At 39.3% G+C, this 141753-nt stretch overlaps 2 protein-coding genes across 5 annotated transcripts; both read right to left on the bottom strand.

The window, feature by feature from the left end:
* Positions 1-20590: 20590 nt before the first annotated feature.
* Positions 20591-110049, bottom strand: YAP1 (Yes1 associated transcriptional regulator). Of its 4 annotated transcripts, none has more exons than XM_082332972.1 (8): positions 109643-110049; positions 106523-106770; positions 64514-64629; positions 56223-56336; positions 43282-43475; positions 30699-30829; positions 25428-25540; positions 20591-24799 (listed from the first exon to the last, which is right to left on the bottom strand). In XM_082332972.1, the coding sequence occupies exons 1-8, from the start codon at positions 109958-109960 to the stop codon at positions 24561-24563; spliced, it is 1473 nt and encodes a 490-aa protein (XP_082189098.1). In that variant the 5' UTR covers positions 109961-110049; the 3' UTR covers positions 20591-24560. The 4 variants fall into 4 exon arrangements, with proteins under 4 accessions (XP_082189098.1, XP_082189099.1, XP_082189100.1 ...); XM_082332973.1 differs by having other exon boundaries at positions 43294-43475; XM_082332974.1 differs by lacking the exon at positions 56223-56336.
* Positions 110050-111153: 1104 nt separating this feature from the next.
* Positions 111154-132989, bottom strand: CFAP300 (cilia and flagella associated protein 300; the record flags this gene model as incomplete). Its single annotated transcript, XM_082304970.1, has 7 exons — positions 111154-111285; positions 115838-115904; positions 122173-122345; positions 124612-124778; positions 130511-130583; positions 132301-132382; positions 132880-132989. The coding sequence occupies 7 exons, from the start codon at positions 132987-132989 to the stop codon at positions 111154-111156; spliced, it is 804 nt and encodes a 267-aa protein (XP_082161096.1).
* Positions 132990-141753: the final 8764 nt, after the last annotated feature.

Here is a 141753-nt window from a genome sequence, read left to right as displayed (position 1 = left end):
TAAAGGTCTTTTCCAACATAAACAATTCTATGATTCTATGATTCTAAAGGAAGCAGAGATGGCTCCTTTCCAAGAGGGGATCTACATATTGGGGTAGGAGACAGAGAGAAGGAGAGGCAGCACTCCTGAAATACATCCTATAAAAGATTAAAACTTGGACGACTGGTGAGTATCCTTTTGGACACCTGACCGCACCTCTGCAGCCAACACAACTCTCCCAGAGCCAGTGCAGGGCAGACTACGCACACCCCTTCTGCAAATTCCACATTTAACAGCACGTTTGCTGCTTGCTTATCACATACAGCGTGCTGAAAATAGAAGCATTTGAGAGACAGCTGACGTCTCAGGTCCTCTCAGCTTTGAATGAAGGAAAAAAAATCCCCTTCGGAGATTCAAAGGCTACAAATCCTAGTTGTTGCTAACCTTTGTCGCATACTTCTTCATCCCACCCACACACCTCTGAAGGTCAAGCGAATGCTCAGATCCAGGCAGAAGCTTTCTCAGCTGTTTATAAGACATCGGAGCACCTAAGTCCAAAATAATGCAGCCAAAGACAACTAGTCATGCGTCTAAAGAAAGCAAGAAGGAGCCTGACTACTATTTTGCTTGTTATTAGCTTAACATTTCCAGTGTTTGTCTTGGAGGCTTGAATTCCACTCCCTGCCCTCAAGACTATTTCTTGTTGTACCTGATGGCTGTTCCTGTGTTTGACATTAAGCTGGTTTGGTGGAGCAGAATCCACCTCCAACCTGCCTGCCACTCTCCCACACCACAGGCGGCACTCACGTCTTCAGCCCAGCACTCTCAAGTCCTTGGCTGCTTGATAGCCCAAGCATCTATAGGAAGATAGGCAAATCGTGGCATTATTCCAAGTTATCTATAACCCAGACATGTTGGTTGAACTGGTTTAACCCTTCAGAGGGAATTCACAACAGGTCCTCCACGTCCTGGGCACATGCGGTGTGCAGCCGGCTACTTAGGTCATGTGGGCCAGCGTGATGGGCCAGGTGCTGGGGATGGGTCACCTCCTTCAAGCTGATGGCACCGATTTGCAGTCAAAAGAGCACAACCTCGTATTTGCTCATGGGAACTGCAGCGACTCATGGGACTGGAGACCTGAACACATGGGGACACAGAAATTACTCAAAATCAGCAGGGTTATGGAATAAGCGTGTTAGATCCCATGCGATGTGCCCTATCACAACAACCTCAACCACCTTCTCTCTTCTAAAATAAGCTTAGCCTTTCTTCCATGAAAGAAATGGATTGCAAAGACAGCTGGGCTCAAGGGAAGCCTCTGAGCTAGGTACCCCAAGTAAAGCAAGGCAATGAAAACCCTGAAAGGCAAAATTTTAATCTACACTTGTCCCCAGAACTTCTTGCTGGTTCATTCCAAGTAGCTTCCCACAAAACAGCTTAGTATCAGATGGCTCTTGCTCTACATGTTGGCGTTTTGGATCCCTTTGAGATCATCTGAGTCCTCCTAAATGTTGCATGCAGGGAAGGTGGGTGCCTAACGTGGGGTCCAGCTTCCATTCCACATGGGAAACTCCTTAAAGTCCAGCTTTGCAGTGTTCAATTTGTAAGCGCATAAATCATCTTTTACATCTGGTTATCAACATCTGGGAGATCTATTACTGAGCTTGTTTAGAAAGTATATTTGATCTCAGTTCTGGCTGGAGCAGAGCATCTGCATTTTGTCTCTCCTCATTCTGCGTTGCCCAGCTGTTTGTGTACCAGCTTTCTGTGTAAACAAACCTGCTCCTGCCCTGATTCATTCAGCAGTTTCACAAGCCGGCATCTGTGACTTTGCAATTCCCAGGCCTTCCTTGGAAGAAGGCTGATTAAAGGAGAGCTTGTACTACCCCACGGCTGTCGCGGTATCTCACAGTAATGGGAAAAGGGATACAGAAACCTAGGACCATGTACGCATTTGAATACAATGAAGATATTGTTCCAGCTCGCCCAGCTGTGGCAACGACATGAAGGAAACCAAAGAGTTTGTGCTCTGATTTTCATACTAGGAGTACAAAGGCTTTAAAAAGCGCGGATTCAGTATATTGCTCGGGTCTCTCTTACCCCTCTTGCCACATGGCTGGCTCAAGCCCTCAGGCTGACTTACCTACTGCAGTGCTTTTCAGAGATGTAGCAATGTGTTTTATTTCCCAGCTGAACTTCAATGGAAATACAGCCTAGAGAGACAAACCCGGCTGGCTCAGCAGCACCCACCACCTCCCTGCCCCTTCACTGCCTCTGGGGACCAGCTTGTCACCCTGTCCCTTCCTGACCCTCTCTGGGCTCTGATCCTCCCCAGGAGGCACCATTAACCATTCTCCTCCTGAGCTTGTTTCGCACAAGCACCATCCAATAACTGGGTAACAGAAAACAGACGTGGAAAGGAAACAGGACGAGGCCCAGCTGCCAGCTCCCCACACCCCACGGGCACCACACCATCCCACCACACCGCATCCCTCCAACCCGCGGTGCCACCTACCAGACCACCCGACTACACGCGCCTCCTCCAGGAGACAGTGAATGAAGAAACCAGAAAGGTAAAGCATGCAAAGAGAGTTTTGAATCGTAAAATCTACAAATAAAGAAAAATGTGAATTTCCTACAATTCTGATCATTCTGTCTCAGTCACCTTTCCAATGATGTCTGCAAATGTCTCCGGAGCAGGATTCAACAGCTGTGCAAAGGCAAACGCCTCCTCAGTGCAGTATGCTCCTTTTGCTCCAAGTTAGTGGGAAAAGAGATTTTCACTAATAGAAAACCCAGGTAATTGCATCGATTAGTAGACTGTAAATTAGTTTAACAGCAAATTATGCAAACGAGCCTGCTATTGAAATGTAATAGACTATTTTCAAAACAAATGTTCCTGTTTAACATCTGCAGCTGGTGGAACAGTTCTCATCCCAGCGAGGAAAAAGTTTTCCTCTTGGGTAACAGAGACGTCCATTAGTATGACTGTGATTAAACTGCTGGTGTTACCTAGCAGTTGGGTAACTCCACATCACAGGGATTCATCACCATTAAGAAGGTGCCAGCTATTTAGGTAACTTTAAGAGCTCACAAGTTACACCCATAGTTAACCTGAAAGCATTACAGCTGCAAAACCTGGGGGCTCATAACTGGGGGATGTGAAGTGTGTGAAGTACCTTGAGCTACCATAAAATTGTGCCTGGGTGTTGCTTTTTCAAGAAGATTATGGTCTAATTGAGTAAACATCAATCCAGGGAAGCCCCACAGCCTGTGTTATGCAAGATACCAGATTAGATAACAAACCTGTCTCCTGGATTTACAGCTGTGAAAGGCTGAATCCTTCCTACAACTAACTGGGCAGAATTTTAACCCTCTGTGAACCCAAGCAAGAGCTGGGTGAGCAAGTTGACCTGTGGATATTTTATCCTGCATGGTTGGTGAGCAACATACTCTCCTAAGTATGCCACTTGTATCTATTAGCTCATTTTTAAACTTTTATCTGGAGATATATAAATGAGATTCAAACAGTGTCCACAGATGGGGCTTATAGACTATCAGGTTTTTTAGTTGGCTTTATCTGAAGCTCATTCCTGTGCTAAATTGTAAGTTAATATATCTTCCTTGCTTCTCACATGGAGATTTTTTGCAGCATCAGCAGTTTAAAAAATCATTAAAAAATAGGCAGTGAGTGAAATGAAGCATCTATTAATATTTCTGATTTGGGGAACAGAGTAGATTTTACTAAGATGCCCATGGCTTTTCCCCACTGATTTTTTTGCCTTCTCCTAATTTAAATAATGGTTCATGATCAGGAAATAGCTTTACATAAATTTCCCAGTGCAAGTCAGTATCATAAATGTTAACGTATTCAGGATCACATGTATTTGTAGATTTGCCTTCTTTTTATAATCCTTTTTAAAACAAACCCCAAATATTCTCAACTGAGTTGAATAAACCATTTCAGAGATGAATATTAGCAGAATGGGGAGAAAAGTAAGAGCAAAAGACAAGGGATCCCAGACATGTGTTTAACCAAGAGCTGACGTTAGAGAGTTGATAGAAGAATACAAGACTGCTGTTCCAGATGGCAGGAACTGCAGAGGAGGAAGAGCACGACTGCAAGGAGCAAGACAGGGAAGCTAATGGTAGATGAAGTAGGAGGAGAAACAGACACTCCGAGGCATGCATCCAATTCTTCAGGTTACGTAAAATTATCTTTACCATTTATGCACTTCCCTCCTTTTCTGGGTGATGCACATTGCAGATAGAGTTGGTAGCACTGCTTGTAATTACCACCGGCTGACAGTTCTCATTATAAGATCCTGCTTTCGGTTGCTGGTAGGTTTGTTAGATGTTACTCATCCAGGCTGAAATGTCTTCTGCCAAGGCTTGGCCTCGGGCTGATTCTTTCCCCCTCCGTTTTCTTTTAGGAGGAGGAAAGGGGAGTGCAGTTTCAGTAAAAATGGTTCTGTGGTTTTCAGGGCAAGATTAGGCAACCGTTCATTTGAGCAAGAGCTTGAAATTTGGCAAAAGGGGGGAGGTCACCCCAATGCCAGAAGACGTAGCCAAGTTATAAATGTGTTTTTAAGTCTCAGCTCACGTACTTTAGCAGAGACTTGTCAGCTTGGCAAACAAATTTGCAGAGGGTTGTGTCAGCACAGGGCACGCTGTGTCCCCTGCCAGCTTCCAGGCCCTGGCAGGATTGTCCCTGGCAGGCAGCAGAGCTGGACACTGCCTGCACCCACTGCTGCCACCGCCTGCACATATGTATATGTGTGCATATATATATGCATGTATATATGCACATATAACAATGCATGCCCCACCGAGCAGGGGCAGCCGCCTGCCTCTGGATGCCCAGGCTGTAGCTGCGCTGAGGAGGCCAAAGGGTGAAGGTGGGTGGGAGCAGGGAAGTGGGGCTGAGTTAGCAAGGTAAAAAGGCACTTGATTACAAACCAGTGAGAATAAAACTGTGATGACATAAGGAACTGGAAAGGTAAATACTAGCACCCCAGCCTGGCAAAGAGCCCAGGACCTGAAGCGGGGTGACTGGCGGGACAAGAGGAGCAGGGTGGTCAGGAGGAGGAGGAGGAAGGAGAACGGAAGGGAGGCAGAAGAAAAACATCTTGGTGATAGCTACCATGTCCTTTCCAGAGCCCAGAGCAGAGCTGAGGTCACCCCCTTTCTCTTTTATCAGCAGAAATCTGGAAGTTGACTGGTACACGCGGTTCTTCCTGCTTGCAGGGGCTTCCTGCACTGGCTAAAAACTTGTTACTCCTGTTCCTTGGTTAGGTCTAAAGCTTCAGTTCTCCACCAGGGAGATGCATTAGCGCTTCTTGGTGGAGCACCTCAGCTTGGGATCAGAGCAGACTTCTCTGCCGTCTGTCATGCACATTCCCTCCTAATGCTGCAGGGGAGATGAGAAGCGAGACGTGGTGTGCAGCCAGACTGGCTGTCTGTGCTCCCTTCCTTGCTGCTTGGCGGGGAAGAAAGAGCAGCTGTGGCCAGGCTGGGCTGCACAGGGATGATAAAGGCCCTAATACCACGTGTAGCTGCAGCCCTGAAGCATAACACAGAGCAGTTATGGAGGAAGAACTTGAAGAAAGGCAACAAGCAACGGCCGTTAACCATATCCTTACTCATATGTCCTAATGATCTCTTTCTTGCCCAGCCAAGTCAACAGCCAGTCTCCCTTCACACCCCCATCGGCTCCTCACCCCAATATTTTCAATCCCCATAAAACTAAACCTCTGTCCCAGTCACGCCAGCATGTCCTCATTCTGCGCCTCAGCATCTTCCCAATACCATTGCCCCCAGTGACCATTACCCTCAGACGTCTTAGCCCCAGTATCATCTGAATATCCCAGCATCCTCTGGATAACTCAACCCCAGCGACAGCACCCTGGAGCCCTTCTAGCTCTTGCATAAAACTCTTATTCTGTAGCCTGTACACCCTCATGTCCCACTCATCTCCACATCATCAAGACCCTGCTCACCTTCAGATTTATCTGTGTCATCCCAAATGACTATTCCTGCAACAACTCCCTCATCCCTGGTGCTGCCCAAGTCTCCAACGTCTAGTTCCCAGTGCCATCCTGAACACCTTCTCCAGCTGCCTCCCCCTCTCCATGCGAGGGGAGCTGGATGCAGAGACCTCACCAGCAAAACAGCACAACGCCTTCTTGTCTTTTCTAGATACAGTCAACTTGGTCCCGAGGATTGGGGTTCCTCCCAGCTGACCTTAGACACCTGCAACCAACCGAGTGAGCATCAGTTTCCTTTACAGCGAATGGAGATAATGGGACACTTTTAGGGCACCGTTGATCTAACTCAGTTTAGACATTTACTTTGGCTGCCCCAAAAGCACCATTATCTCTCTAATCACTGTAGTGGAGACAAGGATTAGCACAGTTTAGATATGCCCCTTGTTGACTTATAAAGTCTGCTGAGATGATTGCACCCCAAACAACATTGCATATTTACCCTTATTTCTTAATTCATGGTCAGTGATGATCTTTATTTTCCTTCAAAACAGCATTTCAAGTTTCAAGGGGAGTCCCCTGTGTTGTGAGCTTGCCCAGCGAAGGGTGGCTCAGCAGCAGCACCTTTGGCTGATCGATGCCACCAGCACACAACCATACCATACCATACCATACCATACCATACCATTACCATACCATACCATCTAGTGGTAAGAGGTTGGATCTCAAAGCATGGTGTAGAAAAAAATTCATAACATGGTTGGGCACAGAAATGCCCCAACGTTAAGCGTTATTGAAAAGCAGCAATAAGGGAAGGTTCCAGAAATGCTTTTTCCACCAATTCTGTCCTTGTTCCTAGGAAGCGCTGTTCTCAGATAGGCATTGTTTAGGATAAATTTCAGTGATATCTTTTGTTAAGGTCAGTATGTTCCGGTTTGATCAGCTTGACCAGAATGGGTTGAAAGCTATAGAGACTGGAGAACAGAGGAGATGACAACATTACACACTGGAGAAATCCAGGGTGTGCTCATGTCTGGAAATCTCTGGGCAGTTTTCTCCACTGAAAATGATAGCGTAGGAATGGAAAGGCTCCAAGAAGGGCTACAAGGGCACAGAGGTTTGGGACCAATTTCACACAGAGAGTACTTGAACAAGCTACAGTTTTTCATCTCAAGAATAGAGAGGACTAAGGAGAAAAAGATGAGATATAAATAGGAAGAAAGTGAACAGGAAACTGCTTCTCACCCTCTCTTCTGCTACAAAAATCAGTCGACATCAAATGAAATTAGCAGGGACCAGGTTCAAGACACGTAAGATGCAATGGCTGTTTGCACAACAGTTAATTAGGCAAAGAACTGTGTAACTCTTTGCCACATGACGCAGTGAATACTGAAATGCTTACCACCTGTCAGAAGGGCATTCAGGGCTTCTACAGCCTACTCACAGAATGCAGTCTGTGATAGTACTTCTGTACTCTAGACTTCAAACAGATATGTACACATCTGCGTCTTCTCGTTGCTTACTGCCTCTTTGCTGCTGGCTGTGGCTGGCGATGGGTACCTGCCCCAGCAGAGCTTTGCTCCGGCAAGTGGAGATGTTCCTAGGGAAAAAAAAATGTGTTAAAGTATGAAAAAAAATTCAGAAACAAAAACAGAGTGTGCAAAGATATAGATAAATATATCTAAGATTTTTTCAGTTGATCTTGAACAGTTGTTTTCAAAGTTTTACAATAGAGAATCTAAAAATGATTTTTTATTGTGTATTGAAACAAGAAAATCTGAAGTAACATCATCTTTCAAAAATGAATCTTGGCTCCACGCTCCTTATACATAGTATAAGTTGGTTGCTCATTCACTGAATATTTTCGTTATGTGCTTCTGTAGGGAAGATGATTTGTAGCCATATTTATTTGAAGACTATATTACAATGAATAAGCACAACTAATGTATATGAGAAGGCAGGGTAGGATTGCCTGGCAGCCTTCAATCTGTCATTCCCATGACTGCTAACTTGGCAACCTTAACAGCTCTTTGTGTGGGACAAATTACAAACCAAATAATCCTGAGGTAAGGCTTTCATTGCCTACACGGTACTGAATGTATTTATTTTTCAATTCCATTCGAGTCCCAAGTGCTGTCAGAGTGCCAAGGTTTCAGTCAATACGATTTTTCATACTGCAAATCTTCTTTGTTTAGTTTAAAATGGAGCTGTCACACCTCTCGTGATGACTGGGGCAATGGTTTTTACAAAGATATCAAAAACTATGGAAACTTTTCAAGGTCTCCTGAAAATTTCCACAGACAGACGATGTCGTTGAGGTGCACTGACTCACATCCAGCAACAGCCTCTCTGGAGGCTGCCAGAGGATCTTACCATCTCTTGAGCCTTTCTCTTTCAGCCTGGTGGTTTAGTAGGTGACGTGGTGCCCCACAAGAGCTGCAACGAGCACGTCATGTAGCCAAGAGCCCGAAGGCCCCTGTGCAAGAGCATCACCTGAAAGCAAGGGCTCTGCCGGTTCCCCTCAGCGTGCATCTTCAGCAACACCAAGCACGGTAACTCTTTGTGGCGTCTCAGCATCGACTTACCGTAATGGAGGAACATGACTCCTTAATGCACGTTGCCCGCCTTCCAAGGTGCTTTCGAAGGCTTTTTCTCACCCTTGTCTATGGGGAGGCAGTGGTTTGCCTGGCAGCTGGGAGGGGAGCAGATCTCCTGACGCTCTCCAGCAGTTCATTCCCTCCTTTTCCTTTGTAGACAAGTGAATGGAGGGAGGGAAGGAGGAAACTGAGCCCACTTCTGGGGATGCAGCAGCTGAAGATCCAGTTTAAGCTGCCAGAGAGATTTCTTCTTTATTTACTACTGCAGAACAAAATACAATTACCAAGGATTTGGTTAATCTATCATAAAAAAGAAAGAATTGATTGACTTAGAAGGCTGATGCTTTTCTTTATATCACTACAAATGATACATCCTTTTGCTGTTTCAATACTGGTAGCATGGAAGTTTTAACAATTAGAAAAAACAGCTAAAGTAACCACATTAAATTTGTAAGTAAGTAAGTATGCACTGTGAACAAAATAAGGATGCTAGAATCATTCCAAAGCAAACACAACCTAAAAATAATGAAGCTAAAGTTAAATTTAACATAAATCAAATATATTAAGATCCAGGAAACCTGAAGCTAAAAAAACCCGCTTTGCTCTGACGCTTTAAAAAGTTATTTCAGGATCATAAACATTATTGGGATTTATACTGAGCTGGGATTTTTTGGATGTCTTATCTATATATTTTCTTCTGTTTGAGACTCTGGCCTTTACAAATATTTAACATTGGGCATTTATGAAGCAATTAAGTGTTTTGAAATGGACATTCCCAATTAACTATTATGGCTAGATTATTTTCTACGAAGCAAAGGATTGAGGACAAAGGAAATTCTTCAGTTTAAGGCATAATCAGTTCAAAAGTTGAGCACTGTTCTGTGTAAGAGAATTTTCATTGAATAATGGAATTTTTAAGCAAAACTGAGACATATACTCCCATTTGCTTCCCCCTTAGTAAAAACAGCATTCAAGCACACAAGTAAATGTAATCTTTGATGAGAATCTCTTCTGGTTTTCAAAACATCAGCAAGAGGATATTCAGGTTGTACATTTTGGGCCCATGCTGATGTATTACCTTTTCAAAATTGGTGTCGTTGCTACCGATACTCCTCTGAAAAGCACCGAAGTTTCTGAATTGCTTTTGGGGTGGTCTTATTCACCTGGAGGTCTATGGTTTGGTGGCTGCATTAGCTAGCACTGCTATGTAGGATACATTTCCCTTTTCTTTTTTATGTAAGCAGCTGATGCAGACTCCATCTCTTTCAAAATTATGTGTCAAGTATTTTCTTCTTTCCTGGGAGACAGCTTTTATTTATCTCATAATCTTCCATGAAGGTGGGCTGAGGGGGCCATTCTGTTTGGGGGGAGAAGGGGAAAGACTACTGTTTAGGATAGGACTGCCTGCATCCATTTCAGATCCCTTTGGTTTGGAAAACACAACAGAGTTAGGCCAGAAGAAAGAAATGGGAAGGGCCAAAAAGCTCAAGAAGAATTGGTTATAATTTGTAGACCGTTCCATTTATTGTGAATGAGAAGAAGAGATGGATTCCTAGCTTTTTCTGTCCATCGGTGAGTAACTGAGATTATCCCAGCTCGTAACACAGCAAAATTCACCCCGAGTCTGTTTATGAACTCTTCCTGCCTCTCCCCCAGGCAGCCATGAACTTAAAAGCTGCTATTCACACAAATGCCACAAAATACCAAAAGTCAGCTTCAGCTGGAGAGCAACTGCTCTCAGAGCCAATTCCAACAGCACCAGCATCATAAGGACCATCTCACCGGGAGGAGTTAGTTGGTGGCTTCTCCAAACCCGTCAAGCCAAATCTCTCAGTGCACATTTCTTCTAAGATCTTCCTATAGCTATATGGATATCTTAAAAAAAAAATTCCCTTGTTGAGATATAGCACTGCCACAGAAGCCCAGCTTGTTGGGGAGATCTCTGTTGTTACTGGATTTAATGGGTTAATCCCATCGTCACAGGATCTTTCAGATGTGTGGTTTTCCGAGGACTTTCTCAGGCAAGGCCTGAATCACCGAATCACTGGTGGGGCAGGAGATCCCAGGCTTTTATATATAGCCCCCTATGTTTTGGGGGGCTCTGCTGAGAGGAGTACAATGCACGGAGGGCTGTTGGAGTATCTGGCGTGCTGGTAGGAACACGGATGGTTCAAAGCAGACTGGTGGTGTAGCATTTGGATTACTTTTCAATTCCTCCCAGGTCTTTTCATGCAAAGGTGGAATTTACACTGCAAAGGGAAGGTTAAAACCATGGAAGCATTCATCAAGCAAAACTGGATTCAGTTTGTTGGAGGTCCCATACGCAGATCTGTGATTTACTTTAGGCTGGAAGCAACATTTAGAGTTCCCTGTCACGGCTCTTAATTATGTTGTGCAGAGCTCCAAGCTTATTTAAAATTGTGGCAGACAAGTACAATTTGTGTGTTTAGGATCAGGGTGATTCACTCAGCCACACGAAAACCCGTGGCCTGCACTGGCAGGGGGACAGCTCGAGCTCTGCTGAGAGGGGGCTCTGCTGGTATCAACTTCAGCTGTTCTCTTACATTATTTGAAGCCAAAACCAAGGAACAATTTGAAAGTAATAGATGTAAATGAATTACCACTATAAATCAGGGAAAAAAAATCCAGCTAAATGGAGAAATCGTTTTTAGAGGATGCACCTCCTACTCCCCCCTCAGCTGTGCTTCAAGGTAAACTCCCTGCCCAGACAGAAAAATAAAATAGGACCTAAAACAACAATTGCATTATTAATTTGGAATTTATTGCATAGCTGGCTCTGTGTTTGCTTTTATCTATCCATATTCTGGAAGGATGCACTTAATTCAGTGTTCCTTAAGTTTTAACTATGGTCTGCTCTGATAATTGAACTAAACCCTGGGAATGGGATTTATACATATTTCTGACACCTCGCCATCACACCCTCCGCTAAAGAATCACTGCAAAGGTAACATAATGATTTTTTTGTAAATGATGTAGAGACTCCACACACCTACTGAATGAATCAAGCAACTTACTTTTCAGCAAAAACATTTTAAGGTAGCTTTACGGGATTAGTAAAACTCATGGGAAATAATAAATGACTGACTGTGCTCTCATTGATGTAATTGTACTGGGCATGACTGCATGCTTGCTTACACCTTTGCAACCATTTTTTTCAGTACTGAGACTGACTATAGATTTCCGTTTCCCTCATCTCGCTAGACAGAATAGCATTAACTAATAGCTTGATACTGAACAGCAAACACAGTTGAAGAACGTCCCAGGGAGAATTTTCCAGGGACTGTATTACCTGTGATAATTCATTTCTACACCTGTGATTTGACTTAGTAGCATTTTGCTCCCGCTTTTCATAGGAAAAGCTACGCAGTATCTAACGCACCACAGAGTCAAAGTACCCATTGGTACAAAACAAGAGATGGCAGGCTTGGCAGGGCAGTTTTCTGGCGTGCCAGAGTTTTGTGGCAGATGCAAGCGTTGCCAAGCCTATGAAGGTGACACCGCTGGTGAGCTAGGCTCCAAGAGAAGGCACTCGAAATACCTCTGGAGAACAGCAGGCCAAGTGCACCTTGGCTCCCAAGGAAGCCTTTCTGGGCCAGGTTTTCACACTTTCAGGAAATATTTGGGTAGTCCTTAACCCTGCTTTTTTGTGTGAATGCCTTTCAAGAATGACTTGCTAGCAAAGGGGAAAAAAAAACCTTGAAATTACTTGATAAAGGAAGTTATCTTCATAGTGGCAAATTAACTATACCCATTTCACAGGTGAGGCATGTGAAGGAAGAGGTTTGCCAGAAGTCTGTGCTCTATTACAGTTGAGGGTTTGGCTTGTGATCCTGTGCGATACCCCTGCCCATCCACTCACGAGTGACTGCTTCACTAGTCAGAAGTATCAAATTCCTGGTTTCGCCATTTGCCTTTCCACGCAAAGCAAACTAGAAAAGCTTGCTTGTATAAAATGACTATATTTTTAATCTCATCTTTTCCATATCAAGGAATCAAGAGAATCGGTGCATTTTGTAGGTCAGGCATCTTGATTGCTGGCATCAGGTGCAGGCTGGGTATCTCACAGTTAATAACCTCAGAAAGGCGGTGTGGTGTCTTTTGTGCAAGACCAAAGTGCGCGCGTGCTAAGGAGTTCTCTGCTAACCGGACTCAAATACTACTTGAAGAGAACAAAGTGTTCCCATCCCTCTATCCAAAAATAGAAGAGGGAGAGACAATACTTCAGGCATTTGCCAAAATGATAAGGGAGACGAACAAAAACCACTCCTAGCTCCAAAGCTCCAGTTTAAGCTCACCAAAACACTGCTTCACCTACTCCAGTGCTGACATTGCTGATCCCAAGCTCCCCAAAGTCCCGTCCCTTCAACGTGGGACAGAGAGAATTTATTTTAAAATAAAATCATTTGAGGGGGAAAAAAAAAAACCTAGTGATCTTCTGAAGGAAGTGACAAACTCTTTGATGGTATCACCTCAGTTGGCATGCCCAGGCTTGAAACTCCACCTCTTGCATGTTGTTCTCTGTACATTTATTTCACTGAAGTACATCTTCAGGGAGGGGCTGTCTCCCAAAAGCCTCAAGATATATTGCTTCCTCTCTCCCTAATCAGCTGTGCAACAGGGTATATTTAGAAACAAAAGGCAGCGCAGCAGCGCTGGCAAATGGGTTTAGTGCACATTAAAACCTGTTTTGGAAAAGTCAGAACAGGTCGTGCATGTCTCCAGCTCAGGCAGAAACTGGCAGCCTCTGAGCAAAATAATAAATGACTTGCATACATTTAGCATCTTTCATCCTGAGAGAGCCTGAAGTATTTTACATAATAGGAGTTATCGCCTACCCACCCATGAAACAGGCACCTGTGGAAGGCAGGCTGCATGAGCCAGATGGGGCACAAGCCTTTTAAAGGGGCAAGTGAAGACTATCATCTCCTCCATCCAAACACGCAGGAGGAATTTAGGTGGGCACATGAATTAGCCAGGTTGGAATTGAGCCAGGAAAACAGCACATGAAATAGTCCTTGCTTGGCAATAAGTACAGTGAATTATTTAATGACCCTGAGCCAAACACAGAGCATTTCATCTTAACTTACTGAAATTGCTCCAGAGTCCCAAACAGGTTTATATTTGAAAAATTCTCTTTCAAGTCTCATGAAACTTATTTATTCAAGGTCAGAATTGCAAACAGCGGAAAGTCAACTGCAAGGAAGACCTTCCTCAGCAGGAAAAAAAGAAAAAAAGATACCGTAAAGCGAAGGTTTTGAGGTGAAGGGGGGCGGGAAATATGCCACTCCCTTAAGGGAAATACATACCAGTAAACAAATGATGTATAAGTCTGCAGGCCATCATTTTTACCACACTGGTCTGCACCCGAGAACGTGCAAAAGACTGTTCCATTAGAATAGACCACACACTACTTCTGCTGGATTTTTTCCCCTCTTACCCAGTTTGATGCTTTTGTTTTTGCCAGGACTGGTATCTGGGCTTAGCTTCAAGCTCATCAGTAGTTCCCTTAGAGTTTCAGCCAAAAATACATCTTTTCCACAAAGGCTGGATGATTTTCAGGATGATTTTACTTCTCCGCAGGAGGTTTTTCTCCTACTAAGTGGGATCTGTGCTCAGTCTATTGTATCTTGGCCACACTCAAACTCGACGAGCTGGGTTAATTCACAGACAAATTGAACACATGCAGTACATTTAGTTAGAAGACAGATAGCACTAAAGCGCCCTTTACCACAGTGGAAACATTTTGTCCAGTTTATTAAAGCAGTCGAGCTTAACTAAAGCATGTAAATAGTTTCAAATAGAAGAAAAGAGCAGGTACTAAAGGACTTCTGAAGCAGAGAAAGAACCAATGTTTGGAAACCAAACCCTGTGCAGTGTGGATAACCGATTCTTAGTAGCAGTTGCTTTTTACTTGAAGATCACCTTTAACTACTTAATCAGCTTTTCTCTTGCTAAATGGCCCAACTACTGCAATCTTCCTCTCCCGCGCTTTCCTCACCATCACTACTCTCCTCTGCACCATCTTCAGCCCATCTTCTGTCAAAGGCTGACCAGCACACCCGCTGCTCGCTGATACGAACCAGCGTGGAATTGCTTTGTGTCTGGTGTATTTGCATTTGTGCATCTCATGAGAGCATATGCATCTTTATTACAGCAAAAAAATGACAGATAAATCAATTTTGTGATGTTCTGTTGAGTCACAAAAGCAATTTTATCTACTGAGCTACCAGGTCCTAACCTTCCATCTCGTAGTTTACTATTTCTATCTGAGTGCATACTCAGGTATCTGTCTTTATTGGTTTGCCTCCATTTTTTCTCCAAACACTTCACTGTCTGATCTTGTCTTATAGCACACTTGGAGCCTGTCCAAATTTCGTGTGTGTATTTCTACATACAATTCACAAATATATGCAAATGTATTAATACATATAAATGCATAAAATGCAAACATTCCTGCTGAGATCTGAGTATTTTAATAACACGGAAAGTATATCATACAGTTTGACAGATAACACAATGGAAAAAATGAAAAAAAAAGCAAAGCCTAAGAGAGTGGCCACTGGAGTCAGTGCTAGCAGCAGTTAGTTACAGCACTCAGTTTGCCTATTATGGGATACAAAAATCTCCTCTTTGCTCCAGCAGCAGGCTAGATCCTGGGCAAGCACAACCCGCAGTCCAAAGGGCTGATTCAAAACCTAAGGTCAAAGACTTCTGACTTCAAAAGCACCCTGAATCAGCTTCAAATGCCTGGACATCAGCTTGTCGTCTTATATTCCAGTGCTACCGTTCTACCAAAGAAATACCTAGCAACAAGAGTCGTGGCGCAGAAATAGTTATACTCAAGTGTGGAATAAATCCACATGTTAATACATTTTAAAACAGTCTAGGCCCACCCATGGAGGCAGCTTAAATCTTCAAAAACAAAAGAAACCCCAGTAACTGTCATGGGATCTTGGGGATGGGGAAGTAATCCAAAAACATCTTAATCTCTATTTAAAAAGAAGAACTTAAGCAAGTAGCATAGTATGTGCTATGTGTCAGTGGAAGGGGGCACTCAGTTGTATTAGGCACCCGTTAGGGGTTTAATCCCTGCTTTGCTCCGTAACGTAGCAGTTCTCCATCTCCTTATCTACACGTGCACAGCTCTCTGTTGTGTATGCACGAATATGACTACGCAGTTACAGAACGTGCATACGCTAAGATGCACAGCATGGATTATTCATTGAACTTGAAGGTAAACTTCAGTGTAGACAAATCTCATCTCAAGCCACCTGCCCTCCTGTCTCAGATTAAAAGCAACGAGTGCACTCTCACAGGACGGGAGTGACTGGCAACCCATCTTCTTTCACCCCACTTCTTTGGTTTGGGGGTTTTGTTTTGTTTTTTTTGTTCAAAGTGCCTTTAAGTCCCAAAAAGCTAAACTAACTGATATATGGGCACTATAACTACTTGAGACTGGTTTCTTGAGAGGCAGCATAGCTGAATAACATGTGCATTCACGTTCTCTCTCATTATTCATTTTGGTTTTGTGATTGAAATGCTCCTACATCACACCTAAAAACCCGAAGATTTAAAAATAAGCAACAACCATACAGACTTTATAACTGGGATGGCACTTCTATTGTTTTTTTTTCCGTATGAGCCTAGGCCAAATATCATAATGCTCATGAGAACCTGATTTGTCTTTGGGCAGGAAACTGGTGTTTATATATAGTGCCTCTATATATAGATACACACACAAATGCATGCAGCATTACTCTATGTGTATATATGTATAATGATGCAAGATTTTTCCCCCCTCACACTCATAATTAATCAATATACTTTTACGCCTAAAAGATTACTTTGGCTTCCCAGAAAGAAGACTGGATGAAGCTCAACAGGAAAGCTGAATCTGAAAAATAGCTAAAAACCTAGGGACTTAGGCCCAGAAGTTTTCAGAGAAGGAAGAACTGGTGCACATTCATCTGTCAGTGGTAACTGTGCACTCTTGTCTTCCACCAAATACAAGGTAATTCCAGTTAACTGGTGAGCAGCAGAGGAGGGCTAACTTGAATCACCTCACCCTTCCTACCGCGTGTCCACGTCAGTGAAAACTATCATTTGATATGCGCTTAGATATTACCTTTCTGTAATGTATTTGTGGGTTTATGCTAGTAGAATCAGATGCATACCTTATATTACTTTGCAAAATCTATATTCCTATGTGGTGATGCCACTCAGTAAAAGACCCTCAAAAGAGCACAGTTTGAGAATGAATTAATAGGAAGCGCTTAAACACTGCTTTAGCCTCAAAGCGTTTTGCAAAGATTAACATTTCAGTGCTCCCAGGACACAAGCAAAACCACGCCATGCAGCTTTCCTGGGAAATGGTAAAATGCCAAAAGGCTAAGCAGAAAGTCAGATGTGCCACTACAAGGTGGGAGTCCTCTTCATCCAGGGCAATGCATCCCCAGCTAGAGTGTACCTGACTGCATTTTAAAAAACATCTTTATCCTGTTTCAGTTGTCACCAATGCACTCACTTCAATAACACGGCCATCTGTTAGATGTTAGTGACATTAAAAATAAAATGCAAGCAAACGTGAAGCCAGTTGCCACAGAGACACGTCCACCAGATGTCTTCACTTCGTTAGAAGCAAGACATTTCTAAACGCAGCTGAGAAACTCTGGCCTCATGCAGCGGCAGGGGCCCGCTTCCTTCCCACTCTCGTGCACCTCACCAGACTTCGCTATTTGATTTTCAAGGTGATGATAAAGCAAAATCCACATGTCACAACAGTAAACTTCACTGGTGGAGATCCCAGTTGTAAGGACCCTGAGCCCTACTGCGGTCATGGATTTTCATGTAGCTTATTTTCCAAGCCAGGGCTAGCATACAGATAAGAGGAACTTGGATACCGATACTACTGTTCGGCTGACAGGTTTTCTAGCATTCTTGCCACTAAGCTGCAAAGAAATTTCTATTTCTCAGTGATCTGTTGGTGCATATTACATTCAGATAATTCTCAGAAGAATCTGTAGCTATATAAAGATTACAAAATTTAATTCATCAAGTGCCTCAAAGGACTGAGTTAAATGCCTGTGGGTCAAACTCTGTGCTACTTGAATAAGAATGCAGGGAATGCTAAGAGGAATGATCTCCGTCTCTCTTGCTATTTTGAACTGGAACCAGGTACATGTTTCAGTGTCTAACAATAAACATGCTTTTAGGGAAAACTCTGGGGCATTTCTCATTGTAAGCTCAGCTTTCCCTGAACATTACTTCATGCTCAAAAGGCTATTTTAATCTTGCATTCAAGAAAGATCCTGAAGGGCTGTTAACAGGAACAAAGACCTTTAAAAGGAGAGTCACGTCTTAAGTGAAAACCCAAAATTAAGAAATAAAGGAAGTCACACAGTTTTACATACTGGTGTATATAAATCTAAAAGCCAGGGCTGTCAAGCAGTTGTTGGAATCACCTGTGGGTGGGGATGGAGGCGGTGGCAGGTACAGGCTGCAGCAGCCGGGGAGCTTTGACAAGTCCAGCAGTCGTCACCTTTTGCAGGCACTGAAGCTTTTCTCAGCAGCAGGCTGAACCGCTCCTGTACAGAAAGCGTAAGGCTGCCCAACAGGCTTTGCTTCTGCTAGCAACTTCTTGGACTAAACCAAAGTCCATTGCCCCTTGCAGCCTGCAGACCGCAGGCTGAAGGCCACTGGTCTAACCAGAAGGCCTCTCACAGTTACTGCCATTCCCTGTGAGATATCACCACCTAAATCATGCAATTTCTTAGAAGTATGGGTCTGGGATTTTGTCATACATCCACACAACCAGTATCTTGTTTGAACTGTGGACTTTGAAAGCCCAGAATTACAGCTGGACCTCTCGGAGGCCCCCGGGTCACACTCTTCAACACTAGATGATGGGTATAAACAGATTATATCGCTTGGTGAAGTCTAAAAAGGGTCACTTGTCAGTCAAGAGAGCCGAGACAATTGTATTTGCATGCCTAACAAGGAAACTATGAGTGAAAGACTGAATAAAACTGTCAGCTTTAAAAAAAAAAAAATAAAAAAAAAAATCACTGTTAACATCAGGTTGAAGTGCTGGTTAGGAGTCCTCCAGCAGGCCGGTGGCACAGGCGTGGGGAGGACTCCGTACCCCTGCTATGACAACCAGCCACAGCAATCAAAGCAATGAAATAGGAAAGCTGAACTTTTCCAGTCTCTGGGAAGTCAAACCAGAACAGGAATCCACCATCCTTCAGAAAAACTGTGCTTGCCAATAGCCCTCCTGTAGCAGGGGCTGGGCAGCATCTTTGGAGCCAGACTGTAGTTTCTGCATTGCTTTACAGACTGCTAACAGGATGATGGCTGAATTCGGGAGAGGAGGAACTGCTCTTCTTTGGGGATGAAGAGCACCTAGCGCTACCAGCCCAGTCGTCAGGTGTTAGGCAAGCAAAACTTGCATGTGGTAAATACGATAAATAATTTAAAAAACACTGGAGTAGCTCAAAAATAACATATATGGCAGAAGGAGAAAGGGCACTTCAGGTGACATCTAACATACCATTTTTATGGAGCTCTATTTTGTTGCTGCGTATCATTGAAGAAAAAGCCTCTTGGGCCGCTCTTGACCTCCCCCCCCCTTTTTTTTTTTTTAAATCATTTGCTAAGACAGGAAATACCCAATAAAATTGCTTTGCTTCTCATGTTCTAATACAAGCCACTTTAATATAAAAAAATACTATAATCAGAGTGACCAACTTCATTCCCATATAGAGAAAATAATACCAGTCAATAACAGCCTACATCTGTAACATTCACTGTTACAACCTCTGCATTAAAGAGAGAGGAGTATGTCAGGAAAAATAAAAATAATGAGTTTTCCACAAAAACCATCGGGCAGCTTTGTCAGATGTATTGGTATTTATACATTTCTCATTCAACATGCCTCCTCCATTTTTTTTTTCCTTTAGAGAAAAACATACTGGCTTTTTTGTTTAAGAGACTTTAAGTACTGGGTATGGTAGTTGGTACAATGCTCTACCCAATATTGTAAAGACAGTTTGGTTCCTCGGTTCGTCTTGGTTCTACCCTTTCACGTAAGCCAAGATTTGCCATGCTGTACAGATGTCTTCCTGCTTTGATGACATCCAAATTTAGAGGGTGCGGATAAGTATTGTTAGCAATAATATGTGGTGACGACAAGGGGCAAGAAGCACACCTTTACTCTTCAACAGGAACATATAAACTATAGATGCTGATGCTGTAAATAAAATCGATGGCCCCACTTTATCTCTGAATGAACCTCCAGAACAGGAGGTGCTAGACAGATCATAGCCCGATCTCAAATAATTTTTTTAATGATCCTAGGTGAAAAATGCTTTTTTTGCTGATACAAAACATTAGCACATTACAATGCACATTAGCATAGGGAAGACTCAAAGCTTCCTTGGAAGCATACTATTTCTGGCTTACTGAAACCAATACTTTTTATTTTTAACTAAGTGTTGAAAATATTTCAAAAAGAATTGCCAAGCGAGCCCGGAACACCTGGACCAGATATCCTGCTTTGCTGTAACACAGTCTATTTAGGGCTGCCTCAGAAGGTCACTCATACTTCAACTACTGTAATATGTCACCACCTTATAAATGGGAGAGAGTGATATCAGCAAGTAAAATTGGCGCCTTGTCATGCCCTGGCACTGGCTCTCTACTCCCAGGTGCAAGGTGTGATGTTAGGCTCAAATTTAAAGGATCCGAGTGACTAAACCGAGCTATGAACTCATGAGTAAAAAACAAACTGACAGAAGCATTGGGCCCAGGACCTTCAAATAAGACACAACTGCACTGAATTTCACCGGGCTGAGGCATTTCAGTGCTGAACAGTAGTAACTCTGGAACTGCTAAAATGCAAATAGTGCATGACTTCAGCCATCACAAATTGCATTACATTAAAAAAATACCTTTCAGAATTTCTGTTTTACAGAAGGTCAAAATTAATGAATCCTGTCAAGGTTTTTTAAACTAAAATCTTCAGACACTTTCAAGGTATGTCATTACGTATTTCACAATTCATAAGTCAAAACTTGGAAATGAAAATAGTGTGCCTTTATTGATAGTCTGCCACAAATTATTGTATAAACTTAGAGTTAGCAAAAAATGTATTGCTACATGGGAAGATCCTGAACGTTGCAAGCATATCTGCAAAAAGTGGATGCTTTCTTACAGTAGATAAGAGATGTTCTGTTACCAGCTCTCACTATAGTGCCATATGCAATTAAAGTATGGTTTTAGACAAATTGTATGAGGCTCAGTAGAGTCACTGTCTCTTCATTATTGCAAACACACAGAGATGTATACGTTAATGTTAAGCCTTCACTGACTTCAGTGGGACTCTTCTGTCTCTTAGATGAGCTTGTACACAATGTTTGCAGGACTGGAGTTTATGACTACAAAAGCTGTGACAAGGGGGATGAGAACAGACACAATACAATAGGAATTCCAACAATTCAACGCATCCCTCTTACTGAAGGAAATCAGTATCTTTACATACTATTGAATGTTAAAAACAAACAAAGATGTTTAAGCACAAAGTATATATTTATACCAAATAAAACAACTGAAAAAGTATTACATAAAGAAAAATAATGTAACAGAACATACTTAGGTACCTAACTTACAGTCATGCTCATATCTAAAAGTAACATTGGTAACTAATATATATAATTTTTGACAAGGGTGCATTTAAGAGTTCTCTAACATACAACATTCTACATGTGGAGAGTATTTTTTCCAAGATACAGAAAACAAATTATTTTACACAGGCACACCTGTTAATTTGTATAAAAAACATGCTTGTAAGTGAAAAGGTCACTTTAGTACTAATTTACCACATGTGTGAAAGCTATGTAGTGTTAATCATGTTGAAATCGTCTCTTCTCCTTTTGCATTGGTGAGCGCCAACACTGAATGGTACAGTATTTGATCCATATGGTTTACTGACACTGCAACCTGTTTCCAAGCAGTAGCCCTGCCCAGGTGTTGAACAGCACAGTACTGTACAGCCCCATCTGTCTGCATGTAGTGTATTTATAACTAAAAGCTATTACAATTATTACAATGATTTCTGTTTCAATATATACATCAGTATAAAATACTACCCAAAACACTTTCGCATTTCAAACAATTTTAACCACTTCATCAAACAATGCATTTGCAGAATTAAAAAAAAAAAAAAAAATCCAAATTAATGTTGATTGCCAACAGTACAGCATCTCTATGGTATGTTTCCTAATAAATGAGAGAACGGAAATGTATTAAAATCAATTAAAATAAGTATCACAAAACAGAATTAATGTTAGAGCAGTTCAAGGATTCCCAGTTTGTCAGTATCTACCCTAAGCAGTGCTACCCAAATACAGTATAAGCCATTTAGTGTTTCTACAATGAGACGAAAACATTCAAATATTAAAGCTGTGAGAAACACACAAAAGCAAGGAAAGAAAATTTGTTCTGTACTCATCCCTGGTGTAGCAAGGTACAGCATGTCAGGAGTTTGCACTCAGTGCATCGTATGTGCTATTATACCTGGATACAACCGTGGAAGACAACTGAAATGGAATCAACTCTGAATCTCCTTGCTGTTGTGGTTTTATGTCAGACCATTCAAGTTATAACAACTTAGTGTCTTTTTTTCCTGAAGGGAAGAAGAGAGAAGAATTCATAATGACATTGTAAAAATGCGACTAAAATCCCTATCTTGGACACAATATACTGCTTTAGGAGCTACTGTGTCATTGCACAATATAAGTGGCCTATTAATCGTTGAATTATTGGTGTAGCAGAATATACTTGTCACTGTGGATGTGTTTTGAAAATTGCTATTTTAAAACCTGCCTGTATTCCATAACAAGCCACAAACAATTTTGTGTATTTCAAACACTAATATCCTTCAAGTACTAAATGTACATTTATAGTGGCAAATTTCAAATCTCTGCCTCTGCTGCTTCAGTTTTTAAAATGAGACTTGGTTCAGAGTTTTCATTCTTTATATTATCCTAAAACAGAACTATTTCTGAAGCATAAAAAAAATCCAAATGATAATAATGTGGGGGGTTTTTTGTTGTTTTGTTTTGCTGATTCATTCCTAACTTGAAAAATAATCAGTCTTTAAAAAAAAAAAAAAAAAAAAAAAACCACAAAACAAAATAACCCAAAAAATCTCTCCCCAGGAGAAGTCCCTGCTAGCTGAGATTTTTTTCCAAAACCAAGTTTCATGCTTACAGTATCTTTATAGTCATGTTATACACCCTTGAAAAATAAAGGCTCATGTTGAGAATGGTGACAGGCCCTTAATTATAGAGGTGTTAACTGGTGACACTATTTTTCATCAGAAAAAACCAAAAGCCCCACAAAACTTCATAGCTTATACTGAAAGTTTGATTCATGCTCATTTTGTTCATTTAAAAATACTCTTTGGAAACTGTGTCAACTCCTGCAGACAACTTAGTGATACATCTTTTCCTGTTAAAATAAAGATAATTCATATTCACCTCTACCCCATGCTAAGCTCTACTACTAATATACACTTCATTACTTGCTCATGTCACCATCTAACACATATCTTTACATTCTTCTACATATAGTGTCCAGGGCTTATTTTTCACCAAACAGAATTTGATAACTATTACACTTAGGAGTTTTTCTTGAGGATTTTTTTTTTTTGGTGTTCTAGCCTTTTCATTGCAACTTAAGAGTGATATTAATAGTTCAGACTTTTTCCATGCTATCTTAAGAGAAACTTTTCATAAAGTTTCTTCCCATTAAGGATTTTAAAATCTAAACTTGCTTAGATATCAAAACTGAAAACCAGAAGAGAGATTAGAGGCACCTGTCATTTTAAAATGGTTTCTGCTACTTTAAAATGCATTTAAAAATTGTACACGCGACACTTAGGATTCTAACTTTTACATTGCTGCAATCAGATTCTAATTCAAAATCTTGCAAATAAACATGAAAAATAAGCCACTGGTCATGAATTCTAATGATTACATTCAAAGCTAGCCTTTAAAAAAATTAAAAAAGTTACAGGCAAAACATACTGGTTTATGTACTCACTAGCTTATCAGGCTACAATAGGCATGTTTTAAGTATAAAAAAGCAGACAATTCAGATTTAAATAAGACTATGTGAAATCAGAAAAAACCCTTAGATTTCACTATTTTTTAAAAAAAGAACACCTATAATTAGTTCCCATCCTACAGCTACAGTTAAACCAACTAACAAAAATAATCAAACTATTTTTGACAAACAAAAGTTAGGCTAGAATATGTGGCAACAATCAAAGTTCATATATGTTTCTATGTAAAATGACTCATGATTTACTATAACATAAAATATGAACAAGAGCACTTTGTGACTAATGAAAGAGCTACTAGTAGAAACATTTAATGCCAAACAGTCTTCAGCCCTCCTTTAAGTCATATCTCCAAATCAGTATTGACTTCTTTTGACCAGATACATCATTTTTGGCTTGTCACCCCAGTATGTCATGTTTTACCACTTGCCACAGGCAGCAGGAGACAACTAGCTGAGCAAACTACAAGCAGTGACATGCAGAAATTAACTCTCAAATCTGAGTACTTAGATAAAATGATATGCAAGCGCACACTAGGACAAAAGGAATGGCATTCGTCATCCAAACAGGCTCATCATCCCTCCCCACCCCCCTTGAACAGTAGTTGCAACAGCAATAGAAAAAGATCAAGAAGATGTCTGTTCTTCAGAGTCAACTGTGGAAAAAAGTCAGCAATATATAACAGCAGCGATGGACAAGGAAGAGCAAAACGAAAGAATCTTGTTGAATATTTGTTCATTTACTTTTTCTGAACACAAGCCAAAAGTGTGCCACACTGGCTTGTTCTGCACTTCGGATACAGATGTCCTATTCTCCTTAGATCCTTCACAGATTTAGAATTCAGTCTCCCTGAGGCCCCTATAACCAAGTAAGAAAACTCTCTTTATCTAGCTTGGTGGCTGCCAAGACAGATTCCATGTCATTAAGGATGTCAGAGCTCAAAGCCTCTTGCAGACTTGGCATCAGTTCTTCTCCTTCTATATTCATCCCATCTCCTTCCAGTGTCCCAAGGTCCACATTTGTCCCTGGAATGGCTTCAAGGTAGTCTGGGAAACGGTTCTGATGGGATGGTATGTTACTTTGGCTGATACTGTCACCTAGTTGTAACACAAACCAAGATGGATATTAAATATACTGGAAGTACCAAACCCACAATTTATCAAGACAACTGGTTAAAGGTTAATCCTGTATCTCTTGCATCACACAAGCAACATGATTCATAGAAATCCATCACGAAAACCAAAGATGACTTGACTGTATGCAGAGGTACAAAGAACATGCCTTTGTTTCAACCTTTTCACCTACTGACCCAAATCTCGACAGATCTTTGATGTCATTTAGCATATTCTAATTTTTATGCTTAAAGGAAAAAGACAAGACTGAGTCAAATATTGTTTTGGAGCTGTATTAGCAACACTGGATGAGGTACTATTCTTAGCTCTGAACAATATTACTTAAAAAAGCAAATGGACACTCAAATTCCATATAACAACAGGAGTGACACTATGAGCAATCCCCCATCCTCCCAATAGAGCTGATTACATGTATGCTTTTCACAAATCTAACCATAATATTTCTGTTATAGAAATAGAAGAAGGTAGCATAACAGTGCCAGAAGTATCACAGCTTCTCAGAGTTGCTTGTTTTCATTGCAAAGGGGCTAAGCATTTGATGGACACAAGTATATTTGGAAAATATGCACAAAGGATGTACACAAAAACAAACCTGTATCCATCTCATCAACACTGTTCAGGAAGTCATCGGGGGTTCTGGGTACACTATAACTGCTCATGCTAAGTCCACTATCTGTGCTTTCATCTCTGGAGTGATACGTTCCACTGTAACAGAAAAAAGGGAGCAAAAAATGAGGGTAGAGTACTGAAGAAATTCAAATGAATGCTTGTTTCTGAACCAGTTCAAGGGCTCTGAAAACATTGCTGTCATGAGAAATGCTCTATTCTAATAAAAACTTGAAGCCTTTGTGAGACACCTATTTTATGCAGACCTTTTCCAATTAAAACCACATTATTTAGATTCAATTTAACTTGATGAGAGCATACTTAAGCAGCTTTAAAAAACTTCCTGTGTTCTGCATAGTTTAAAACTTTTCACACCCACCCCCAGCTAAAAACCATTAGAAGCATATCACAGATAGTCCATAATAATAATAATAATAATAATGGTGTACCCTTTCACACTTCTATAAGGATAAAAAAAATATTTTTAACTACTAATGTCCCCTCATTTAATCAACCACTGAAGTGTATTTTTAGGTCCCTACTGTTATAAATAGGAGCTATAGTTGGAAGTCCTTTAGCGATTCTTCAATTGCTTCCCGCTGTTGCATTATGACTAGTTCAGTCACACATGTCATGGCAAGGGAGCGCACCAATATAAATCAAATACTGGTACAGAAGCCATCTTGTAAACAAACCCTGTTCAGAACCATCTCGTTGACAGAACAGTTAACAAAGCAGTGATGGCATGGGGCCTTACATGCATTTGCTTTCTTACTGCCAGTGGAGCGAGCAAGACCAAGAAAGCTGCAGTGGGAAATTTGGGATTGGGGTGGGGAGGAGGTAGGTCAGTGTATTGAGTAGCAAGGTTTTCATAGCAGGGGGTTGCAAGGGTGACATCTGTGAGAAGACACCAGGAGCTGACCCCATGTCAGACACAGCTGGTTCCACCTAGCTCCAAAATGGTCCTGTTGCTGCTCAAAGCTGAACCTGTCAGTGACAGTGGTGGTACCTCTGTGATAATGTATTTAAGAAAGGGTAAAAGAAAAACACTGTGTAGCAGCTGGGAGAGAGAAGTGAGAAAATGTGAAACAGCCCTGCAGACACCAAGGTCAGGGAAGGAGGGGGAAGAGGTGCTCCAGGCACTGGAGCAGAGATTCCCCTGCAGCCCATGGAGAAGACCATGGTGAGGCAGGCTGTCCCCCTGCAGCCCATGGAGGACCACGGTGGAGCAGATCTTCACCTGCAGCCTGTGGAGGACCCACGCTGCAGCAGGTGGATGTGCCCTGAAGGAAGCTGCAGCCTATGGAAAGTCCATGCAGGAGCAGACTCCTGGCAGGAGCTGTGACCCATGGAGAAGAGCCCAAGCAGGAGCAGGTTTTCTGGCAGGAACTGTGGCCTGCATATGCAGCTGTAGAAATATACCATTACCTGCCTCCTCCTGCATCTCCTAATAGCCAAGCTTCACAAAATATTTTCAAAAATCTCAGTTTCTTCAGACTGTGGTAGCATTCACCGAGAATCCTTACTGATTTTCAAGCTTGAATACTAAATGAAGACCAACTTGACTTACTATTCAAATTAGCATTTGAGGACATACTGATCCTTCCCATAATGTGCTCAAGAAATATATAACGTATGCCTTTTTGTCCAGTATGAAGAACCAAACAGATGATGGTTGAACAGCTAGTCAACACTGGATGCAAGCAGAATGCCATCAGCCATGAAAATATATATATATATATATATATATATATATATATATATATATTAGATTTCATGAAGACATCTTTGCCATACAAGAAAGAAACATAACATTTCTTTCTAGTTAAATCATAAATATTTCTTTTTTTTTAGATTGATCTAAAAATAGTATCACCACACATATGATAACAATCCTAATAATTAAGCTATTTAAAACTTCTGTGAAAAAAATACTGGTTTACTTTGTGGGACAAAATACGAAAAACAGAACTGAGACTATGCTGAACTAAATCACTCTAGTTGAGAAGGCTTTTTGGCTGCTGCTCTCACACTTGGAATGTCCAGCCCTTCTCTTCAAATCACTCCTTAATACACATTTCCTCTTTCTTCAACAAGGATTTCTTCATTTAGTAGTCACACCACCCAAAATTACTCCATGCAACTAAACTGCATTACCCAAAATAGAGTGGATGCTTCATCAACAAATACTTGTTAAAATATGTGTATACAAAAGAAGAAATCCCAATTTAGGAGTTAAACAGAGAACTGCCGTCACTACCAATATAAATGTAATAGGCAAAAATATATAAACAGAGTGGCCAACCAAAAGGTGAAATTATCTAATAAAGTCTGCGTTGTTGGATGTCCCATTTAAAAACTAAAATATACCACAATGACAGTAAGTACTGAAGACAGCAGGCAGAAGATTGACCACGTAAATGAAAACACTACTGTACCTTTGCTCATATTGCTCCAACGTAGCAATTATTTTCTGAGATTTTTTGGATGTTGGGATTATGTAAGACAGTGTAAAATATTCAAACTACCTAGACTTTGGATATCCAACTTTGGTACCTAAAGTTAGGAGGACTGTCTCACCAGGAACTTTATATATACCCTATAAAGACAGAAAGAAGCATTTCTGGCAGTCTGAACTTTAACATAAGGGACATCACTGAGATCTTTAGGGCAAAACTATTGGACTGCTGTATCTAATTCAGAGATAGTAATGCATACCCAGAAATGTCCTTTTTAAAAATCCCTTTCCCATACCCATATGCCAGAATTAAAGCGTGGCGGTGTACATAAAATTATCTAGAAGGGGACAATGCTCAGACCAAAATGCAAATTAAGATATTCTGAACTCAAGTCAGGTACAGATTTTCGGTATTTTGTGTGGGGTAAGGGTTACAAAAAAAGCCAGTTACACATATTTGCAACTAAGCAAGTAGTATCTTTTTGTACTTTACAGTAAATAAATCAACCTGCCAAAAATTTAAAAACAACACAAATTTGCCTTTTCTAGTTTTTTTCCTGTTTCTAATTAAAGGTAAAGATCCATCAGTTTATATTTCATGTGTGTAGACACACAATGGATAAACTGCATTAGTCCACTGCCATGGCCATTTGAAACCTAAAGATGCGTTTCTTTCAGGTCAGAAAACGGGTTTTGAAGATGTGAGGATGCTACATCATTTAAGAACGAATTTCAAAAAATACCTGGGCTCAATGTATGATGGCAACAGCCTTCCAGAAATTCAAGCTAGTATGTTACTATAACACATCAAGGCCACCATCTAGCTACAGAGGCTTCTCACAGGAGAGCAGGTCAGTTTTAAGATTTCTTGTTCTTCTTATGCCTTGGGACAGGATGAGCACAGTTAAGGCACACACCAGATTCCAGGACGAATGTTCATGGAGGACAATCCCTCCCAAAAAAATGATGTTTTCTAATCAGATTTGTCTGTGTAGGAGATAAGTCTTGCTGAAGGGCTTAACCAAAACTTGGAAATACCACTTACTTCCTTAGGGAGTTTAACAACACACCACCACTACTTTCTTCTCCACATGCAAGGCTTTTTTTTTTTTTTTAACTTGGTTTTCTCCAATATATACAAAGCACTGTGTACCTTGAGACAGAAACTCTTCTCCCACTCTCACAGTAGCGCACACAACACTAGCACAGACAATACTTCACGCAGTAGGAGAAAAACCTTGAGAGCAACAGATGTTATTTACATAACCTAAGCTATATGAATGACAACAGATTCCACTGGCAAGATGGAGAGTATGTTCTTGCACCATCTCCACTGAACTTTACTAATTTTGAGAATTAGAGTGAGGACAGAGTATATGAAATGACGGAGAAGTCTCCTGGAAAAGGCAGAAAACGAAACAAACGTAAGCTAAGCTGATGGAATATCAATAACTGGAAAAGTTACATACAATGACGGTACATCTTTAGGGATGAAGAACCTAAATATGAGATATCAGCAACATTAAGTTATTTAAAAGAATACGGGAAGGGATTTATAACTGCAGCAAAAGTTTACAAAGGTTTTAACAGTTTTCAGTATCTAAAATTACAGCAGGTATTTAAGCTTGCCCTATTCCAAAATCATGCCAGTTCTAACATGAAGTGGACTTCTTACCTTACAAGTACATTTGAAACTGTATTGGTGGCAAAAACCATGGAAGTTAAGACTTACATTGAAAGAATAAAGATTAATTTTATGGGGTTTTCCATGAGTATAACAATGTGCCACTAAAAAGAAGGATGAGCACGTTGTTATACTTCATGAGCACTTACAGTAAGCATCCTAAAGTTAAGACTACCATTTCAAGGTAATGCAGCAAAGTAGTGATGAACTCTGACAGAATACACAATTTTTCTTTTACGGTAGGGGATACTGAGTTGATATCAGTTTAGAATGCTGGCAAAACATAGTCCAAAAGAACTAAAAAATTAACTACTCCAACTTAAGATCAACTACTTGATACTGCTGAAATATTAGTAGATGTTTACACCATTAATTAAGTTTACATGGCTTGGAGATTTGATTGTTTTACCATTTTCATCTTTTCTTTCTGGTGTGCTAAGCAAAAAAATACAGATACAACTTATCTCAAGCTGCAGCAGTTTCTCCAAAGTTGTAAGGGTTAGTATGAAGCATTTGCAAGCTGTAATTAGAACAGTATTTCCAACAAAACAAATATTCCAAATCAGAGGAATCAAGAAGTTATATGAAAAAGACCAGTCTATACTGTAAAATTCTAAATCTTGCATTAAAAGACCAATTTCAAAATAATATAGAATTTAAAATGAAACATGCCACTATTTGTAGACCTACCATTAACACAGTAAAAATACTGCTAAATTAAATACCTTAAGTGGAGGGGAGGGGTGAATAGAGAAACCTTAAAATGAACCTCAAGGTGTAGTCCTAAATGTGCCTCACAGTTCATTTGATCTCATAGCAAGCTATTCACAAATTCCTCTGAGTCAGTAATTTGAAATGACTGTTAGTCAACAGATTATGCAGAAGCAAACATGTTATGACTTTGAATAAAAAACCTTCCTACAAGTCTGAACAGACTACTTCCTCCCACAGGAGACAGCTTTTAATCCTCAACTTTTACTAGACTTGCCATTTAAGGAAAGATTCATTTACAGCTGTGGCTTTTGGCACAGACAGATGTTCAAAATAAACTATTACATGTACCAAACAGAATTTTAAATCAGTTTTTTTCCCCTCTAGTAGCTATTCCTACAAACCTGTTAAGAAAGGGATCAGAACTATTTGTAGTCATTGTTCTCAGTTCCTGAGACATTCCAGGAGATGACACGGGATTTTGAGATCCACCGTCTTGTTCCATTGTTGGAAGCTGGCTACGGAGAGCCAATTCCTAGAACAGGGGGAGGGGGAGAAAGAGAGATCATGTTAGGCATTTGAATGCACTTTTCAGATACATAAACACGTTACTTTATAGGTAATTGGTGCTTTTACTGTTTTCAGTTACAAGATTTAAATTAAGTTTCTGAAGACAAATGAAGAATTTTTACTGGCTTCAATGATAATGAAAGTTCCACCAGTCAAGCCCAGTAGTACAAAGACGTCACTGTAAATGTATTTATGGATATAAAAATCTGTATGTTTACATAAATCTTTTCTAGTTCACTTCAGTATCCTTTTGCTAAGTCTATTCTTAAGATCAAAAAAATAATTGTTAATACTATCTGACACTTAAGATGCATCTGTCTAGCTCTGCCGACTAGCACTTTTCCCCCCATTTCTTTTAAGTTCTGATTTAGTCCCTGGTTTCCTTTTTACCTTGCTTATTTCATTCAGCGAAGTTTAAAGTCCTTCCCTGCAAGTTCCCATTAACTCCTCCTGTTTGAGGTGTGCGTTTTGAAATTTCTGATTGATAAAATCAGTGATTTGTTCCATACGTAAATCTTAAAGCTCTTCAAATCCCTGGCAATTTCTTAGTAAAACTAAGACACTGCACTTCTGAGGTTACGAACCTAGATTACATATATAATTTTTACGCATCTGACTGTGCACCAACTTGAATCAATCCATCCATAAAGCTTGTCATTATTATTTAATGAAAATAAGTTTTAACATAAAATACACAAAATTAAAGGGGGGTAGAGATAAGTAGCATTTTATGTAACTTCCATCCCCCCCACCCCCCCTTTTTAAAGAGGCGATCCATGAGTTACCTATGTGAAAAATACCATAATTTTCTTCAAGCACTTCTAAAGCATCACCAATGGTTCACCAAGTCTGTGCTTTGTTAATGTAGAGACTGGTAAAGAAATCTATTGACTATCTTGTCACCATTATTAGTAGTGTGTGATTTCCAGGCTGTGCCTGGGAAGCTAATCTCAGGCAAAGCCAGTCTTGTCAGTCTTGACACTACTCAGTATTTCTCACTTGTAAAATGAGAGGTCTTCATCCATTCTCAATTATGAGCCTAAGAACTGTTGTAGACTTTTAACATATAAAAATAATCTTTCTCCAATTCTTCTTCAAAGTGATTTCTTTAAAAAAAAGTCTAAGGTTATTTTATTTTCCAGCAGATTGTGCCAAATATGGAATGTTTCCCTACCACCTGGTTTTTCTCCTTTTCTAATCTGCATATGCTTCACTCCCATTCCTGTGGATTATTATTCTACATATTGCTTTAATACCAAGTTTCATGTCTTGTACTAGAAGGTTTTCTCACTCCAGTTGATTAGACCTTTGCAGAAAGTGTACAAACATACCATTGTTTTGTGTGTTCATCATACCCAATTGCCTGCTCCAAGAAAATGCAGTCCTCTGCTCACCACCACTTACTTGGCCACTGTTCTAACAAATAGTATTAATACTCCTTCTCATTTTCAGATGGTAGGCACCTTTTAATAATTTCTGTAGGCTTATCCATATGATTTTCATTTGCTTATGGAATAAAACCAAGTACAAAGACTATATAATGAGTTCTTACTTCACAGCTAAGTTTACAAACTTCTATCAGTCCCATCAGCCTTCATACAAGGCGGCTGATATACAGGTGGACTCAATACATTTAAAAACAAAAAAAAAAAACCAAAATCAAACAAACAAAAAAAAAAAACAAAAAAAAAAAAGAAAAGAAAAGAAAAAAGGTTTTCTTTCCTGGAATGCTTCCCAAATGGTGATCTGAAGAAGGTAGGTCTTAGAGCAGCCATCCCAGAGATGGCTCAAGAACGGCTCGCTCACATCACCGTCTTTATGCCCTTCCTCCGGAGATCACAATTCTTCCAAATGTCACCTGAGCCTTCCCTTCTCTGAGAAACTGCCTTCATGTGAGGTAGCTACTTTTAACTAATTCTATCTTGCTATATGCCCAATAAAAAAGGAGGCAGGGAAAATCAATTAAAAAGAAAAACAAAAAATCACTTGATTTCACACCACTGCTTCTGGAATCCTTTCAGCCTTGGGTTCATACCTGAAATACAGCACACCTTCCTTCCCCGCTCTGATAGCAGAGCTGCCAATCAGTGAGTGCTCTGCTCTTACGTAGCTACAACTACCTGGCTGTGGCCAGACTACTCTGTCCTTTTTCCCTTCTCTCTTGCTTTGATCTGTGCGTTGCATTTTTATTTCCTTGGGCTGCAGTCCCCAGCTAGGATGAAGAGGAGGGGCCAAAAGCGCCAGTAGCCTGAGGAAGAAGCTTAATCACATACCAGTGCCCCAAAGAGCGATGACAAAGCGAAACCAACATGGAAGCATTTCTGTATACAAAGTGGTAAAGTGACGTTGTATCTCATTGTGTGGCAGGCCTGGTCTTTCCAATCAGCACTGCCTCGTGATGCAATAGTAATTTAAAAAAAAGAAAAAAAAAAAAAAAAAGGAAGAAGAAAAGAAAAAGAGAGAGGGAGCCAGGGGGAGAGAGAGAAAGAGAGAAGAGAAATCCATACAGGTCCCCCTCTTCAAGAGCTACTGACACCAGAAAAGACAAAGACCTCTTCTGTACCTTAAGAAAAAAAAGTCAGTACAAAGGAATAAGCAATGTGGAAAAATGGGAAAGTTACCTTTGTATTTTCTATATCCTTAGAGGTTAGGTGAGATTGATGTTTCATCAATAGTATGAACTTAAATAGTATGGTAAAAATAAATGTAGCTCAGATAAAAGCCAGCTAAAAAAGAAAAATCGCATTTCACTGAAGGCCCACTAAAGAGAGATGTATAAATCATGACAAAGAATTGTATTTTGCCTATTCTTTAATATGTACAGTGTAGTGAAATAATTTTTTTTTATATTAGTACTGCTTTTATCCTTGTTTCAGCAACAACAGCGCTAAAAGTGCAAAACTACAACTATTTTTAACTATAAGTAGCATTAATGCTACTTATTCAGGAGGCAGAACTACAGCACTTCTTCCTAGGAAGAATTTTATTCCATTACTCATTCAAGTAATAAATTTATGTCAATCTGGGAGTCTAAAAGAGAAAGGAATTACCAAAAAAGACGAGCTATTCAGAAACAAATACAGAGAAATTTTTAATCATTCTGTAAGATAAGCAAAGTTTTCTACAAGCCCTAAAGAGTGTATTAAGACTATTTTTCCTAAAAGGTGCATGTAATGGAAGCTAAAGTTGTGTTGCTTGAAGAATGATCCTTTTATTTCTTCTTCCTTATAAAACTCATTTTCAAAAGTTATGTGTTTCCTATACTTAAAAAAATGTATGGGAGTGTACGAGCCTCTCCCAGCTCCAGAGAGAGCTATGTGAACTCTAAGCTTTTAGTTCATGCTTTAAAATATATCCTTTATTAGAAGTCTTTAAAGTCTGGAGGCAAAAATAAAACCATGACAAAATCCTGGCTTAGATTTCTATAACTTGATCTCATCCTATTTTTGTAAGTATGTCAAACTTTAAGTACCTCTGGGAAAATAAAAGCTTAGCATTCCTATTGTTAACACAAAAGCCGAATTTTGGTTATTGCATAAAAGACCAAAATGATCTGTCATCTCCTTAAGCAAAGTAATTTTAAAAATAAGGTCAGCATTGTGTAATTTATCTGGCTGACCTTATCCTTTTTTTTTTTTTTTTTTTTTAATAACTGCATACAGATTAAGTTTTACATGAAGCTCCAGGTCATTCACACCATGTCCTAATTAACTTTATAAAATCACTCTTTTCAGAGCATTTTTATCTTCATCACGCTTTTGAGTAAAGGTAAAAGACTCCTTCGTGCAACTCATGTATCATATTCTTCCTGTATTAAACATAAGAGATGCTACTTGGATTGATATATAATTGGGGTTTTTTGGTAAATTTACTTTAAAAGGGCCAATTGTAACATTTCTGCCCCCAAACACCGCTCAACTATCAAACGATCTACAGGCTTCAGTGGGACAGGAGAGAAGTGTTAGGGGAAAGAGGAAACCATGACACTTACGGGCAGACTTTCAGCACCAGTTATTTCTTCAGACTAAGTATTTACATTCTTGTTTGAGGGCCACAAAGTTACAGCATATGTACAAAAGAAACAGGGAAGACACATGGACAGATGAAGACAAATGAAGTCAGCAATGAGGAGTTATGCAATTAGTGAAGAGTAAGGGGGAAACATAAATCATTCAGTGTTGCAATCATGAAAACCAGCAAAATTAATTTGGGAGGTGATACTGATAGAGTGATAGTTAATTGTATTGTATACACTTGGCAAAGAACTCAACACTACGCACTGTCTTCTGCATAAACATTCACAAAAGCTTTTAGGCAGCTCCTTTGCAAGCGCAGGTAGGGCAGCATCAGTTGGAATAGACATTTGTAAATAAAGTCTGGCTTCTTGTCTGGTTTTGCAGTCCTTCACTGTGCCACTGCTTGGTACTCCTCCTTGCTCTCTATCTGCCCACAGCTCCAGTACTGCACCTGCCCAGCCGGGCTGCCTCAGCACCAGTAAGGCAGGTACGTGCCAGCAGGAGCCAGCAATCATGAAGGCCACGCAGAGCTGGATGGCCTCCCTCTACCAAGCTTTGCTTGCTTCTAGCAGAAGCTGTTATTCACGGCCATCCCGCCCTCAGGTCAACATGACTCATATCTTCTGCTGACCAACTGCTTTAGCAGTACTTCTGTGATTAAGTTTTGCAACTGCAAGCAGCACCAGCGACTCCAGGAAATCCACTGCAGTGAGCTACAACTCGTATACAGCCACAAAACGTGTCTTGAAGCAATTAGGGGCATAAAAACCAGTGAAACTCAAATTCTACAGCTCTTGCCACACAAACTAATAAACAAAGTTTCACTTAGATCTATGGTTTTCAATAAGGAACGAAGCGATACTATTTCAGAAGCCAAAGAACATTTAAAGCACTTAGTTCCCAAGATGGCTGAACAACAGCAATGTCGCTTTTGCAGTAAAACTAGCTGAATTCCACGTTTTGTATATTTTGATGGCAGCCAACATACCCTTCCCTGTGCAAATCTAGCCATGCAGGACCCCTTTCAATAACGCTTGCCTGTTTATGTCAAATCATACCTGCATTTTCTAGGTAGTCTTTAAAGTAGTACCTTAGTGTACTGCTCATCAGAAATACGAAAGACTTAAATAATAATTAGGTCAAGGAATACCTCCATAATTTCTACAGGACATCCAACTCCAAGTTGAAATTCTCGATGCTTTGCCAAAACTTTCTGTTTTATTTAACAGTGTTTAGAAGAAGCAGAGTTTGTTAGTCAGGGCAGAGGAAGATGTGTGCCTTGATCACTTAATCACTGTGGGTCACAACCCAGGGGCAATTCCACAGTGACGTTTTACTGATAGTTACAGATGGCCTTTGACTGCATATTCTTACCCCTCCCTGCAGCCGGAACTAGCACTTGTATGGCCATACACTAAGACAAGTCAGAAAACTGACCTAGCTGAAAAATAATTTTTCTGATAAATCAGGTGTCTCATCTGTCTTGCAGTGTAGCCACACCAACACTAGATTATGAAAAAAATGTTAGACACATCCTGTTCTGCTGCCTTATTGAGGCAATCTCTGGCAGACAGCTGAGTTTAATGTCTTAAACTGCTGCAGTTCAGTTCGCCAGAGCATGTCTACCAGACCTCTCGATCAGAAGTCATTTTATTAAGAAGCAAATATTTTGCTTAAAAAATACCACACAACTCCCCAACTGCAGTCCAGTGAATAACAACACTTTGTTACCTAATGAAATAAAATATTCCTGCTAACAATAACGTATCAACAGTTCAACGAAAACTGAGATAAAAACATACAAAATTGATTTCTGTCTACTTGGAACCTTCAAGTTACTTATGATATCGTACATGCTGCTCAGCTCCCTTATCTGCGTGACGGTTTTTCAGTAACATTTTGTTATTGACTTTGGAGAGTAAGAAAACAGCAACAATCTCTGTTCATTGTGCAAAAGAAACATCTAGCAGAAAACTTAAACCACGAGGGACAAAGCAAAACTTAGCACTCATAAAAAGAGCTATCAAATGAGTGAAACACAACAAAAGGAGGGATACAATATTTACTTCCAATAAAATGAGACGTTTCAGGTATTATTTGTGAGTATTGATTAAAAGAAGTTCAATCAGAAGCAAAATTTTAAAATTGGAAAAAATCTTCGTTGGAAAGACTCTTCACTGTGTCTTAGTTAGCCCTCCTCAGAACTTTTCACAAAATGGATCTCTTCTTAGAATAAGACATATCACAGACCATTTTCTCTACCACATATCAAGCAATAAGGCAAATTAAAACTGGGGGACACAATAAAGCTATGAATTTGCTGCAAGTGACTTGTTATTTTCTTCCTGCATCTTGTAAATATGATTTTCAAAAATGTTTCTGTGTACCAGTGGTCATATCTTCACTGGTCAAAAAAGCCATGTTCAAAGACCAAATGGCTGGCTTTCAGGACTTTATCTCTGTTAAAAAACAAAAAACCAAAAAAATCCAACAAAAAAACCAACCAAAACCCAACACCAACTACCTCCCCCTCCAACATGAACACCCTTGATGCAACCAAGACAAGTCATTTATCCTGTTAATCTAGGTCAGCTTCAGATAACACGTGGAGGGATGGGAAACAAGAGATTCAAGGGACAACACTGTTTGGGATTCACTAAGAAACTAAAATAACTATTGCCCACCATTTCCACCAAGATTTGAACACAAGCGTATCTTGTTTTTCAAAGACATATTACAGGGGAGAAAAAAAAAACCCCAAACCCTAAGTCCTCAGTAAAACTTCCAGCTTCACTAACATCATGGAAGTTCAAGAGTATGGAAGAATTCAAGACTGCACTGGTTTTTAATGATGCATTCCTCAGTTTCTAGAGAATGTCACAAATCTGACAGTAACACAGGTTTGTATTGGAGTACATGCAAATTGACTGAAAAAATCTTTTATTGAAAAATAGTAATAGTGTCCTAGGAAACTAATACTTTCCTGGAACACTGGAAGTCGTCTTGACTAAGCTGATGAAAGGTGTCAAACATCAGCTAAAAAGAACTTTAAAAAAAAAAGGAATCACAGGAAACTAAAATAATATTTCAAACCCAGTAACTATTCAGTACTCCAAGTGCTTATATTTTATGCAATAAGAGCAAATATGAAAAAACGTGAAACAAACCCAAGTGATTCAGCAAACAGTGACAGACTGGCCATACATCTTTGCAGATTCTTCATTGAGTAGGGGGGTTTCCAGAATGTCACTCAAAAGTTGATAATAAGTCCGGGGCAACAGAACAGAGAATGAGATGTACTTCATAAAATAAAAAGGACAAAAGAATGGAGACAATCAACAGAGAGCACATTCCAGGTATGCAGAACTACCAAGATAACAGAAAGGTAAGTTGGAAAGCACAGCTGAGCAGAGTAGCAAGGAAGCAGGGCTGTATCTGGTCCTCAGAGAGGGATCTCCATTCACTGCTAGAAACAAGCAGCAGATACAGAATGAGCAAGCATATACAGAGGAACTTATCATGTAAACAGCTGCATAGTATGCTGATCTTACCAGCAAACACCCTAATATTAGCAGCAGACAAAGAAGAAATCTTCCAGTCTTAGTTCAAGAGAGTAGTCTGCACATCCAAGAATAATGCCATCAGTACCTCAACATTATTTGTCTCTCTCTCTCTTTCCATTGTACACTGGGAGGCAAGAAATTTGTTACCTAACATCTAGCCAATTTTATGATTTATGCAATAGCTGACTGACATCTACTTTAGGTGAGACATTGCTGACAACCGGATGGTAACTGCAGGAAAACGGAAGGAGAGCTACTGGGGATAGAGAAAAAGTCAAGTCACTCAATCTCGTAAGAGAGGCAGGCATCTTTAAGGTGTTAGCAGATAATTGATGATGGTGAGCATAAGTAATTGGACAGATACTTGATGTTTTCAAATTCCCTGGATGTATCAATAGCTCTTGTTTAAACCCAGTAAATATGGAAGTTATAATTTTTCCTTCAAATACCTTTGACTTGGACATTTTTAGAATTATAATAAAATACATCCTCATTCAAACAAGAAGAGTCTTTTCCAGTACTTGCTACAAAAGATGAAGCTAAGCAATCATTTAATCTTTCCAGGAGGTATTTAAGTCCTAAGGCCTCCATACATAACACTTTGAGTGTTCGTGACGCTACAGGATAGTACAGTATCATGGCAGAGAGATAAAAACTGGCAAGGACACAATGTTCGCCCAGTACCAAAAAAACATGACCAAAGATATGGATACAACCATGGCACTGTATCCAGGTTATGTGGACAAAGATGTCAAGAAGGAAGAGAAGGTTGGGCTGGGTGCAGGATGCTGGACTAGATGACCTCCACGAGTCCCTCCCAACCTATTTGATTCTGTGATTAAGAAAAGCTCAGAGATCCAGTTAAAAGCAAAGGAACATTTCTCAGTTTTTTTAATCCATATAAAAGAGATACTTCATCAGAAGCAAGCTTCAAGAATGCTAGTATAATACAATTTCTTTACAAAAGGAAGACCTTGACAATCCCTCTCTAAAATAGACCTAGTCTTGCCAGAATTAAGAGCACTGAATATTTGAAGATTTTATTTTCAGTATTTCTTAAAAGAACATCTAAAATTTAGCAAGAAAAGCTATTATTCTTCCCCCAAGCACAGCTTTATCATCATGAAAGCAGGTAATTCCTCTAAACTTGATTAATTTTATTCACAAAGAAAGGATGTGTCAAAAAGAAAAAGTTGACCAAAGAAATGTTTGTTCTTTCTACAGATTTTTCCCAGATTCCCTAGGTTGACTATGAGCTGACAGGATGTACAGGTTGGGATTTCAGTAACAGCATCATTGGAGAAGACGGACAACATTTGCCTCTATAGTACAAGGCCTCAAGAAGCATTTAGAAAACAATTTCCAGAAGCAATTCTCTAAGCACCTTCTTCCACATGTGGCTGCTCGCTACATTTTTGAAGTGACACGTGAAAACACAGAAAATACATTTAGATGATACAACATGAATAATCTAGTATTTTAAAAGTTCTATAATACTGACATGATTGCATACTTTTCTATCCACCAGATCACTCCAACATAGCGTGACTCATTAGCAAGCGCAGACTAATAAAACTGATCCCAGGCAGGTGAGTATACAAGGGAGCCTGGTATGAAGCCAGTTTAAATGTAACTGGAATCCTGATTTTTGCATAATTCCTTTCATCAGTTCCCACCCCAAAGAAAGCAGAGTGACCACTACATATACATTTAATGGATTATCAATAAGGTCGCTTTGAGTTTTTGCAGCGCTTTAGTGTTTTAAGCCAGAATTTCCAGAAGTTCCAAAAATCTGATCTTATTGAGTTAAGTATGAAACTGATCCCAAAGTTCTCCAGTTGTTGCATATTTCTTAGTTGGCAACAGGAAGAAGTTACTGTGGAAGAGCGAACAATCGTATGACAGGGCTTCAGGCATACAAGAAAACATAGAATACACTTTTGGCATTCAGGAAGAAAAACATCCCTTCTGAATGACCTAATTGTGGCAGAAAATAAGGTGTTTCCAACTGGTGTGGAGGAGTGTGCTCCCTCTGTTTATTCCCTTGTATGCCAGCAATTCTTAAAGAACTTTTTTCTCCTCCTCCTTCATAATAGGATCTAATATTGATCGACGAGATCATTATGTGGTTAATGGTCTGTACATGAATCAAAAGATTACACCTCAATTAAAATGCTTCAGTTTTAGAGCTGCACTGATATTGTCAAACAAGGAAGTATTTTTTCCAGGGTGTCAGTACTATTTCTAAGGTCTGAGGTTTCCGTTTTGAAGATGATTATCTCAGGAGAACTAGTAACGTACAAATTTTGTGGTACTCTTCAGAATGCAATAGTACCCCAGTTCTCACTGCTTTCAAACACAGGATACTTTCTTTTATTGTGTTTTTCTTGCCTAATGCATATAGTGTTTTTCTTAGAAAAACAAAGTACAGTACAAGCCAATATAATTATTGTCCTAAGAACTGGTAGATTAAGAATACTGTTAGCAATAGCAAGCAAGAAGCTTTCTGAATATATCCATAAGTCCACCCTTTCAGAGATTCACTCTATATTCAACTTCTTAGAAGCCTAAAAGAAGCCTGCATTAAACTGTTTATTATGCTTCACATTTTGACCAATTTTCTTTTGGTCTGAGCTTTGGAGACTTTTCAGAATTGTTGTTTCCTATACAAAAATGTATCTGTGCGGGAGCCTGCTAAATGTCAAAATGGAATAATTACATATTATATCCCCATAGCAATTATTTTGTTAGTCTAATCTATTAAATAATTCTATTACACTGTACATGCTTAAAAATCATAAATATTTCAAGTGACTTTTTATTAACTGATTACAGATGTCCTTCTTTAAGACCATACCTGTTTAAACAAACTGATAAGAACATTCATATGAACAGTACTTAAAAGTCACAAACTACTACCTTAGATATAATGGGAGGTTTGCTTTAAATACACATCTTGATGACATCAGGACTGGAACGGCAGTATCCTCAAGAACGCTAAACAAGAAGGTTGTTTTCAATGCAGAAAAACGTGCAATGAATTCCTCATTTGCTTTTAAATATTGATATAAAGTTGTGGTAATGCAGCAACTCTTAAAAACGTTAGGGTTGTGACCAGAGAAGTGGTTCAAAAATGTGTATGACAGAGCTTGGGGTTTTGGTTTTTTTTTTGATTGCTTTTCTTTTTTAGAATGCCTGTATGTAGCAAAAAGTTCCTCTGCTAGCCTAATTTAACGCTTTCATTTTTCTAATTATGCTGAAACATCAGTTAAGAGCCTACCTGATGTTTTGGAGAATTTGCTGTGCTGGGATTGATATTCCGCAATGCCTAAGAGTAAAAATAAGATGGATAAAAATTACTTTAGCTGCATGGTTTGCCTATGCAGGCTGTCTTATAAACACCATCTTGTAGTATCAAGCCCCCAAGACAGGCCAGATGAGACAGGATAAGGGAGTTAAGAAACTATGAAAATCACGACATAGTGAAACAAAACTCACAGATTTACCAAGGATGCATATTTGACAGATAAGCTTAACGACCAGGGAGAACAACATGAAGGGAACTGGCTGTCACCTGGTCCAAAGTTAGTCAGGTTCTCAATGACAACTGAGGCAAGAAGACAATTAGAAGGCCTACCTAGAAGCATGCTAGCACAGGGTAAAATATTTGTTGGTGGATTAATAGCGAAGCAGGAACAGCAGAAGCCCAGGTGCTTAAGCGGAGAGAAAGTCCTGATGCCACCTTTGCAATGTATTCTTACCTAGAATACTAAAAAGTAACGGCTGTAAAGATGACCCATCTTACACCAAGAGATGCTGAAGATTCCTACAAAACAGGCCTTGACTACAAAGGGGATAACAGGAATCAGATTCCAGGACAGAATACTGCAGGCGATGAAGAAAGAGAAAAGCTGTCTTTGAGGACATTAAGATATTATCCTCCCCTGATACAAGGCCCATCACCCAAAGTGAAAAGGGAACAGGGTAAGATTTTAGAAGGTTTTCCTCGAAGAAACAATTAGTGCTTTCTCTGGTAGCGTCAAAAATACAACGAATATCCTAAGTATCTAGCACAGACGGTAGTAACTCTTGAAACATTCAGATGGAAAAATCAAAGCAGAAGGCTTAAAGGCAAAAGGAAGTCAAGCCTGAATTCAAAATCCAGAGATTCCAGTGTCCAGTCCTACACTTTAACATTTGCTACAGCTATATTCATAGAGTAGAAAAATAGTGAAAGGAATAGCTTGCAGCCTAATTATGAAGTTTGAAATTCTTCAGCATAAGAAAACCACAGGTTCAAAATGCAGCACGAGTGATTCAGTTTTTCCGTGCTCCACTCCACTGTTTAACAGATAAGATTTTAGCAACAAGGTGTCTTCTCAATGAATATTATTTAAACTTTAAAAGTACTTTGAAATCCTACAGACTGCAGCAGGTTCTAAAGTGAAAGACTCTCCTCCACTTAAAAGGGAGGACTAAAGCAGCTGTGGGAACCAACTTCTTGTCTTTTTGCATGACTCAGAACTCAATGAATATGAAACATATTCTCAAGAGGAATATCCAATCATATCAACAGTGCATGATGTCATCCTAATAGGAAAGAAGCCTGTTCTTGGAGAGTTTTGTTAGAGAGAGGAATGAGGGAGGAAAGCAAAATCCTTCAGTCTGATAAGTCAGATGCTTTCACTACCAAGCTGATATCAGTAACAGAATGAATTCAGACCTTTTTAGATCTAAAGCTTTTTGTACAGTCACCGGTCTTTAAGACTCACTGAAACAACAACTTAGCCAAAACGAAACATAACATACAAAAGAAATAGTGGAAGTAGGTGTCTAACCTGTGGCCTCACCTGCCGAAGCAGTTCTTGATGCTTCAGTCTCAGCCTTTCCTTCTCCATCTGTAGCTGCTGAAGTCTCATCTGTTGTTGCTGATTGGAGCTGCTCCCACCCATCACACCACCTTGGGGACTCTGAGGAGCCAGAGGGGGTGGCTGTTTCACTGGAGCACTCTGGCTGATTCGCTGATTCATGGCTAAGGAATCAAAACAATAAACATTTAAAAATGAAATTCAGACAAATACATGCAAGGAAAGCATTATCCTTAGAAGGCATATATTAAAAACTCTATAAAATTACAAAGCATGATACTACAAAACATGCAGCTACACTGATGTTCAGTGTGAAATGTATCCTGTGAAACCAATGCAACAGTCTCATGTTTAAGAGTACATATTTGTCCTAAAAGCTTCTGAAAACAGTTAAATGTGTAAGTTGGTGAAAATTTCAAAAGTGGTAGTAAAATGTTTCAAGTTTAATTAGAAGGATCTCTCTCTCTCTTCTTCCTAATAAACTATTCTCAATTTAGACACAAATAATACAAAATTACTTTTCTTATTCATGTATAATCTTAGAATCATTAAACTCGAGAACACATCGAATGACAAAACAGATCTTCTCACTCGCATCAAACTACATTTAGTTAAAGGCTACCATTCTTCCCAATACAGTGCAGGTCATGCAACAATCATTCACATCCTTGTTACATCAAGTTTTGAGCGTTACGGCTGCCATTTGGGGCATTTTGACATGAAAAATTAGAGCTGGTACAGAAATGACAGATGAATTATACAGCCAAAAATCCTTCATCAACATAGGAAACATTTTGCTAGTGCTTCATTTTCTTTTACCCACAGAAGTATGTGATGCATCTCTTCTAGGGTGTGGAGAAGAAAAAGTGACATCTGGTATGCCTAATGCACAATGAGAACCCATCTCCCTTTCCCCTATAAAAGCAAGACCTAAGACAATTCTATTTTATAACATAATGCATGGCTGGGATGCATCTACTTGACAGGCCTGATTTTACCCCTACACAAGACCAGTGTGGTTAAAGTCAGAGGCACTGGAGTTCCCATAGTGAAAGAGAGGGCTGGGAAACGCTGAATGTATTACAAGGGCACTGTTTTCAGGGGCTTTCAGTTTTGGAATTAGCTCTCCATCTTGTTGTCTGGAACAGCCTGAATCTGTTAACATTCACAATATACTGCAGAATGCATTTGCCGAAGCAATAAAGGGACAGTGGTAAGGATTTTTTTTTTTTCCCTGGGAATGAGGATTATGGTTTATGGGAACTAAGAAAAAAAAGGGAGTGAGCTTCTTTTAGGATGACAGGCTGATTTGGTGCAAAGAAAACCATCTGTTGTATTAGTCTGAATTAATGTTTTCATCATATATAGAGGATTCCTGGAACACTAACACTTCTAACTATACTAAGAAAGGAGAATTCTCATAAAGAATCTGTATCATCTTTTCTCTGAAAAGCCCTTCAGTCTCCACTGTCAGTTCAACTTAAGGTACAGTAGTGCTTCTCTTCTGTTCCAAGAAAGCCTAAATATATTTATCGCATAATAGCAGTAAAAATGGCTGTTGCTTCACAGCCTTGCTCCCTTTTCCCCTTGCCACAGCTCATCTTTCCATTGAGAGGTAACACATGAAGAAGAAATGCCATACGCTCACTGGAGTGCGAACAGAAAAGAAAAAAAAAAGTCAAAACCAGTTACAGACTCAACTCTCTAGTCTACCCCTTCAACTATTCCAAAGGTCCAGCACAGAGTCAATAGTCTAATGGACAGGTGGTTCACATTTTCACGAGTCAAGTCAAAATAAAATGAAGCGTCAAATAGTTTGAAGTAATTTGAAAAAATCTTTCATGTAGTTACTTGTGAGAAAGCTTCATACATATGATCACAAATAAGATAAAACTTCCTGTAAAGGTAAGCGAACAGGTGAAGTAGGAATTGAAACTGAATCCCAATACCAAGTAGAAACAATAGAGTGAATACGAAGGGCTGGAGGTTCAACTCCAACCTGCAAGTCCCGTCCTGACCCAGTGGGGAAAAAAAAATAGTAGAAAGATGCTGCTGCTGTGGTTTAAAGCTTAAAATCAAGCAGCTGATCTTATGAGACATCCAGCATCACTTCACCATCAAAACTGAACTTCAGGAAGGTGACCAGGATAAGCCAATCGACCAGCTTTGCGATGTGAGCTGTGGTCCCTATGCCAGCAACAGGAAGGGACAGGGCAGCTTGTTCCTCTGCTGAACAGACACAGAAGGTTCATATGCCCCGAGACACCAGAAACTGTTAAGTAAAAGTTTCAACAACACCAACAGCTATCCTGCGAGGATGAGAGCAGGGAACTGTAATTGCAAGCTCCAGGACCTCCACTGGGCGATCTCTGCTGGAAGACTGACAGCAATTAGACTGCCTACATTTACCAAATCAGGGCAAAGTTGAAGCTAGAGAGAGCAATGCAGAAGGGAGGCAGCCCACCTGGCAGCTCTAGACAAGTTGGACATGACACTGCTGGAGTGCGGAATATATCTCCTCCCTTCTCTCTTTTTACCCAGAATCCTGTTTAGTTTGGAACCACAACTATGCCTTTTGCTTTTTACACCTTACCCTCTTTCACCCTGAAAGCAGACAACGAAGGGGTTAGTAAGGGACAACAGAAAACAGCAGCCTTCTCCTGGTGTTAGCCAAGCAGAAGTCTGTACTACCCTTTAGAAGTTCCACGATTCAAACACTGTTATTAAACAAGATGGAAGGTCAATTACAGTGGAAAGTAAAGAGGGACGAAGGTTAGAAAATTACAATCACCTGAAAGAAGCACATCCAAGTTAAAAACAAACTACCTAGCTGGTAAAAATTAAGTACCTAAAGCTGAAGAATGTCAATTTTCTTTAGGTTAAAAAGACCGCCTTGATGGTCTAGTCTCCAATTATATAATCGTGGTTTCAGAGTCCTTGCTTCATGCAGTTCACAGCCAAGTTATCTTGCAGATAACCTCAGAAAAAATTAACAGTTCCTAACCTTACTTAAACACTTAAGTGCAATATCACTAACATCCTTTCAAAATGTTATGAATTTGTTTTTCCTGCATGCACCATACAAATATTAATTCCCTAGGTCTCTTTTCCGCTAATATGCAGCTTTGGAAATAATTTCCCTCTCATGCCAAGTTTTTCATGGTTTATATACCTGTATCTTTCTGACAGCTGCTTGTATTATTCCTGTTCTCTCTGATCACAGTTTGCTCATTCTTCCCATCTCCTGACTTTGCAATTAAAACTGTAAGAAACAAATCATGTTTGTCTGATAGTTTTCATTTTATTCCATCATCCTAGATCCCTGAAATGCCTTCTAGTATCCATTTTGAAAGTAATGTTTCTAACTAAAAGCGTATCTAAAACAGGAATATCACAAGGTATTGAAACTTCAGTGTATACTTAATATTCATAAATAAATATTGGGGGAAAATTTAATTATATGATTTGGTAACTCTTCAGAAACTGAACCTAAAAATCTAGTTTCTAAATTCTTATTCAGGTATCCATTAAAAGGATTTTTCTGAGCATTTTACCATTTCAAGAATGCAAAAAGACTTCAAATTGACAAGATTTTAAACTGTCCTCAGAACAGACCATGGAGATGTTTTTCATGTAAGGGAACTATTTTTAACTGTGAAATTAAACTAGAAGTTTGGATATTATAAAGAAAATATTGCTAACTGAATTTTACTGACTTAACAACATACCCAAATTAAGAACCAGTGGAAGAAAACCTGCAGTAATAACACTGAATGATTTTCAGCCATCTTGGCTGATTACACAAGCGTGCTATCTTCAAGGGAAACAGAAAGAAGAATGTAATTTTCTATAATTTCCAACACAGTATTTAATGAAAAGAGGGAAACATCATCTTTCAAGTGACAGGAAAAAACAGAAGGTTTTAAAGTTTTTTTGTTGTTGGTTTGGGTTTTTTTTATTTTTTTTTTTATTTTTTTTTTATTCTCAATTCTCCATTACTTACTGAGGACTGCAGAATTACTGCAGAAATCTGCGCTTTATAGAATATGCTTGTCAATGTGATCTCAGATAAGCACATTTTATTTTTTTCCACACCTCATGGGTTTGTGATGATCCTGACACGCACAGCTCTTTTTCAGTACTCTGAATTCAAAGGCAAAGAGCTCCACTTATCTATTAGAGTTCGGACTTATCAGTTTTCTGATGCATCATGTTCCTTACCTTCCATGGGTATGGAAAGCATTTAAATAAGGGGCTCTGCACCCACACAGCGGAGGCTGCAAGACCTCACAGGCAGAGAAGGAACAAACAAGTCTTTGTTTCTAGAAAAGGGGGATTTGAGGGAGGAGGAGGAGGGGCAGACAAGTTAAAAAACACGGGCAACTTAAGACAATAAAAAAGATCTTGCCGTCCTATAATATGGCTTAACTTTACAATCTGCAGAATACAGTCAATTGTAATAGCTGCAATATGCTTTTAAGAACAGAGAATTAGTGGTCTTCAAATGTTACACATTAAATGTTCTACTGTCCAAACTCAACAGCAAAATGCCTGTTCTGTACTGTAGCAGATAAGACTTGACAATTACTGAAAAAAGTTTAGACTGCTGTCTAACGGGGGGGGGGGGGGGACCCAAAACCAAAACAAAAAACAAACACCCCCCCCACACACACACACACAAACCAAGAGAGAGAAACAATTACCAGTCATTGGTGCTGGAGAGAAAAGGCCAGCAGATTGTTAACAACGCAAACATAAAAGGCTAATTCTCTCCCAAGATCCTATGCCGATTTAAATCGCCAGTCGCAGGGCCCTGGCAGTTTGCAGTAACAGCACCTCTCCCTGTGCAGAATCACATGCAAAGATTGCTGTAGAGTGCCCTTAATCATTAACAGACACAGCTGAATGTTTGATGGTTTTTTCTTTTGTATTTATCATTTCACCCTTCAAAACTAAAACTAATTTTAATCGGCAAATTTAAAGACATTATTTATTTGAACAAACAACAACACAAAAAGCTCAGGATCCGAGCATACTATAACATACTGTTCTTTTTATTAAGAATCAACGTTTTCATTGAGGGAACTGAAAAAGAGTACTTGTCCCCTTCAGCTTCATTTGGGAACTAGACAGTTTTTGTGCATCATTTTTGGCTATGGCCAGGTTTTTGAACAGTGCTAGTTTGCAGCACTGCAACAAAGGCAAAAATCCTCTTTGATTAAATTGAAAAGAACTGTGAAGAAAAAAAAATTACCAGCAGGATTTGAAAGAATGAGTCTCGGAAGTAATAAAAACTTGTTCCAAGTGGCTTTTTTAGAGAGACTTGGTACAACAATTTGTTGTTTAATCAGGATACAAGTCATGTTTCTGGACTGCATTCTTTATAATGCATTGCTATATTACTTTAAGGAAATCCCAGTTGCAGTTTCATAATGCTGCTGTTATAAAACAACCTAAAAATTAGCACGATAAAATATTCCATTGTTTTCAGTCTCTGATTAATCTGAGAATCCTGGAGCTTACAGTAAGGGGGAAACCTTAAACAGACTGTTTTCCGGGCTCATTTTGCTGTCTTAAGTGTACAAACAAATCTCAGTGTCTTAGTCAGGTAAAAAGAAATATTCACACACTCCTGAGCTGGACTCTTAATTAAAACAAGGTATGTCCAACAAAAATACTATCTATTACAGAAGCATGTCCAAACTCTACAGACCAATTACTCTGCGTTTATCAATGCATGTAACACTTGTATTCAAATGAAATTAATATTTTTCATTTTGTTGTTCGATCACCTGGGCACCTGCTGATTAAAACAATATAAATTAATTTAAACAGTTCTTTGTTTTCTTTGATAAAGCTGCCATTGTTTTTAAAAGTCTTTCTGTATCCTAAAATGCAGAGGTGCGACAGCTGGATTGATTGACCACCACTAAGACTCTATAGCATCCACAGACAAGACGCTTAACACACTGGAAACTAAACTAGAGTAAAATGCTGCTGCAGTAGTTCACGGATTTAACTTTTTCCCCATAGAAGTCAATAGCAATATTTATAAAGGACTTTCACTCAATGTATGCCAGTTTCAGAAGAACCGAAATATTCTGGCCAGCCAGAAAAGCAAATATAAATGAGATTCAGCAGTAATGTAAATAGCTGTAAGAAACTTCTGGTCAGTGCATGCATATAAAAAAAAAAATTCCATTCTTTTAAAAAAAATCAATTTTAAATTTGGAAGTCTAAGCAATTTTTAAAATATTTGACTTTATTTTTAAATCTTCATACAGAATGGAAGTGACAGTGTAAACATTAGTACTACAGGAAAACTATGTAGGACACACTGCATAGGACAGATTATGAAAAGAAACCTCAACTAATGTCATCTAAGTTTAAAGTGTATGTATGAAACGTTGAAGCCTCCAGAAAGTGCGGGACTGTGAGCTCATCAAGGCCCCATATCTATCCACCAAATATCTGGCAAGATATATTTAATCAAAGCTAGTCAGCATTTTAGACCAAAGTTTAATCAGCAAAGAGTCTACATAAGGGTACTGGATGCAAACAGTTTCACTGCTTAATCACCACATAATACTTCCTGGGTTAATTAGGCCAAAACACAAGCTGCTGTATAATTTCTTATAAAATAATACAAAAACTTTTTTTTTCTTACTGCAGGTTTCCATCAATTTATTTGAGGGGAGCAAACCCTGTGTATATGCATGTCCATATCTGCATCTTTTTTTTAATCTGGCATAAGCCCATTAGAAATGATTAAACAGGAATGACAAGACCCAGTAAAAACTTCTGTAATTAAAAAAATTAAAAATCAACAGTATACTGTCAAGAAACAGAATAAAATTGTTTTCTGTATATAAGAAACTGAAATCGTGTTTCAACATGATTGAGTTCAAGAAGGAAAAAAACCTGATGCTTCTTTGAATTTTAGATTATATACGATTAGATATAGAGTACGTAATTAGCGTGTGTTTATATATATATATTTAGATTACAGATAAGGAACGATGTGTTCAAAACCATGCACCTTCAATTTTTAATGCAGTATGTTCATTAACAGATTCATGCAAACTGCGGTGTTAGAAGGATATGGTGGAAAAAATGGCCCTATTAGAAGTGCAGTTTTCTTTCACTGTCACAGCTGTTCTAGCACAACACTGGAAGTACACATTACTTTTACTGGCATAAAGACACCATGACCAACAAATCTCCTTTCTCAAACAGGATTAAGTTATTCTGAAAACAAAACTAAACCAAACCCAAAGCAGGTATAAACTTACATAAACCTACTGCCCTGAAAAATCCTTAATAAAAGTGGAGTTTCCCCCCCTCTTTTTATTAGTATACAAATATTCTACATAAAGTAAATAACTGCATCCTTACACAATACTTGTGGACAGATTTAATGATTTCTTCAGTGAACTCTGTTCAGTAAAGAGGTCTAAATGCATCCTGCTTTTGAACAAAACAAGATTTCACTTTCTGATATGATGATGAACAACGAATAAGCATTTATTGTCACTACCATAAGGGCAGCATCCCCTATTACCAGGGGATGCTTACCAGTGAAGTTTCACCTGCCTCTGCAGCTTCACAATGAGCTCACTTTGACATAAGTCACTGGTTCACTGAAAACTGATGCTGCTCCATCTGTACACATTCTCTGACACACATACCAAAATACAGAAGTCTTTTCCCCTTCCTAAGTGCTCTCCTGAAATTGTTCTTCTGCAAAAACAGAGACAGGGAAGTGAAAAATCTAATACCAACAGACCTTTCAGATGAGTCAAATCCACTTTGTTTTAGACACCATGTAAAGAGGATATGCCATTGAATTTGCAGATCAAAACCAACTGTGGCTCATGCTCTGCTTTTGTGCAAAAATGGAAGGCAGATAGGGAACTTAGAAAATCTGAAATGCTACTGTGACCAGACATAAGGTCTGGGCTTTTTTTTTGACCAGACATAGGCCAAAAAAGGTCTTCCAGTCTAGGGTTCTAGTTCTGTCTTGTCCACAAATTTGCCTCTGACAAGGCTCCTACAAGCTCATTTGAAGAAACACATACTAAACAAAGTGCTAGACAGGTAAGGGATAAGAAAGCAACACTATAGAATATTTCCTTTTAATTTCCAATACTTAAAAATTAGCAGATGCTCCAAATCTTAAACTTTTAAATGCATTTCAAGTTTGTTGTGTGGTTGGTTGTTTGGTTGTTTTTTGGTTTTTTTTTTTTTTTTTTTTTTTTTTTTTAATGGAAATGATAAATACATGTTTCAATGAAATCTACAGGTGCATTTTACTTCAGCATTTCTGAACAAGCCCTTTTCATTGTTTCAAAGGTATATAATGTTCTTAGATTACAAAAAAAGGAAGCAGAAAATCCTGATGTGCATTCTCTATACTCCTACTGTTATCATCGCTTTTATTCCTTTTCCTACTTGTGTAGTTCAAGCAGCTACTGTACACAGAGCCCCTATGGCACTTTCCGTAATGATATTAAAGACTGTCTTGCCTTCCTCCTCATCCAAAATTCATGCAGAACTTCAAACAACATTAACATAATCTCTAAATGGGAGTGATAAAAATAAAGTCGTGGAAATGATTTCAATCTGAGGTCACATCTTTTGCTTCATACCCCATAGAGCAGCTCCAGCATTTGAAAGAACAGAAGGAAAAAGACTGGGCCTGTGTAACACCGGTATGATCACTAGTAACAAACCTATAAAACTGAGGTCTGGAATAAAATAACAAGAAAACTGAAACAGTATCTCGTTTTACTCCAATTCCTGCAGACTTGCCTGACTACTCTAAAGCAGTACTACTGTTTAAACACAAGACTTAGAGTAACCCAATAAAGACACAGAAATCAACTGCCAGTTTCTGGTATTTTCCCACTTCAAGTTCACCATCCCATCTTCAAATTTAACAAATTAATTATCCTCAAAAGGCAAATTATTTTAAGTTGCATTTCAAAAAGAAGTCCTATCATCTGCAAACTTAAATAACAGTTAAAATCCCTTTAATGGTATTTGATACAAAAGCCTATTCTTGGAAACTTGTAGCCATGAAGTTGAACAATTCCAAACTTCAACTGGTTCTAGGAAATTTAGTTTTATAGAAAAAGCAGATGTTGTTCTACTTCACCAACTCCAGCCACTCAGAATGCATAGCTGACCTGCTTCCTACCCAGACGTTCTTTGACTATCAAGAAAACACATTAACTTATCTGGAAGGCTTAAGAAAAACAGTAGGATCTGTAAAGAATGACCAATGGACAGTAACAGAAGCTAATAAAAGACAAAACAGTCCAAAACACAAGCTCAACCTGACAGTCCAATTCTCTTAAAGAAATAACCTTCTAAAAAAAAAAAAAAAAAAAGTAATGTGAAGCCCCTTAGTCCGGGGCCTGCAAAGGCACTGAGAAGGTAGGACAGCATGTTTGTACCAGATGCTGCACTAGACAAAGAATCCTGCTGACACAGGCCTAAGGACCCCCCCTCCCATCCCCATTCCTTTGATCCCATGTCATCCTTTACGATTGCCTGTGCTTGGCATGAGAAGACCCTCCTTTCATACTTAGTTCTTTCCCAGATTTTAAAGTTTGTGAATTCTCCTAACGTAAAACTGTTCTAAAGTCAAAGATGCAGACTTGGAGGATCGACATCTGAGCCACAACAAGATTTCACTGCCGTTTAAGTCGTGTAGCTGAAGACCTCAAGCCCACTTCAAAGATGTTACATTTGAGTCTTGGAATACAGTTCTTATCTTCAACTTGGAGCACTCAGGTTTTAGACCCAGCCTACTCCACAGCCAGGTATTCTGACAAGGACTCTTATCTGATGCATTATTCTTAAAAGCCTGCTCCAAGAAAGAATCCATATTAACTGCATCCTTTTATTTTCTGTTTAAAAGCATGATTGCAATACCCAAATTCCCCTCCACAAGTAAGTCAGTAGGCGTGTCCACCCAAAACAATTTCTTCAAACTGATCCTCCTTCCTCTCTCTTTTCTAGCCACATTAATGGAAAATTCCCAGCACTACAAAAAAACAAACAAACAAAAAAAGCACACCTACTAGAGAAAAAGATGAATGTGAAGCTTCCATCTGATAAGGAACATACAGAGCCATAAGGGCTGTCTCCCTGGAAGCTGGGAATTCAGAAGCAGTAAGGGCAAAGACTCTTCAAACCTTCTGTTTCTGAATACTGGAACAGAAGAGTATGTTTGCACATACCATTCAACAGGCTTTATTGTTTTCAATGGTTCTACAGATTGGTGAAAGTGGCAAGTATCAAGGAAGAAATTAATTTCTCCTTCATTTTCAATCAACATTAGTATCACTATAATAATCAAAAGCTTCAACATTACAGAGATGAATTCACCTAGGATTGCTTCTGAAAGTGTCAGTAGTCAAGAAATAGTGAAAACTAAGCCCTTATATTAAAACACAGCAGTAGAAAAGAGTATGGTGATCCTCAGAGGGAAAAACCCAACAGGATTTTCAACCTATATTAGGCACAGAAAGGTAAACTTCTGAGTCATTCACATGCTATTTAGGGTCACAGCACATATTTGTTGAGGATCTCCACATGATAAATAAATGCAAGGCTCAGTAAGTTAGCTCTGTCAAACAGATTTTTTTTTTCTTCTTTACTGGAGTGACTTAAGGAGGTCACAAGTAAGAAAGCAACAGGAATAAGAGTTTGTATTTTCTTGGCTCAAATGATAAAAACATAAACCACAATACAATGTGTACAACTTAAGATTTCAAGGAAAACTCCTTCAAGCTCAACAGCAGCTAGCAGCTTGTCTCTATTTGCCGTCACTCTAGATCAGAAGAGCCCACATGCTTTTTTTTTTTTTCTTTCCTGCCCCTTTCAGTTACACTTGAGCTCTTTGACTGAAAAGGTCTGGAACAGATTAAAAGTCCGACCACAAAATAAAGAGCCTTGGCATGTACTCAAGCCTGTCTGGGATACACATACGCAGTGGGCCCAAAAAGGGAAGCTATGCAGCAAGAAACCCTTATGCAGTCTTTTGGACATTTCTAACTTCTTTCAGTTTAACTGCACAGCCTTAACATTTGATGGAGTTTCAGTATGCACAAGACAAGGAGTTTTTGCCCTTACAGTTAGACCATGCTATTTACAGGAGTACAAAATAGTTCCGAGAAACAAGATTCATCTCACTCACAACCTCTGTCAATTAAAGCCTTTTCCACACACCTTTTTAATTCCAGCTCATCATTGGAAACTATAAAGTAATACAAAGAAAAGAAAAATACGTACCCTGCAAGATCACTTAAGTAAATATAATTGACCTGCCTCTTTTAACTGCAAAAGGCAATACTGATTTTCAAAATGACTGCTTCCTTTTCAGCCTTATTCACATATTAAGTAATTGTGAAGTTGCAAATTACCCACACACTCCTCTTGCAACATGCAAACAGGTCTGCAACTCTGGTTGCTGTTAAAGCCAGCGTGGACATTTGCCAAAGCTGACAAGCTTCAATATATGCCCCACCTCTGGGCTCAAATTGCACAGTGGTTCAACCTGTCTACAAACTGGTGAGCAGTTTATAAACAAAGTGTGACAACCTGGCATTCTCCGTAAGAGCAAACGGATGCTTGAAGTAAGCACTCAAGCCTACAAAACAAAAATGCTGACATTTCTAACAGCCATTTCAGAAAAACAGAACAGAACAGAGCAGGGACTGTTAAGTTTTGCAGCTCTGTGTTTATATGGCATTCATGGAGTTAATGCCTCTCCCAAAAGGGGCCCACAGTTGTTGTTAGGTCAACCCCTGTAAAGCTTCAAAGGCTTTGTATCCCCTCAGCCTGACCTACTCAGTGATCTGCACACTGTTTTCATTTAGTTGCACTGAGTCCAAAACTAAAGCCTGAAAACCACAATGATCTCTTCTTTTTTTTACCCCTACTGTTTTTTCCGTGGCTCTGGAAAAATAACTGAAATCCAAAGGAGTTGAAAATAGTATGTTATTGGGAAAACAAATCAAGGGTAAATTAATACAGCTAATAAAGCTTACACACACAGGTCACGGCTTTATACAAAAACTAAAGTTGTAATACCACCTTAAATACATCAGAACAATCACTTGGACAATCTAAGAAACTAGTTTAGAGTCTCTTAATATTATATGCTATTGCTATTCATAGTCATCAGTGCCAATATTTTATTTAAATGTTTGCAGCTCTGCTTTCCATACAGATCAAAAACATTACAAAAAAAATGAGGTATCAGTTCTATTTTCTTAAATTCTTACATGTACACTTGTGATCCCTAATTTACTATTTCTATTTCCAATATTACATAGTCTTTACCCCGCAAAAAGATTACGAAAGTAGAAACAACGAAACTAATCATTTCTCTCCATATTGTTTAAAACAGGAAGTTCTGTCATGATCATCACTGTGACAAGCTGGAATTATAAGCTGGTATATGTTTCAAGTGTATTTAAACAGCATAAACTTTTATTTGACAACGCCCTCTTTAGGACAGAGTAAAGGAAAGTAAATACTTATTTGGGAATTGAAAGATTCTTCTGTGGTAAAGTTTTGCAATTTTAAAGGGAAGAGTGAGCTTGGCTGAAACTGTCTCTAGGTAAGTAATTTCTGAATGCCACTGATTTTGGGAACTGTATGGATCATATGGCAAAATTCCAACCTGTAGCATTAGAGACTCTGGTGACATACACTCATGCAGAATATATGCTAATCTTTTTTATCCTTGTTTTAAAAAATGATTTAGATAAGGTCTCTATAATTCAAATGAAAATATATTTTAATCGTACTATAAAAAGTTTTCAAAATATGCCTGCAAAATTAAAGCTGAGTGAACTGAAGCGAATCAAAAATTCTGAAGTGAGATGAACTTTTACCAAAGCGTGGGTCAAGCCTTGGGTCTAGCCAAGATGTGGTCTTGTTCTTATGGTTTATGTAGTAAATTTCTCCATCCTGGGTCATAGCTTGTTCCCATCCATCGGGGAGTGGGCCTGCAATATAGAAGGAAGGAGTTGATGGCGGGCTCTTGTTTGCTCCAGCTGAAATGGATCTAAAAAAAATTCCAACATTTTACATATATAACAGTACATGAAACAGAATAGTTTCAAGCTCATGTCTAACATTCCTGGGATAAGGGCAAGGAAGTGGCGGGTGGGAATCAAAGAACAGAAAGCACTTCTATCATTTTGATTTAGGATTTGGAGTTTAATTTTATAACTTGTTTGCATCCTTTCATATGCTTTTGACACTTCCTTTTGCTATAGCACTATAGTACAAAACCAGCAATAAGTCAAGCCTGCCAGAATGAAACCAGCATGAGCACCAGCAAAAAGAATAAGCATAGAGATATTCTACCTTTCACAGGAAAGTTCATCTAGTGATTAAGGCCCAGCAGCAGCAACAAGGTAATGCTGACGAGATCCTGAACTATTCCACTATCTTTCACAAACAATTAAAAAAGTGACAAAACTTGTTTTCCCTTTACCTCATACCATAACCTTCTGTGAAAGCATTAAAGGCTTAAGCAAGCAAAAACACAAACCCGAAGAACAGGAGGCAAACAAGCAATGAAAAAGTAAAGGTAAGAAAACACCAGGAGCAGACACAGAGACACAGTGCTACGAACAGCAGTGCTACACCTCTACGAGCAGGAAGGCACAGGCATGGAAACCTACATTTAGGAAATGGTACAAGGGAGATCTGAACAGAGTCTTGAGGTTCATTTCCCTTATGTTCCAAATAGCAGCTTTTGAGAAAAGCACCTTTCATCGCTATACAGCTCATAAACCACCCATTCCCATCTCTATATGATCATGTACATTCATCTGCATTTTGCTTAGAGTGAAAACTATTCTTAAAGTTACATTCACCTCATCTTATCCAGCAGGTGCTTTACAAATATATGTTTTTGAATTCTTACACTCATATAGATACAGACTTTTAAAAATACCTACATTAGATACAGGAAGATCTTGACTGTATTCCTTTAGATTTAAGTACAATCCTAAGATGATATAGCAGAAGATCCACTACAAATGTTAAGAATGTAAAAGAAATTAGAATAAGACCTGCTGCTGGAAGCCATCATATTTCAACTTCTCCTTCCACTGTTCCTCAGTGTAATATAGTAATACCTTAGCAAAAGTCATCTGGCTGTTAGACTTGGACTAACAGACCATTCTGTATAATGTAAGATACATTAAGTATGCACAAACATCATGATTTCACACGAGGTTCAGATATACACACAAAAACGTGTGTAGCTGATAAATGCCAGAAGTACCTACTATATCCATGTTCAAAGTACATTAGCTCTTTGCCTGTCATTTTGTCCTAAAGTCATGCTCCTGTTGGAAGAATTCGTTGTCCAAAGTGGGGCGGGGTGGATGATAGATTTGTTTGCTTAATCTCAAAAGATGTTCTTGGAGAAATGTCAAGAAGAGTAAAATAATCATTCGATTGCATTCCAGTAATATCCCAAGGCATAACCAGGACAAGAATTTATTACTGTGGTCTCTGAAGATCCCCTGCAAACTACATTTCTAATTTAAACTCTTTCATTTTGGCTCAGAAAACTATGCCTTTCTCTAATGACCTCACTACTCCACCATTACAGCTACAGGTTTTCGAGTGAGGAAAAACAATGATCTAACCATCAGACATTTCCTTCCCATCCTTAACGCTCACAAGCTTCACATGCTGCATACAAGTAACGCGAGTACCTCAGCTTTTATCAGAGGCTAGTGAACACAACAGGCAAGAAAGAGTGACAATACTGCAAAACATTCATAAATCCAAACGTATTCACAGTATAACAGGACTTCGATGCAGAATTGAAAGCTCAAGTGCAAAGAACTCTGTTACCATACCCAAAGACCAGCGAGCTAATCAGTGAGATGCTATTTTATAAAACTGGGGCACAGGAGCACAGTGACATGCCTCACATCATCCAAGCGTAGAAGCCAATGAAGAACCAAAAATGTTCCTTGACTGCTAAGCCAACACCCTAGCCTTGTGGGCAGACCTTCTCGCTACCATTCCCCTCAGAGTCCTTCTAAGCCACACATCCCTCGGAGATGAAACTCAGCAAGAAATTATCTTTTGAACTGCAAAGCCAAAAGAAACAGCTGGCTCTAGGAAAAACAAAACTAGCCTTGGGGTGTCAGTCCTGCTGAACATTGAGTAAAGTGTATACTGGTCCAGCATGTTCCTTTGTAGTAAATAAGAACAAAATGCCTTTGAAGCAGGATGCCAGGAGCTCATCAGTCCACCTACCTGGTGGAAGAATACTGCTTATTGGATGCAGGGATCTGAGTACTAGCTTACTAGAGACAAACCTGGGCAAGGTTCTCTTTCTAAATAAAATGCACAACTGTGGACAGGACAGGGAAGGTCTGTCTGCTCACCTGGCTGTCACAGTAGCAAGTCTTCCTTGCTAAGTGCCATCAACGGCTGCAGAAACAGAACTTTTCTCTCTAGAAACTTTTGGCATTAATCATGATGTTGCTTTCTTCCTTGGCCAGTAAACTGCTCTCGTGTTTCTGCTGTCATCCCTACATGTTGAAATGGTAGTTCAAAAATTGATTAGTAGTTCTTTCTGTAATTCCTATTTGGTTTTGTGAGCAGTTATGAAACCAGAAGACTGTCAAGTCTGATTTTGTAACTGGCTCTTTGACAAACTCTGTATTAGAGGCAAGTAACAGGAAAAATGGAAAACCATGGTAAAGGATAGCAGACACATTTACTCACAGCATCTAGGAAAATTCCTGTGCAATTACATGTCCCTTTTCCCCCAAAGGGCTCAACAGGAACAGAATTCCCAGCATTAGCTTATGTTTTTAAGTGGCAAGTTACCTAAGCTCTATATTGCTGCTCTTCAGACCTTCTCACTAAAATTTCCAAGGTTACTGTAGCCTGTGTTGTACAAAGCCAGCCATGCTGGGTCTAACCAAAAGTCCATTTAGCTCAGGCACCTAGCCTAGGGTGATGGACAGGTCTTATTGCTGAAAGCAGCCTGTTTAGTCACTGTCAGACTCTTATAAACTTCTAAATAAAGCACTGAATACACATATAGACCCAAAAAGTATAGTGGCTATGAATAGTCACCTGGCCTCCAACTACCTCAGGTGATTTCTTGAGCCAGATTCTGTCTTAGTAGGTGCCAAAGCATATCTCTCTTTCAAGTACTTTTCTAGTCTCCCCTTGAACGTTTGTAAACATTTAGCACTAACAATATCCCTGTGGCATGGTCTCCTACTAGTTCTGTTTGGTGCCTCCTAGGTCAATTGAATACAACCACAACCATAAGCTTACAATTCTATGAAATTATTTGCACAGGGAGAGACGACCCTTCGAGGGAACTCACCATTTACTGTGGTACTTTTAAAGAAAGGGTTATCCAAAAATTAGATTCCAATTTCCAAATGTAAGCCATCCTTACAGAACTACTGATAAGGCATACCTCTGTAACTAAATATTTATATAATGCCATAACTTAACATAAGTACATGTAATTTTAAAAGTCTGTGTGCATGTCTGGTGCATGTCTCCATTTTTTGTGAGTTTTTACATTCTCAGTATACCACTTTTGCCATGAAATGCAGAGTTTTGAATGCAAAGCAGAGCTCACTGCTGGCAGACAGAAAGCAACAGGAAGAGTAACAAAAGCAAAAATGTAGTATACATTCAAGCTATGGTGGGATACAAAGTAAACCTTGCAAGCCCCTACAGTTTCTGATATATAATTGTAAAATAAGTGTGAATAAAGCTGTATTTTATCACAAGGTTAATGCATACTAGAGGTCATCTGTATCTAGATATTAAAAGAATATGCATGGACAACCTAGGAACGGGAACACCCCTGTTCAACAGCAGGAATCACCTTCGCCTAATACAAACACTGATCTCTAAGAACCTTGCTAATTTTTCTCTGTGAAAGCTGAAATTTTTTCCCTTCAATCACTGTCACTGTGATTCCAAAACTTTTTAAAATTATATCAAAATCTACACAATTTACCTAAAGTCCACCTTTATTCTGTCAAATCAGTAAAACTTAACCAAAAAACACTATTAGAAAAGGGGCATTTTTTTCAGATGATGAAAAAAATTAATATTACTGTCATGCAGATACGTAGAAACTCGAGTTTCGGAACAGATCCTACGTGGTGTTGACTGTACACAAAGCAGAATTTGTAGGGTGACTGGTTACATAGAAATCTGCAACTGAAGCGAGCAAGAATCTAAGAGAAGAGCTAGAACTTGTTTTAGTTATTGGCATGTTCTTCCTTACCCTCCCACCCCCCAAGGGGGAAAAAACACCTCAAGAGTTATGAACTAGAGTACCCGTTTTCCTACCAACCTTTAACAGGGCACTACAGCCTTCCCCTAAGAGGCAACAGAATTACACTAGGTCTACAAACTTTCACCGGGAAGCTCAATTCAAAACTGCAATGTAAGAGGGAAGACAAGAGAGGACAAAGACAGGTAATCTGCTCCAAAGCTGATTATCTAATGTCTATGCGCAAGCAGAAGAGGCTAAAGTAAGCAGTGCTATCAAGCATGATTCAGGAAGTAAAAGTATCTGAAGAATGGAAGTGTATAAATACAATTACTACCCCATCTCTGTTATATCACCTGTAATTGTATAAGAAACAGGCATTGTTTACTTTCAAATTTATAAATTTACCTCAGTAAGAAATGTATAGGACAGGTTCCTCAGAAGAGCAATGTACCATTATTCCCTTTTTTTTTTTTTTTTTTTTTTTTAAATCAAGACAGAAGAACAATTTTTCCTGTAATATCTTTAGGGAAAAATATGGTTAGAAACACACACACACAAATCACAACAATCAAGATTAATTTTTATATACACGTTGCATATGTAGAAGTAATAGGCTTGTTCTCTTTCCATTACTGATGTGAAGATGCGATCCTGTTTCACAGAAGATTAACCAACAAATGCCATCTAGAAGAGCACTGTGTTTCTCTGCGTATGTATGGCCCAAAACATTTTAGCTGATTACATGTAGCAAGCTAAGTTCAGCAAAACTGAGACAAAAAATTATCAAAGAACCAAAATAAGCCGGCGGGCGGGAGGAATCCTCACTTTTCACGTACTGATGCCCACCTGCAAAGGATGTATGCTTACTAACACTCATTAAATAGTTCATTCACAAAATCATGCCAGGAACAGATGAAGTTGGTTCAGATGCCTATCAGTTTCCTTAAAGAAACATAATTTGCAGCAAGATACCTGGATTCTCATCCAGTCTTATCTGCCTCAAGAGGTGGGATTTCTTAAGAAAAACAACCTAAAAATCTCAGCCTCATGCTAAACTACACCTTCCCTATGCCAGTTTTGATTTTAAACACACTTTTGACTTGCCTTCACCCTACCACACCTTCTAGTTTTGCTTTCTTCCCATTTGCCCTGAACTCCACTTATCCCGTTTATCCAGAAAAGGCAACAGGTTTATCTTCAATATGCAGACAGCAGCTTACTGTTCTCTCTCCCTCTTCAGTTTGTTTTCCTGTTCTTAATTCTAGCTAATGGAAGCTTCCAATAGCTTTCAAGACAGCTCCTAAAAATCTTCTCTCTTACGTTTTACCACAGCAACTTTACTTACAAGCTCCTAGGACAGTCTGTAATTAAATATTCTAAAACTTGGACAGTAACTTCTGATTAAGGGCTACAGTTACTGAGCGCTATACAAGGATGAACCGTACAGAAAGGAAAACATTTTCCCTTGTGGCATTTTGAACATTTTTTTGCAAGTCAGTGACCTCCAGCTGTCACAATACTTGCACTTGGTTTTTCCCAATATCTTTCATGAAAGGCTCTCAAAGCACAAGGGCATGTTTCATTGCCAGCAATATTTCATAACAGGAAACCTCTGTCTTAAAGGTCTCAACTTTATTTCCCAGTTCTTGAGGATGAATATCCAAATTAGAACATTAAGTAGTCTTATATGTATGACGTTAGCACTCAGATTTAAGTTCCACTGGGCTGAAGTGGTACATAGTTACTTGATTTTTCCATTTCTCTCATTCTTTGTGAGGCCACCAAGGAAGCATAAGTTACCATGAACTCAGCAATAAAAACTAGCAGAACCAGACATAGGAAACTTCAGTAAAAATAAATATACAGTCATAATTTAAAGTTAGTAGATAAAGATTTGCCAAATCAGGTATCAGAAACAGAATTATATATAATAAATGCAGGTTCAGTATTATTTAATTCAAAACAGACTTTTGTTAAATGCAAGTAAGTTGAGAGTAAGCAGGTGCATCCAAAGAGCCAGTTCCAGGTCATACTACCTCAGCTGATTTAAGCTTAAAAAAAGCAATGCCACATAAACACATAACGTAATATACACGGATTTCTTCATGCACGTTATCAAATTCAGAGCACTGAGGAAAAAACTTTACAAGATCCAGTTCATATTCAATACAGTATCATCTGTGAAATTAAACGTTCAATGAACTTGTATTCTAATTAGTGCTTTCTCAAGTCACAAGACAACCCACTTAAACGTCTCAACTCTTCTTTATTGCATGAGCAACAAGATCTATGTAGATCACTTGCTCACACACTTACATCAGTCAATTACATGTAAATTCTTGATTTTCTTTTTAAAATAATCCTCATGTACTAACTGCTAGATTCTCTTTTAGATTTTTACCCCTTACAACTAGCCAGTTTATTTTTTTGCTAAGGACCCTTCATTTCTTTCTAAGTACATAACATGAATCCTACTTCACTAGCAATATTTTCTCCTGTTAATTCTTGGTACAACAGAAGATTTGAGGAGTTACCTTAAAACACAGAATTTATGCCAATATTCAAAGAGCAAGCATCTAGTTTTAGCACAAATCAGATACTCCAACAGGCAAGACAGACCAAGGGAATTGTTTCCTTTCTCCTATTCCCTGTTCTTCAGAAGTGTCCCTGCAAAAAGATGTCACCTCTATTGCTGCAGGTGTCCTGGAATATATTTACAGGAAAAATAATCACAGATACTATATTTTCACATCAGAGCCTGAGACCTTAATTGCTCTGAATCATGACTTCCTGAACTTGAACAGGACTCTCGTTTGTTTCAGTGTAATCCAACCTCCTGGCTTAGCCAGCAAAAAGTTTGATTAGCTTCCCCTCCAATACTCAGTCACGAACAGCACAGTTTGGTCATGCCTATTAATCTTTTGGTATTGTCTGCAGCATATGAGTTGCAGCATGAAACAAAGCTGTCTAAACAGACAACAAAAAGCAGCACCAGAGAATAACTTCTGTGAAATACGGGAACAGCAGACATACACAAAATACAATCAGACAGTGAGAAAAGTAGTAAAACATGAACTTCAGCGACAAACAGAAGGTGACAAAGCATAGGGAAGAGTGCAGCAGTCAAACTAGCATGGCACCAAATTTATCTGCTTGCTTTTTGCACTATCAGGACAAGAGAGCTCTGAAAACATACAGCAGATTCTATAGCAAGAACAAGCAGACTTTACTGCTGTCTAGTGATGCTCCCCCCAAACTAGCTGAAAAACAATTCTCTATTCCAGGAAAAGGTATCAGACTTCCTCAGCTAGAGGAATAATCATCATGATACAGGATTTTGGAAATGATAGGAAAATAAGAGGAAAACCAAAACATCTCTGCTTCTAAACAAGATTTTCCAAGTGTTTGCTTTATTCATTTAGGGAAGACAGAAAAAATGAGATGTTCATAACAAATGTAGGAAATGTAAATGAATGGGAGTTTACCAAGTCTAGTAAGTGAGCAAGGGTAGGCAGAAGAACACTGCAGAAGCACAATAACTTTAATGGAAATTGACACTAATTTAATGGAAATTCTGTCTTCATCAATTTAACAGCATTTTCAGTCAGAAGAAATTAGACAAAAAATCTGCTTCTTTAAATGTTTGAATCATCCATTTGAAAAAATAAAAACACAAACCAAAGAACTACAGGACACTCTCTGTTGACATCATAAATATTATACAAATTCTCTTACCTTTCTCTTATCAGCCTCTTGCTTGATGCATCAAGCATCAAAAAATTTGAAGTTAAAGGACAATTGTGAGATTTGGACTCCCTCCCCCCAATTAAAATAGCTATTGGTATCTTCATTTGTACGATCCTTTTCATAAATACAAATTTTGCTTACCTGATGCCGAGTTCATGATGTTCTGCTGCACAGAAGGACTGGTGGGAGCTGTAACATTCATCTGGGAAAGCATGGCCTTCCTAGGATCTTGCCATGTTGTTGTTTGATCAATGTGACTAAGACAAAACAAAGCGAGAGTTAGGCCAGTCATGCATTCACAACAATGACCTGCTAGCACAGAAAGTTTAACAACAGAAGGTTAAGCCTGCCAACAACAGTCACATTCAAAACGAAGCAAGAACTGTTTGGATTCTTTCCAAGCATCATGGTATGTCAGATACTCAAACCTTTACTGTGGCCACCACAATTTCCCAACAACAGCTGTAGCAATCAGAGCTAGAGCAATGGTGAGATAAGGCTCAACACGAATATTGTAATCTAGACTGTTGTACCATAACTAGATGTTGTACCCTTGAACAAAACATTCTCTTCCTTTTCTCGTTGATCAGTTACTTGTCATTTTTAAATGTGGCTTCAGAGTCTTTCAAACCAAGCCAGTTGTGTCTGGAATCTCAAGCACAGTGCAGTAACTTGGCATGATGAGTTCATATTCAGTGTCTAGGGAGTTGTAATGAACTGGCTACTCACCGATTACTAAGTGATCATTAGCGTTCCCAAACTTTCTGAGCATAGACCACATCCTCAGATTATTTGATCGACTACTCCCCTCACCACTGACAATTGAACAATCTCTCCATGGTAATTTAAGTAACCAGTCACACTAGAGCAGTAATATAAAAGTGATGTGCAGCTGCCTTTCAACTTCATGTGAAAAGATGAGGACAGCTGGACTGTCAAGTAACTCAACTAGCCCTCTGCAGAACCTAATTACAAAACTTGGGGAGCTTAGATTTATCTGTTTTGCAAAAACTAGAAAGTACATTCAGCACTGTCATTCACAAAAGTATTCAATTCAATGAAAACAGAAAAGAGTAATGAATGATTACTTCACCTTCTGAGTATGTGATTAGCATGTTTTGCTAATGAATAACAAATGCAGGCTATTCATAACAAGCATCAACATTAGCTTGATGCCATTAAGCAACATCGCTCCAAGAAGTACATGTGGACAAAAATAAAACTACTAAAACACACTGAGCATTGACAACAAAGCTCGTTATCAATTCATTTAGAACCGGTATCAATTAAAACTCATATTCAAATAGTATTGTTATCAATTAGAAATCAACACATCATTAACTTGGTACAACTCTTTCCTTACATTAATAATCCTTAAAGTTACTTTTTTTTCTGGATTACATGGAATGCTCATTTTCACTTAATTCAGCAAAACCACAACATTTAAAGCTGCAATATAAATTCTATTGGGTGATCTGAGTTCAAAACTAGGTACTCCAACTGGTATCTCTGCTTTGTACCCATGTCTTGCATTGTGTTTTGTATGTATCTTGGTGGGTCAATGAGTATTTGTACTGAACTATCAATCAGGCTGTAAATTTTCCATCTTTTTGTTGGAATTAAATATCTGTGCAGCAACGGTTCCCAATTCACAATTCAAGTTTCTCTTATTTTAAGGCATATTCAAGTTTAGGGGCTGGTACTGTATTCTTTTAGACAGTCTAAAGGAATAAATAATTCAGATTTGGTCACCTCAACACTAGCATCTTTGTAGACACTGACATCTGACCTTGTCACCTGGCTCTCCACCAACAAGAAAGGAACCTAAATAAGCACTCTTAAGATGTAATGAATTTGATCAATTTAAGGAACATATCGAAGGGGAATCAGGCCTATATTCTCCTTCAAGAAGGGAACCTAAGTTAACTAGGTCAAATACACTGACATTAGAAGAGATTAATCCCTAACTGTGTATTTGCATGACCACAACATCCAAGAGCTCTGGTCATAAATTAAGGCCTCATCATAGGTCAAACTGAATGAACAAAACAGTATTATTTTCTCCCTGCCCTAACCAACTAATTGCTCTGCCTAGAAACTTACTAACGAAACCCTTGACTCCAATTAATAAAAATGTGCTCCACTGAATTAGTAAATGGTTTTTTCTTAACATTTTCTTTGATGCTCAAAAAGTTGGTATTTTTCCAAAAAAATACTAATTTTTGTAATTACTTCATCATTTCAAACACATGAGAATGAAGGTACACATTCAGAACATCATAAAATGGGGCAGTAGTCACCAAAATAATTACTTATGTAGAATTATTTATTACATTCTAATCACTGAAGAGACTTTCCGTTATAAGGTAGAAGGTATCACTGAGTGGCTTTTAAAAAAGTTTTGGTTTAAGATATGTATATTTTACCCTCTCTAAACATGCACACAAACAATTCCAGGTCAAAGAGTTACGCACACACTGTAGCAGGGTCACAAAATAGGCAGGAATGTTACTTGTACAAAAATATAAGACTAAACAAAGCTCTACTTTGTCTGCATGTGGCAACTACTGCCAGTTTTCCCTGTGTACAGGAAACCCCCTATTACTACAGTGTTAATTAAAATGGTGTCAGTGCCATGGTCATTTCCACGATACAGCTCATTTAATAGAGGTACTATTAAGCACACTGCATCTTTGGTTGCATATGTTTTCCAATATTCAGCTCCACTGAGAAACATGCCACATGCAGCAAGACTTCTTTATTTCCTTTTTAGCCTATTTATTTATAAAACAGGGCACAACATAGTAAGGACTGCCCTATATATGCTGTACTATACATAAACCTTCATACTGGCGAACATTTTTTCACCTTTCTGCTGGTCAATTTTGCAAAGCAATGAAAGCAGATAAAGATAATACAGATGTAAAAACACTGCACAGTAATGTTTCACAGACTATGTGTTTAAATTACAGTACCAGCATGTGCTACTCCTCCCCTCTATGTCTGATTTGTTATATTTACTCAACGCAGTCCTGGGAACAGTGGAAACTGGGAAAGTATCACTGCACCCATGATTACACATTCGTTTATTTCCATTTAACTCCTATAAAAATACATGTAATACAATGAACTTATAAAATGTCTACCTAAGGTACATATTTTATGGCCTTTGTTTTATATGCTATTTGAGTGCAGAGTTAAGGAACAGAAGGAAAAACACTGTCTCACTGCATTACAGAACCATTTTTGCAGTTAACTGTAGGAACACACTGAAACAACATCCACCAGCTCTTCCAAACGTATCTGAATATGGGATAGATAAATGGACTATGGAAGAAGCAATTTTAAAAGTACCTCCAATTTTGAGCACAAGGACAGCATTATCGATTACTCAAGACTGCTTAAGCATACCATGCAAGGTATAGTTACTGTTCACATGGAGTTGTTAACATGGATAGCTATTTTAGGCATCAGCTTTCAACTCTTCCCTAGATGAGGATCACTGGAGAGAAGTCAGCGTGTTCCTTACTTTACCAACTAAACTCCAACCAGTAGTCGTCTTAGAGCAAAGAGCCACAGAAGAAAAAAAGTCTCAAAGTAAGCAAGCTGATTACAGTAAAATCATACTAACCGTAAGGTTGGTTTAATAAGGCAAACTCTTTGACCCCTCCCACTCAGCTCTGTGCTTGCTGATCTACAGATCCATTTCTCCCACACCTTACCTCAAAACCTTTCTCTTCAACCTCCCTCAAACCACAGTCCTTACGTGTATCTTACCTGCTCCATATCCTGAGTTTTTGAATGCTATATAGTAAGAAACCACGCAAAACACATCACAACAGATCAGTTCTCTTCCACAACTTCCAAATCATGCTCATCTATTTATGGAATACAAAGCAGGCAAGCCCCCACTTAAACGAATGAAATGTTTAAATAAATCCTAGTACTACAGGAAGGAATATAGGTCTTCATTTTGTTCCATATCTGCAGCATGTGCACCAGGGTAACTTATAACACTATGTATTTCTCATTATCAATTTAAGTATGGAAACAGGACATTCTCCACAGGTGAAGATCTTTCCCTCTGTTTTGAATAGCAGCGCAGAAAAGGTCTAAAGAACATAACAAGAACACTGACACAACACTATATTATCTGCACTAAACAGATTTTTTTCCATAGTAGCTTCATCACATGACAACTGCCCCAATCCTTCCATTCAATATCTTTTATTTTACATGACCTGAGCCACATCTTGATAAAGCACGACTGTCAACCTCAACATTTTTAAAAAATATTAGCAAATTATATCAAATCAATGAAACCTGTAAATCAGCCATTATATTTAGTACAGTACTATCAAACTAAACTTAAATTCTACCTGCTCATGAACTACAATCACAGCTCTGTACTGTGTGCATAGAACAAAATGAGTAAACAGTTTTGGAATTAAAATCTACATCTGTAGGACAATCAAGGAGCCTAAGACATTTTACTTCATGGAATAAATTCTCAAATCCAGTATCTAGCTATCTGACACTATCTAGTACTGTTCACTCATGACTAGGTGAAGCAAATCCTTGTTAAATTGGACAAATCTTGTATAAAATAAGGAAATCAACTTAGACTGTACCATAAATGTAGGTCTATGGTAACAGGCCTTAGAAAAACACAGCTAAAACACCCAGAACATGCTAAATATTTGTTAGCAAATGTATGTCAATTCTGGTATCAAGAAGAGTGACTGTTCCAAGCCACACCACCCCCCCACCTCCACTAAAAAGCACTTGCAAAGTGCTGTGCATTGTGAAGAGAATCAAGCTGCCTCTCCCCACCCATCCCCAAGCTTTACAGTCGCGTACAAATTATTTACATCTTGACAAGAACAACTTTAAAGAAACATTTTCTTCTTTTACAAACACAAAGAGCATTTCTGCAGTTACTAAGAATTGGAATTTCTAATTGAAAGAAATCTTTATTGGCATTAAACACTATCACATGCCTGAAGATTTGTCAGATTCAATTTCTAACCTAATTTTAAAGAGTTGGTGGTTTGGGGTTTTTTTTGGGGGGGAGGGGTGTTGGTTGGTTGGCTGGGGGATTTTGTTGTTTTTGGTTTTTTGTGGGTGTTTTGTTTTTGTATTTTTTAAGTACAACGGAAAAGAAGCAGGAGATCCAGAGACCAAAACAATCATATTTGTTACTTTTTATTGAAAATAACCTTTATATGCTAACAGACTAATAAAATAAAACCCTTCCTAAAACCAGAGAACTGATCTGCCTTTGCACAAAGCGTGATACACCTTCACATTTGTATTCCAGTTGCTGCGCTGAAAAGACATGAGCTGTATTACTGAAAGCCATGTCAGAAATGAACTAACACAAAGGACACCCAAAAAATTACTTAGATTCTTTGAGAAAGGCTTATATAAGATGCCTTCAGTTTTGATATTCCATAGTATTTATTGCAATTACAGTGTCCTTATTGGTAGGTACACCTCTCAAGGTATGTTGAGGACTTCATTCATGTAACAGAATTCTCAGTCTTTACAAAACGATGATTCTTTCTTCCTCTTTTTTGCCTTTATTAGCATAAAATCACCTTATATACGGTGCACGTATGCTACATCATTTGTAGCGAGAACTTTCATTTCACAAGAAAGGATTTTCTCAGAAAAGATATAATTAACATAAGCAGGTCAGAAACTGCCAGATTATTTTACTAAAATGTATAATAGAAGTGTGCCATTAGGAAGAATAGCAAAAGACAGTGAACAGATATTTTAATCTTAGGTACCAGATGAACATCCAACATGAAATCTCTGCAACAGCAAAAAAATGAAGAGGTCTGATCTACACATACAAGAATACAAACAAGGCAGAATAAATAAACGACTGCTTCTCTTTGTGTTTGGATATGATTCTTCTTAAAAGGACATTTCAAAAAAAAAAAAAAGTCACAAACATTCAGAAAGACAAGTTGTTCTCCAGTGTAAAAGCATCACCATAAAAAACTACGTGAGCATCTCTCAGTAAAGTAATGCTTGTGTTTTCAATGTAGACGAGACTTATATTTTATGTCTGTGCGAAAAATATTGCCAGTCTCTAGTGAAGCTGAGATGACTAACTTGGATTTTGGTTTTCAGATTTTTGGGACCATTTTAGGAATTCAGTGGAAATCCTGTTTTATTTAAAGCAAAACACAAACACACACCACTGACCACATCATGACAGACCTACCAAACCGTTGATTTGGCATTGTATACTTTTTGTATTGGAGATGGATAAGAAAGTCTCTGCGTAACACAAGCTAAGTGCACAAATCAAGCTAAACTTAATTATTTTCTAAACTTAGTGTGAAATTTCAACTTTTCATTATATCGCAAACGTGAACTGCTCCATTGACAAGTGTGTCACCTATGACTCTGTTTTACCTTGAATGACTGAGCTACAGATTCTATTCTTTCATATTTTTTCCTTTGTCTTCCTAACCAGCTGGTTTCCTCAATCCTCATAACGCATGATTCTCTGAGAGGTTTTCCCTTTTTATTTCTTTTCATCTAAGAACTTTAAAGATGAGATGAATCATGACCAGAGTACATTTCTCCTCATAGATGCCATTACTTAATTATTTTAGAGCTATCACCAGTACATTTTAGTACATCAGGACTTGATGTATATACTGAAAATTAGTTCTTCTGATGATGCTAGGACAAACTGAGTGTTTCTGCTCTTGAAACTACCATACATTGCCTCAAAAAAAAAAAAAAAAATAGACTTCAAACCAATCCCTCTGCCACATCTTATATAAACTCATCCTGTGCATAGGCAATGTAGGCTACCTACAAGATAGCCACCTACATATCATTCTAGCAGGCAAAGAAGAAACCAGAATACCTACTTCTGCAGAGGCCTAACCCCTACAGGAGAATCACAAATGTGGTGGTCTGACTGTAGGGCAGCTGTGAAAGTGACAGTATCTACTAATTCAAGAACAGAGCTAGATGCAAATTCCTAAGAAGGGCGGCAACAGCTAAAAGGCCAAGATCAGTCTGGCATGGCAGATGGGCTGGGGGACCCCACAAGTGAATTTTCCACAGTTCGGTTTAGACATGGGATGAAAGAAAAAGTTTAGAGTAGAAACAGCTTTGGCATGAACTGCCCCAATTACCACTCTCAAAAACTGGAGTGTAGCATGCAGAGATTTCTGGGTTATGGCTGATGATGCTCTTAGGATATTACACACAATAGAGTGGATTCATCTTTGCCTGAGGGTAGAAGCTGTGACATTCTTTGTGCACCCTTTTTTCTACCCTATTCAGGGGACTTCCAAGAATTGGAAAAAAATAAAACATGAAATTAAGTCTTCAGCTATATTGGCCATTTTTAATTAGGTGTTGCTGACTTAAAAGTGACGTACATTTCTTTGCAAATGGTGTAACAAAGTTACAGATTTATACCTTAAGTAGCATTAATACATTGTTTGAGATGATACAGAATTCAGTTCCAAGCAGTAACAGTAAAGAGAAAAGCCTGAAGGGGAAATGAGGCAGCTCTGTTAGCAATTATCTCTACCCCCAATTCAGTCCTCCATAAACACTTCGCTAAATTTGCACCACTATTAGACAAGGAGACACACTTAAAATGGCCCAAGATCCTTTAAGGACTTTCCAACTGCCTTTGTAAATAACAAATCCAACAAAAGGAAAAGCTGTTGGTCACACAGCAATGAAAATCTCATCTGCTGAGAGATGATATTCCACCCATTCCTCTGGAAAGCGTTGCGTTTCCACTTGTCCTCCCCATATTAACTTGCAATATTTCCTTAGGTTTCAGGATTATTACAGCCTAATACATATAAAAGCACACAGCAGTAAAATTCATAATTTCTTTATCTGACCATTTCCCAAAAATGTCAGAAAAAACCCTTAAAATTCATAACGCAGTTTATCTCTTAGGGATAGTAATGTCTCCAGCCATGGCCTAATTGCCTCCAAGAAATAGAAACATAGATAAAAGTTTCTGAATATTGCTGCAATCAAAACATAATATGGCTGTATCTTTGAATTTTCCATATTCTTTCTTCTGCTTGACAGATCTTTATGCATCAACTAAATGAAGTTTGTGGTGGACTACTCCATCTACGCTACTGATGATGTCCTCACCAAACCATACCACAGGCATATGATGACAGAGAGCACACTGGTGATACAACAGACAGCTCTACCCTACTTTCAGCTTGCAAAAACATACCTTAAAATCAACATACAATTGTTCAGTGTGCAATCATGTGCTGTGCCACAGCTGTGATTTTATTAACTTTGAGAAAGAACACAAGCCAAATGTATGAGAATGGCGGGCATGAACATCCAGTTGACCAGGTGGGAAGAGAGCCTGTCAGAGCTCTAGCCCCTTAATCCAAGTATGAAGTAGAACCGTATATGCTATCCTACATCGCTACAGTCTTCGGCAGCAGAAGTTAATTCAGGAAATTAGTGGTTTGAATTTAAACTAGAACAAAGCAGTAAGGGGAACTTAAATGCCTTAAATGTCTCTGACAAAAGTCTAATCGGTGCAGAAATAGATTTTGCACGCAGTCACTAAGAGTCAGGCAAGTTCTTCTACAAATCCCTCTGGAATTTATTCCTAAAGTGGTTGCAGCTTGCAAGATGCTAACAGCTACCAGAAATTCCTGAAAGCATGGCCCATAAAGCCATGGACACACTGATACACAAAATAGAGTTTTTACAGATACACAACATGCAGTATTTAACATTAAGGTATTCAAAGGCAGCCTTCATTAGCACTGGCCTGCATGCAGACAGCGCACAATACATACACCGAGGACTTAAGACTAAGCTTACTGTTCCGATTATAAACATCTTGCTGTTTTGGAGCTGCAGAACAGCACTGCCCTTCTTAGGAAAGCACTCACAGAAAGGTCCTCGCTTCAGAGTGTATAATGCTGAAGTGGACGGTGGGCAGTAGGCAGTCTAACCATACATGCATGACTAATAGACGAGATGAAGGCATGACACGATGTTCAAAGGTTTGCCAAGGTAGCACCACTTTTATTACGATGTACTCTGGAAAGAACTGCCATTTGTCAAAGCAAAAATAGAAGTAATAACATGCTTACTTTTGCATTTACTATTCCTTTTCCTCCTGTCCCTCTTCCTGCCCTGCACTCAAGGACCTCATCTAGAGAAACAGGGCTAGTATCACAACACTTAGAAGTATTTTAAATTGAGTCTCAAAAATATGATTCTTGGATTCCTCTGTGGATTTCCCAAATAAAAGATTATTTCCGAAAAAAAAGGAGTATGAGGGCGTTTTCATTTCCAGGGCTCTTTCCATTACTTTGAAAACTATAAGAAACAAAAGTCCTTGTTCTTACAGTCCTTGCACCAGTTCAATCCTTTCCCAAACTCCGTAAAGGACAAAATACTGTATGATCACATGCTGCATCACCAGATTTATTTAATTTTAAACTTGCCCTCTCAGGTCCACAGCAGAAAGAGGCTATATTTAAAGAAAACCTCCCCCTTCCCTCCACCCTCCCGCCAAAGGTAAGAAGTTTGCTTCCTGTGCCTAAGTCACTCAGCATACTCAGAATTCATCTTTCTTTCCCTCCTTAATTTTAAATTAAAGAGATAAAGATATATCACCAAGGAGGGCAAATCTAAAGGAAGAATTGTCTCCGCTGCTATTTCAAGTGAAATTACTGGATTCATTTAACTTTACAGATACCCTCCTATGCCCCTGCTTAGCAAACACAGAGAAGACCTTCTCCAGATGCAACCATTTTGTCTTCTGTAACACTAAAGACACGATTACACAAACACTAACTTTCACATTATTAAGGGATGAGCAGATGATTTTTCAGAAGCGATGGGCCATAGAATCCTGTATCACTTTCTTGTCCTTTTATGTCTGAGATTCTATCTCATTTCTCTCTCCCTTGTTAGCTCTTAAAAGGAGACAAAGAAAGCAAGAGGGAAATCAAATGCCTCTTTGCACGAACAGAAGCCAGGCAATTTTACGCCCCTTTCTATATACCCTATTTTTGGTTGCCTAAAGGTTTTCAAGTCAGAGGCTTGCCTAAGCATGCTGCAATAAAAGCAGCTATAGCCAGCTGCCTCAGTATCTAAAGGGGGTTCCTAGCAATGCTGTTGAATAACCCTGAGGCTAACCACCACCAAGGAAAACAAAATATTAAGATAAAAAGATTCTTAGGTTGCTTCCTTATTGCTCTAAGTAGGAAGTCTCAGAGGGCAGTTCAAACTGGTTGTCTGAGTGTTCAAACAATGATCACTCCCAGATGGCCTTGACAGGATGAGCTGACTCTAAGAAACCAGTAGGTCGGACCTACTGGAAATGAATGCATAGCTTTCTGCTACAAAGAATAACTGAATCTGGTTTTCTTGCCATTAAAATCATTAACATTGACAACTGTTTTTAATGTATACTTCAGAACTGACACTTTGCACCTTAAATCAATCAGCTGTTTAGATGTTTTAGTTATACAAATAGTCTTATGGACTATCTTTTCCCTCATTTGAGACTGCAGCTTAGCAAAAATCCAACTCCTCTATTTCCTTTCTCCGTATTTACGTGGTTTTTATGGTTTTGTGTCGTTTCCCCCCCCCCCCCCCCCCTTTTCACTTCCACTTCCTGTATTAGTTTTTTTCATCCCTTTTTGACTCATCCTTATGACCGTGTCTCAGGGAGAGCTTTTTACTTTTACAATTCAGATAAACACTACGTGCTGCTAAGGTCGGAGCCAATTATTCATGTCCCCGGAGACTTTGCAGATTGCCACTTAAAACAAGACAATCTTCCAACAGCAAGTTGCTGCCTGAGTCAGTACTTGTGAGCTACCTGCTCAGCCAACTCCAGGCAATCTTGCATACTCTATTTTTTGCCAGCAAATTATTCTTTTTCATCCCCCACACTTCAGCCCCCTGGAGACAGATTTCCCAAGCTGCAATGCACCAGAAGCAACAGATTTCTCGGCACCCAGATACAGCACATTGTCTAAAGGCTATGCTTTGAAAAGTTATTTTTATTTACCCATTTAACCTAGGGTGGCAAAGACAGTACAGAGCAAAAGCATCAGAAGAGATTAAGCTACTTAGATTATATCATTTAAAATGATAGCTATAATAATTAAATGTAGAGCTATTACATTCAAGTTTACTATTACATTTATTTTTAAAAATTACCTAAAAATGTTTTCAACCTGAGGATTTAAGTTCCAGGTTCTACATTTCCCTTCACCACTCAAAGACTTTAAAGAGCATCAGTTTAAAAAGTATTTCAGAAGCCCATTTTTAAATACATAATGCAAAGTAAAACTAATTTTGAACTCAAATTTCATTGCAAGTTTCAGAAGTTACCAAATGAAAATTTTCGTTTTTATTTTATTATGAAGAATTTGGGGAAGCAACAGAGAAACTTAAAGTTTGACAGTGAAATCACCAGCAGCAAAACAAACTCTACTTTCTTTCTAGAAACAAAAAAGAAACACCCATGTATTATTTAAAAGAGGTCTTAAATTTTCATTTATTCCATTAAATCACATAATAAATACCAATACTTCAGCTTTTATGTATTTGATTTGCAGTAATTTGATTTGCTTCCTGAGTATCTTTTGGTATAGAGGGAATTAAAAATTGTGATTATAAAATGTGTTAAGCACAGGACTTTGTTTAAAAGCACATCACTTAAATTACTAACAGTTCTTAAAGTACAAATTTCATTCAGAGATATGTAACAGTTCAGTCTTTGCCAAAATTAGCAACTACCATGTTTTATCAATAAACACAGTGAAGTACTTCTTTAGAAACTGTTCAGCCCTACCCTTAGATGCAAAACAGATCACAAAATAGAAATCATAGATTTCCAACTTTCACTGAATTTCGGCAGAAGATTTATAATAAGAGTTGAAGTACCCAATAAATCCTAAATAACTAAATATTAATCACCTTAACTTAGTATAAGTTAATTCCAAATTTCGAATCCCCGCAGTCTTCATCTACTAGTTATAAAAATCAGCATTCAGCCATTGGGGGAAGGGGGGTGTGTGTGTGCGTGTGTGCTGCTGCAGTAGGAGAAGAGGCATACATTTTTAAAAAACGTACTCATAAAATGTATGTCTAGCATTTAAAATCATGCTTACTAGTAACAGGGCTCTCTAATACAACAAAGGTATGAATACATCCTACCCACATAAGAGATCAGAATACAGGTCACACCAGAAGTTAGTTGTGTGTCTTTTTTAATGGCCAAGAACATCATTATAATCAAGCTCCCCTTCCAGCATACTCCCTCCCCACTTTCTAATAGTCCAGCTTAGAGACTTCCCCAACCCAAACCTTATGCTTGAACAGTATGGGGTTTATTTTCCTTTTAGGAAGTGAGGCCAGCTCTTAATACAAGAACTGCCTTAGAGTGTTTGCGGACCATTAGTCAGCACTTCCCTATGACCCATCCCTTTCCTCCACTCCCTTTCAGTTCCAAATGCCGCCATTATTGACTTCCAGCTTTTCCTTTTTTGCCTGCAAAATTCACAAACCGTTTTAGAAATTCCCTTGACATTGAAGAAGCTTTTTTTCAATCAGTTTTAAGTCACTTTGAACTCTTGGACAAACTGAGCTCCTTTAATCTCTTCTATAAGATAGGCTTTCTATAGCCAGAAGTCTCCTTATCACCATTCTACAGGGCTACTTTTGCCTACCAACCACGTGGCCAAAATTGTTTTAAACCCTTCAATTCCAACAGAATTGTAAGTGCAAGCTCTGAAGGTTGTTTCGGTTTTGTCTGTTTGCTTGGGTTTGGCTCCTTCAGTAGCTAGTATATAAAATTCCAGAGACAAAACGTATTTGTTTCATAACTTGATCTCGGAAGTCCCAATAGGTACTATCACATATAAGTAATTTCAACAGCTGAGTAGTAGGACACAACTTTTCTGAGTTTTAAGCAGTAAATTAGAGAACACAGTTAATGGAACAATATTCATCCCAATTCCACGTCAACTTCTCACAAAGCAAGCCTTTATATCGGCTACATGACATACAGCTGCCGGGACGAGCTGCGTGAACTGCAAAGGAGCACACAGTTACAGCATGGCTCCATCCTAGGGACCCACTGTCACTGCAACCTTCAGAATATATCCACTCTTGCCCTTTAAACTCAGTGATCTAGACTGTAATCTTCAGATCAGAAAAAGTAAACCAGTACCTGCAGGCAAAAAAAGGAGGATATATCGAGAGGAGAATGAAACCCCAATATCTTTTTAAATTAATATTCCTTCATAGTCATCCACAATTAGCCTGCTAAAACCTAACACTGAGCTAATATAATCCCTTCGGTCTGCCCTGCTCCAGTAATTTTCAACATTCTCATAAAATCTCAGACCTGTATTTAGTGATCTGAATCAATTGCTTCTAGTCACCACGTACTGAAAGCTTTTTAAAACAGACGTAATTTTTTCACATCAATTTTGTATTCAGAATTATGGAAGAAGGAAACAAACAACTCCGCTCTTCAGCTTCCAGTTTCTTAGTTTTGAACTGAGAGGCTTGAATAAACCAAAAAAGTAAACGTTCACTTGGCTAATGCTTTCTGAGCTGTGGTTTAACACTTTATAGTTCCAGGTACTTACCCAGCAACTTCCTTCCAAAATTATCACTCAAAGTTCAGTAGCAAATACGCACTGTTTAGTGTTATCATTAAAATTTACTCTGCAATCACTTTATATCACTACACAGGTCATAATTTTAAACTTTATCTCAAAACCTTTTAAAAGTAAACTGTACATTAGAAAGAATTAAATCTATTTCTAGATACCGTGACTCTAGTTCTATAAATTGGCACATTACACTTTCTAGTCACTCTTCTCTGATACCTTGTTATCCTTTAAATGTATTTTCAGAAATCTATTTCTTCAGAAAATTGTTACAAAATATTTATGTTCAAATGAGAACTGAAAAGGTGTGTTACAGATCTGACAATATTATGTTCTTCTCTATAAGAAACCTACTGCATTTTCATGTATATCAAGAAGAACAAAATATAACAGCATAACAAGGGCAAAGAATATGCTGCAGAAGACAGACAAAATATCTGGTATGAAACTGAGAAAGCGGACGAGGCCCTGGAGTTGAGTGGCTCTACTTCAGAGTCCCCATTTCTTTGTGCTCCATTTCTCCTCATCTCTGACTTGACTACTTACATTCTGAGCTCTTTAGGATTGCAATCTTACTTGACTAACTAAATGGACCTTGATTGCAGTAGTCCTGCAATCTAGCAGTCTGGAACTCACGTACTCTACTACAGGGAACAGTTGCTTGGACAGCAAGCATCATCCAAGCAGCCAAGTACCACTTTCCGTGCATGCACAGAGCTGGCTGGAAGCTGCCGCTGCCAATACTGCTTCCACATGAGAGAGGAGGAGGAGGGCCTGGAGGCACACTCCTCCTCCTCACAGAGCAGGCCAGGAACTGCTCTTTGCCGATTTTGTCAACGCAATCAATGGGGGAGGTAGTAGGCAGAGGGTGGATTTGTCCATTAAATATATTAACTGCAGCAAGACCATATCACACTATCAGTACACGCAAGACAAATGAATCTGCTGATGGAGTCATTCTGCTACAATTTACTTAGAAATTCATTGGTGATGAAGGACTTCAAGCAAATCAGTTTCCTGGGTATCTTCGTCAGTGCTAAGTATCTTATCTGAAAATCACTGTATATGTTGGAGTAACAGATGTCCTGCAGGTGAAAGCTGCTGCAGAACAGTTTGCACAAAAATAAATCACGGCCATGGAAAAATAATTTGCATCCTATCCAGAACTGTGGAAGGATCTAATAAACTGTTCAATTACTGAAAACTTGTAGTTATTCTGTGAGACAATGAAACTCATTTAAATTTCTGCACTTTCATAAAATTGAAGGGCACTACTCCAGAACAATACAGACCTGAAAACATGGTTTACCTGGCTCCATAACTGTGGAGCTGAAAAGAAAGAAGAAAAATCACTGTGAACCACTTCAGCACAGTACTAGGGGTGATTAATTAGGGAGTGGCAGAGGAAAGGATGAAACATCAAAAGAAAGTGAATAGTGGAAGTCTAAAAGAGGAAACATGACTTGCAGAGGAATCTGGCAATCTGGTAATATCAACATCTCCTAAGGAGCCAAACTTCATGAAGAGAAGCTGAAGTAGCCAAGGAAGGAGGTTGAAATCTGTGAGTTTACAAACCACAGGAAGAATTCTTGCCGAGAACGAACAAACTGAGTTCACTGGACAGAAATATATTGATCTGGGAGATTAAACTGGGAGGCAGACTCTCACTGGAATGGAAGGAAGTACTGAATAAAAACAGTATGAAAACTCCCCTGCTCTGAAGCCAGGGAGGAATACAGAGCACTTCAGCTCAGGTGGAAGAATTAACTCAATTTATTAAGCAGAAAACTATCACAGAGGAGAAACACAACTTAACAGAGAGACCAGGAACTGTAACAGAGACTAGCAACTGTAACAAGGATACAGCTGCATTTGAAGATCAGCAGCTGAAGAACATTAAAAAGAACATAATGAAGAAGCTAAAAGCTGATGTAAAATTTTCCCGATATAAGAACAGACTTTCTTTGGTTTTAAATCTGTACAAGTCAAAATTTTACATACTTGCAAAGCAAAACCACTGTTCCTTCTACTAAGCATATGAAATGCATTGTAGGCATCAACTGAGAAACAGAAAAACATCATCAAAAGCTGCAAAGCAGTAAGTTTTACAGTAAAAAAAATATATGCCAGCTGCATACAAGGAATGGCCACCTCTCAATACTAGAATTATTTTTAAAAAGGTTGGGCAATTCCTTCTTCCTTTTTGAAAATCTTGCCCCAAAGAGGTAAGAAAGGAAAAGTTCCTTCACTCTCACATTGGAAATTACTAGATGAAACACTTTCACTTCACCGTAACTGGCACCAACCAAGATTCTCCCTTAGTTTTGAACAGAAGGATTTCCTAAACCTATGCAACACATATCCCAAAACCCTACAGAAACGTGCATATACTCTATGTAAGGTGGTAACGCCGTTCTCAGCGGAGAGAAAGCTAGCACTGACTTAGCAGTTTTGTGCACAAAGCTGCCCATTTGCTCCTTGCTCTCCTTGTTTTTGCTTTGCTGATCAAAGGAGTTGCCAAGTTTTTTCTTTACCATTACAAGGCAGGAAAAATGGCTCTCCTCGGAGAGGCCCCTTGTGAAGGTCACAAAGGTTAGCTCCACAAGCCCCGGAGTCTGCTCTGATGCTGGAGTGATTGGCTGGCTTCCCTGCAGTTACCCTGCATTTCCCCTCCTTCACAATAGTGCGCTGGTTATGGAAACTAAATATGAAAGAACGTGGTGGGGGAGGAAAGAATTTCTATGGAGACACAGTCAAAAACACTCAGAAGTTCTACTTGTTTGAGCAGCCTGAAAATCTAGCATTCTAAACCATTTGATTTCTTTCCGGAAAACTCAAAGATTTCAGCATACACACCCACCCCCAACAAAAATTAAAAAAGACTTTGCTTTTTCTTACAATACAAGCAAATGCATACTGCTCTGCCTTGGTCTGGAAGAAGTTATTTCTTAAGATGTTTACTTGCCCCATCCCTGGATTTAATCAACTGGAACCCACAGGTCACACCCTCTTAATGAAGACTGAAATGAAGCCAAGTAATCAGGATTCAGATTTGTAGCACCTTCCAGCTCCTGAGCAGCACCACACCAGAGACATTTTTAAAATCTTACAGAATATATGAAAGCTTATTTATAGGCATCAAACCCCAATTACTCTTAGGTCCTAAAGTTAAGTAATGAACATATCTTGGGATAGCCAGCAAAACAATCATTACATTTCAGATGGTTGATTAAATACACTCCCCATTTTCTATAAATTCAAACCTCCCAATCCACAGGCAGCCACAACTATTTAGGTTTTTCTTAAACATAAAAAAATCTAACCTGTGGTGTATACACTGAAAGCTCTAGCCACTTCAAAGCATTAACTCCTAGGAAACAGATTCAGTGTTGGTCTAAGTAGGGGAAAGTAGCATAAACTTTGTATACTGAAGAAGGAGCTTTTTGAGACTTCATATTTTGGGAGCACAATTTCATATCACTTTACAAATAAAACTTTGATTCTCAGCATTACTCAAAAACCTTTCTCACCACCCTGAAAGTCAAGCCAGGCTCCTTCCTCTCCATATAAGTGTGTCAAGTTCTGCCTCCAGTGCCATCACCAGTATGTTTGGACAGGTGAAGCTAATTAAAACTCAGCCACCAGTGTGTTTGATGCTGGACCCACCTCTGCAGCTGTTTTGAGTTCATTATGTTACCAGGAGTCAAAAGTACTTCCAGAAGCAGTCAAGTTGTACAGCCCCACTAACTAGGTATTTCAATCTGTTTAAGTACTCTCAAGATTTAACAATATCCAGTAACAGAGAGGCTCATACTACAGCCTTTTCTTCCTGGGAGGAACCAACAGGCTTCCTCTTCCTACCCAGTCACCTCTGTTCACAAAACATCTATGAAAACAACCCTTCTGTACTGGGAGACAGCAATAAATGACTGACGATGCCAGAATCCTAAGCAAACTAAGCTGAAAACAACAAATAGCCATACCATAACAAAAAGCAGAAGGTTTATATAGGAAAGAGCTGCACCTGATCATCATTTATTGGAAAAAAAATTTTTTTAAAAGCACAAAAACACAATACCAAATTCCTCTTTTCCTCTTTTGCAGGAAAGCTTTTATGACAAATGCTTGCCCCCTTTTTTTTTTTTTTTTTAGCTGTTGTAATAAGAGATAGCACTTCTGCCTGAAAACCTTACCAAAATTCTCAAATGTCTTTGGGGGTGGCTACAAAGGCCAGCACACCTAACGTCTACCAAACCCAAGCCCTCCTCAGCTCCCATACAAATACTGGGTGCACAGTGTGCTGGCCAGCAGAAGACACAGTCACCAGATTACCTGAAACATTTACAATGCCAACAGATCACTTATCTTTCAAACTTGCCATGACAATAAAACTCAAGAGGAGAAAGAACTGACTCAAGAGTCAATAACACATGCTGTTTTGCTAGCAGGCACATCTCTGACCACCTCAGTATGGGACAAAAATTCTTATCCTTCCAGCTGATGTTGCTATGCAGGCAAACAGCCTCCCACAGTATACGCTGCACCAAGATTAAGGCACTTCTGGCCCTGCCTTTGCTACTCAGATGATAGAAGTACAAGGCAGAAGACCTCCTCTTGCCATCACCTACTGAATCCACAGTAGGGGGGCTCTGCTGATGTAATCACATTTTCTAAGGGGTACTTACTTCATGACTACATTAACCCACTCCTATCTAAGGAATTAAATTCAGTATCTGGAAAAGGTGGAGCAACAGCACCTTACCACAACTCCTGTGTTCTTACAGACACCATGGCTAAGAGGAGGGGAAAAAAACAAAAAAAAACCCCAAAAACATAAAATACCCAAGAATATCAAAACCAACAGAAGACACTAATAAAAGAGGAAAATAACCGTCCATAAGCAACAAGACCAAAACCCCACCCAAACCTGTAACATGGGAGAAGGCTAAAGTTTAGGGCTATGGTTTTGTAAGTTTTTATGTAAAGGTTCAAATTGCTGTAATTCTTTAATGATGACACAACTGGGCCAAGGAACAGACACACTGTAACCAGACCCTTCTTTCTGCTGTATGTAATGCTGCAGGAACTTCCAAGAGAGCTTTGGAAAGCAACCCCCTTCGAAAGACATTTTTAAGAAAATGCCAAGTACTTCACAGATACAAGACTCAAGCAATACAAGAATTTTTCAAGTGGATGTCAACCAAAATGCCCTACATCAATCCTGAAACTGTACTGAAGAGATGTCCAGAGCTACTGCCATTTTTTTAGCAAGTTAAAATTACAGGAAAATTACTAAAACCAGCCTGAACACCTATCTTTCTCAAAATTTGAACTGAAGAGTTTCACGTATGGCAAAAAGCTTAAACATTTCATTAGGTACCTCAGTTTCTTCCAGTATTATGACTTATGATGTAACCAACAGGTCAACAAGCTCATAATTTCTAAATGAACAAAAAATTACATAAATTGATGACACAGAACATGAAAGGAGAAGAATAAGGACAAAAACAAGGATGCAGATCAAAATCAGCTAGTTTCACACTTTCTATTTCGGCAATATGGATGACTCAACCCATCAAATATCACGTCTGACCTCCAAAGTTAGGTTTGTCGCTTAAACTATGACAGTATTTTTGTATTCAGCCTATAAACACCAATAAACCTAACACTATGTTGTTTAAAAGTGGACAGTATTTCTTGGAAATTTCAATCCTGGCATCATATAAAAATGCAACTCCTAAAATTTTTACACCAGAACAACCTAATCAAAGCAATCTTGCCACAATTTAATTGTTCACACCAGACAACCTCACGTACACCAGTGCAGGTAAACCTGATGAACTAAAAACAAAACGGCAAAGTGTTTTCTTCCTAATGTTTTAAATATAAAGTCATATGAGAATACAGAGGTTTTACAATAGGAAAGGGAAGCAGGACAAAGAACGCAACAAAACCACATATGCCAAAATGCTTGTTACGAGGTAGCTCAGACCAGTGTCTTTGGTCTCCAAACTTTTTTGACCATGAACCCTACCAGTAAAAAATTTTTGAGTATGCACCCCCAATATATATATATTTATAAATCATATATATGTACTACATATTATGTACATTATAAAATATACACAAAAGCAGAAAGCAAAAAAGGATGAGATAACAATGAACTAAACACCATCTTTTTTTCAAATTTTATTTATTAACAGCACAAAAAATATTTTCTTCCCCCATCCCAATGGACTGTCTTGCACACCCCCCACATTGGAGACCACTGGCTTAGACTGTCTAAAAGGTGAATGTCATCCTTCTGAAATGCACTCAATTTCAGAACTTGGAATATGATTTCCCCTAAAGTAGCCAAACATGGAAATAAATTGTTTTTAAAGTAAATTATGCTGGTTGACCACACTGCTCTTATATGTTTGTTGTAGAACTATTGGAAAGGCTGATGAGAGCTATACTTTAAATCAAGGATAAAAACGTGTATGTTTCGTTTGTAACAGACTTTTATTTTTAACAGGGATCATATTTGTTACATTCCAGCAAAAGTTGTTGAGGCTTCTTCTAGTGGTGTAGGGAGGAGACAAGGCAAAGCTGGTAGCATTTAACGCTGCAAAATATTATTTTACAAGAGATTACATAGTTTCATCTTTCCCACTAGGAAATTCATTTAGCCACATTACAAATACTACCTGAAATTAGGAGTCTCACACTGAAAGCTACTGGAATTTCTGTTGCCTTTCTATTTTCATAAATGCAAAGAGAAACCTGTCCTGGAGTACATGCTGAAGGAGATCCAGTCCTAATAATTCTCCACCAAATACAACAGGATTGGGAGAAGGTGTGAAAGGAGGAAAAAAAAGGTTGTTTCAGTACAAAGCCAAGGCCAAATCCAGAAGACAAAACAAAATCATAGCGAGCAATGAAGCCAGGCCTGACACAAAAGGCACAAGCTACACAAAGACAAAGTTTCCCCCGTTTGCTGTTTGCTGCAGAGAAGGAATCCTTTAGTTTGCCACAACTTTAATATCACCAACTTACATCTAAAGGGCGACAAGCGAGTCATTGATTGCCTTTTGAAAACTACTACTACCTCACAGGATGCTGACTTTAGCCTGAAGGATGCTCTATTAGGAAAAAAGAGCTATGACAAGCTATACCGGTATTTATTTCTTCTAAATGTTATTACTTTTTGTTAGATCAAACAATTAGGTGTTCAGAATGTATTCAAGCTAATGAGAAGTGGGACAGGTTGAAGATTCAGCACTACTCTTAAGGATTTTTGAGTCATTGGGCCACAAGGTTCCATTTCTACACATGGTTAAATAGAAAAAAAAAAAAGCATGTGCCCAGGAAACCAAGAGGAGATACAACACTTCGACCGACTTAGCCTTATTTTGATCCAACCCTCCCCAAGCATGTAGTAGTAGCACCTCAAGACAGTCATCAGAAAGACTCAAATTCTGCATCAGTACAGTTGACTCAAAAAAAACCTGGTGAAGTGGCACGGGAAATTATGGTCCACTTACTAAGCCTACATTTGCTATGTGAGAGTGCTATTTATAATGTCACATGCTGGAACTTGTTCCCAAGCTAGCTAAACCTACATGCTTAATTGACTCAATAGACAATGCTGCATTGTCAAGACTAATCTTTTCCTACAGGCTACAGTTTCTAAACCATGAAAGCTTTTATAGATTTTAATTTTCTTAGCAGTTCCAAAATCAGAAAACTTCAAAATACACACACACACACAGTATGTATTTGGGTAGATACTATATTGACTACAACTAAAATTCACGTATCCGTATGCAAACAGAGTCATCAGAAAGTCCAAGCATTTTAAAGAACATGGGAGCCAGCGAGTTCTTTAAGTTCCTATTTCAGACATGCAAGACAGAATGGACTACGGAAGAAAAAGCCTGCCAACAGATTCATGTCACCAATATACACCATGTGATGCACGGAGCAGCAGCTCTCACATCACACTAGATTTTGACTAAGCCACCTTATAAAGTATTTGTTTCAAGTTACTTCCCAAGAGTAAGGTTTTGGGAAGAAAGAAATCTACTTCTAATTAGTTTAAAGTCTGAGAAGTTGTCAATTAAGAACTCATTTAAACAAAGATTACCTTGAATGCTGCAGACAGACTGAATTGCCAGCTCCCGCAGACTACTTTTTATTCATACTGATGAAAAACACTTTCAGGAAAAAAAGCACATTTAGGAAAAAAAAGAGATCAGAAGATAAGAAGTTTTACACAGTAAACAAGTTTCATGAAGCAATTCAGCAGTGAAATCGAACTTGAAGTTTTTCAACATCTGTATACCAACTATCAAAATAACTGCTGAATTCTAGGAATTGAAGTGATTCAATTACTATCTATTTAAAACAGCAAACTGGCTCAATCTCTTCTATAATTGGCTTCAGAAAGCTGAAGTTCAGTATCTTCAGATCCACCAAGCAATTTTTTTTTTTTTTAATATTCCTCCTGCCTCCCCCAAAACTGATGAAAAGAAACACCTTAGAGAACAACACTATTAAATCTCAAAAGCTCTTGAGAAGCTTTAGGACAAAATAACAAATAAAGAAGAAAAAATAATTAAACTGTGCCTTCTCAAACTATTGCCAGATGTAAGCAACTAGCAGAACTGAAGTCTTCGTAATACTGCCAAGCAACTCTGATAAGGGCACTTGAGTTCTTTAAGAAACTGAAAGTCAGTTGTGATCAGCTGGTCTAAATGCCTACAAACAACACAACTAAATACAGCAAACAGTTACCAAAAATACAGAGACTAAAAGTCAAGCTAAAAATTAAAGACATCCATGGATGGATAGACATAAAAAACAAAAACAAAAAGCAAACAAACAAAAAAACCCAACCAACCAAACAAAAAAACGGTCTTCCCCTTTTAAATGGCAATGCCTCACTGTAAAGACAGCCTTCAAAAGGATGTATTCAAGTACCTGCAACATTTCTTGAATACAGCAGTCATGAATGACATTGCTGAGCATGTTGCATCCAGCACACTGCTGATAAAACCTGTTCCAGATAGTCTGCCATATTTCGTGCTTCATTAACTGAAGTTGAAAACAACCTTCTAAAACAAAGGAGGGTTAAATTAACAACCATCATGTCTTTCCTCTATGATGAATCTCCCCCTTCTAATTTTCCATACCAAGCAGCCATCAGGTTTATATTGTAGGAGGATAAAACAATTTTGCAAAAACAATGTGCTACTCCCTTTAACAATATGCTGAAGGGAATCTAGTCCCATTTGTTTCACTTTTTTCTGATCTTCACAAAAACACCATCATTCAACCTGACTGCAAAAATTCAAAGAAAAAGTTGTAGATAGAAAACTGCTAAATTACTTAAAGCCTAAAAAATGGACTCCAAAAAACCAAGCCATGTTGGAAACATGTTCTTTAAATTCCCACAGGGTCTAATGATATTTTGACAAGACTGCAATTATGCTTCTGTTACAAGAACAGATCTTGTTCTCCACGTCTTGCCAGGATAATACTGCTTTTAATTAATGCTTTTGTTGTGAAGTGTACCCTCAGGCAGTAATAAGTTTTATAATAATTTCAGTATGTAGCATGTATTTCCCCACACCATTTATTCAAAATTTCTCATCATTCGGCCTCATAGATAATGCCCAAGCCTTACTTCCCAGAATTCCTCAAAACATGGCTAAACACTGTTGTGCCTAGCAAGACACTGTTAAAACATGTCTTCATATGATTGCTTTCCTCTGCTTCCCTTGAGAAGAAAGGAACATTATGTGCCCATCAGACTGGCACAACCACAAGAGAACCAAATTTCCTTTTAACCATCAGTCCCAGTTTCACTTTCAGGAATCAGCACACATCCTTCTTCTTTTCAAACAGTTGATACATGCTTTTAGTGTATTATCTTTTAAATAGTTACAATTGCCGAAGCGCCACACGGTGCTGATCTTCAATTACGTTTACTGATCACTAAACCTGGGTTAAAAAAAAAAAAAAAAAAAAATATATATATATATACAAGTGCAGCTTTTATTCTTACAATCCACTGCCTAACCCACCTCTCAAATTTGAAAAGTCTCGCTAAAGGAAGTCACAAACCAGAGCTTCAGCAAACAAACAGGCAATTACTGAAGCCGCAGAAATCTAGACACATATTTATCCGAAGCCTGAGACAAGTAAAGTACTGTGTGGGAAATGTTATGAAATCCCTGTCAAGAGAACTAGGCCTCAAATTTAATCCACTGCCTCACTCTACCACAAACAGTTGTGAAGTAACTAACTTGTTTTTGGTTTAAATGTTATTAATTAATAAAACATGACTGTCTAATTAACTCCACAAGAAGGTGGGAAGTTTCAAACCAATTCTTATATGCAAATTAAAATTGACGTTACAATTTGTTTGCATAGATTGCATTGACTGAAAAGTAAAGTCAATATGCAAGCTGCTGCCTTTACAGACTGCAGGAACCCACTGTTGTCTGCCACATGTTCCCTGACCATATTCAAGAAAAGACACTAAAATTTTAAATCTCACTTCCATTGGAGTATTCAAGCTTTCTTTTTTCTTTTTTTCTTTTTTTTTTTTTTTAAAAAAATTAAAGTGGTGTCTATATTTAATAGACTCAGTTCTCCAAAGTGTTCAAGCACTAGAAGCAATAGTAAGTTTATACTTTCAACAGAGAGAGGATTTAACGTTGAACATTATTTCCTTTCATTTTCCATTACTTTTATTATTTCTCCAATAAAATGAATCTACTATTCTGCTTGATCTCTCAAAAGAGAAATTAATTTCAGAATCCTATCCCCATTTCATTCAGAAACAATCTTCAGTTTCTCCTGCATGGTCCTTGCATGACTTCACAGAAAGAAAACATTTAAATAGAAGAGTATTTGGTAAGAATAAATGTACGTATCGCCAACAGCAGAATTCATGGATTGCATTATCTGGCATTTATCAAGAAGGTCAAACTAGGTGACAGCCATATCTACTGTTTCCAAATTCTCTTGCTGTTGTTGGAAGGTGCATCTGTCTAAAAGGGCACCACTTGAATTTTTCAGCCAGGTTGGACTTGTTCGTGCAGCCTAAAATCTGATGAACTAGCAAAAACAACAGTAGGTTGAAGTCCAAGTTGTGTGATTTTGATTTGCAACAGCAACCAGTGGAAGGGTTCTAAGGCTTGCAACATCACAGAAAACGAAGTTATTTAGCATGAACTCTGTTTAAACAGCTTAACAGACATAAGACCACTCACACATACACACAAACAATGGAATTGTGTATATGTAATTATTTTTAGAATCAAATCTACCACAACTTTGAGCTTTTGCAATCTTAACTACTAGTTTCTTCTACACCACTGACATATTTCCCCAGCAAATAACTACTGATGTACTTAATCAGAGAGGTCAAAGTCATACCAAAAATAAAGATGTTAAGCCCACAGGCTTCCCTTATAAGAAGGGGTTGAATTGCCACAATCAATAGAAATCCACTGGTTGCCTCTGAACGGCATGCTATAAGCATTGATTAAAGAAATTATCCTTTTGACCCTTCCCTTTTTCTTTAAGGAGAAGCCTGACTGTGTTACTCAGTTCCCAATAGGTTTCTCAGAATGAAGCAAAACATAACCTTGGAATGAAAATGGATTCATCAAACAGAAGCAGATTGAATAAAGAGTTAAAATACCAGACTTCTGGTAATCAATCTTAATACTATTCATACCAAATCATTCACTAAAGAAGGAAGTATTCAGTCTCTAAAAACCTGTAAATTGGCTTCAATTAACTGTACAGTCAAAAAGTTTGTATCTTGATACAGAGCAGTATTAAAAAAGGAAATTGAAGTCATTAATTTTTACTGTCTCTCTCCTGTTGTTACTGGGTGACCAATGGCATATCTAGTGCTTCTAGAATGAAAAAGCACATCACAACCTAGAGCATAAGAAGCACATAACTCACGACCGAGATTTCTTCCCTCTCTTTATGATTTTTGTCACACTGTCTGAGCTGTATGAAGTTACCCTGTAAAGACTATTAAAAAACACATGAAATCACTTCAAATGCAAAAATTTCCAGAATCAGAACTACAACCTTCAGATCTCTGGCACACCTGCTAATTTCTACTTTGAAAGAACAGAAATTTCATGCTATACAAAGTCCTTGACTGGATTTACACAAAATATCTAACACTGCTATACCTTTTCATTCCAAGGATGTCAATCATTGAAATTCTATATTGAACCCTGAGAATTTTAATGGCATTTATTTCTTAAAACATGTTTGTGCATTATAATTCTGACTTCTGAGTAGAATAAAATCATATACCTTTTGATTTATGTATCCGATTACTTACATATGGGCAAATAAAAGGTTCACAGATGAGTTGAATACATCCTTCTGTAATGAACACATACACTGAAACTATTTGCTCTATCATCATATAGTAGAAAAGTTAATTAAAGCATTCAAAGTTTACTTTAGTTTTACACAGCATAGCAGTTTAACCAAGCTGGTCAACTGGAAGAACAAGTCATAAATCAAAAAGAAGCTGTGTGTAGTAAGGAACAACTTTTTTTTTTTTTTTTTAGTCTGGTGTTTGAGATGAACCATAACTACAGTAACTATTTACATAAGGAACAGAGAAGAGGAGATTAAAAAAAGCATTGAACTTCAGTAAGTTTGTAAAATACTACAGTTTATTCACGCTTTTAAATGTCTAGTAGAATATCTGAAGACAGACAATGGTACGGGCTTGAATTCTTTGTTAGTATCAGTTCCTCCAAGAATAAACCTTGACAAATTCCTTCACTAGCAGACTTGTACCTACACGTTTCTTTTTTTCTTGCTTCCCCACATCAACTCCTGTTGGTCAGACACTCAGTATTCTTCATCGTCCTGCTTTGCCTATGGCAAACAAAACAGCCACCTGTATTTCCTGAGCAAAAAACACAACACAAAACAAGGCTATCCCTGCTCTTAGGCTTCTATATCAAGCCTAACTTGAATATAATAAAGCAGTAGCATGCTAGTTTTGTCACTGAAAAGCATAGTACACCGTATTATCATTTCAAACTGTCATTACTACTTAAAACTAAGCTAAATCATAACCTGTTTTATTGCTTTTGTGGAACAACTTTACTTCAACACGAGGGAGAAATGAAGAAATGCCAATTCTGCATTATTTTTCAGTTCCTTTCTACTTCAGTCTCCCTATAAGCCCTCCCTCACATTACCTGCTGTATGAATTTGTACCTTGCTCTACACTTCAATTTTGCTGGTAGCTGTGCTTCAAGAACTTGCAAGCTGTTCAACAACAACAACAGAACGCCCCCCAAAAAACCAAAACTGTGCTGTGAATACAGTTATGAACAAAATTATGTGATTACAGTCTTCTTAATAAAGCTTGCACTTTTTATGATTTATTCTACTGATGTAGATCATCAGAACATCTGAGATTTTTGCTTGCACAGGTGTACTTACAAAACTTTTGAGGACAGACGTATTCTGCACTTACATTGATTTTACCTGGACCAGTAATGGTCAGAGTCACAACAGATCTACTACTTAAGAGTTGTGCCACATAAGTACGCTAGTTTCAATGTTAAATATCCCACTTAAAACCAGAACAACTCAGGATATTTATCAATAACCCACTGTAGATCTAACCCACTCTACTTTTATAAAAGCATTTTTTTCTCCATTTTAGTTTTAGCATGCTTTGATCAAATTATTACTGAGAATGGTTTTGTGGGAAGATTAAAAGTCACTCATAGGTCAGTCATTAGTTGAACTCAGTATGTTTTTCTTGTAGTAACTTTTGAATACCAGGTGTACAAAATTTACCCTATTAATAAACTAAAATTAATATTCTGATCCTTCATTAAAAGTTGTCTACACAAATATGTTGATTTTGTGCAGATTTTAAACCCTGTTAAAGGCTTGAACACGCTGAAACTCTGTTGAGCTCTTGTAGGTTTAAAAATTAAACACTTATATGCAGTGACAAAAATCCAAGCTGTCTTCCTCCCAACACTCTTCCCAAACCCCACAGTATTTCAGATCTTCCAGTTCAGCTAGAGGTTTTTCACTCATAAATTACAAGGGAAAAAAAGGTTCTATACAAAGGTAACAAAATTTGGTCTCAAATGCTCAAAAGCATAACACATCATACAGGCAGCTCAATTCAATGCCCAAGATGTTTGTTTTTTAATTAAAAAAAACTAAAACAAAAAAACCCACCACACTCAACAAAAAAAAAAACCCAACCAACCAACAACAACAACAAAATATCAAAAAACCAACCCCAAGAAAACCAACCACAAAACCACCACACGCACACACCTTACTGACTTCAGCTGAATTTAGTGCACACATCAAATCTGTAACTGCAGCAAAGCCAAGTTTACACATATTGTTAGAACTTTTTAAAACCAAGCTCAGGCCTCAGAGTATCAGCTACAGAACGCATACCGGACCACAGCCAAGTATTATACTTACCCAGCATTAAAGTACGTCCTTTTTCTGTCTTTTTAATTGAAACTCTGAAGTAACTAAGATGTGTATTGGTGGGATTGGAAGAACCATTGTGTCACCTAGTTCAGTTTCTGTGCAACAGGAAGGTGGTAACTCTACACAGATGTCTACAATAAAACTTCTTCAATTTCAGTTTACAAGCCAGACAAACACCAATGCTTTTTAGTATTTTTTTTTTTTCCTCCATGTGGCTCATTAAGAACTGCTTTTCCCCTGTCGTGGTTTAACCCAGCAGGCAGCTAAACACCACACTGCCATTTGCTCACTCCCCCCCAGTGGGATGGAGGAGAGAATCGGGGAAAAGAAGAAGAAAAAAAAAAAAAAAGAAAAAAAAAAGGTAAAACTTGTGGGTTGAAATAAAGACAATTTAACAGGACAGAAAAGGAAGGGAAAATATTCATAATAATGATAAAAGAATATACAAAAGAAATGATACACAATGCAATTGCTCACCACGTGCTGACCAATGCCCAGCCAGTTTCTGAGCAGCAGCCACGCCATCCCCGGCCACCTCCCCCCAGGTTTTTTTATTTGTGTTTTGTTTTGTTTTGTTTGTTTGTTTGTTTTTGTTTTGTTTTGTTGTTGTTGTTTTGTTTGTTTGCTTGCTTGTTTTGTTCAGCATAACGCCATATAGTACGGAATATCCCTTTTGCCAGTTTGGGTCAGCTATCCTGGCTGTATCCCCTCCCAGCTTCTTGTCCACCTCCAGCCTCCTCACTGGCAGGGCAGTGAAAAGTCCTTGATTTAGTGTAAGCAGTGCTCAGCAATGACTAAAACATCAGTGTGTTGTCAACATTATTCTCATACTAAATCCAAACCACAGCACTATACCAGCTACTAGGAAGAAAAATAACTCTATGCCAGCCAAAACCAGGACAGTATCCACCCCTTATTCTATACCATCTACGTCATGCCTAGGTCTCGCACTTTCCAATACATCCCAATTAATCACCACCACTTTCCCTGTCTTTTGATATATACACACAGATATCATTCCCCTAGTCTATGGGCCATCCCTCTAAAATGTCCGTTGAGCTCATTTAGTCCATGACTTTGGGCTCCATCTGTCAAAACAGTCTTTCAGGGCAGGAGAGGCAGTATGTGGTGTTGGATTGCTGCATGCTGAAGCCAGTTCTGGTTCCATCACCACTGCACTTTGCTCAGTTTCATCAAAGTTCATTCTTCATTAATCTGGGCGATTCTTACTGTAATACCACTGATATGGCATATAGCAACCATAAAAGTGATGTCATACAGTATTATATAGCAATTATCATACCATTCAGTTGATTGGCTATTCTCACCCAAAATCAAATCCCCTTGAGGTACACATCGGACTTCCCCATCTTTCCGCATCACCCACCAAGTGAACCCCGGTCCTTGAGCAAAAGCAATCCCACAAATGGCTTTACCTCTGCCTGAGGCAGGAGTAATCCAGACTGTCTTCCCCGTCATATTTTTTATGTGCACTACAGGGACTTTGTCCCCCTCTACAGTATGTAAAAGTCTTGATTGGGCAGGGCCAGTTCAACTGGCAGATCCCCTAGTGTTGACTAACCAGGTGGCCTTTGCTAAATGTGTATCCCAGTGTTTGAATGTCCCACCACCCATTGCTCTCAGTGTAGTCTTTAACAGTCCATCGTATCGTTCAATTTTCCTGGAGGCTGGTGCGTGATAGGGGATGTGATATACCCACTCAGCGCCATGCTCTTTGGCTCAGGTGTCTATGAGGTTGTTTCAGCAATGAGTCCTGTTGTCTGACTCAGTTCTTTCTGGGGTGCCATGTCGCCACAGGACTTGTTTTTCAAGGCCCAGGATAGCGTTCCGGGCGGTGGCATGGGGCACGGGATATGTTTCCAGCCACCCAGTGGTTGCTTCCACCATGATGAGCACATGGTGCTTGCCTTGGCGGGTTTGTGGGAGTGTGATATAATCAATCTGCCAGGCCTCCCCATATTTATATTTCAGCCATCATCCTCCATACCAGAGAGGCTTGAACCACTTGGCTTGCTTGATTGCAGTGCATGTTTCACATTCATGGATAACCTGTGCAATAGCACCCCTCGATCACGAGCCCATCTATATGTTGCCTGAGGTGTCATGGGCTCACCGAGCTAGAAATAATTCAGCCTTATGTTGCCAGTCCAGATCCACCTGAGCCACTTCAATCTTAGCAGCCTGATCCACCTGCTGATTGTTTTGGTGTTCTTCAGTGGCCCGACTCTTGGGTACATGAGCATCTATGTGACGTACTTTTACAACCAGGTTTTCTGCCCGGGCAGCAATATCTTGCGGCAGCCCAGATGGGTTTGCCTCTGCGCTGCCAGTTGCTCTGCTTCCATTGCTGCAACCACCCCCATAATGCATTTGCCACCATCCATGAGTCAGTATAGAGATAAAGTACTGGCCACTTTTCTCGTTCAGCAATGTCCAAAGCCAGCTGGATGGCCTTCACTTCTGCAAATTGGCTTGATTCACCTTCTCCTTCAGCAGCTTCTGTGACTTGTAGTACAGGACTCCATACAGCAGCCTTCCACCTCTGATGCTTTCCCACAAGACAGCAGGACTCATCAGTGAACAGGGCACATTGTTTTTCATTTTCTAGCAGTTTATTATACAGTGGGCAACCTCAGCATGCATCACCTCCTCCTCTGGTGATATTCTGAAATCTTTGCCTTCTGGCCAGTCCATGATCACTTCCAAGATTCCTGGGTGACTGGGGTTTCCGATTTGAGCCCCTTGTATGATTAGTGCAACCCACTTACTCCACGTAGCATCGACTGCATGATGAGTAGAGGGGACCCTCCCTTTGAACATCCAGCCCAGCACCGGCAGTTGGGGTGCCAGGAAGAGCTGTGCTTCAGTACCAATCACTTGCAAAGCAGCTCGAAACCCTTCATATGCTGCCAATATATCTTTTTGAGTTGGAGTATAGCAGGCCTCAAACAGTATGCAAGTGATATTCTAACCTAAATGAAAAGGTACTAGTCCTAATGAAGCACAAATGAAAAGATTGCTTTATGAAGCACAATGTGACAGCACCAGTTGCTACAGCACTGCAGTCTGTATATCTTCATTTAATAAAACTTTTTTCTTTTTGGACTCATCAGTTTGATAAAGTAATTGCTTACAAGAATTTGCATCTTATTTACTTTTCTGCAGCTTGCAAAACAGACAAAAGATTTTAGCTGGAAGTCTAGAACTGAACAGCATCCTATACAATAAAAGAACATGTGCATCTACTTCTTTTACAGAGGTGTATCTTGCAGTTTGACTAAACGAAGAAAGACAAAGTATATGCCTATCTACATATGTATGGTAGATGGGGCAGGAATATCTCAAGAGTGGGTATGTAACAATGTATTCTAAGCTCTTGTAACTTCATATGAAAACTGCAGGTAAGGGCAATGCAGATCAAATATATTTATCTGTAGAAATTGGATAGAAGATAGTTATTTCAGCTATTTATGAAGTAAAAGCATCATGCATTAGCAAAACTGTAAGTTTGCTTATCATTCATATAAAGAATTTTACAAAGTTATAGGCAAATTATGCGCAGATCCTGGCAAAGCAAGAAGCATCAGCACCAGAATCTCCTGTATTTCAAATAAATTCCATACAAACAAAGTTGTTCTGCATGCACAAAACAAGAGCTCAATGGCTTCTCATGAGGATAAAAGACTTCTTCCCATAAATTTACGTACATAAAATTTATCCATTACAAAAGCCAGCAATTTTCACTTTATTGCAAGTCCCTCAACTATTTGGTAAGTTAGCTGTTACCTTGGCTTAGAAAGCACTTAAAATCCTCCCCCTTCGGTTTCACAGAGCAAGCATTTGAGGCCATTTTAAAAGGGCAAAACTTGGCACAGACCAGGGTCTACACTCCTACTCCAACAGGATTGCAGAGTGGAGGAATCAATTAAAGTTCACATGCAATCTCCGAGCTGCTCACCATCACAGCATAAACAGGATTCAAAATGTAGCCCTGAGCAGAAGCCACACAAATAGTTGCACTAGAAGAAAAAAAAAGTTCCCCTTCTGCTTCCCCACTCCCTATTCCAATGCAACCTTAAAAGCAGAAGTTGGACAATGGGTACAACAACTATGAAACTGAATTAAGATTCATTTTTCCTGGAGACATTACCATGTACAACTGACATTTAATTCATTAAGAATACAATGAACTTTCCAAGTTCCTCAGCAAATCTCTATAATACAAAGCTGATCATGTCAAGACCCATCTAACAGTGTAATAAAAAATAGGGACAAATTTGAATTGCAAACCATTTTTTAAAAGAATATAATTAAGACTTCCTTTGACCTTGTTAATAGGGATGCTAAAACGTTAATTCTTAACTAACTGTTTATGCTAAGGTCTGTTTCACATTTTCTCTTACTTATGCCTAGCCAGTGACTAAATTATCAGGATATTGTGAAACATCCAATAGATTTTTTTCCAGTTATTAGTCATTACGGTAAAAAAAAAAAAAAAAAAAGCCCACAAGCACACAGATTATAACAGTTCTAATACTACAAATCTGAACGTTCCTATCCTCCGTTACCTAATAATTATTTGGTCCCAATATCTTGGGCCTGCTTTAGAATTGTTCCAGAATAAGATTCCCGTAAAAAGGGAAAACCTGAAAGACCAGTTAAGAAAGGGAACACTTACTTCAGCCCAAACGTTAAACTCGCTGGCTAGAAGAGTAAGTGACATACACGGATAGAAATAAAGCGTGCATGTATTTAGGGACAGAAGGTAAGAAAATGAAACACGGCTCTACACTGATAACATATGTATAATTACGTCAACAGCAGCATAACAAAAACCTCTCAAAAATTTATCCATACACGAACTAGAATGCAGGCAATTTTAGCTTAGTCAGGCTCATGCATACAAAGCCCTGTAAACATGGAATGTGCTACTAAATGTTTTCACTGAAGATTGGAAGCATTTAAAACTTTTTATTGTTAAATGAGTATCACTCATCCTGACCTGAAGACCAGCACAGAAGTCAATGAACACCTAAACTCCAATCAAAGCACAGTATTGCCTTTTTTTTTTTTCCTACAAACATGGTTTTCATATACATACAAAAATGGCCTATAAAGTCGGGCACAGAACACCCTTCCAAGTCTCTTCACCTTTCTTTGTAACAGCCTTTTATACCTCAGATTACACCTTTTAAAGTATATCTCATTTCATATCTTTCACTTGTGCGAAGCTGGTTACTCTGACAATGACAAAGGTTTTGTAAATACAAAAAGAAATATCACCACTGAATTATGCATGCACTGGATATTTAGGTCTACCAACTATATTAACTATACCATCAACATAGTTACTAAATATGTAAAGAAATTTCTCTTTTACCCTATTTTTCACCATTCTGAAGAGACTATATAAATGTTGGAATGAGAGTAATTGCAGAGGACTTGCCAACCACGCTTTTCAAATAGGAACAACAAACTAGAAAAAAAAGTTTTGAAAAGCGAGATCCTATGAGAAAATACACCTGAGTTATGTTTCTTTCTTTTACCCAAAGAATTCCACTTTGCCTATACAACCTATGCTTGTTTGCTTTCAGATAATGTTTTATTACGTCATAAATGTCTAATTTTACAACATATCCGGAAAAGGCAAAAAGTTTACTTAATTTTTCAGTTACAACAGCTAATTAGAAAGGGAAAGGCATCCTTAAGGGAGTAACACTATTTAAATAAACTTGTGTAGTGCAGACAGACTTCCAACAAAGCTCTCCATAAATGAGAACCCATTGGAGATAAACTAGCAATAGTCTATGACCTTTACTTGACTTTCCTATAAAACAGATCAGCAGAAAAAACACTGGCTTCACAACGTCAGTGTAATAATCAATAACTAAACTTAACCACTAACACTGATCTGAGTTACCAAACAGCATGTCAGAGACTCAACAAAAAGGATCTGGTCTTTCACTATGACACAGCAAAGTCTCATTAGTGAAATTAAAGCAAAGCCCAAGACTGTTTTCAAGACAGCTTTGTTTCCATAGCAACTGGCATGACTGACAGGCAGTATACTGGTAAAAGTCTTACTTTACAAGGCAGCTTTATATTATTAGCTTGACTTAACCAGCAATTTAGAAAACCTAGCTATACTTGCCTGAAACACAGCCTGAAGTAACTTAGTTAAAAGCCAAATAAAACACCAGCACAGTGAATCCCAGAAAACAGGCTCCAAGAACTACTTCAGGAGGCCATGAAACAGCAACTCAGCCTAGTCACACCTTTCAAAAACTCCTGGTCTCCAAATAAAACTCCAGTTTTATTTACCAAAAAATAATAGCTATTAAATACCATTTTCACAATAAAGACAAATTTCCCCCAAGCTCCAGACTCCTACTTAAATGTTTAACAAAAAAATATAGTTTATCTGTTAAATCTCCCAATATAGCCTTACATCAAAATGAGGTTTAGCAAGCTGTTTGTGAGAGTATGTCCTGCCATTGCATGGCATCTATCTGTTAACATTCCAATACACAGCCTCCTCCCAAGAATTTTGTCTCACCTTATGCTAACCCCCAGGCTGCCAAATTTCCCCTACAGACAATTCTGTCTTTCTCTTGGGTCAACTACATGGTATCCTGACCACGTCCTAGGGGCACCTGCCAGAGGACTGCTACTCACAGAGATCTCCAGTAAATTTCCTACATTCTACAAAGTGAAATTTTCTTTAGAATTTACAAAGAAAACCAAGTCATTTAAATATTGGGTTTTACATAATCATGCACAGCTTGTTTGAAGGAAAGAAAAGAAAAAAAAAAAAACAAACCACAAAACCAAAAAAACACACCTTAAAAGAGGGGACAATGTTTACACCAATAGTGAAAGACAGTGAGTTCCACCATTAATGAGTTTTACTGCATATGTATGCTTAGATTGTACAAACAATAAATGCAAAGGTGTTGGAATTTGTAAAAATACAAGGCTCCAAGATTAATAGGAAAACTGAGTAGCTATCAGTTTCAAAAGGTTAAACTAAATCTAATTACATCATCTGAATTTGTTCCCAGCTATGAAGATAAACATATGCAGTGGTCTGGCCACATATAAAAAGAAGAGAAACATCTCCAGTTTTGGCTGACAGCTCTCTATAGCTGTTTACCTCATTTTTGGTTTTTTTCTTTGGTTGGCTGCAGGGGGAGGTGTCTAGTCTTAACCCAGAGCCTGACAGAAATTGCTTGTAGTTAATATCAGACTAGTTTTAACAGTTAATCTTGTATCTCAACCCTGAGTAACACATCTTGCTCTCCTGGGCGTCATCCAGTAACTGCTTCTGTCTGATACGTGAAAACGTTTCTTTGGGAGCAAACTAGGAGCTCTGCTTTAATTTTACACGTGACCCAATTTAGGTCCTGCAGTTAAACATTTCAGCGTTCCCAGTGCTTAGAAGTTACTTTCTCTGAAAGTCTACTGTAAAAACAGATAAACTGAGTGAAAAATCCACTTTGCTTGCTCTGTGTCAGCTTTTAAAAATTTGCAGGTGTTGTACCACAATTGCAGAGGGAAACTAAGCAAACTATAAACGGAGGTTTTCTATTTGGAATTTTAAAGCTACTGATTTTTTTTTTTTCAGTTCCAGAAGAGGAAAGATAAGAGAGTAAGAGATGAATCTGGTAAAAGTAGGTATGATTTTACCCACATATGCCACTGATCAGTTCAATTGCACTTACCCATTAGAAGTATTTTTTGCAAAAACTGGTGGGGTAGCGCCTGTCTTAGTTTCATGGAAACTTTCAAATTAACATCCTCTTATTATTTTACTGCTTTCTATCAAGTGGGAATTTCCATGATGTGACTGATGGGTTACAGATTACCCTATGCTACAAACCAGATGACCATTTAAAAAAAAAACACAACTATAATTCTTTGCCATCTTTAACACACTCAAGAAGAAAGGCAAACGGACAAGACAGTCCAGAAGACACTCGTCTTGATTTATATCAAATTCTTGTTTGTCTTTAGAAGAGGTCAAGACCTGAGAAAACAGAAGTGGCTCCATAGCGGTGTAATTGCTCCCACAGAGCCTGATGCTACTACTTTTAACCAAATACAACCTGACAAAATGTTTAATAAGCAGAATTGCAGAAGCATCTTTTTTAAACATGAAATTCTGATTAAATCTGTATCAGAAGCCTCCTCTTACTACTGATCAGAGAGACTCTAAGAGTTCTCATTATAAAAGGCCGGTGAATAAAGATTTCAGGCACAATTATAGCTTTCAACATAATACAAAGTTTTCAGACCACAGTAAGATAAAACTTATCTCAAATTGGATTCAGGAGATAGGAAAGCATTGCTGTAAAACAGTATTAGGCATTTAAAGTATATAAACCAAAACTACACCAGTGTTCTCAACAGCTAAGCCAGAAGTAATTTTGACCAATTCCACAACGGAAGTTGAAAGGTTTAGTTTTGTATGTTTGCTACTTGAAACAACCATATTTTTCCTCCTTAATGAACACTGCATTAATACAACCTTATTCTTCTGAGTATGCCATTGCTTTCTCTCCATTGCATGTATATGCAGATCCTATTTAGATTTGTAAGAATTATATTCACATTGTATTTTCCACAGCCGGCACATGCTCCTGGTATTAGAAGCTCTCAGTAGAGGTTTAATCCAGTGCTTTTTAGAGTTTACGGGAAGATTTCAATAGGCACCAAATGAGAGACTATAAAGCATAAAGATCATTTTTATGAGAGATATATTGAAAGGCAAAACCTGTGGGAGGAAGAAAAGTACAGATCAACAGCCAATTAAAAAAAAAAAAAAGAAGAAAATAAAGAAGAAAATCCTCAGAGATAATTTAATTATTAACTTAAAACTACCTGCCACAGATCCTATATTTTTGCCCAGTTCTATTTTCTTCTGAGGATAACAAATGCCAATATGCTTATAAACAAAGGGAAAATACATTAGTGAAAACCACAGGGTATGTTTTTGGTTTACCTGGACTCACATTTATTAAACCGTTTTTGGAATAGTCTTATAAAATTACCTTGTATGGCAGGGTATTGAATGCATGGATATCGTCATTTGCAATTTTTCTTAAGCAAAACAAAATTAAACACAAGAAAAGCACCCTGTGCCATTGCTTTCACTGATGCCCACCCACTAAGCTGGCTGCAAGTTCTCTGAATTTAGAGGGCTGAAGATGTACTTTCATCCTCCTCCCAGTTCAGTCTCAGTGCTAACACAAATAAGGCAGGTTTGCCCTTATTCTTCCTCCGCCCTTTTAAAGATACAGAAATCTTTAGTACAACTGCAAATTCAGAATAGTTTGTATCATTGTTCTTTCACAGGACTCTTCAAGTAAGACTTAGAAGGAAAGATATACACTTAGTAGTATTATGACTGTCTTCCAAGACACAAAATCTTAAGTTGCCAAAAACATACCACAGCATGTTTTACTCTAAAAGCATTTTAACTGATATTTCTTTCCTCCAGCTATGTTCTGAAACTGACAGTGCCCATTTTCCCCTGCGCAAATCTCATGGCATTTTTTTCTTTGTAGATCAATCTTATGAATATTTTCATAAACAGTCAGATATCATCAATATAAAAATGAAATTAATTTGGTGTATTACAAATAAAATTTAGCAAACAGAAAAATCTTCAACTGCTTTTTAGTACAAAAAGCATGAAAAAGTGACAAAGCCATCAAAAGCAGTGGTTGCAGTTTTGGTTTCCAACAATACAGCTCTTTTAATGGCAAACTAGCCTGAACTATAGAACCATAAACACAAGAACTCACACTAACCGATGATTCTGAATATGCATTTCCCCAGTAAATTAAGGTATTCAACAAAATATGCAACCGTGGCAGCAGTTGTCCCATAAACATCATCTGCTCTGGAAGACTAAGATTACTTTGGCGGGGTGGGGAGGAAAGGAGGAGGAAGGGAGCAGATGATATTGCTACAGCGGGTGGTTCCAGTCAGGGGCAAAAATGGGATGCAAGAGAAACGTTAACAGCGTTGCTGGATATTCTTCATGTGTGACGTGAGGAAAAAAAAAAAAGCGTAGCAACAAACTTCCCTGTTATCTTAAAACAATTTGGTTTCATAACATCCAAAGCCATACCTCTGTATAGGGCACATAAGAAATGTGTAACACCAATCTATTTTTAAGGTTTCTGCCAGATGGGTAAACACCTCAAACACACCCACAGATACTAATGAAAACCACCTTGGCCTCCTTCAGGAAGTCATTCAACACTTCACAGAAAAAAATAGGAAGTTGTTGATAAACTGCTTGCAAGAACTACTTCCTGTAGGAAAAATAATTACAAGACTTGTTTGCTGGACAATCAGTTAACTTTTCCTCACACTACAAAATGAGAAGAGGTATTACACAAGCTTAGTAAGAATTAAAAGCATAACACTAAGGTAAAACAATACAAGAGTAATTCTAAAACTGAGCAAAACTTCTTTTTCTTTCTGCAAGTTGTTGTCTGCTACTCCCATGGCATATTATCTTTTGCCTAGAGAGCGATCCCCTATCTTTCTCCATAGTTCACTGAAATGTCACCCAGCAGCTGGCTAACAGGAAGCGGTTAAAAAGCAATGCGGTTGACATCGCCACACAAACCAAGCGAGTCTTTTTTACTGCATGTTTAAGAATGGGCTAAAGCGTACCGCACGGCAATGCCGAGATGACTCAGACGTGACCACTTACTAACCAGGCAAGTCCTTAGTTATGAGTACTATTTAAGTAGCAGTTTCAATAAAAAAAATAGTATTAGTTTTACCAGCTGTGTAGCAAGCATGTCTTAACTCACTGGCCAAAATCATCTGCATTTTCACTAACGGAAAATTATACTCAGGAGTCCTACTCGTAACAGCGAGATGAACGCTAATGAGTGGAATTCTGGCAAATCATACGTTGGGCATTCATAGATAAAGGGGTCTATTTATCTAGATGACAGGCTGATTTACAAGAGTAGTTCTGTTTCAGGCCCTACACTACCACTCTCGTCCTCTTTTAATATGTATGGATACATGTGTGGTGTGTATATGAAGTATCTGGCCAAATAACTCTGTGCACGTTGTCTGTATATACAGACAACTATTTTCCCTCCCATACACGCTATTTTTATTTCTTTGCGCAAACTACTGTGCTTGCAGTGCTTGACCCATTGATTAGTGGAAATGACTATATTCCAGACTGTATTAAGTACGGTACTCAATTTCACATTATTCTGTTTGCGCTGTAGTATATTATGATAACTATAACCATAAGGCTTACTGACATCTGGAAAAAATCTAATACTGTTACCTATTCTGCAAAGATCTTTCTAGAGCCTGATTACCAGACTGTTCATGGAGTGGCTACAGAACAGAGCAAATGGAAACAAAGAGCAATGCAGCCAATCCAACAAAAAAGCTGAATACTTGGAAGAGACACCAAAAATCTGCATATGGTAGAAGGAACCACGTTAAATGTGTTTAGCATCAGGAATCTTAGTACTCACGCTTCGAGCAAATGTTTAAGGTATAACTAGACAAGACGTGAGTTTTAACAGGCTTGTAGGTATGAGATAGAACTTATCACTCAACACTGAAAAAAGCTTCTGAAATACAGACTTGCTACTCAAAAATAATTCTTACATTTCTTTGGATTTCCTAAACATACAAAGCAAACATTTTGCTAGTACTTGAAATGTTTTTTACAAATCTTCATGAACTCCAATGAAGCTGGTGGATCTCACCTGCTGATAGTATTACACAAACTTTTAGGTACAACGAATGTTCTTCAAGTGTGAACAGAGCCTTCAGAACTGTCCTCATTAGACTCTCCCATACCACAGCATCACCCAAGGAAAGCCAAAAGAAAACAGCCCATTAAGCTGTTTAAAATCTCCCAAGGTCAGCATGTGACCCAGCAGGGAGAGGTTCAAAAAGTACAGCCTTTATTTTTCTTCCTAACAACCTGGTTTGCTTCCACTCCTTTCCCCTTCAAGACACATCCTTCACAGCTAGCAGCTCTTTCAATCATTTACTTTGGATGTCTGCTTGAGAACAAACGATCTTGCTCATGCAGATGAGTTTGCCAGACTTGTGTGTACTTTCCAGTCTCGGGCTCTTTATTGTTCTTGCTGAAACCTGACCCTTTGAAATGGATACCAGGACACCAAGAAAGGACAAAAAAAAACTTGCAGAAAAAAAGGAAAAAAGATTTTTTGTGGTAATAATGAAACTGCAGAAAAGCTTTCCAAGAACAAATCTTTCACTCTGATTTCACCTGAATGAGCATAATTTAAAAAAAATCTACTATAAGAGCGTGCAGATATTTTGCATCTCTTAAACTGTTCTATTTTCCATAAAATTGAGAGCGTTATCAAAAACAAACACTTGTGACAGTAAAACTTAAAAATCAAATATCTATTTTTCATGTTTCATAAGCTGCTCTTTAAGAGCTCTCACTAGCACAGTCAAAACAAAGTTTGCTTTTCATTTCAAAACTCAGTCTGTGCTTTCCTCAAGGTCCAATGAGCTACAGTTCTCAAGTGGCATCAACTTACGCAGTTCCAAAAAATTCTACTTGTGCCCACTGAAGAGCTCACATTCTAGAATACGCTGATTTGTTAAACTTCACCAAAGAAAATATCACATCTTCAGGATCTATAGCTAATGATCACTTTCACATTCCTAACACAGGCTCAAATAATGTCAGACAACTGCTGTAACCTCTTTTTGATTAAAAAAAGTGATGCTAATTTCTCTGTATGGAAAACACCATCACTATAGGAACAAGAAACAGTTTTAAGAAGTTCTGCAAGTTCCATTTTCATTGCAGACAATGTAAATTTGTTTCTGAAGCGACAAACTCAACTATTTCAATCGAATGCACACATTAATGACAATGTTTTAGCAAGAAAGGTAGGGATAAAGATGTTTTTCTTGGATGAAACAAGTTTTACATAAATAACACACTGTGCTGCCCCTCCTCTCCCCTCTCACGGCCCTGAAAATGACATATAATGGGTTATTTAGAGACTTGCAGTTAAATAAAATGTTCAAAATATAGTCAAAATATTTGAGAGCCAATTATGTGTCTTGGTGGGCACACTTTCAGAACGAAGGACAAGCTCCTGCTGTTTTAGAAAACTATGCAGCATAAAAGAAAATGCTCCCTGATGGATTAGGTATCAGATGGCTGGCGTGTGTAACATCTCTTCAGTTATGGAAAAGGTGATACTAATTTCACTGTGTGAAAAAGCTACAGCTATAGGAACATGAAACAATATTAGAAGTTCTGCAATTTCCCTTTCACTGCAGGGAATATAGCTGAGTTAAGAGTTACAGACCCAAACACTGCAATCAAACACATATATTAATTTCCTCATGAGTAGAGAGTAGGCAAAAATGTTTTGACTGTGTACTTACACAACTGTCCTTACTCAAAAAATAAGAAGTCCTGATATATTCTCACTAAAATAGTTCCTAAAGTTACTCTGTATTTTTACATCTGTCTCATAAAAATGAGGTAAAATCTATTTTGACCTGCACAAGAACTCTGGCAAGATTTAGAAAATCCAAAAGCCACATTGTTTAAAAATCACTATGAGCATTTCACTGATTTTCAGTACACAATATAATGGATAATGTTCTTCAGCTAAGATTAAGATAGGATAAATATTCACAGAGTACCATACAGTTTTCAGAGACAGCAGAGAGTTGATACAGGAGAAATACCGAAGTGGTAGTATCTCCTACTTAAAATCAGGAGCATGTTTTTAAAAATATGTATTTTAAACACAATGAAATTTACTAAATTTCAAAGACTGTTAAAAAAAATGCCAAAAAAAACAAACCAACAACAAAAAGTCACTAGAGATTCAGCTAATTGAAAACAAGTTTTACTTACTTAAGAAAGTATCTCTGTCCAGATGGTGTCTTAGCCATCTCCCAACCTGGTGGCAAAGGTACATCATCAGGGATCTCAAACGAAGACTGGCGGAGATGTTGAGAAGATGGAGTTCCAGGTCCAGTCACTACTCCAGAGGGTGTAAGCGTCCCTGGAGAAACAGCTCCCAGCTGCAGTGATGCTGGAGAGGAATGAGCTCGGACATGCTGAGGGGTCAGGGCGCCTGCTGTCCCTGCATCAGTGCTGGCCTGCCAGGAGTGAAATTACTCTCATTAAGATTCTTATATTTCAGCAGAAATGCAGCTGTCAGAAGACATTTCACTTTAAATGAATCTTTCAGAAGAAATTCATAAGTTGGTCATTCTAAAGTTCTGCTTATTTTCTAGTTGTTACTGTTCAAGAGAGCCTTGGTTGGTTAATTAGCACCACAAAAGCCCTTGTGTAAGTCAAGAAATATGAAATATAAGTATGTGCTAAATGCCTTTAGTTTTATTTTGAAAACTGAAGATCTCACTCTTCAGTGCAGGGTTAACAAAAAAAACATGCCCACAGCAGCAGACCTCATACAGAACATTGCATGGTTCATTACTGGACTGCACCCACCCATTACCATCGCACCCACTTTCTGCGGGAGGAGTTAACTTCCCACTCTCCTTTTGAAACAGGAGGGGGGGGCGTGTGCAAGGACACCCACACATACACCCTCTGCAGGGGTTTAAACGATTACACAAGGAGAAAAGCAACAAAGAAATGCCAACTGACAGCAGCGAGTTCCAATGGAGGAAGACTCCTGAACTCAACCATAAAAAAGCCTATACAAGAAGACTGAACTCAAGATTCCCTAACCTGCACACAAACCGCACTTTAAGGGTATTAGGAGCTTATAAAGAGTCTGCCCATGCTTTATCCAAAGCAAAGCTTCAGCCAACTGTTGAACCAGTCAACCAGAAACGACTCACAAAACCATTCACCAGTTACCAGTTGTAAGTACGCAGAACTTCTTTGCCAGTAGTAAATACGTGTCCACCATAAAACAGAAAAAGCAGCTCTGAAAACTGGATTAAAATAATATTGACTTTTTTGTATATATATTTACCAATTAATTGATTCTGTACATACAGCAGAACAACATGGACACCTATAATAAGATGCATGTATCAGCCCTTGCCACACCTCTCTACACAAGGTATTGCACCACACTTGAGGCCCCATTTATATACTCTTACGGAGAGTGATAATTCTGTTTCACTGTATGCAAGCACATGCAAAGTTTCATATATTAAATTGGAAACGAATTAGCTTACATTTAAACAAAATACACAAGTTGCAAATCAACTGAATTTGAGGTATTTTAATTCTCGAGAAACAGGGAGAATCGGAGAAACTTAGAGACCTTATCTGTTAAACAGAGTATTTCTGTGGCACAACTAAATAAAAAGGAAAATTTTATTTTAAAAGACAGTCCACAGTGAAGCAAATGGTTCTCTGGCTTCAGCCGAATTCCAAATTTATGTTTTAGGAACCACCGCCTGGCACAAGGAACAGTGATCCAACTTCATGTGCGTTACAGATGAAGAGTAACATACACAAGCAAGATAACGCTAAGCTTAAAAGTACAAGTTGTATGAACGTCACACGCGTTAAGTGCATTTCAAACGCGATAGCTATTTAACTGCGGTTACTGTACTTAACAAGACGCAGCACCAAGCGTTAGCTGAATGTATACCAGTTCACATTTGTGCACAATGGAACTGCGATAAGATTTGCACAACTTGGAAAAAAACTACACGCAATAACCTTATTCCTCGCTGGATTTCAGTGTGTTATTAAAGGTCTGCAAGTCAGAAGCGAGCAGAACTACAGAAGCAACTCAGCCCCACCCCTTTCTATTTTCTTTTCAGTCTTGCAATATGAAGGCCAGACTGATTTTTCGAGTATTTGGAAAATGAATTAACTCCTAGCCCGAGAGAGTACGTGCCAAGGTTCAGCCTGGAGTGAACTTCTGAAGCCAAGTTATAAATCCTTCAAAACAGAAGTTTAATAATGGAAATGTTGACAGACCCTTAACAACAAGAGTACCAGGCACCAGTACACAGAGGGAGTTTCGCTCCTACTGGCTACACAGATAAAGTGACAATGGCCAATAATAAAACCTATTTTATAGCTTAGCAACAAAGTTCATTACTTAATAAAACACTCGAGTAGGCACAGCCTCCTTCCAAAAAGTTGGTAACAGCAGCCTAAACATTAACTTTCAGCCGCATTCGCACCAACGCTTCGCTCTCGGCACAAAAGCCGCTCTGCGTGAAGCCCCACCGCCGCCGGAGGCCGAGCGCCGGCCGGGCCCGCATCCCGCCCCGGGCCGGCCCCGCCGAGGCCCCGGCCGCCCCCCGCTGCGGCCCGGGCTGCGGGCCGTTGGCTCGGCGGACCCTCGACGCCGTCAGACCTGAAGGGCGGCTGGGGAATTCACTTCTGAAGTGTGCGTGTGCACGGGGGGTTAATCCTACTCGACCCAGCGCGGCGCTGACATGGTGGAAAAGCCACATCCATGTTGTCTGACGGGGGGAAGCCCGGCACAACCTCACCGCCCCCCTCAACAGACGCAGCAGGGCGAGACCCCACAGCGAAATCCTCCCCGCCGTCCCAGCGCGGCGCCTTCACCAGCGTTTTAGGGGCTCCCCCCCCCCCCGCCGCCCCGGCCAGGCCGAGAAAGCGGCCGCGGGTCTCGCCGCGGAGCGGATGTGGAGTCCGAGGCCCCGCCGGAGACCGGGCCGGGGCCGACGGCCGCCCCTCCCGCCCGCCCGCCGGCCGCGGCGCCGGCTGCCCTCGGCGCGGGAGGAGCGGGGCCGTGCGGCGCCCCGGCCCCGGGGAGAACAACGGGGGGGACGGGGAGGCGGAGGGCGGGCTCCCCGCGAGGCGGGGGAGGAAGGAGGGCAGCGAGCCCCCCGCCCGGCCGCCCCGCTCGGCCCCGATTCCCGCCCCGGCCCCCTCCCCCACACGCCTCCCCCCGGGAGGAGCGAGGCGGCGGGGAGGGAGGGCGAGGCGAGCGCACGGCCGGGCCGGGCCGGGCCGCCCCCCGCCTCCCGCCCGCCCGCGGCGCGGCCGCCCCCTCCCCCTCACCTGGCGGGAGTGGGCCTTGGGCTCGGGCGGCTTGAAGAAGGAGTCGGGCAGCTTCCGAAGCCGCATGGGCAGCGTGTGCGGCACGTTGGCGCCCTTGGGGTTCATCACGGCGTTGAACAGCGCCTCCAAGTCGGTCTCCGAGTCGCCCCGCACATGGACGATCTGGTGCCCCGCCGGAGGGGGCCCCGCGCCCGGGGGCTGCGCCGCGCCGGCCGCGGCCCCCGACACCGCGCCCGGGGGCTGCGGCGGCGGCTGCTGCGAGGCCGGGGGCTGCGCTGCCTGCGGCGGCTGCTGCGGTTGAGGCTGCCCGGGATCCATGGCTCCGTCGGGACCCCCCGGCGCTTCCCTGGCGGGGCTCGGCGGCTCAGAGCCCGGATTCCCAGCCCCGCATGCCCCGCTCCCCGGGCCGCGGCTCGTCCCGCTGTCGCCGGTGCTTCTTCCCTCTCCTCGGCAGGGAAACCGACCCGGCCGCGGCAACCGGCAAAACAACTCTGGCCGTGCGGCGCTTCCCCGAGGCCGGCCCAGCCCGGCCGGCGCCTCTGTCCCGGCGGCGGAAACTAACTCGCACAACACACCAAACAAAAGTTCGGAGTTACGCCCGCCCGAATCACTCGCCGCCGCCGGCTCCGCCCCTCCTGAGCCCGCCCGCACCGTATCCGACCGAGGCAGCCTGCGCCGCGCAGCCCTCCCTGAGCGCCCGCCCGCACCGCCTCCTGCCCGAGGGGCGCCCGGCGCGGGGGGCGCTGCCCGCCCCCGCGGACCCCTCGCCCCGCAGCCGCCTCACGCCCGGGCTGCCCGCCGCCCCGCCTTGCGCGCCCGCCCGCACCTCTCCCGACTCGCGCCCGCCCGCCCTCCCCTGCCAGGGCGCGGCGCCGCCAACCAGAACTTTTTTTTCCCTCCCGAACTTGTGTCCCGGCTTCCAGGCGGCCGCTCCGCCAGCGGTGGGGAGGGGCGGCCGCGCTCCCCCCCCGCCGCGGGGCGCCGCCGCCGGGCCGGGGCTGCGCCCCACACGCGTCCCGCCCTGCGGGGCTGAGGGGGGGATCGGCCCGCGGTCCCCGCCCCGGGCAGCCCGCTCCGGCAGCGAGGGCAGCGGCGGCGCTGAGGCGGCGGGGCCCGGCCGTTCTCGGCCGCGGCCGGGGCTGTTACCGCGGGGGACGCAGCGGGGCGAGGGGCGGTGGAGGTCGGCCGGGCCGGGCCGGGCCGGGCCGCCTGGCGCGCCGATTCCGCAGGGGTTTCACTGACTCCAGAGCCTCCCCCGGCATGCATTTATTTATTTATTTATTCCCTGAGGGAACGGGGGGTCACAACTGCCAGGAAAACGGCTTCAAGAAGCACGCCTCGTACAGGTAGAAAAGTTAGACAAAACTTCTGTCGCTGACCGCAGCGCAACACCCCCCTGAGCGCGCAGCCCTGCCGGAGCGCGTCCTCCCGCCGGAGAGCCCTGGGCAGTGTCCGCCGGGGCTCCGGGGAGGAGGCCGCCCCGGCAAGGCCGGAGGAGCGCCGGTTCGTACCTAGCTGGTAAATGAGCTGCCGCCGAAGCAGTGGTACAGAGCGTGGACGTGGCGCTTGCAGGGGTCCACGACCAAGTAGGCAAAAGTCTGTTGGTGGCTTTTGCTCGAGGGGTAACACAGGCCGGTACCGTCCTGAGGGGAAGGCAAACAAAACGGTGTCAGCGACAACATGGATACCCCTGAGGGAATTCGTCATCCTGAAAGAAATGTATCACTTTGTTCCACTTGCAACAGTGTATTTCATGGCAAAATAGAATAAACACACCGTAGTTTATTTAAGCAGCATTATGTCTCCATGAGGATCCTGACGCTACAAAACGCACAGTAGTTCTGTCTGAATAGTTCCGATGACCTTGAGGTAAAGGTAATATTAATACAAAATGTAAAATTAAAATTGTAAGCATGTGTTTACACAATTAGAGCCTAAAATACAGATAATTAAATATACAACGGTCCAATCATGTTTCCTTTGAAACAGAAAAAAACTTAGGGACTGTATTAAGACATAAAGCTGTTCTATCAGTAATTCTTTTTCACTTAGCATTTGCTAATGCATCCATTCTGTTTCAAATATTTGCATTTAAGGGAAACTCTCATTACCGCTCTTACGAACAACTTTGAACTGTTATTGCAAACAGTTTGTGTGCCAGTCCTCAGAAAGGGCTTGAAGGGGATCTGGGCACCTAGCTCCAAAATCCTCATTCTGAAAACACACGTTCAGCGGACAACCAACGCTACAAGAACTGGGCTCTTCAATGTAACATCCTGCGTCTGCCCATGTCAATAAAAGCTTCAGCGCTGACAGGGCAGCACAGCTTGACTCACGCTTCAAATCCAGTAGGGATCCAGAAACTAGACGGGGGAATTTTTAAAAGGTTGGTTTTTGGTTTTGTTTTTGGGTTTTTTTATGTATTCAGTCTGGTAATTGAACATCTAAAAGATCAACAGATATGTAGCCGATACCTCCTTTCTTTTAAAACATGTAACAGTTTCCTCCTGCTCCCCAACACCGTTATACAATAGATGAAGAGACGTAGGTTTTCTTCCCCTTTTTTGCCTAAGGGAAATTCCTATGTTGCATATATTGCTGTTTTCTCCAGGAAAATTTTAAACTCCCAGACTACAGACTATTCCAGATTAAAGACACGTCTCACATTTTTTTTGTTGAAGCTGTCTTCCTTTGCATAAAATAATCCATCTTTTTTTGGACCAAGAAAACATGAAAACTGTAACCTCCCTCGGTGCTTAAGGCAGTCAGCTTAGAAGGAAAAGGTCTGGGTTCCGATTTCTGCTCCAAGGACCATTTGTGAATTTTATCCAGTAGCTGTTGCTGGCACCTCATTTTCGCTCCTGTTATTTCAAAGAGGATGAACCCCTTACTATATGTTCTGGTGTCTGATGTCTGTTGAGGGATTATTCAAGACCATAAATCTTAATTTAAGATAAGCACCACCATAAAATCATTGTTTAAGACAGGTAGAGATTTGGTAATGTTTATTCACAGCATTTTCCGATGGTGGTCAAAAGCTGCAAGCTAAAAATATCATTCTATTTTTAAGCAAAGCAGCATACACGCTCTGTAGCTCCAATTTTAAGATGCCTAGCTCTCTTCAGGTGTTTTTTAGGGATACATGTGTATCAAACACTGGATTCTCAATTGCAGTTAGGGGAGCAAGCTTTAAGATTTTACAGTACTCAGCATCACAATGCCTTTGGCGTTTGATCCAAAAATAACCTAAGCTCATGCACAAAACAAAAATAAAGCAGGAGAAGACCAACATCAAGATGTGATTGCTAGTTAAACGTTCTTCCCGTTGCTACTGAAGATCCCACTCCTGCAGCCCTTACGGAATCGACTGATGTCAGTTGAGGTTTTGACTGTCTGAAGGCAGTGTTAGCACACTAAAAACTTGTTCAACAACTCAAGAACAAAAACGAGTTAAGTCCTGGTGATGAAGCATTTCAAGAAACTCCAGAATATACTAAACCTAGTGTCAGGAAAATAATAAATATAATTTAATTAAATAAAAAGCGTTCTTAAATTTGTTGTAATTGGTACAAGAAGTCATAAAAACCCTAAAACACTTGAGCATCAAGGCTCTGGAATTTATGCAGACCTACTCTGGTTTTTAGAGCATGTACATGAATTTAGGGTGCATGTACATGAATTAAGAATCATACCAATTCCATCTGCAGTGTGGACTTCAGTTCAGACATTCAGGGGCGTAACAATTGATTTACTGATGTTAGAGTAGGATCACTTTATTTTTTCTTTGTAGGAACACAGATAATCGGCTGATGACTTAAGAGTACATATGCATAACAATTCATAGCATAATGCAGAAATCAAGATATTGCTGAACATCTCTCAAAACTGCATCATTTAATCAACAATTTTTGAAAAAAATACTTTTTGAATAAACTTTTTACTACACTGATTTCTAACACTGCCATAGTTCGGGTTTAGGCAAAGAAAGTTCTAAAATAGCAGTTAGCATCCAAATACTTCGGCTGTAACAACGTTTCATTAGCTGCAAGCCCCAAAGCTCTCAAGGCTGTTTGGAGTTCAGCAGAGCACTCGATCACAAGATTCAAAATTATTTCTCTTGTGATGTCCAGGTCTATCGAGTTTTGATGCTAAAGAGATTTACAGACATTTATAACTACACCTTAATACCTTGAAATATTTATGTCTCTAATAGTGTGTTTTTTTAGATATTATTTCCAAAACAAGGGCTTCTTAGCCACAGCTTAAAAGCCAAATAAAAAGGAAGTGGTGGTGTCAGCATGGTGTTACATAAAGTTCTTAATTCCTGATTCCATTTGTACTTGTGCAAATATACAAGTATATTTATTTGTCCATTTATTAATCCAGCTTGCAAAAATGTGTGGTGTTCTAGCTTCTCAGCTGCTCTTCAAGTCACTTTTACCAGAACAGGTTGGTTTTATTTATATCAGGCTAAGAGGGTACACCCATTTCTTTCAGATACAAACCAAGAAAACATGGCTTAAAAATTGTCAGCTCAACATTAAGATCATACTACCACACTCTACAGTTATTTACCAAATGAACTCAGAAACTAAATCTACTGCACAAATGTAGTTATCTCCTTGAGAGAAACTTTTCATCACCAGCACAAGACATTTGTGCTCCAGTAGGTGCCCTTCCTCTAATTTCTGAGTAGAGTTTAAAGAGCTTTGGTCCACAGAGGCATCAAACAATCTAGATATACCTGTTTAAGTCTTTCTCTATTCTGAGAGAAAATTCTTCACGATGTTCTTTAATGGAAACCAGGATTTCAGAGTTCTCCTTCACCTCACAAATTTTCAGAGTGTGCAGAAAGCCCAATTTTCCCCCAAGGCTACAGGGAGGACAGCCTGCTCTGTATTTACACTGGGTTTTCTTTTGTCCATCCACTTTTTTGTTTTCAAAACGTTGCTAAAATGTGTCTTCTTTTCTTTTCTTTTCTTTTCTTTTCTTTTCTTTTCTTTTCTTTTCTTTTCTTTTCTTTTCTTTTCTTTTCTTTTCTTTTCTTTTCTTTTCTTTTCTTTTCTTTTCTTTTTCTTTTTCTTTTTCTTTTTTTTTTTTTTTTTTAATGCTGATGATATTTAATGTATGGCAAAGACAGTTAGGGGAGTTCTTAAATGTCATGCATCTACCTAAACATAGAGATCTGCAAAGTTCACATCAATACATTTGATTCAGAGATGGGGAGAAAACTCATAACAGAAGGACATCAAGTTATCAGGGTTTTGTTTTTTTATTTTATTTTTATTACAGTCTGCAGCCTAGTAGAAAGGTAAATTTTGATACACCCATAAAGCAGTTATTTTCAAAAACCTTTCAAAAGCCTTTTATGAATCACACGTAGTACTTAAAAGATGATGACCCACAGATGAACAACTGGGCTATTGGTAACTTACAGGGAAGTTTGTGCAGCCTGAAATGACAGCGGCTAGTTCTTTTGAAAGTGGGTACATTATCTGACATCTAATTATTACATATTCTGGTTACTCAAGAAGAATTTGGAGTAGTTCATCCTACTGTAACAACTAAATGACAGATATGCTGAATCTAGTAAACACGCAGCCAGTTCTCCCACTTATCTTGATGGTAAATGTATGATTTTGCAAGAGAAACAGATAGGAATGAGACTTGACAAGGGAGGGGAAAAGAGGTTAGCAGTCATCTCACCACCCCAGCCTTTTTGTGTACTAAACTTCCTTGCAGTCTCTACAGAAACAGATGCAACACAAGCTATTCAGAAAGCTCAAGCAACCTTTCTAAAAACAGAACTATACAAAGTCAAGAGTGGATTCTTAATCCTTACTGCTATCTCAAGTAGATCTAAAACCAGAATTACTCAGACCTAAAGATATGGTTTTTTCAAAAACTAGTTTCTGGATGACTATTATGATTTCAAGTGTAATCCAGTAAACCTATTTTTAGTGAGCTACCAAAAAAAACTTTAGTTGATGGTTATTGATGACGAGTTAGTAAAGAGGATGAGAAAGCAGGATGAGATCAGAGAAAGAGTTCACGAATAAAAAATGGCAACAACTATGGAAAAATAACCCTGTAAAATGGATATTATGCTTTCTTTGTGTAAATGTCAATTCATTATTTTCATGTTATGCATGTTACTTCCAGTAAAATCCTGTACTAAAAAATATTAATACTTACATATGCAGACACTCTGAAGACTGTAGAAATAATACGTATTTCTTTTGTTTCAGGATTCTTTTGAACACTGAAATACAGGGGAATAATACATACTTAATATATACAGTAAGCACTGATTATTAGAATCCTTCATTTAATAAATACATTTTTAACATATGCACTGTGTTCTTGCTCAAATTTGATCAAGTTCAAATTAATAGTGAAAATGCAACTCATGTCACATTGACCATGAAAAGGTACGTTGACCATTGTTGGAGAACGTGGATATTATGACATTTTACTGAAACCTATTGAACATATCTAGTCATCTGAGTTGGTTTCACTGTTTTCAGCTACTAAATCACAGCAACATTACCCAGGCCTAGACGATTCCAATATAAAGTTTGCATTTTGATGACAGCTATGAAAAGTTGTTCAGCCGAACATTTTGTGAAAATCTTTTCACATATTTTTTGAGAAAAAAACCTGCGAAGTGAACTGCATCTTAATACAGACTACAAGAAGTAGCAGCAGCACTGGTGAAGAAATGCAGACTTTAGCTCATTTTTAATTAATATATAATTATAGTTTAGGTTCATTTTTTCTCCTTTGGAATGTTGTATGTGTAGACAGCTATGCAACTTAGGATGGTATTAGTTCTGAATTTTTATATTTCTAGACTGTGTTTGTTGTGAAGACTGCCACTTCTTCCATCACAATTACTAATAACACTAAGGTATTATTGCAAAGCATCCAGGCATCTCCACATATTTTAAATTTAAGTATTTTTAAATGTGTCATTTTTCGTCAGGTCTGCTTTAAGTGATGCTTACATTTTTTTCATAAGTTAGATCATGTAACTTCTATTAATTTATCTAGTTTCACAGATTCCTATTTCAATTAACTCACTGCGGAGCAGCTGAGCTTTATAAATTCCATACTTATACAATTCCAAGGAATGCATAGCTCAAAACCTGCCTTGTCACAAACAGGTTCAGTTCCCGGGACAGGTCCCAATATAGCCAAGCTGCCAGAGGATGTGTGTGAAACACAGCCCCGTTGTACACCGCACCAGCTCCAAGCTGTCTGTGACAGCAGTCCCCTATTACCACTGCTTTTGCAAAGCTGCTTTTTATAACAATGAACAAACCCCAGATCAACCATCATCATCTTTGTTGATTCAACCAATAAAAGAAATTGACTCTCCAATTAACTGATTTCATCTGCAGAATAATGACACAGTCATATATTAATTAAGCCTATACTGTGAAGTCGATCTTTCCTGTGGTGAGTCAGTAAGGAGGCTTTCTCAGAATTTTTGGTTGCAACTGACATGTTGATACACTCAACAGTGGATTAAGACGGCATTGCTGAAACTGGTACTGGCCCCAGTTGTCTGCCCTACCACCCCTCCAGAGATTACTGCCTTCCCAGCAGGGACAGCTCAACTGGTTCATGACTCAGCTGCTGAACCACTGCAGTTTACAGACCGGCATATTAAGATAAACTAACACGGATGTCAGTTTATGCTAACGTACCGAGCTGTAAACTGCAGCAGTTTAGAAACTGTTTAACCATCTCTGCTGAAAGAGTGACAACTTTCAGAACAAGGTATAGAGGGTTACTGGGGTTAGCACTTTCTACCATATATCACCATCCCCAAAAGCTACAGTTGTATTTAAGTTACTCTGGCTTCATAGGCTTGTGTCTGAAAACAACGCTTTCAATTTCTGGGTTCTTACTTTTATGTTTTCTATATCTAGGATACCAAAGTAAGGGGTGACAGAGCTTAAGTCTTCCTATTTATTCCACTGCCTTGAGAAATTTTCCCCTTGTGGTTAGCTTCCTGTAAGTAATTTTTCAGACTGAGTGTTTATTTCTAGTACTTTGGTTAATTTTTAAGGCAAAATAATATATCTGCCAAAACCAGATGAGATTCTTCCCTTGCTGACTTGAAAGAAACCAGGAGGTTGCTTGTGACAAGCTCATTTGCTCTATTTCTTTTTTTTTTCCCTAAAAGGTTTTAGAAAAAACTACCTTGTCCTCTTGAAGAGGATAGTATTTCCTTAAAAATAGTCTTAATACCCCGCTTTGTTCTTTCGAATTGTTAACTTCTAAACTATTCATTGAATATGGTAGTTCCTTCATCATTTTAATGTGCGTCTATTCTCCTTTTATGAAGAGCAAACTTCCTCATCGTCTCTCAGTTCACTTTCGGTTCTATTTATATCCTAACCTTACTGGCAATATTTTAGTAGGCTTTCCAAACATTAAAAGAACAACCCAATGCTTTCACATAAATTCATTTATTATGGGGGAAAGGGCATGGAGATGCACCGAAGGGAGGAGAAGAGAACAATGACTACAAGATACCACAGCAGCTGTCACCATGGAGAGACACTGCCAGAAAAATCAGGGGTTAAGTACAGAAGACAAGATTTATCAGCAAAGATTCATAGATTATATTTTAATTAACAAGTTTGTGTCACGTAAATGTATTCTTTAACTAAAGCAAAAATACTACAACAAGGATTTTGAAATTATTTAGGTCACAGAGAATACGGCACATAACGCTAAAATTTTGGATGGATTCAACTGGTCACAGACTAATTACTGCTGGATTAGTAACAGACAACAAGTTGTGCATTAATTCATTAGGAAGTAATTATTACTCTTTTTACAAAGGAGAAAACGTCTGCCATTTAATAGTTGTATTCGGAAGTCCCTAGCTGTGCTTGTAAAATATCTAGAGCAGTTAATTTCAAAAGGTTATTGCATTCTTTCATAATAAAGCAATATACATGGAAATGCTTTAATAAAATGAGATCTCAAACCTTTTGACACTATTTTGAACGCTAGTGCCTTGGAGTTAGAACTCAGGACAGGCCAGAAGCAAGGCTGTAAGGAAGAGAAGTGAGGAAAAGCTCATAATAGGTCTGCCACTCCCAGCACGGAAGACACTTTTGTGGAACTCTTCATGCCAAAGCTCTTTTCCACAAGAAAACCTGTTGCAGGACCAAACAGTGGTGGTTTATGCCTCTATAAGCATATCGTGATTAGACTAAGTTCATCTGTGGGGGCTAATTTTTCAATGCACATCAGCTATCAGCTAGTAATTATTGTACTATCCATTTGTTTTTCACCAAGCCTTCTGAGCCTTCAAGACATAAAAATTAAAGCTTAAGAAGAGTACAGCTTACAGAATTTTTTAATACCACGAGAAGTTTTTAGTATCACTTTACAAAGAGTAGAAAGTATCCAATGCAACTGCAATCCAAGATGAAAAGAAACCAGACGGAGGATAGTAGTCTAGAAAAGAAGAATGTAAAGAATAGTTGGTTTTCAACAGGAATTTGAAGGTGAACTCTTTGGTAAACAGAATTTAAGAGACCACTACTCTCATTAGCAATTTTTTACTGAAAATAAGAGGCCATAAGGAAAGTAATTTTCAATGCTTTATTTTCTGGTGTAATTTGTGCAAAACCAAAGTAAGTAACACAGTGCACAGCATGGTCTAGAAGTTAGAAATTAAGTCAATACTGTGGCGTGAGTGCTCCTCTTCAGAGCTGCGTTGCTTATCCTTTCACTGGCTTTTTCTCTCTTAAGATGGTGGTAACAAAACAGCAACATCATTTTGGATAAACTGGGGGCAGAGGAAAATGAGACAAAGCAGGAGGCAACTGTGACTGTGAAGGGGGAGGGAAAGTCTGAAATGTCAAGATCAAAATCTCTTCTCATGGGACCAACAGAGAACTTAATATCAAAGGAGCAAGAGAAAAGATTTAGGTAAATTGTGAATTTCTTTTTCAGCTGCTAGTCAGTGTTAACGCCAGCTCCACTGGCAGTGAGAAACCAGCAGACATTTATAGGCACAGAAATGGAGAGACACATGGTAGATAAATATTGAAGATCAGTTATGTCACATGAACTGAGTAGATGTACTTCAAAACTTGGGAGGATAGAAAACAAGCTGCCAACTGGAAAAAAAACCAAAACAAAACAAACCACCCAAACACCAAAAACCAGAGGAATGGACCTTGAAAGGTTTTGTTCTGATATTGTACAAAGGACAGAAGCAGCATACAAGACAAAAATCACAGAAATATATATAAGGTACAGAAAAAGCACACCTTGAAAGCAGGATGAAATTGTGGGAAAGATTTTGGCAGATGCTTCTTTTTTTTTTTTTAAGTAACAAGAACTGCTTGACATCCTTATTGAACTTTACAGCAGGAAAAGGAAAAAGAAGGGGAAAAGGTTTAAGGAGATAGGAAGGTAAAAAAAAGGAGTGGCTTAGAACAAAACTTGAACATGTTTAGGAGAAAACAACTCAACAGCAAAGGGAAGCAATAAAGTGAAGGAACTGATTGGATTTGCGCTTTGTCCTAGGTCAATTCAACCACACAAGAGCAGAAACAGCTGTAGTCAATGCAGAGTCAACTAAGGCCAAGGATTAGAGTAACAAACAGCTTGTTTCAAGTGCAGAGCGAATGATTTAAAAGAAAAGGGAGGGTAGAGGTGAAGCACTGATGGCTCCTTTTATGTCATATTCTGTATTTCTGAAGAACCCACTTGATTTCCATCTATGTATGATATGAAAATATCAAAACTAATCACACTAATAAGAAAGCTCTGGTGACTAATCACAGCATTCAAATTAATACATGCAGCAATCTCAGTTCATTATTTCTAAAAAATCTTCTTGGAATATTGATAAAGCTCAATTTCTCTGTTTCGGTGGTGTCTCTAAAAGTATCAACTGTTCTATTGCTACTTTAATCATTTATTTCAGATGACACTGGGAAACAGCACGTGACTAAATCAACTTGCACGGTGAAAAGCACTGACCATTAGAAAATCTGAAAGCTGCTTGGAAGTTATTAAAGATTTGTAAGCTTCATTGGTTAAGTATTACAAAAAATTCCAAAAACCAGCCAAATATTTTGTTTTAAATATTTTGTTTGGATACAGCAATCTATATGCAAGTGCTACAGAAGCAAAGAAATATTCAGCTGATTAAGAAACAATGCATCTAATCCTTTCACTGTATCTTTGTTCAGACATAAATTTTACTCTTAAGTTTATCCAAAGACATTTTAAGAACAGACTTAATGACGAATACCTCTTACACGATTTTTTTACCTAATATGCTTGTGTGTATATATATATATACACACATACACACACATTTTCCTTATATGCTTGTGTAATCTTAAAATAGGAGATGAAATAACAGTTGGCCATCACACCATTCCAAACAGAGCTGAGAAGGAAGAAAAATATCAATTCCTACTTTAAGCAATTTGAAGCCCTTGTAGTGTCCATTGTAGTGCATTACTTAGTATCCACATTATCAGAGTTCTTGTACTGTCTCTCATTTCAGAGGTCTGTAATTGTTTTCCATTGTTCAGGTTAATATTGTTCTTTACACTATCCCACAAATACTTATTACGAGTGGCAAAGTATAATATAATATAAAATTTTAGTAATATAATTGATGATCTTCATATTCCCATTAGCTTAGTTAGGAATGAGTCTTTGCATAACCGATAACTACATTCCATATCCCACTAACGAGGAAATAAGAAATTTTGTCAATCAGAGAAGTCAGCATATGGATATATCAAAAGAGGGAAAAAAATTGCCTTTTTTTTTAGGAATTTGAACTTCTGATCAATCACCTCTAATATCAAGGAAAAACAAAAACAAAGAACCCCATAAAATTCCAAATCATTCCATACACCAGACCCAGCAAAAAATGTGTGTTAGTCCACTGTGTCATGTTAACAGCCAGATTCTATCACCCTTAGCTTTATGCTGCGAGAAGTGCATTTGTGGAATTAAAAATGCCAAAATCCCACTGTATTTTAAAAAAATAATAATAATCAGCTGGCATAAAATACATACAGAACTAAAAATTTCAATTTTTAAATCCTAAGCCAAAAGCAGCTTGAAAGTAGTCCAAGACTATACATCCAAGACTTAATTGTTGATATTTTCTCAATGACAGTGGAACACAACCTGGCTCCAGTGCCATGCCATGTTTTCAGTAGATAATTACAGAAAAAAAAAAATCTTTAAAATGCAAGTGAATTATAAAACATCAATGTCCATATATGTAATATTAAAAAAGTTTTAATGTGGGACAGATGCCATTAAAATTGAATATATTTTGCCATTGAACTGCTACCACTGTTACACGGTATTTTGATAGCTGAAGACAAATAAGTTTGCAGATTGATTAAATAACAGCCCCATTTTTGAAGCAATAATGCACAATAAATTTACACAAATCGACACAAAGTATCTATGCACTGCACATTCACATACAATTTTATTAAACAGAAAACACTTACCTCACCAAGTCTTTATATAAAGCTTTTGTAGTTTCTAAGTATGGGCCAACCACATCTTCAAACTGGCAAAGAGTTCCTCCAATGCAAAGATGCTTAAAAAGACAGAATAGAAATTCCTGGCGATCCAATTTACTGAATATGTCATAATGGTCTGAATCTTCCAGAAGCAAGACCTTGTGGAACAAAAAAATAACAAAGAAGTCAAATAGATGAAAACTTATTTGAGATTAAGTTTATAAACAATGCAACTACTTTGCTGTATATCAGACAGAGTTTACGTCCATATAAAATATTTGAACTAGGGATGGAAATAAATAAGTACTTTTCTCTAAATCCTTCTTCCAATGATGCAATTATGTTCAAAATTTATAGATACAATATAAAGCAGAATCACGGTCAGATTTGTGCCCACAAGACCTAAGGGAAGATTTTTCAAGTGTCTTGTTATTCACTAGTTAATTGCCCATCATGCTAATGAAACAATCAATAGTCTGAAAATAATCTAGCTATATTTGGTATGTTGATCACTGCCAATTAGTTTGTCTTTGGTAACTTTGCCTACACTTGCTTTCTTACTCCAAGTTTACACAGCTATCTCACATTTGTAAAGGAATCCCAAGGATCTCCCAGAGGAGATCACTCAAACTCACATCATTCTTTACTGCAGACTCTAGGGAGCCTTTATCTGTAGCCTGGATAAACCAGACATGCTATCCAGCTGCCTCCATGCGTCTCACCTGCCTTTTGCTGCAATATTATGTGAACACAGAGGACTTGCTAGATTAGTCCCAACACTGAGCACTGTAAGGGTAGACAGGAATTGTAACTCAGTATGGCTACAGGACATTTGAGTCGCATCAGCCAAACTGCAGGTGCCAACCCAGTCAAACTGGTCAAAGCTAGACATGAGCTTACTGCTCTCTGGCCCTCTGTATAACATCACTACACAACCTGAGTAAAAACGGGCCTGGGCAGCAACTGTTGTTGATGGCCACCTCATACGTATCCCAATCCCCCTCTTGGTTGAAGCAAGAGAAGATGTGGCAGGTACAAAAGAAACGTGGAGTTTTGCAGCTGAGGGCCACCCTCTGACACCAGGAGATAAACAGTTTGCTGCCCCCTACAGTCTACCGTCCTAGGGCGCTGACTAATTTAATCTGAAGTTTTGACGTCATTCCTGGAAGATTTTGACTCTTAATTCTTTCTGCCATCTTAGGTCTTACGAGTAGGAATCACATTCATTTCAAACAAATGTGAAACCTTCAACTTGCAGACACACACATCCCTTCAAAGGGAAGGAAAATGGAAAGAGACTGAAACTCCCATGATTTCTTATTTTAAATGTTGCCTCTAACTTTCCTACACCCAATATACTTAATTTTCAGAAAACGCTTCACACATACCCGACTTATAAATAAATACATAGTATTTTGAACTGCTAGGCTACAAACCAGATCTGAAATTCAAACATGATCTTGAGTTCTCTCCTTTTCCCAGAACTTTACAAGACAGACCAGTATTTCAGGCCACGTCCTGTAACCAGTGTCACTGGTTCAAATACATTGCCTTCAAAGGATTTGCCAAGTGCAAATGAGTGCAACTCTATAATTATTAAGTACTTATGATGATTATATATACAAGGAAGAGCAAAATCCAGTTCTCCCACACTATGCTTTGCTAATGCAAAACAAACATAAGTAAAAAAAATTGGTTTAGCTTATGAAGTCAAAAGAAACACTTACAGTGAAGACATATGTTGATTAAGAAGGTGCTGCTGTTAGAGAGATTCTTTTTCAGAATAATCTGCTCTCTAACACCTCCACTGAAGTGTAACAAACAATTTTTACCTTGCAGGCCTGTTCAGGAGTTATATTTAGTCCTTTTCCAGTGTTACACTGAAAAATAATTTCCCTTTTCACAGTTTCCTCTCCTTTGTTTCAGTGAAAATACATGAAGATGCTTTTCCTTAAATGCCTTCACATATGATATGGTCAGCATTCCTGGCCAGGAATGCTTCAGGATGTAGCTATTGAGTACATTCAATTTCACGAACTGCCTGGAAGGCTGGGTGAACCCACAGCTCTGGGTATCATGGGACCTTTCCATTAGCACCACTTGTTTTCCCCCCTAGGCAAATGGGTAGCTGCATTTCCCCCCCACACACACCCAAACACTGACTACTTGAGACAAGGGTGGGGAGAAGAAGGTTTTACCTTTTTGTCCCACCTAAAAAGGAAAGAGGGCCCACCTGGAATACAGCCATTGCTTTCACACGCTCAGGCACTGCAGTGCCTCGGTCATTTCTACCATATGGCTATCAATGCCCATTTTTACCATGGAAAGTATGTATTGTCAGAAAGAACAATACTGAAAAATGTGTCCTTACAGTACATAATAGAGTATGAAAAATTATAAGAAATTATTCATTGCTATACTGACCTTCCTTAGTTCATCAGAGATGAGAATATCATCGTAATAGTCATCATAACATTTCACAATATCTCCAGTTTCTCTAACAACTCCTTCAGAGTATAGCCGATCAAAAAAGGACATGGAAGTCTGTGTACAGGGCACCACTGTAGCTTCAATTTTTGTCACTTTGGAACCTGGAACACATAGGAAAGCTTCACTCCATGTCTCTTGCAATAAATAAAATAGGAGAATTTCCATGTACTAATGGTTTTACAGTAATTCATCATTCGATACAGTGTGGAAATAATTAACTTCTCTAAATGGTTGTGCATGACATATTCTTTTAAAAAATACAGATCACGTAAGTGTGACTCAATCACACAGTCCCTCAAAAAACAAAGAAAGCTAAGAAAGAAACAAGCGTAAAGAAAACATTAAATTCATCTGAATGCTACCTTCCATTAAGGCTCATGTGTCTGCTCCCCTTGTTGGTAATGCTATCAACCGAAACAAGGAATAGATGAAACACCATGTGAACTCAACATCACATTAGATCACACCTTTAGAAAATCATATTCCACAGCTTAAGCCTTAAAGAGTTTGAGGACAAACACCAAATTTGGCGTGATGAAGTACAAAAGGCAATAGCTGCTAACAGCACCCCACAAAGTAAAAACCAAAATGAACACAGCCCTGATGAATTCTTGGTTTGTTAAGTATTATATCTGAACTTTTTGAAAAGTTATTTTGTAGCTACTGTAAGCTTTACTAACCAGCTATTTCAGAAGATGAAAGAGGTACTATCAGCACTTCCTGTATGAATCTGCAGTATTATCTCTGTAATCATTAAGTGCAGAGTACATTTTTCTATAATTTTTCTGTTTTCTGTGCTTGCAAGTCATCCAAGGCTTGATCCTGTTGCCCATAGACATCTAGTGCCATTTGAGATGCCCTACAGTATTTTCCTTAATGAGGTATCAGTCCATAAGGGCACATATCTTCTCTATATACAGTGTTACATCTACAAATCTGTATGCATGGCATCTCAAACAGCATTAGACTCCATGTTTAAGAAGCTTTGGACTCAGTCCAGTTCCATCTGCTCTCTACAGTCCAAGTGTTCAGACCAAATGTTAGAACATATTCTCTACTCATCTCCAAGTTCCCCTGAACACCCTTCAAAGTGCTTCTGAACAGGAGAGGAGAGGGGAGGAGAGCAGGAGTGAGCAGGAGCATGAGTGAGCACGCAACACAAGGGCAACGTGTCTTGGCAGAGATAATATTCACAGCATTCCAGCTCTCCATGAGTTTACTCTTACATTTTCTCCTCTGTAGGTTCCCTTGATGGGAGACTGGTCAACAGCATCACAATATCAAAAGGCTTTTGACCATACAATTAAAGATAAAATTAAGTGGTGTCCCGACAAACTGACCTAAAGGATTGCTAAAGACTAGTATTTAGGAAATGTCCAAATTTCACTCTAGATGACAGTATTTCAGGAACAGAAACATGCCGAAAAGGGATGTATGAACCATGATGCTTCCAAGAGCACCTATCATTTCATTCTGATCCTAATCTTTGCAAGCGTAGCATAACCTAAAATTTCTCTTGCCCCCACACTTCCAAAAAGTCCTTGGGATTTCTCCCATATATTATTACATAGAGATTGTTTATTCATAGGTTAAGTAGGACTGGCATTTTGGTATCTAAACCCAGGTAAACTGTACCACCTACTTGATCAACACTAAGAAGAAAATGAAAGAGAAGTTACAGGTTGAGAGCTTGAAAATGTGTCTACGTAAGCTAAAAATACTGGCATGAAATAATTATATAATTATTTTATTGGGCCAATGTGATGTAAAGAAAATTGGCTATGGAGAAAAGCTCAGCATTTAATTGCTTGGCTTCACATCTACAGATATGGTTATGAAAAAGGGTACCTTTTATTAAAGAAAAAATGTTTAGGACCTTCTCCTACCTGTCCACATAGTGACTATCAAAAAATAAACAAATTATGTAACCACACTCACAAGTCAGAAAAAACATGAGTTACAGCCTCACAACCTAAGAAAAAAAACAAACTGAATTTTATCATTTAGTTAGTTAGTTAGTTATACTTCCTCCCACCCCCTCATCTCCTAGACCCCTGTAACTCTCCAGCTTCCTTTCACAGGGATAGGATTTTTATTTTATAAGAGATTTAATAAGAGCTAAATCAACCTCTAACATAGAAATTATTTTGTAAAGACCTATGAATCAAAAAGTGAGTCAAGACTAATAAAAATCAGATGTCAAATGACTTGAGAAAAAAGAGACATCTTACATTTTCCCAGTTATTGAGCTCAAAGTATAAGAAACAGCTATTTATAGGCCTTCAAATTGTTAGGATTTTATTGGGGGAGGGGAGGAAAGGAGACACACTTCTGCTCTGAAACGAGATTTTATGAAAACTTTCATCAGAAAAAAAAATCAAGAGCTTTGTAATTTATTCAGTAGTTCAGAAAACCAAACTATAAATGGGAAAGTTTAAATATACTGGAAGATCCTATTCTCCATTTGAGAGGTGAGATTTGAAATTGGAGATTCAGAATTTCCTGGAAAAGAGTGACCAGTTTTAATAACACTGTAAAAGTGAGCAATAAAATAGGAAGAAGAAATGCCTTGACAACGCTGCAAGTGGAAAACAAAGAGCTGAGAAGTGATTAAGCTTCTTATAACAGCGAGCTCTGGAATATCTATAAAGTGCTGCCAATATACTTTTAAATGAACACATTGCATATCTAGTATGGGGCAGATAAACCCCCAGATTAGGTATATTTAGAATTCCTCCAAAATTTAAGAAAGATTTTTACCTCAGGGAAACATCTTGCAACTTACTATTTACAGAACAGCTTATATAGAACACACATAATGGAAGTTCAGTGCTCTGTACTAAAAAGATGGTATTTCAAAAAGAAAAGGTGCAGGTTGATGATTCATAGGTTCAATTGACATCTAAAAGTTTTGCAAATGATAACCTATAACAGTAGTCTAAGAAATTGCTGATTTAAGATTACCTTCCAGATTTTACAACCCCATTCCAAAGACAGCAATCGTTAGAGCCTCAAGTACATATGGCAACTCAAGAACCTTTCTTAGGCAAATACTAAATTTTTATTTACACAGAAAGACAGTAACCCTATCCCTTTGAAGATAAGTTTTCAAGTGTTAACTGAGCTTAAGCAGATACAGTCCTGCCTCCCCAAGACTGCTGACAGGTGCAAGGCCAGTAATGCATCCAAGAAAAACCTACTATTTAGTTTTTGTTGCAGCGATTTAAAAATACAAGACTCAAGACATAAGTTGGTATGCGTCGAATTTGTTCCTTTTGCTGCTTCTATTTTAGAAATATGAGAGTAACACATGAAGGGGGGGCTTAAAGCACATGACAGAACTATCAGGTAATCTGTCATGCAGCCAGGAAGATGGGAAAAAATATCCCTGCTTCAACAGACAAAAAAGTGTGGTGTCAGAATAGGTAATTAAGTATCTGTCTGATTCGATGAAGCAGACTAGAGAATATCCTTGTGTATTGTTTACCTAAAATGTTCTATTTCAAGTAATGTTAAAGTTGGAGTCCTTGAGACAATGCACTGTTGTGGGATTCTACCAGGAAGCCCAACAGGTGGGGGAGCTGAGGAGAGAGGTACAAGTTGCATTCCTTGGGGACCCCGTGTTTTATGCCACCTTTTGATCTAACAGATGGAGACCGAGGGTATTATGGTCTGATAATATTAAGGTGAGGATGAAAAGCAGTCAAGAGAAATAAAAAATGAGATTAGACGCAGGAAAAAAAAAGTAATACAGAACTTTTAGAAAGAGATTTTAGGAAGAGGAGATAGACACCTAACGAAGAAGAGGTAGAGATAAATATGAAAGTGAAACCACACCCACTGCATTAAAGATAAAAATAAATTCTTAGTGAGACGGTAAAAGGGGACCACAGCCTGGAAACAAAGGGATTACGAAAACAAACACTCTCATAAAGTAATATTATATTGATGTTTTATATAATGCTGACATCTTTCTGTGGGTCCATAAATACTTTCTGCCCAAGTTCATGGCGGGGAGGAGGAGAGAGGTTTCTAAGAACCTGTCTAAACTCCACTTATATTATGCGTCCAAAATATCTCCCCCCTGCAAAAAAAAAACCTAACATTTTTGTTTGCAGGAGAATAAATACAGTATTTGAATCAACCTAGATTATGTAATTTTCTTCAGATTTTCCTAAAAGCAAAATAAGCCCATTTCCAGTATTTTCTTTCAAGAACAGGAACTTGTTTTTAAAAGAGTTACTCCACAATGATAAGTAAATGGTGTATCTGGATTAATATACCGGCATGTCCGAAGAAGAAAATACTAGAAGATGATTTTTTTACCTCCTCCCACACAAAGCTAATTCTTTCTATATTTTAAAAAAATGCACATGAAGACTAAGTATAGAAAAATGTGCCAACATTCCTCACCAAAAATAGGCAAAGAATGGGAAGATGAAATTTTAAGAGCAAATGGGGTATACCAGCTGTTCAGGATTTAGAAAGGGAACCCTTCCAGTCCTCAGAACAAAATGCGTTACTTCTGTGCCGAGGAAGATTGAGCAGAATCAGGAGTTAAGCTGGGATACTTGGCAAGTGACCCTCTGCTCTTAACACGAGGTATGTAACCTACTGACCTTCACTACAGGGACTGGCAAGTCATAGGCTAGACAGATAGCCTAAAAAAATTCTTGCCTAAAGCAGGAAAAGGCTTACCCACGCTTTGAAATATATTTATTTTCTTTCTGCTTGCCAGAGTGAAAAAGAGGTACCTGAAGGGTGACTTGAGATTTTTTTTGCATCTTATATATTTCAATTGTTTTAACAGCCGGATACAGTGTTTGGAAAGTGGATTTTGCTGACAAAAAGGTAGCAATGTCTAGTGTCATTGTACATAGCGGGGAAAACCTATGCCAGTTCCAGAGAGTTGAAATGGAAAAGTTAGAAAATTCCAAAAGCTCCAATAAATATTTACACACAGTAAAGTATTTCAGACAAACCAAAAGAACTGAGGACTTCCTACTGCCCCCTTTTAAAATATTCCTATTAAGGAAAATCACTTTGGCGATATCAGAGTTCATATTATGCATCATGCAAAATCCCATCACATTATCACATGCAATTTGCATGAAATTTTGTGTCTCATTTAAATAATCAAAAATACAATCAAAGTGGTGCTGTAAAATCATGTGCTATTTGCTTTTGGTCATTCTCCTCTAGTGTCTCATCTCCATCTACAGACATAATCAAGTGTTATAAGCAGTTAACGATATGGCAACAAACTAGAAGTCAACCTTATGCCATGACTGCAACTAGAGCAACCTATCACATGGCTCTCCTGCGCCCAGATCACTTTTGTTCCGCAGAGAGCATATTTACACAAGCTCAGGGGTGTGCTCTATCTAATCTTCTGCTCTCTCAACTTCAATTTGTAACAGAGCAATAATCTCAGATATGTCCTAAGTAAGATGGTTGCATCTATAGAAGAGTGTCTTTCTCCAAGTATTATCTGAATAAGGTAGTACTATAATTCCATGCTTGGTGCAGTTTATTATGTCTGGATACATGATCAGTTCAAGTGGATGTCACAGACCATTTAAAAACACTTCTAGTAGCTTGGTTTACGGATTGATGCAGGGGTCAAGGGAAAAAAAGTGTAAAATGGGGCAATTTAGCAACAAACCAGGTAAGAATCTTTTCTTATTATTTAGTAAAAGAAGTCATTCTTTAAGATATTTCAACCAGGTGAAGATATACATATATGAACTGTCATTATTACGAAATGGTAAATTAGAGGAAAACAGTTACAACACAGACTTTTTTATTTAAGATTAATTTATTCTAAGTTTACCCAATGTAGTCCATTGTCCTGAAGCTGAGAGCAACTTTAAACTGGAGTTCACATTTTGATCATTAAAAAATGCCTATAATATTCAAATAAGAGAATACAAGTTAATGAAATGAAACATAAAATCATCATTTATAGTGCCTTGAATACTTCCAAAGCAAATTATAAGGATCCAATCAGTAAGTAGATTCTGTATGATCTTTCAGTTTGGATACTAAATATCACACCACCAAATGCAAGGTTTTGTAACTTTGTGTAGCCAGTGTCTTTTATATATTCAAGATATCTTCATGTACATATTTACATGTGCAGTATAGATTTTACAGTAAAGCACTTCTAGTCCAAGAACACACAGAAAGGTTGTATGACATCCTTGGAGGTACAGAAAATGGAAGAAGAGATGAAATAGTTCTATCTCTGCATGCAATGTTGTTTAAGTAAAAATGAAATGCTAAGTATGATGGTAAAATTTACATTTTGTAAATAAATTTGAAGCTTGGAGAAGTGTAGAGACACACAAAAATTATTAAGCAGATACAGAAGAAATCCATAAGTTATTGAAGGGATGGAGAAGATGTTCCACAGTAAGATTTGAAGTATTCAGTCTTACTGATTTATTAATTAAAAAAGGAGACACGCATAGTAATGTTGGTAGCTGACAAGTTTAAATGATAGATAAGCCAGTTGAGAAAACCCACACTTATGTATATGCATACAAGCAGAGTGAATAATCATTGAAGAGGCTGCTAAGAAAATGATGGATTTTTCAGGCTCTGCATCACCAGATTTCTTTGCTACCTCTCTGGGATACAGAGAGATCAGACTATATAATGTAATGGCCCCTTTGTTCTCAATTAATTCACAGCTACTCAAGAGTTCTTCATTTCATAGTGATATTTTTACATTTTTAATTCAAAAGAGACAAGCATTGAGAAGGTCAATGCATATTTTGTAAACTTCAATCATTTGAAATGTTTGTCAGTGGGAGATGAAATATTGGTGTATTTCTGTGTGAATTTCTTTAAAATACAAAGAAGCTGAATACTTTATCCAGGATAACAATATACAGTAGACATACAACAAATCAAAGAGTTGTTTTTGAAACAACAGATGTAAAAACCACACTGTTTTTAAAACCACAGATTATTATTTTTTTCTGTCTGCAAATAGCTGAACAGATTTGACTTTGCAGACAACAAAAGTGGAGGACACAAAATCAGCAAGAGACTTGAGTCTCAAAAGGCTGAGAGCCCAAAATTCCAGTATAAAGCAATGGTATCCAATAAATTTAAAAATCTTGTACTTTCAGATATATGGTGCATATGCATGTCTAATTGCACAGTGTATTTACTGTGACAAAGCAGTAATAGCTGTGAGCAAGGGTACCAACTGCATGTACACTATTTAAAGTCTCCTCCTGGGTGGACTTCCCGACATTAAATGCAGTGGCCAGGATCAGCATCCAGTTCAGATTCCCATTCTTGGGAATCTTGAATGACTAAATTGTTCCCTCTTAAAACAGAGTAACATTAGTACAGACTAAAATATTTTTACTGGGCAATACAGTTAACCCACAAAGTAAGACTTGAACACCACACCTAAATCACCCGCTTTCAAGGAGGCAGTGAACAGGTGGACAGCATTAGAATCATAGAATCATTATGGTTGGAAAAGATCCTCAAGATCATCGAGCCCATTCTAACACTGCTACAATGTTTGCCATTATGCAGTTTTCCAACGGCTATAATTTAATGGAAAAAAGTCAACTTAAAATATAAAGCACTTAGAACTACCATAACAAATTCATCCTTTTGATAGGGCTTAAACTCCTGGTCAAAACTGAACGCTTGTGCTGTGATCCTGCCTTGCATGGACCTGAAATGGAAAAAGGAGGTTAAATATTCTGCAGACATACTAGGTACTTATTCACTCTGCAAATTTGCCTAGGTACACTACATAAAGTCCTATTCTGACCAATAATTATACTTTTTTTCTTTTTCTTCTTTGCATTCTCACTTATAACCGCCTCCTCGGAGGCGTGGGGGAAGCACAACCGCTGCTCAAGCAGCATCAGAGCAACGTTGCGAAGCTGAAATAGACCTTGGCGAACTCTGGAAGACAAGGATAAACGCCTTGCACCTCACAACAAGTGTTTTACGTGCCTGAAAAATACGGAGGAGACTTCCAAGGGGGGGGCGGGAGGGGGAGAAAAAAAGAGGAAAAAAGAAAAAGAGAGAGGCGGCCCCGCCGCCGCCAGAGCGGCAGCCGCCCCAGCCCTCAGCACCGCCCGCCGTTTCCCCTCCCACCCGCCTCCCCTCGCTGCCCGCCGCCCCCAGCGAGGCGCCTCCCGCCGCGGGCTTTCCCCCTCCCACCATTTGAGGAGTCGGTCCCCGATGTCCCTGTCCTCCAGGCAGGAGAAAGTTTTCTGGGGCAGGGAGCGGAAAGCGAAGCCCGCCGCGCCGCGCCGATCGCCGGCGGACATCTTCCAGCGCCGGCGGCGGAGCAGCGGTTGCCGTGGCAACGGCGCCGCGCAGGCGGTGCTCCGCCGGCGCGCTCCCGCCGCGGGGCTCGGCCCCCTCACAAGCGTTCCGCCGCCCGGCGGGGCCGCCGCGCACCCCTTCCCCTTCTGACAGGATTTCTTTGATTTTTACCTATAAAATCCCCTAATTAAACATCAGTCTCCCCCCGCTCCTGCCTGTGCACCGGGAAAACTCTCTCATGCTTGCCGAAGGATGCACACCAAGCCTGTGCACGCCGGCAGGCAAAGGCGGGAGCAGGACCACCATTGCTGGCTTCATCGATGGCGCTCCCAAGAACGTAATGCCAAAACGAATTATGAAAAGCGCAAAGTCATGAATTACAAAACTCTAATGAATCAGGAATCAGGGCTGCTTCTTGCTTCTCAGGGTGTTGAGCCATTTGGGAATAGCGAGGCCGTGCTGTCAGGCTCTTCCCGGTGGAAAATTTAAGGAAAGTACATTGTTACTCAAGGAAGTTATTTTTAAAAGTCCTGTAACGCAAGAGGCACCTTGCAAAATTGGGGGAATTCCCCGGCCTTTGCAGGGCAAGCAGTGAGAGTTGAAGGCTGCTGCACATCTCACGCTATATCCTTCAGCAACCCACCCCTCTCCAAAACCAGCTCTCACTTTGCTGGAAATCTCCAAAAATGTCATCTTCCCATTAATCTGCTGCTCAGGCTAAACAGCAGTCCTGTTTCTAAGAAGTTTAGCAGTGGTTTTGTTTGTTTCTAATAATAAAAAAAAGCTAAATCACATTCAATTTGATTAGAAAGCAGAAGAGAAAGGTGCAGCATGCCACGATGGCGGGGAGCAAAGCTGAAACTGCCAACACTCACTCCCTTGTCTCATCGGCCTCTAAAAGACGTCCTACAGATTTAACTTGTAAGACATGTTAGTCAAACGGGCTTGTACCAAAGAAACCCAGAAGAAACAGCTATCATAAGCCTGTTAAGAAACCCGGTTTTAACATAGTTTCAGTAGAATTCATTGCTCACCACGTACTCACTAAATTTTGTAAAGGAGCGCTTACACCAGCGGGCTGCAGTTCAGCAGACCAAGTCATTGTGTAGCAGCTACGTGACATTTAAGGAGCCATTCCCCTGTATCTTCTCCGTTCTGTTTTCTCCAAGTGTCTTCCTACACGCTTCCATTTTGTTTTCCCAAAAATTTTACTTACAGCTAAACAACAATAGAAAATAAAGCTACGCAATACTTCAAGATGTTTAAACAGTAGAGGCAGTTCAAGAGGGGATAAAAAAAACCTGTGCCTTTCTTCTTAGTATTTAAATATGATCTAAAGAGGCGGCACCTGAAACAAATTATTATAACCTTATTCTCAACACATCTCCACCTACTCCAGCAGTACCCCATGTGTTAAATTCCTCTTGTCACTAATATTACTAGCCAGAGATTAAATAGCCAAAGTGAAAGAACTGGTTTGGGCAGGGAGTGATGCGTAGCAACAACTACCAAACACATAAATTCTCAATTTCGAGTTGTGCAGACTCAAACACAGGATTAAAAGAAAAGAGTGAAACTTTAGGTCTTTTGGGGCAAAAATTCCTACTGACTTCAGTGAGGATTTTCTCTGATTCAAGTGTTGAATCAACAAGCATATGCTTAAATCCCACTGAAATCTAGAGTGTTTAAATGCTTTGATGCATCAGGAGTAAGGAAATGAGTAAGGACTTCAGGATTGGCTCAGGAGGATCAGGGCAGGAAGCTCTAAACTATGGAATTAATTTCTTTAATGTTGTGCCATCTACCTATCGTAGTTTTATAATTCAACATTTCCAGTTTTAAGCAGTTTACAATAATAAAACTTAAACTGGGACTTCCAGTTTAAACACTGACCTCATTATCCTCTGATGTCATTCACAACAGCCTGAAGTAGAAAGTCGGGAACAGTACTCTTCTAAACACAAACATTTAACCTGTTTTTTAAAAAGGTAAGGATTTTATGGTCTCACAGAAGATATTTGGAGGGCAGAAGATATATTTTTCTGCTGCAGAATGAAGTCTTGTAAGTATATATTATTAAGCAATAGTAGTCCCTCGCTTTTGACCAGACTAATTTTCAGCATTGTTTGTTTTTCACATGTTTACTTATATGTGATTTTGAAGAGTTCTACAGTCATGAATAAACTGTGGGCCTTAAGTGCAAAGCAAACAAACCAGCCTTTCCAGGGCAAACAAAAATCAAGTGACAGAGGACCAGCCCTGTTGCATCTTTGCGCAGTGCATCAGCCTTTAAGGCAAAGGTCGGGTGGTGACGGAGCGGCAGCCCGTTCCAGTCGGGGAGGCAGGGAAGAACCTGAACAGCAGCTCCTCCCTCCCTCCTGCAGAAATCTTCACAGCATCGCTGAGGGATAGTTAAGCCACATGAATTAGCTGAACAGAGGAGGAAAGGGATAATTATCAGTATACATCTGTGAAACAAATTAGTCTTTGCGGTGTTAAAATACTGTAGGAAAAGTCTGATGGAGAGTGAATTAAAGTCCAGATCCTGCATCTTGTCTGTAATGAGGACTAGAACCCCCCAGAATAGAAAGCATTGTACACTACGGTGAAGCTCAGCTCCCGCAAAAGACGTACGGGGTATCAATGTCCAATTCTAGGCACTTGCACTGATAAAAGACTCCAGGTTCAATTCTGCAAGAGAGACAGAAGCCAGTTAGAAGCCAATTAAAAATATCTCTAAATTAGCAAATAGGAAAGACTGTGGTCCATCTGAATTCCCCCTTTTCTCCACCCCCACCCCATATGTTGTCCTTCAGTAACCTAAGGGCAGGAGTCCCTGTCCGCTCCGGAGCCAGGCTCTGGATCCTCAGGTGAAGGCAGGCACCAACAGCTCTGCTTGCAGAGAGCTGATAGAGGGTTTCTTTTGAAACACAACCAAAGAGCTCATGGCAGCCACCTTCATACTATGCACCTAAAGCCCCCACCCAGGAAGAGGGAAATCTGGATTTTAGCCTCTTTCAGCATGAGGAAGCTCACAGCTTTTACATCTAAAGTGCCTCAACTACTAGGGCTGGTGTCATGTCTCCTGAGTTAACCTACCACTGTCCTAGCAAGCTTATTTCTGGATCGCAGTGTCAGGGCTCTGCAGAGACTCAGCATCCACTTTTCCCCAGCGATGTGGCTGCCTGTGCTCAAGGCCAGCTCTGCCGTAACCTTGGGTCAGATGGCTGCGAGAAGAGCTGGGTGGGACAGAGCTGTGAGGCGCCTCGATAGCAGCCTCATCCTCTTGGCTTGGGAGCTGTGTTTCAGCCCCAGCTGTTGACCCTGCTCCACGCTGGAGCTGCGTGGACAGCGTGCCTGCGCCTGGCCATGAACCCTGCTGATCCTGAGCCTGACTTCAGACTCATCCTGTCTCATCGCTACTGGCCTGCTGGTCCGGACTCGTGGCTGGATGTGTGATCACTGTCACCAGACCTGTTCCGCTGTTCTGGTTGGGGTGCTGTGGGACGGGGCTGTGGCGGGGAGGGCCCTGCCCTGCCGGCCTCGCTGTCGCCCTCGGCTCCCCGCTCACCCCATCTTACGCAGCAGCCCACTCTTGCTGCTGCCTGACACACAGTATGTGGTAGAAAGATGGTTGTGTTTATGCTAGATTTGTCCATGTTGCCTGTTTTAGTTTAATCAACTCGGTATATCTGAGTGACTGATCCATTAATAACCTCTGCTTCCAAAGGACATGTGATATATTGCTTTATAAATGCGATATATTGCTTTATAAATGCAATATATTGCTTTATATGTACGTTACAGCCTATTATGAGGCTTAATTCAAAAAGCAAGGCCAAAATAGATAATTTACAATTTGCATCATAAAAAGTATTTAGAGATAAGTAGCAAAGAAAATATGTGAGCCTAATACCAAAAGTGAGTTTAGGCATCAAAGCCTAAATTTTCTTTGGTCCTCAAAAAAGAAACATGAGATGCTGGAGATGCACAGTAAGAATTAGAGGGAGGGCCAGGAAACTCAACACTGTGTGTGGGACACCATGCAGGCCTATCGAAGAGGGAAACAAAGAGGATTCGTGCACTTACATCTCATTTCTCATACAATTTATGGACTCCCCTGGAGATTCACTGCCTTAAAGCTCTCCTTTGAAGGCTGGTGTCTAAACACCGTTTCTCTAAATCAGATATGGGTTGCTGTTTCTTTTAAACCCAGCAGAAAAGAAAAGGGTTACTGAGCTGCTATTCCTCTTTTCAAGCAGTACATGAATTGTTCATATACACAAGTAGCAATTGAGATGCCCAGTTTCAAATTCACCCTATGCTTTGAGACTTCAGCACTATACCCCCTTTCTTCTAGGACCACAAGCCAAAAACACGCAGCGTACATACATAGTTTTCATATACAGTTTACATACAAAAACTTACAAGGCATCTGGGTAATTGTATCTCAGAAACTCTTTCCCTATGTAGAAAATAACATTTTACTATAGTAGTTAGAGAACATAAATTTGTCTCTATAACTTCTTGGTTAGGGCCTTTAGGAGGGAGGGGGCACCTCTGGGGCCTGTTAAAGTGACAAAGACTGTTTATTACTTTTATCCAGTGACTGCCTGGCTGATAGGAAATATTGAAGTAATCTTGGATTTAGGCATGCAAATTCTTCAGCAATCCTATTTTAAATGCTTTTTACTGATTCTGACTAATTGGTTTTTTTCCTTATTATTTGTAGACAATTGTGTAGGCATACTGCAAGGTGTTCTGTTAGTTACCCAGCACAGTTTTACATATATATTAAGAACTAAATTTTGCCTATAGACATACTTTTGTCTTCATTGATTTTTGATGGTCACATCTCTTCTGTTGAAAACAAATTCCTTTAAAGCGTAACAGTTCCTCTCCCCTCTGGGGGCATGAGTACAGCAGTACCAAGCTACAGGATGTGCTGTTTTCCTCTGGACAGCGATCACGGTGTTCGTGGGAGAGACTGAAGTTCTAGATGCTGGAGGCTTGATTCAGTTGCTTGAACTTGGTGTCTGCTACCATTTAAGGTGCCTCAAGGGACTGGAACATCTTCATGGGGCTGTCAGATATGACACAAGACCTATGCTCCTCCAGAGTGGTGTCTGGAGGTCAGGTGGGCATTTCAAATGGCACTAGACCTTAGAAGTGAGAGCTGAGACCTAGGGGTGTGTTTCAACTTCAGAGACAGTTTTAGGTGTCTGCTTGTAGACGTTTACAGGTCAGCTAAGCTTCCATTATCATCAGGGGAGATCAAGATCTTAATTTAATTGCATAGAGAGGCATTTCAGATGCCCAAGATACCTTTCAGATTGCCCCAGATACCCCTTTTCTGATTTTCTGGAATGGCAGCTGGAGGCTGAGTCTACTCTAAGTAATGATGCATCTGCCAGCTCCATAAAGGTGATACTCTGCTTTGTCTGAGATGGAACTAGGTGGCCATGCGCAGGCATCTGAGTTGAGTCCCAAGTCAGTACTGTCCTTAGAATCAACAGATTTATTCAGCTGATGAGGTGTCTACCATAAGGTGAGCTCAAAACCTTCCTAAACTCCATACTTGAACTCTGTTGAATGTATGATTGCATGTATACCTAATGTACACGTTACATGTATACATCTACCCAACGGGCACCTAAAGTTAGGATTCAGGGATGAATTCCAGATGTGGAGGTGCTGGCTGAGGGGCTGAACAAGCACACCTGTCCCTCTGTTGTATATTTACTTAATATCCCTCTTATCTCTGTACACCTTATTCTCCACGTATACTCTTGGTAAAGCATCTAAGACTATTATTGTCCCCACTGGTATTTTGTACATCCCAGTCTAGCCCCACTCCCCCATACCTACCAGCAAATTACAGCTATCTCCAGGATCCCAGTTCCTGTGCACCTTCCCTCACTCTCTCCCACCTTTGGCACATTGTACCCAACCTTTGGTTACTTTGCCCCTTCTCCTTCCACTGACCTTCAGGGATCTTTGCATCTTATGCTGCTGTCCATGCCACAGCATTCGTGTCTCACAGCTCCTTCACTGTATGTACCAAAGCTAGCCAGTTGTTGACTTTCATTAAAAATAGTGGTCAGAAATATCACCACTATCTTTTCCACCATTTTTTCTTCTCTGAAAAGGGCTGTATATGATATTATTACTATATGTAAAGGGATTCTTTTTGCATATTTTATATTGGACTACTGCATTAGAGATGAGTTATAAGCATATCACTAATGTATACTCCTTGGGTGTTTATTCTGTTACTTATTCACGTTGATATTCCTTGGCTCTGCTTCTTATCGAATGGGATTTTATAGGGTTTCCATTTTGGGGTTATCAAATACAAAATTCAGTCAGTACTGAGGGCTTTACAGGGAGTCATACTGCATTTGAGGAGTTTATAAAAGGTTTCAGTGAGGAAAAAGGAAAGCTTCATTTCAGAAGGAAACCGAGTGTGCTTTTCCAGCAGGATATATTTACCAAAAATAGTGTTAGGGTGACTTGGGAGAAATGTACACGTGTTGAAATTAGCAAGCAACAAGCAAGGGCTTGCCTACAGTATTGATTTTACACTGAGGGATGCATCAGTGACAAATCTCAATGTAGCTTGACATGAATGGTTTGAAATGGGGATATTTAGGACACAGGTCAAGGTCACAGAGACCTTGATTTCTCTCCTGCAGTACAAGTGAGCAGAGTGTTTACGAACATGTCCCATGTATGCAAGCTACCCATCAATGTACTTTGCTTCAAAAAATTTACCTAGTGAAAAAACAGGGTGGTCTCAGCTGCTGTAAAAGTCAAAGGCTATGAAGGGTTAAGCCTGACTGCATTTTTTTTTCTGATTGAGAGGATGGGGTTAAGGCAAGGGGGAGGCTATAAATATGTAAAATTTGGCATGTAGCACTGTTGCCTAACAAGACCTCTGTCTTTGACATTAAATTCAGTCTTTTTTTCAGGGCTGGCAGGCAAAGCAAGCTCTATTGCTCTATTAAAAGCTGGGTAAGAGGTCATGTGACTTTTGCTTTCATAAAAATAACTTTTATTGCAAAATCCAGTTTCCTTTGTCTGCTGTTTATACTGTTTAAACAAAGTTTATGAAGTGTTATATAATAAGGTACCCAAATGTCATCTTCCATTCAGTCTGACAAGCATCCTTCATTGCATAATCACGAATCTTAACCTAGGCCATCTGAGAGGCTGGCAATCGAAGCCCTGAACCAGTCTGGGAGGGCAGAGAAATTGCTGTTTTCCAATTTGTTTACTAAAATGATGAGGTCTTTGCTGAACTGCAATATTTGTTCTTTGACCTTTATAAAATGCCTTATGTTTCAGAGTTTATTTTAAACTATTTAGTCTAAATTGCCATGCAGATTTTTTCTTGCTATTGTTTTCAATTGTGTAAAAAAAGCTAGTCTATTCTGTTCTTCCTAGAAAGGAAAAGAGGAAAAGATGGGCTCCACTGTGAATTGCTTCTCTTGGGCTTTGGAGAACTGAAGTCAGTTCCCAATGTGACCACAAAGCTTCTACTGCAATTTACGCAAGTAATTTAGCACTAGACCCACAAAGGACATAGAAGGTAGTGGTGTTGGGCTGAGATGCCCATCAAGATCCAGATTCTTAGTTACATGTCTGTGCTCCCACTTCAAAATGTGAATAGTTACAGATATCCCCCCAAAAGCCCCACTCTAAGCAAAAACATGCATAAACTAGCCAACAGGAAACAGTATCTGACAAAAGGAGAAGTTTCATGTGAATTGTCATAGAATCATAGAATGTCCTGAGTTGGAAGGGACCCACAAGGATCATCGAGTCCAACTCCTGTCTCTGCATAGGACAACCCCAAAATTTACACCACATGTCTGAGGGCATTGTCCAAATGCTTCTTAAACTGAGATGTGACCTTGGATTAAAGTCTCCCTGATTTTGGTTGAATACTCTGGCCACTAATTCTATGGTCATTTTTATGCTCTTCAGCCCAACAAATATTACGCTTCTACACAGAGACAGTTTCAACAGCAAGACTGATGGGGATCTGTCATATACTGCCATCTGATCTGGAAGTTATAGAATCATAGAATCATAGAATCGTTAAGGTCGGAAAAGACCCTTAAGATCATCAAGTCCAACCGTTAACCTAGCACTGCCAAGTCCACCACTAAACCATGTCCTCAAGCACCATGTCTACCCGTCTTTTAAATACCTCCAGTGATGGAGACTCAACCACTTCCCTGGGCAGCCTGTTCCAGTGCCTGACTACCCTTTTGGTGAAGCAGTTTTTCCTAATATCTAACCTAAACTTCCCCTGGCACAGTTTGAGGCCGTTTCCTATCGTCCTATCACTCATTACTTGGGAGAAGAGACTGACCCCCACCTCGCTACAACCTCCTTTCAGGTAGTTGTAGAGAGCAATAAGGTCTCCCCTCAGCCTCCTCCAGACTAAACAACCCCAGCTCCCTCAACTGCTCCTTGTAAGACTTGTGCTCTAGACCCTTCACCAGCTTCGTTGCCCTCCTCTGGACACGCTCCAGCACCTCGATGTCCTTCTTGGAGTGAGGGGCCCAAAACTGAACCCAGTACTCGAGGTGCAGCCTCACCAGTGCTGAATACAGGGGCACTATCACCTCCCTGGTCCTGCTGGCCACACTATTCCTGATACAAGCCAGGATGCCATTGGCCCTCTTGGCCACCTGAGCACACTGCTGGCTCATGTTCAGGCGGCTGTCAACCAACACCCCCAGGTCCTTTTCAGCC

Source organism: Platalea leucorodia, assembly GCF_965183815.1.
Source record: "Platalea leucorodia genome assembly, chromosome: 2".
In the NCBI taxonomy this organism is placed as follows: Eukaryota; Metazoa; Chordata; class Aves; order Pelecaniformes; family Threskiornithidae; genus Platalea; species Platalea leucorodia.
Note: the sequence above shows the minus strand (reverse complement) of the source record. Positions and strands in the feature narration are given on the sequence as shown.

Bases quoted from the DNA above. Each gene is read 5' to 3' on its own strand.
- YAP1 (XM_082332972.1), bottom strand. From the start codon at position 109,960: ATGGATCCCGGGCAGCCTCAACCGCAGCAGCCGCCGCAGGCAGCGCAG. The intron at 106,771-109,642 runs GTGAGGGGGAGG...CACTCCTGGCAG, and splicing joins CCAAGGCCCACTCCCGCCAG to GCCAGCACTGATGCAGGGAC. The intron at 25,541-30,698 runs GTTTGTAGGAAT...TTTCTGTTACAG, and splicing joins TCTGATCCCTTTCTTAACAG to TGGAACGTATCACTCCAGAG.